The sequence below is a fragment of the Pipistrellus kuhlii genome, unplaced genomic scaffold (assembly GCF_014108245.1).
Source record: "Pipistrellus kuhlii isolate mPipKuh1 unplaced genomic scaffold, mPipKuh1.p scaffold_m20_p_2, whole genome shotgun sequence".
Classification (NCBI taxonomy): Eukaryota; Metazoa; Chordata; class Mammalia; order Chiroptera; family Vespertilionidae; genus Pipistrellus; species Pipistrellus kuhlii.
The window spans coordinates 127,854,429-127,998,607 of NW_023425515.1; the positions used below are offsets into that span (position 1 = coordinate 127,854,429).

General features: G+C 38.1%; 2 protein-coding genes and 1 pseudogene across 13 annotated transcripts; 1 reads left to right on the top strand and 2 right to left on the bottom strand.

Moving 5' to 3' along the window:
- Nucleotides 1–5,504: 5,504 nt before the first annotated feature.
- On the bottom strand, nucleotides 5,505–40,280 carry LOC118723066 (annotated as a pseudogene).
- On the bottom strand, nucleotides 40,170–41,530 carry LOC123652625 (sterile alpha motif domain-containing protein 1-like; the record flags this gene model as incomplete). The annotated part of the gene is given in 2 exon segments (XM_045583809.1): nucleotides 40,170–41,112; nucleotides 41,114–41,530. Coding segments are annotated over 2 exon segments (780 nt in total), but the record flags the coding sequence as incomplete, so codon positions are not given.
- On the top strand, nucleotides 41,067–119,467 carry ARHGAP29 (Rho GTPase activating protein 29). Of its 12 annotated transcripts, none has more exons than XM_036444159.2 (23): nucleotides 41,067–41,209; nucleotides 58,169–58,405; nucleotides 71,639–71,773; nucleotides 82,857–82,953; nucleotides 83,326–83,398; nucleotides 84,248–84,296; nucleotides 84,947–85,084; nucleotides 86,660–86,724; nucleotides 87,163–87,273; nucleotides 87,369–87,449; nucleotides 87,888–88,076; nucleotides 88,919–89,056; nucleotides 102,843–103,000; nucleotides 103,533–103,672; nucleotides 103,957–104,061; nucleotides 106,278–106,376; nucleotides 107,431–107,570; nucleotides 107,840–108,028; nucleotides 108,293–108,430; nucleotides 113,047–113,279; nucleotides 114,707–115,037; nucleotides 115,169–115,277; nucleotides 117,395–119,467. In XM_036444159.2, the coding sequence occupies exons 2-23, from the start codon at nucleotides 58,201–58,203 to the stop codon at nucleotides 118,273–118,275; spliced, it is 3,804 nt and encodes a 1,267-aa protein (XP_036300052.1). In that variant the 5' UTR covers nucleotides 41,067–41,209; nucleotides 58,169–58,200; the 3' UTR covers nucleotides 118,276–119,467. The 12 variants fall into 12 exon arrangements, with proteins under 12 accessions (XP_036300052.1, XP_036300054.1, XP_036300057.1 ...); XM_036444161.2 differs by having other exon boundaries at nucleotides 41,070–41,209; nucleotides 58,177–58,405; XM_036444157.2 differs by lacking the exon at nucleotides 41,067–41,209 and adding an exon at nucleotides 52,636–52,813.
- Nucleotides 119,468–144,179: the final 24,712 nt, after the last annotated feature.

Consider the following 144,179-nt stretch of genomic DNA (forward strand, 5'->3'; position numbering starts at 1 on the left):
AATAATCAATTTGAACCACGCTTTGATTGTAAATGACCAGAATGGGCCAGAAGACATGGCAAAGTAATTTTGCTTCATGATAACACACCATCACACACCGCAAAACCAGTTAAAGACACGTTAAAAGATCTTGCCTGGGAAGTATTAACCCACTCACTGTATTCACTAGATCTTGCTCCTTTAGATTACCACTTGTTCTGATTGATGGCACACACACTTTCTGAGCAGCACTTCTCAGTAATGTATTAAAATTTCTGCAGAAGATCTGGGAGAGGGAGGAGTATGGGACAGGATTATTTGTTTCTCTGACTTCTTCCCCTCTCTCTGTCTTCTTGGGTTAGCTGTTTCTTTTTATCAAAGTCATTTTCCTCTCAAAACAGCCTTCTCCTTGGTGGTTCAGGTAATTGCTTCTCTTCTTCATTCCTTTAAATTGAAGTTAACTGTCCCTCTGTTTCTTGCCCCAGGGTACTCTATAATCTCTTGTCAATTCCCTATATCATACAACAGATACCACTGTAAATAGTCCCTCCTTCAAATTATTCTAATCTAAGTATTTCATCTCTTTCCTACTGACTGACACTCTCATTCTCTAATGGATTCTTGTTATCAACATATAATCATGCTTGTATCCTAGCCTCACGGGTTCTTAATCTTTACCTGTTATGTATTTTTTCTATCCTAGATCTTGTTATCAATTGGAATTAATCATTTTCTGAAATCTTAAACTCCAAACTCTGAGCACAATCTCTTAACCTTATCAATGCATATTTTTTAATTGCTTTAAAAGCCCTAGGCCCCTTGACTCTTCCATTCTATCTCCAACTTCACAGTCTCATATTACTCTCCTTCCCTTTACCAGGAAATTTAAAAACACAAGATATAACTTTTTAATTGCTCCCTTGCTTAATACTCTCAATTCCTTTTATCTTCACTCTTCTAAATACCTATCTGGAAAAAAATCTCAATTCTGGTTCAATCCAACTATCCCTCTTCTTGACCATAAATCTGGCACTGATGGAGAGGAGCAAATATTTGTTCTTTTAAGATTTCCACCCTCACCTCCAACCCTTCTAGGTGTCCGTAGTCAACATCTTCTCTCTTTCCCCTTTAATATAATTTCAAACCTTAAGCTGAAAGGAAAAATCTGCTCTTGCCATTTTACCTTTCTCACCATAATTTGTGGTCAATTTCCTTCTTAAAATTGTGTACTCTAGTGCATTCTAGGACAAAAAATATTATCTTTATCTTATCTCAGCAATTATATTTCCTCAGGGTTCCATTTCCTCCCCTTTTCTCATTTAAAGCTCTTTTCCCTTCTCCATACTTAACTGCAAATGGTCACTGGCATGAACAACCAATATACTGATGGTCCCTAAATCTAAAGGTCAAATTGTGCTCCTAAATTCTAAATTAGCATTTAGAATTGCTGAGACTTTTGAATGTGTGCCTGAACTCATCTGTTAAAAATTAAATTATTACTTTTTCTCTTCACATTATAATCTGCCCAAGTCCTCTTCCGTTATTAAATGGCATCATTTCCCATCTTCCCAGTCACTGGAACTCAGCTTTTTACAGACATCTCTGACTGCCAACACACCAATTCTTACTCATTTGTACACCAAGCCCTTGTTGATTCTATTTCTTTCTCAGCAGTTTTGATATCTATTCATTCTCTCTATTTCCTCTGACCTCATTATTTTTTGCTTACAATATTACAAGAACTTTCTAACCAATCTCTATAATTCTAATCTACCCATATCCAATATCACCAAAAGAATAATCATTTCAAAACAAAAGTCTTATCATATTACTTTTCTTCTTGAAATCCTTTAGTGACTCTCCACTGCCTTAATGGCAAAATCCATACACATCATCATGATATAATAAGCTCTAATTGTGGAAATTCCTTTGATTGAAAGAAACAAAAAACAGAGCTGACTAACTCAAGAAAACAAAAGTAGTTAATTGGAAACACATTGGAGAAGCTTATGGAATTGGAGGAATTGAATAACTAAATGCCAGTAAGAACCTGAACCAGAGCAACTCTGAAAATGCCAGCAGAGATCAGAAAATCTTAACTAGGGCTACCACTCAAAATTGTGCTAATTCTTCTTTGTTGGTGGTGGCCCTTCTCTCATTAATGTGACTCATAATGTGACTTAATGATTGTCAGGTTTCATTCATGCGATTCATAATGTGACTCATTATGTGACTCAAAGATTCTCAGGCTCTCAGTTCTAGTTTCAAAATTCCCAGAAAAAAAATATTCTGATGAACCTAACTTGGATAAATCAATTAACCCTTAGACTTATCGGAGGAGCATATGATACATGTGTGACCACTTGGGATTCCCATCTGTGTATAGGACATTCTCAGAGAACTGGGCAACACTGGGAGCTGAGAGTATATCTAAGGGGTACATGCTGTACACTGTACTTCTCAATTTTCTTTCTCCAGTATTCCTCAAATAATGAGGAATGTAATTTATAAAATAATAATAATTATTATATATTATTTTCCAACTGTGGTGTATGTTATGGGCCGAATGTTTGTGTCCCCTCAAAATTAATATGTTAGGGCCCTATCCCCCAACATGACAATAAAAAAATAAATTACTACTGTTGAAGCCACCTAGGCTATGCTATTTTGTTATGGCAGCTCGAACTGAACTGATGAAGACAGTGTGCTACTTGATGTCACCTGAAACAGTCTTTCAGACTGTCTTGTCTTTGTGACTTGCCTGGCTTTTGACCCACTGTACGTCCTATCCCCATCTTTATCTTAAAAACACTCACAAGTTAGGAATCAACTTAAAGATCATTTCCTCCAGGTACTCTTTCTTGATTCTTCCAGGCTAAATTCACATTTCTCCTCCATATCCTTAGCTTCCTGAGCTTAACTCTATCACAACTCTAATTATAATTCCCTATTAATATAACTGTCTTTCTCCCTAACTTGTGAGATCTTTGAGATTGGGTGCTGGTATTTTTAAATTCTGTATTTATGGAGGCAAACAGCATCCAATTTATTTTGATACTCAATACATATTTGTAGAATGAATGACTGAAACTCATGGCTGCCCAGTTCCATACTCAGTCTGCATTCAATAACTCATTACCTCCAACCCTCTATGCATCGCCTTGTGACACAGCTGGTTGTGAATGTATGACTCTCACTCACACAATTATGAAGAGCTAGAAGAAAATTTGTTTATCTTTTATTTCTGTATCACCTATGACAACATCTCACTTTGTATTTTGTACATGTTAGATAGACAATACACATTTTGTTAAATAATTAAGTATGGTTGACCAAATAAATACATAAATAAATAAGCTAATGAACTTTAAGCTTCATTAACAGATATGCAGTGAAAAAAGAGTGTTTGTACTCTTAATGCTTCTTATGTGTATCAGATCACATCTGAAGTAGTCTGTTCTGTTCTGGGCAACAACTATGCATTCCTTCCCTCAACAAATATTTATGGAGTGCCTACTTTGTGCCAAGCATATTTCTTCTATGCCCAGGGCTTACATATTAAATAGACTTAGGTTTGAATCCTAGTTTTGGCACTTACTGTGTGATTTGTCAGGATAGGATAGGTTTTGCCTCAGAAACAAACAATCCCAAAATATTAGAGGCTTACTACATCCTGATTTTGTTTCTCATTTATACTGCATGCCCCTCGTGGACTGACTGTGGCTCTATATTCTGTATGGTCTTCACTACAGGACCCAGCTGTCTCCATGCACAACATTGCTTGTTTCATGGCAGAGGTAGAAAGCATGGTGAACCGTGCACTGACTCTTAAAGCTTCTACCAGAAGTAATACACATGATTTCCACTCATATTTTATTAACTGAAGCAAGTCATGTGACCACATCTGGACTGACACAGAGAAGAACAAATAGGGGTGAACAGCAATATAGTCTACCATATTATGTGTCCTGGCCTGTTTAAGTTCCTGTTTTGTCATTTATAAAATAATAATAATAATTTCTGCATTGAAACTGAAGTGTGGATGCAAAATAAAGTATACAGTGTTTGATACATTGAAGTTTGTCAGGAAATGGCAGTTATTTCTGTTTAGAAGTTTGAAAATCAATCAACTTAAAAATTTATTGTAAGTAAAGCTCTCTAAACACTTCAGAATAAAATAAATTATTTCTCTCTTACTTCGGACTTTTTCTTTGAAGACTCCACTGAAACTGTCTGAACTATGTTTCTAGCACTGGCTTGATGTTCGTTTGTTTTTTCCATCAATATTATTTTTGCCAGAATAAGGGTGATCTGTAAAGAAATAGGCTGGATAAAAATTCTATGATTTATTATTCATCTTTTCATGTTAAAGGTCTGTTTTCTAAAGCAGAATTATAAGCAACTTACATGGGATCATATCTCATACTTTTTGCATCCCTAGAAACTAGCACGATTCCCTACCCAAGGGATTTCTTGGTGCTGATAAAGCTGTTTGGAAATGAAATTGGGACTTTTTGTTGTTATTTCACAGTATCCACTGATTTCCTAAGTTTTAGAGATTTTTATTTTTTAAAGCATCTTATTTATTTGTCAAATTTACACATTATTTTCTACCAAATAATGTCAACGCAAAGAACAAGGTTGTCTGAATTGGCATGAATGTGGGTTAGATTTCTTCTGGACGTGCCCCTTGAAAACTAAGTAGAAAAAGAATTTACCACCTTTTTTTATTTTTCATAGAATGACTAAAGGAAACATTAAATATGTAGAGAGTTGAAAATTCTTTCCATGAAATTATTAATTCTAGTTCTTTTAAATATTTGGTAGCCATGTGATCTATCAAATGTGATTTTAAAATAATTATGTATTTGGGAACATTCCAAAGTAAGATTTTTAAATACAGTATATACCTTCCAATTTAACCTCTTAAGAGGTATGGGCTCCAGCCCAGATTTTCTGAATCAGGCCCTTTGGGTAATAGGGTCAAGGGATCTGTGTGTTTTTAAGAGATCCTTGGTGATTTTGATTACCTGAGTATTGAGAGAGTTACTAGACTGTGTGTTACCTTGGTCTCCTGGTAAAAAAGCTATTCCTGGGACTTGAATCATTTTGTCAATTAGAGAGATCTGATCAGTACCATAGCCCTCAGCACTGCTCCACTCCACCCATACACCGTCTTTTTCATAGAGGAGTGCAAACCTATGGACCAGAGAATATTCTATGCAGGGACCTCAGTGACTGCATATCCGTTAACATAGGAGTCCTAAGCCATCACATCCCCAGGGAAATGAATTCCCAGCAGTGCTGCCAGGCTGCATGTATTGCTCAGAATTGGTTTTTACCCAGCCTAGCTGCTTCCCTTCTCACTGCTTATAGTGTCTAGCATTCCTCTAACTTGTCTCCAGTTGATAGAACCCTGTCTCCCTTGAGTGCTTGTAAGCAGTACCTGACAGAGGAACTCTTTTAATTAAAAGTAGAAGCCTGTGTGCACATAATTCAAATTCTAGTTTCCAGTGATAACACTATTATGTACAATATGATTGCAATTCTCTAAATTCTTCTAGCTCATTTCTTGCCATCAGAGTGACGAATGCTTTGATACGTTCCTGAATTTCTGTGATGTGCTGCCATGAAGTCCTGTAACGTGTCTCACTGATGGTGTTGATCCCAGGGTTAGCTTTAAGAGCTGGGCTGTTTCCAAAAAGAGCAGCCTCTAGCATACCTCCTGCCTTGTGCTTGCCCAGTGAGATATGATAGCGTGAGGGCTCCAAATCCTTCCCTATCATGCTGTCATGTTTGGCAAACACAAGGATTTAGCGTAATTTTAGAAAATTACAGATCTTTGTTTTAGAAAGTGAATTTAAATGTATATTCATTCATGTCTACTAGTATATGAACATTTTATAAATGCATATGTATGGATATGTGTGTATGTGTGTATGTGTACTATTACAGTACATGTATACACCAATATGTTATAAGACAATAATTTCTTACTATTTTTTGAATGTCAAAGAGCAATATTATGGCCATTTCTATTTCTACTAATCCTAGCAGAGCAGAGTTACCACTTGTGGAAATATAATTAACTTTTGAAAGAATTTTAAAGTTTCTGTCATTGAAAGTCATTATTCAAAGTCAGGAAATGATGTCTAAAAATTCAGAATTGATGGAGGAGGTGGTACACGAGAATGGAATGGAGGACATCAGTCTTCTCTGTTTATCCTACCATGATGCTGTCTGTAAGGTAAATTGACACATCTGTCACAGCCTCTTAGTTATGGAAGAGGAATGAGTTGTGAGATAGAGAATTGGATTGGAGTTTGCAGAAAAGAATCAGGATAAATGCAAGACATTCTTTCTCTCCTTCCTGCTGGTGCCACCAAGTTGTTTGTTGTCTTTTATTTTTCATTTCCCTAACTCCATGGCAAAATATTTCTTTAAAAAATTTTAAATGCATTTTATATTAAAATATAAGTAACATAATATTTATCATTGTAACCATTTGAACAACATGAGGATTATAGGTGTTGACCCTTTTAGCAGTTGAAAATCCTTATATAACTTTTCACTCCCCAAATCTTAACTACTAATAGTCTGTTGTTGACCAGATAAACAATTGATTAAAAGATATTTTGTATGTTATATGTATTATACACTGTAACCTCACAATGAAGTAAACTAGACAAAGGACTTGTATACATACATATTATACATGTGGACACAAACATTGGAGTGGTGGGGAGCTTGCCCCAGGTGGGAATGGCTGTGGGGGAGGGCTCAATTGGGGAAAAAGAAGACATATGTAAAACTTTAGACAATAATAAAAAAATGTTATTAAGAAAATCATAAAGGAGAGAAAACACACTTATAGTATTTATTGAAAAAAATCTGCATATACTAGTAAATAGATCTGCACAGTTGAAATCCATATTGTTGTTCAAGGGTCAACTATAAACAATTCAGTGGCATTAAATTTTTACCTAATGGTGGATTCCATGAGTTCACCATGCTCAATGTGGCTAGCTTATATGGCTTGTGGCAGAGATTAAAAAGAGAGTACAAGTGAGAACCCTGGAAGCTTCTGACTGTCCATATTTCTCTACAGGTTTCTTAATGGTTTGCTCACTTTTCAAATCAAGGAGCTTTTACTGTGGGAAGCTTATCTGTAAGGCCATGCCAGGTTGGGTGGAAGATACATTGCAGACCATTTCCAGTTCTCTAGGAGCTCCTCATCTGCTAGACAAGAAAGCCAGACCTAAAACTAATCGTCCTAAAAAAAATGCAATTGAAAAATAAAGTACTAAAAGGTAAAAGAAGAATGAAGTCTAACTAAGAATATCAGGAGATGAATAGAATATGTAAAGGAGGAAAAAAGTGGTCCTGGTAGAACAGAGTAAAGAACAGTGCTTGATATGTAGTAAGTATTCAATAATTATTTATTGAATGAGTAAATAAATGAGGGCCAAATCTGAGCAAAGGCAAAAAACTATGAAAGTGTAAGGGAACTTTGATGAATGGTGTGTAATAGCTGGATGTGGTCAAGATGTATAGTGAAAGGTACTATCAAGATGATAAAGACAAAGTTAGAACCAGATTAGGGAAACCTTGGCCCAATAGAACAAGTTTCATCACATTCACATTAGAATGAATGGAAAGAAAGACCTTGAGGAAAAGGCTATAGACACAGTAAAAGTAAAGTCAATCCCAATTTCAGAGGGCCCTCAAGACACTGAGGTGGACATGAATGGAGGTGGTGGTGAGGCCTAAGAATTCAGACAGAAATTTAGACCACAGAGGGATTCTATAAACACATTTATTTAGTGAGTCATGAAGCAATGAAGCAATGCCAAGCATTCGACAATCGTGGACTAAAGGACTACTCAGGCTGTCCCTGTGGCCACAGAGTTGCATAGGACAGTCACTGTATTGGTGGCCTCCATTCTACTTTGAAAGATAGAAAGGTAAGCAGGATTTTGATATGCTCTGAAAAGTGCTAAAATAGAGGTTATGTGCTAAATGAAATGGCTTAGAGTGGAAGGAGGGTTTGGTTAGTGGATTGTCCTGGCGTCCAGAAAAACCTCTTAGACAGATGACATTGAAATCTAGTCTTTGAGGTATAATGTAGAAGCTTGCCTATCAGAGAAGAGGGGGAGGTGGGAGGTGGGGGAGTTCTCTAGGCAGAAGTTGCAGCACCGACGAAAAGGAGCGTGAAATTTCATGGCAAGTGAATCATTGCTTCATACCCTAAGCAGCTGCCCACTAATCTACGCAGAAATACTAAAACTGCTGGGGATTAACCATCTGGAGGACCCTCACAGCTGCTCTTTGAGAATCACTGTGTTAACGGACAAAAGGAAGCCATGAGAAAGAGCAAACCTGGCCAAAATCATCAAAGGAGCTAGAAAGTAGGACACTGTTGTCCAACACTCAGACGAATGTTAGCTGGATTCATACTAGTAAATTGTTAGTCAACTTGATTCCTTTAAAATGTACATTATAATTAGTGTACTTTGACTCCTGGCAAATGTAAATTGACCATTATTATTATTACCATCTTATTCTTCTATTCAACAGAAATTAGCGTTTTTCCTGATGGTCACATTTGTACATTTACTCAATAAGCATGAATATAGTCCTCATCACTCAGCTTCCTCCGAGGCCTGAGATAAATGAAAGTGGCAATAGGGATTCTACCAGGAGGGCAGCCTGATTCTGGGGAGCTGTCAGCATCTACTCCTATTTACCGTACTAACAGGTTGGTCCCAAGCCCGTCTTTCCAGGCCGGCATGCCTACTTAGTAATTAAACTGAGGCTTTAATACAGCTTAAAATATTTTAATGTGATGATGCCCTGAGGGTCCTCAGCAAAGAGTTTGGTTTAATAAATTTAATTACTAATTAAGACACCTTCAATTTCAACCTCCATTAGGTTAATTTTTTAATGAGTTTCAGAATGCCTCTCAGGACGTTTTCCCCTGGATGTGGGGAGAAACCCACACATGCACACACATGCACCAGGTGTGAATTTTAATCTTTGATTTGCCAGGTACTAGCTGTGCACACGGGATAAATCACTGAACCTCCTTAGGCTGCTTTTTTCTTATCTATTAAGGAAAAATCTGGACAATCTTTTAAGTTTTTACCTTGTATTATGGCAATGGATGAATGACTGTTGTTAATACTTCCACTTCAGGGAGGGAGAGGATACAAAGTTATACAAAATACCGTGTGTGTGTGTGTGTGTGTGTGTGTGTGTGTGTGTGTGTGTGTGCTTGTGCATGCACTTAAGTGAATCTCAATCTTGTGCCTGTGTACATGTAGTCAAATTAATATTGAGCATGTTATCAGTGTGCAGAAAGATTCCTTCGTATATGTTATTAACTGGCTAATGTACAAATAAAATTTGGAAGCAGTCTGGAGTTAACAAGATGTGCTTAATTTTCCCAAAACTAGATAACCTCTTTGCTCCTAAGGGCTGAATTGTTTCTCCTGCAGGAGCTGTACCTTGGAAAACCTACTGGCAATTGGTGAATAAGATCAGCTCTAACTAGCAGAGATCTTAGGGAAGAAAATCACCAGCCTGTCCTTTCCCCTGCCTTTCTCCTAGCACCCTGGCAGGCACAGTACACTTTGGGAAATTTATCTTGACTTGGGGAAGGATGAGGGAATTTCAGAGACAGGGGAAAAATAATTAAGATATTAACCATTTCATTGCTACAATGGAATGGTCCTTCTTACCAGATAGACTTGCAGACTAGAGTCCCTTATTTTCCTTTTCTATATTAAGACAACACACACACACACACACACACACACACACACACACACACATTATAGCATAAAATAATGAATTTGATCCACTTAGGGCCTACAAAAACCTTGGTACTTTAAAAACACACACTACTTTATAATTTTTTAAAATCCTAGTCAAAATAAGCATTTGTTTTTACCTGGAGCAGTAATTCAAGGGAGCATTATTTGAGGAAAAATGTGGTCTGTGCTGTCTCATTCAAAATAACCAGACATTGATTATTCGAATCCATGACAAATCTGCCTTTTGATTTCTTTGAGACACTACTCTCTCCCCCTGCATATTTAACTCATCTTTAAGAATGAGAAGTTGGCCTGCTCTCCAATTTCTTCAGAGCTGGATCTCTCCCAAATGGCAACATTATTTTATTCAAACTCCACTGAATTCCCAGAATTCTAGAAACATCCATATTTAAATGTTAGAATAAAAACATGTTACAAAATAAGAGGAAGAAGTGCACTCTGCTCCAAAGCATGGAAAATCAGTACTTGACTGCTTGGAAAGTGCCTGTGGTGTCAGAATTTGTTGAAAGTATGCCTGTTTTCATTTTTACTATTCAATAAAGGCCGCAGTAACAATTTTGGGATCATAACTACAGTATTTAAACCCATTGGCCAGTTAATGCTAAGACTGGTAAGTCATAATTATTCACTGAGGTTAACTGGCCCTTTACCATGCTCAGAACAAGGTGGCAAATGTTATAAAAAAAGAAATTAAGAATCACACAGGATGATCATTTTTTCCCCTACATGTCAATATTAGAAACTACAATGGCAATGAAAAATTGATATTCAATTAAGAACTTTAATATCTATATTTCAAATTCTCTAAAAATAAACTCTATGTATGAATAATTATGGCTTAATGTGATCATTGGATAACTTTATAGGATTGTTCTTATATTTTTGCAATCTAACAAGATGCTCTTCTGCCCCATACCCTCTGAAGAGACAAATGCAATAATTTAATATTCTAGGGTGGCTTCCAAATGTTTTTATTGTTTTGTTTCGTTTTGTTTTAGATTGAAAACCCTCCTGCTGGACTTGTGACTTTGTTTCTACCCAAATGGCTGAGTTTGGAATAGAAGCTGAGAATCCAGGTTTGGGAGTACCAGAGAATCCCAACCCAATAACTGTAGTAATTTTAAAGCAGAATCAGGACATAGGAGACTTTCTGATGCTGCAACATTTCTTTTCTTTCTTTTTGCCTTCTAACAGTCCTTCTTCTTTACCCTTTTCCTTCTCCTCTTTGTAACTTTTGCCAACTGGCACTCAATGACCCTACTGGGCATCAGTTTAAAACAACCCAGGGGCTAAGAAGCCTGCCAACCCCTGCCTGTGCAGAACCTGAAGGCAGGAAGAATCTTGCTTGTGCCTAGCTAGACTTGATTTATATGCAGGTGCTGCTCTTTTGCTATGTAAAACATGCCTGAGGTCAGCATGCAGGCAAGATCCATCCAAGACTCACATTTTTGTTATTACCTAACAAGGAGGAGCTCCTGACCGTTCTTTGGCATATTAGGGCAACAAAGTTGACTCCTGAACAACAGTCTACCCCACAAATCATTGCCCCTAAATGGTAGTGATGAGAAAGTAGAAACCCTGGTAAACATCCCTAAAGCCAGTTTGATTTTTCCTTCCTTTTTTGTAAGATGTTTGTCAATGTAGTCATGGCAATAAACACAGAAGAGCTGGCTGAAAGGTTAAAAGCATCTTTAGAAATCCTCCACAGCAGCAATTTTCCAACATAGCTCGTGCACATCCGAATCACTTGTGGTGCTTTATAAAAAGTAGGATTCTCAGACACAAAACCAAAACCTTTCAAATCACAATCTCTAGAATCAGGTTCCTAGCTTGCTAGTTCATGTATCACCTAGACCAGTGGTTGGCAAACTCATTAGTCAACAGAGCCAAATAGCAACAGTTGAAATTACAACGATTGAAATTACTTTTGAGAACCAATTTTTTAAAACTTAAACTTCTTCTGCCGAAACCGGTTTGGCTCAGTGGTAGAGCGTCGGTCTGCGGACTGAAAGGTCCCAGGTTCAATTCCGGTCAAGGGCATGTATGTTGGTTGCGGGCACATCCCCAGTAGCGGGTGTGCAAGAGGCAGCTGGTCGATGTTTCTCTCTCATTGACGTTTCTAGCTCTCTATCTCTCTCCCTTCCTCTCTGTAAAAAGTCAATAAAATATATTAAATAAATAAATAAATAAATAAATAAATAAATAAATAAATAAAAATAAAACTTGAACTGCTTCTAATGCCACTTCTTCAAAATAGACTCACCCAGGCCATGGTATTTTGTGGAAGAGCCACACTCAAGGGGCCAAAGAGCCACATGTGGCTCGAGATCCGCAGTTTGCCGACCACAGTCCTAGACAGTTGGCTTTCAGAACCTCTGTTAGGCCAACCCACAGTTACTCACTTGCTCTTCATGCTATTCTTTGAGGGAACAGATGACCTTGGAGACTGAGCACAGTGGCTTCTAGAGAGCGACAGAAGGCAAATGAGAGAAACTAAAGGTCCTTAAAAATAAACTGGTGATGTCTTTGAACAGTCCTCCAGGTGACATTGGCAGACCCCGGAGCATGAGACATTTACACTGCAAAGCAAGCCAAAGCCAAGCTCCCACTGTCATCATTCAAATAATCTTTGCTTCTGGAGAACGGAGCTCAGGGGCAGGAGTGTTGTCTCTGCATCGTTAGCCCATTCTGCCAGAATCCCTGTGCCTCTCCAGGTCAGTTTAGTTATCCTTCCACTACTTCCCTTGAGACCCTAATCAATGCCCCTATCATATGGCCCCTGTCACAGTACATTAAATCAATAATTGTCGATTTACATGTCTCTCTTCCCCACCGTAAACACCATCTAAGGTATCTGTTTTCACTATGTATCACTTTCCCTATAAGGTACCTGCATATTACCAACACACAGCTGTAAGCACTCAGTATTTGCTGAGTGAATGAGTTTATCTTTTAGATAATTCCAACTTGGTTAGGGTTTTTTCCACATACATTTATTTTGAAAGAACACTGTCCCATCTGGGAATAGGAAACAACAGTCACAAAGGCAAGGTCCACCTGCCAAATCCAGATGACCTATTTTTGTAAATAAAGTCTTACTGGAACACAGTTACGCTTACTAGTTTGTTATTATTCATGGCTGCTTTCATGGTAAAATGGCAGCGCTGAGTAGTTGCAACAGAGAGACAGACTGTATGGCTCACAAAGCCTAATGTATTAACAATCTGGCCCTTTACAGATGTGTTTGCCAGCTCCTGCCCTAAAATCATAGACCTGAGCATGTGACATTGGACACATGGGTTAGCCTCTCTAAGTCTCAGTTTTCTCATCTGGATAGTGGGGATAATAATGGCATTCTATTTTATAGCGTTCTTGTTTGGAATAAATGGGATAATCCTTACAGACCTGCATGAAGTAGGTGTTCAGTAAATATTAGCTGTTAGTTTTTAAAATGTGCCTATATTCCTTCTTGTCTGTTTTCTGTATTCCTCAAATGTCTTTGTGTTGTTGTTTTTTATATTAATAAAAGCCAGGACATTCTCTAGTTTTAACGGAGGCATTGCCATTTGAAATTACTGTAGGTTCAACCTCTTTTTGATGATAAACTGTCTGGCTCACAAAGACCAACATATTAACAATCAGAATAAAGACTTTAAAAAATTCTTTAATTCTATAAAGAAAATCCAAGGCAAGATCTTTGGGTGTTTAATAAACATGCTTTGATATGAGATGTTTACTTTGCACGAGCTTCAATCATAATAGACAGAAGTGGGGTTTGACGTCACATACATTTATCCCCTAATGTGGGATCTGTCTCACATATTATCCATCGCCTCTAAAACCAAACGCCCACAGCACTACTATTAAATTTCTTTAAAAAATGTAGAGGCGGGGGTGGAGCACTAAATATTTCAAATGTTGGTGTGTTTTTTTTCATTTTTCTTTCTTCTTTTCTTTTTTTTTTTTTTTTTTTTGCAAAAGAATTTTGAATGAGAAATAAGAAACAAAGGCATCTTTTATTTAACTTGTAACCCTCATTTCTGGAAAGCCTGCTGACCATTCTTGTTAAACTAAATTGCTTAAGTCCTTTAATCAGATAGACGTCCTGCAGAGAGGATTGTAGCTCATGCTGAGGAGGAAAGCTTGCTGACTCATCTAACATCTTACTTACTAGGTTCTCTCTCTGATCATGGAGCTTAAATGAAATTTCAGTTTTCCTTTAGTATTCAAGATGTCCAAAGTCTTGGCATTGACCAAGGCTCCGTCTCATGGGCATTTGCAGCAGCAGGCAATCCTACTTTGCTTTCAGAATTCTTCAAACCCACCTGAGGAGTTACCTGCTGGGGCACTGGCCAACAGTCATGAAGACATCTAGTTACCCATAGGAATGGAAATTTACAGTGTTTGCTAATGTGCAAGTCTGTGCTCTAGAAGTCCGAGAGCAGTGTGGATATGTACAGTTGGGATATTCACACATTGGATTTGAATCTATCTAGATTTAAGAAATGTCTTTTGGGATTGTACCTTGAACCCTAAGGGATAAGCTCAGTCTGCTCTTGTGTCAGTTTGGGTTCTTCAAGAAGCAGTGACTAAGAAAGAATTAGACATGCCTGAAGTTTATTGGCGCAAAGCCCATACAGGGGGCACAAGATTGGAAGTAGGCAGGGAGAGCCTTCAGATTGTCGTGTAGGGCTATCATAAGTGAAAGGAGAGGAGGCGAAGAAGAACTGGGTAGAAGGGACCTCACACTACAGAACATCTCTGTGGAACTCTCAGCCAGGCCAGAGAAGAGTCACAGAGCTAAGACTGTCCATCACAGGCATCTTATGGGGGCAGAAACGACCCAGCTCTAGTACCCCAATGTCTCAGTCACTGGCTGAAACCAGACTAGGGAGGCTGTGGACTTGGAGTGAAAGCTGAGGTGTATTTGAAGGTACAGTCACTGAGGATGCACGACACTTCCAGTATCTTGTTCTCTTGAAAGGAGATCTGAGAAACACACTTGCATCCCACAGATCCACTTCTCCACACAAGTGCAAAGAACAGTTCCTCTATGGTTCCCATAGTTGTCTCTTCCTGGAGAGAAACTTAGAAAAGGAAGGCAGTGGAGAAACTCTTGTCCCACCCCTGCAGTTAGTCTTAGAATCGACTGGCGTGCTCTCTTTCTCCTCTAGTGTCCATTCTACAATAAGTTTATCTTACTTTCAAACTTTAACAGATATTGGTGTCTTTCCTGCTGTTTGAACCCAAACCCTCTTCCCGGAAGGGTGTTTCTATCCTCCTATCTATGTGTCTGTCCATAGTTCATTAGGTGCCAGATTATCAAGACATGCCCAAGTAGATAATCTGAATTATACATGTGCTCATCCCTGCCTCCATTTCATAAAAGTATCTCTCTTGCCGATTAGGGTCAATCATTTCTGAATATGCTTTTTGTCTGCTAGTCTCTGGACACAGAGTTTCAATGTGTCCAGGTGGGGGCTGCACCTTGAAATTCAATGGGACTGCTTCCTCTGTCCACGGCAAGAGGGCACTTCCTTTGAGGAACAGGGCTTGTAACCCTGCAAAGCTCAGAATTTCCAGGATGAGTCACTGGGAGTAACGGTAAGTGAGACGGACTCCTGTTTCCAACCTTTGTATACTTCTTAGAGGGGGATCACGAGTCTTTAAAAGGTTCTGTGTCCCAAAGGATGACACTCCATCCTGCAAGGTATTGCCACCATTTAGCACTTTAGCTGTACCCTCACCTCAGGAGGCCAATCTAATGCTCTAAAGGGCCACTGCCACTGGCCATTGCCAAGGAATCTGTTGTGGAAGGCAGTTTCTAAGCTGGCTTCTAATGGGCTCCACCTACTAGTATTCAGGTCCTTTTGCAATGCCCGCCCCTTGAGTGTGACCTGGACCTAGCGACTTACTGCTAAGGAGTAGAACACATCGTGGTTGCAGCCTTGTGAGACACCCTGAACCAGAAGATCTAGACAAACTACACCAGATTTCTGACCCACAGAAACCATGAGATAGGTGTTGTTTTATGCTAAGTGGTAAGGTGATTTGGAATGGTGCAATAGATAACAAATATACATTCTTATCTCAGGTCACTTCCTCACAAAGTAGACATTCTGGTATGCTACTCTCAGCTCTGCCCATTAGGAATATATCCTTTCTTCACTCCCTTCTAAGTCCATCGCTGAGGGTGGTGTAAGGTAGCTGCTGTTCACTTTGGGCTTGCTCCCATATGCAAAGCCAACCCATTCCTCATTCAAGCTCATGCATTTTTCTTCTGTTTAAGCTGGTCACACAGCCCCCTTCCCTGCTTATATGGCACAAGCAGGTGCAAGTTGAGGAAGAGATGCTAATGAAACTGTGGTAGGTGACATGGGAGTCTAAATTATCTGCTCCTCAAATTTACTTGTGCCCTCTGGTGCTGTTGCAATCAATCCTGAGTATACCAGCTCCCTCTTTTAATGGACTACTGCTGGATCTGTCTTACTTTATAACTTGGTGGGCCTAAAATAACCCACTTCGTAAATTGGGTAGTTCTGGGTACTTGGTGCCCCTGATCAAGCATTTCATGTCTACCAGGGCTCAGTAACACATCGAATGCTATTTTTCAAAAGGTGCATAATGTTTAGTTGCAGATGGCATGACCGCAACTCCAGGGGGCTGCATTATGATTCTCCCCAAGGACTTACCATACACTCTACTTCCCCAGCACTGACAGCTTGACTGGCATAGGTCTGCTAGAACTTGTGGCCCAATCAGTCCAGCTGCTTGTATGCAACCTGTGGCAGAGACCTTTTTAAAGCTGGAACTCTTTAAATGACACTGGTAAATGGACTGGTAAAATATTCTTAGGTATAGAATTTCTTGCTTCCAGTACCTCAAAGTTGTATTAGGCATGGTGCTTCCTTCTTTGTAGTGGAGGAAGTAATGTAAGATTGCAGTAATGATGTATCCCTTACTTTGGAGACATATTCCAGCATACCCTGACTGCCAAACCCTGAAAACTTTATAAATGTGGGAGATCCCTGAATCTCCCTAGCACTTATTTTCACCCTTTGAAATGCATGTATCTTATCAAGTCTCTAGCATGCTAACTACCTCTTGGGGTTTTTTTGCCTGATCAGCTTGATGTTATCAATGTAATAATGTCCTGAGGAGAGTCTAGTTCTTTTTTGGGGGGGACTGTATTATGATAAGTGGAACAGTTAACATAGCCCTGTAACAAAACTGTAGTTTGTTGTTCATCCTCTTGACTTCTTCTCCAACTTCAATGTTTGTCGATCTCAATTTTACACTTGAGGATGAGGGAAAATGGCCCCTATTTGAATCCATGGGCCTAAAGGACCTACTGTAAGTTGGGCTTAAGCCAGGACTTTATATGCTCATGCACCTACTATTATTTATTCATTTGTGTATCTAAAGTCTCCTCAACTAGAATATAAGCTCTTGAAGAGCCAAAACTTTGTAGGCGTTAGTCCTTACTATATCTCGAGCACCTTCAACAGTAGTTGGCATATAGTAAGTGCTCAATGAGTGAGTAACTCAATTGCATCATCATTTTAATTTGAATGACTTTAATTATGACTAAGATTGTATTTCTTACTTTGTAAACTGCCTTTTCCTCACTGCCATTATTATCTTTAAAAGTATAATGATAGTATAATGATAATAACAAATTTTGCTCTTTCTGTTTCTGGACTTGAATGATTGACATCTAAGAGAAGACAAAGGGCTGATCCAATCTAATTGTCTAAGGGTGAACGTGGCAATGGTATGGGTTATTTAGAGACCATAATTATATCCTAACCTCTGTGTTCCTTCAGCATCCCATCATCAGCTGTAAAGGGACACTTACAATGTATTATAATTGCCATTTTACTTGTCTATTACTTCCCCTAGATTAGTTCCCTTATAGAAGGAATGTCTTGTTGCCTTCAGGAGGTTCTGTCTTCAGAAGAGGTTGCATGAGTTAGTTTGATCCAGTGGCAGTGGTCCTTCCCTCATTGTGGAAATGCCAAAAAAAGAATTAGGAGAAACCAAGATGGAGGCCTAGGTAAACACTTAAACTGCTGCCTCGCACAACAATTTCAAAACTACAACTAAAAGACAAAATGGACATCATTCAGAACCAAAGGAAGGCTAGCTGAGTGGAAATTCTACTCAGAATTCTAGAATGAAAGAGAAAAGCACATTGAGACTCAGAGGAGCTGCAGAAGGCAGAGATAGAGAGGCACGTGCGGAGAGGGCTGGCAACTGAGTATGCAGCTGGCTTTATCAATCAGGAGGGGGACAAAAGCTCCCAACGGCTCTGAACTCCAGTTCTGAGTGACACTCTGGGGACCCAGACTCATACATAGAAAAACTGGATTGTCCGACTGCGGGCAAAACTTGAGGGCTGCTTTCTCTCAAAGGTGCTTGCAGCAATTACCGCAGGACACTGAGACCTAGGGGCCTCTCAGGGCAGAGTTGACGAGAAGCCATTGTTGTCTGCTCTGCCCTGAGACTCCACCCCATCCAAGCTGAGCACAGAGGATTTTGCAAGTCTTATCTCATAAGGATGTTTCCAGCACAGAAGTTCTCTCAACATAGACACAGCTGATCTTCACAGCCAATTGGCCAGGAGGTCAATTCTTCCCAGTGATACCAACAGCAATCAAGGTTTAACTACAACAAGACTGTGCTCATAGCCCACAAAGTGGTGCACAAGAGTGTCTACCTAAGGTAACTGGGCCCCATAGGACCTAGCACACAAAGCCACTCTATCAACTCAGGAAAGTAGCCAAATTGCAGAAACAAAGAAACAGGTCACAAATGAAAGAAATGGAGGAAAGCAAATGAGTGGATATAGAGTTCAAAACCACGGTTATAAGGTTTTTCAAGAACTTTCTAGAAAAGGCCAATAAATTTAGCAAGATCCTCAAGGATATGAAAAAGGACCAACTAGAAATTAAACATACACTGACTGAAGTAAAAAATAATATACAGAAATCCAACAGCAGACCTGAGGAACTCAAGAATTAAGTCAAAGATTTGAAATACAATGAAGCAAAAAACACTCAATTAGAAAAGCAAAAAGCAAAAAGAATTAAAAAATATGAAGATACTGTAAGGAGCCTCTGGGACAACTTCAAGCATACCAACATCCGAATTTTGGGGGTGCCAGAAGAAGAGAGAGAGCAAGATACTGAAAACCTATTTGAAGAAATAGTGACCGAAAACTTCCCCCATCTAGTGAAAGAAATAGACTTACAAGTTCAGAAAGTGCACAGAACTCCAACAAAAGGAATCCAAAAAGGGCCACACCAAGACACATCATAATTAAAATGCAAGAGCAAAAGACAGAGAGAATATTAAAAGTAGCAAGAGAAAAACAGTTAGTTACCTACAAAGGAGCACCCATATGGCTGTCAGCTGATTTCTCAACAGAAACTATACAGGCCAGATGGGAGTGGAAAGAAATATTCAAAGTGATAAACAGCAAGAACCTACAACCAACATTACCCAGAAAAGCTATCATTCATAATTGAGGGTCAGATAAAGAGCTTCACAGATAAGAAAAGCTAAAAAAGTTCATCACTGCCAAACCAGTATTATATGAAATGCTAAAATGTATTCTTTAAGAAGAGGAAGAAGAAAAAGGTAAAGATAAAAATTATGAACAACAAATACATATATATCAACAAGTGAACCTAAAATTCAACTGAATAAAAAATCTGGTGAACAGAATAAACTGATGAATATAATAGAATCAGGGCATAGAAAGGGAGTAAACTGACAATTCTCAGGGGGAAAGGGGTGTTGGAGGGTGGGAAGAGTATACAAAAATCGTACACCTGTGGATGAGGACAGTGGGGATGGGGGCTAAGGGAAGAGGGTGGTTGGGAATCTGGTGAAGGGGAGCTATGGAGGGAGGGGGAACAATGTTAATAATCTGAACAATAAAAATTTATTTAAAGAAGAAGAAGAAGAAGAAGAAGAAGAAGAAGAAGAAGAAGAAGAAGAACGAAAATCTTCCTTTCATCACATACAGCCGGAACCTAACACAATGCCTGATAAAGGGTGTGACATTAAATGAATGCTCATGAATAAATGAGTCAAGTAAGTCTGCCAGGGCTAAACAGCAAATAACAATTTTAACTTAGATAAAACAGATTCCTTCTGAGCTTTACTTTACAGCAGCAATTTCCCACCTTTTTCACCTCATGGCACACAAAGTAATTCCAAAATTCTGTGGCACACCAAAAATATATTTTTTACAAATCTGACCAAAAAATAGGTAATATTTTGCTTCATTTACACTGGACACCTATTGTTGTGTTGCCTGTTGTCTTTTTTTTTTTTTTATTTGACAATCTAAGGGAAAGAGGTCAGTGTCCCTATATGTTTTAAAAATTCTTATAGCACACCAGTTGAAAATTGCTGTTCTAAAGTAATGCTCCATATTCAAGCACCAGCATGCGAATTATTCAGCTGTCTCACTGGATCTGGGCCAGGTCTGAACTTAACTCTGAGAGTTTTGAAAAGGAACTTTTTCTGGACTTTCACCCCAGGGCATTCATTGCTCTGTGGGATATGTGGTGAAATTTCAGTGTTTTTAGAAATAAACATTGTCTCAAGATAGAAAAAAAGAGGGGGAAAGATTATATTCTGTTGACAGACTTAAAAGTTATTGCACTATAAAAAATATAATTACTTTACACATGTGCATGTATCTTTATTTATATTCATATTATATAAGTACATATATGTGCACATATACACAAACGCATACATTTCTAAAGAGTTGTTATTAAAGTCTAGTTTGGCTTAGCAAGAAAATACAAAAAGACAAATAGGCATTATGGCTCAGGGATTTGTCTATATTTCTCCTATAATCATTTGGTAGTTTAAATAGACTTTGATTAAATATGCCAGTGTATTTATTTAATAAGCATTCAACTAATTCATAAAATATTTACTGCACACATCCTATGTCTTAGGTGTTATTCTAGGCACTTGGGATATATTAAGGAGAGGGAGATCCTGTCCATGAGAAACATAAAGTAAACATAATACAGTTACATAGTTTGTTAGATAGTGGTAAGTCCTATGGGGGGAAAAAATGAGCAAGATAAGGTAGTTCAGAAGTGTGCGAGTGTGTATGTGTGGGGAGAGAGGGGGCGGCAGGAGTTAGGGAAGGTGAAAGCTTGCAGAGTTAAATTGATGATCTGAGTAAGCCTATTAAGATGAGATTTGTGTTTTTTCTTCTCTTTGTTTCCCTTGCCTTAGGCCGGTGGTCGGCAAACTCATTAGTCAACAGAGCCAAATATCAACAGTACAACCATTGAAATTTTTTTTGAGAGCCAAATTTTTTAAATTTAAACTTCTTCTAATTCTACTTCTTCAAAATAGACTCGCCCAGGCCATGGTATTTTGTGGAAGAGCCACACTCAAGAGGCCAAAGAGCTGCAAGTGGCTCTCGAGCCACAGTTTGCCGACCATGGCCCTAGGCAATCTACCGGTATCAGTAAAATATTGGTGTGTGAGATGCTTGAGATTTTACTACCTATGTTTTTTTCTAGGGTTTTTATGGTTTCAGGACTTGCATTTAAGTCTTTTATGCATCTTATCTTTTGATCCAGTGATCCCACTTCTGGGAATATATCCTAAGAATTTTGAAACACCAAGCAGAAAGAATGTATGCACCCCTATGTTCATAGCAGTGTTATTTACAATAGCTAAATTCTGGAAACAACCCAAGTGCCCATCAGTAGGTGAGTAGACAAAAAAGTTCTGGTACTTTGAAATTAACATATAAAATATTATCTACTAGAGGCCCCGTGCATGAAAATTCATGCACTGGAGGGGGGTTCTCTCAGCCTGGCCTGCCCCCTCTCAGAGTCCAGGAGCCCTCAGGGGCAGGAGGAGGCCTAGTGATCAGGGGAAGGTGACACCCCATCACACCTCTGTTGCTGCCACTGTCACCAATGTAAGCCTTGGCTGGCCCTGGTTATCTGTGCCTTGGGTGGTCCTGGGAGGCTGGAGAGCTGAGAGGATTGGGGGACTCAGGAGGCAGGCGCACAGAGTGGCCAGCCCTGCCTGGGTGGGCCTGGCCTTGCTGCACACCTGATGCCCCCGTGGGGCTAATGGGACTAGGCACCACCATCTTGTGGCTATGGGCGTTGCCATCTTTGAGAGTGTGAGAGTCAATTAGCATATTCCTCCTTATTGGCTGTGGGTGCCGCCATCTTTGAGGGTAGAGCAGTAAATTAGCATAGTCCCTCTTTATTAGATAGGATAGTACCTGCCATATAAGAGAAATATGTTAATTAAACTAAGAGTTTCAATTGTTATATTAAAAGTAAATATTGGGATGAATACAGACCCAATTAATTTTAAAAATCAAAATATTAAATAACTATAATTAATAAAATTTACTAATTACTTTCTGTTGATCAGAATTAACCTATGTTTAATTGAAGTTTATACAGTATAAAAATAATTGAGAGTTATAGAAAGAGGGGAAAATGTAACAAAACAAACATTAGAACTGCCAAAGAAATGCAATTATATCATCTAGTAGCTTGAGTACTTAAGATCTCCTATTATATAGTGAAGACTGAGGTAGTTCACAGCAATGACAAATCATGATTTGGGGGGGAAGGGGCTTTGCCATTGTCCACACCCAGGGTTAAGTGGATTATTTTATATAATTATTTTTAAGTAATACTCACGTTATAAGTGATAAAACTGAATCTTGGAGAAGTTATGTTATTTACCTAAGGTCACACAGTTAACAAGTAGCCAATTCTGGATACAATCCCAGATTTGTTTGATATCAGAACCCATCATCTTATTTTTTTCATATCTATAGCCTGTCCATTACATTGTACTATTACATTTGTGCATGTGATAGGAGATAGAATGTAAGTGAGTTAAATTTTCACAAGAGCAGAGGAGAAACGTAAATGAGATTTGACAATCACATTGCACTTTTACCTCATCCCAGAATGTAAAAAAGGTGCTCAAGGACATTAAGGCTGTAATCCACATGCAAGCCTTGTGACATTATAGTCTTGGGAAACCAAGGGTATATGTACAACTACATCTTAAGTGAGAACACACCAATAAGCACTTTCCAGGATTTGGGATCCTTAACACACCTGTTGAAATCTAAGATAGTCCCAGTTCTATGTAGCAGCCTATATTATTTTCAGGCTCCATTGCAGAATGTCAGAAAGAAAATGCTGAATAGGCAATTGGCCTATTTCTAAACTACAGAAGTAATTTCAACTCAAGATCAAGATACAGTATTGCATAAACCAAACATGAGCAAAGCCTTGGGGGAGGTATAGGGCAGTGAAAAGATTCCTAAACTGAGAATAGAAGATCTGAGTTCTTGCCCTAGCTCTGCCATTAACTCATGTGGCCTCAGTCAAGTCACTTCATCTCTATGAGCTTGGTTTCCTCATATATATGACAAATGGCCCCGGTGCATGAAATTCATGCACATTAAAAGGGGATTAATTAGAGGAAATATTTTAATATTGCTTTTTGCCCTTTCTCTATAATATAAGTGTCAGAAATGAAAGAAAATTAGCAAAATGTATATGAAAATCTTCCTCCTGTCAGAGTCTGGGGCTGGCCTCAGGACCCAGAGTCAACTCCCCACCCACCCAAGGTGCCTCAAAATCATGCGAGACCCAGACCCAGCTGGCCTTACCCCCATTGTAAGATCCATACCGGCTGGCCCCACTCCTGTCAAGCCCCGTCGGGCAGGGGATGTGGCTTGAGGTCTCCCAGCCCAGGGCAGGGGGAGCAGCCTGAGGTCCCCAGCCCAGCACCAGGGTGGGGGTGCTGCCCCAGGTCCCCTGCCCCGGTCCAGTGCCACACAGCCTCAGGTCCCTGCTGATTTCTCCTTAAGGCTCGTTATGGGAACTCAGCCTCCACTGTCGGTGCAGCCATCTTGTGTTATGGAAGACCCTCCTCCGCTATCAGTACCACCACCTTTGTGATGATGTGATGGTTAATTTGCATATTCCCTCTTTATTAGATAGGATGCTTAATGCTATAAAGCTTAAAGGGCAATGAATGTACTAATACTTCCTCCAGGAACTAATGATTGGTTGTCACGAATTATTTTATTTGTTTATTTTTTAAAACATATTTTTATTGATTTCAGAGAGGAAGGAAGAGGGGGAGAGAGATAGAAACATCAATGATAAGAGAGAATCATCAATTGGCTGCCTTCTCCATGCCCCACAGTGGGGATTGAGCCCACAACTCCAACATGTGCCCCAACTGGGAATTGAACCTCAACTTCCCGGTTCACAGGTTAATGGTCAACCACTGAACCATGCCAGCCAGGCACAAATAGTTTGTTTGTATATGTGTTTCCAGAACCAGAAAGTTTGACTCAGAAAGCTTAGAATGGGAAACTCCAGTGCTGGGGAGGCCACGAACACTGAGAGGTAAGTTGTTATGCATTTAGTAAGGACCGGCTAACAGGTACTTCATTGAACCCAAAGAGTGCTCTTCAGAACCAGAGTTACAGAAACGAGTTGGTTCTCCCAGCTTCTGTGTGTTCTGCCCCCTGAGTCCCACTGCAATGCAGACGAAAAGAAGCAAAGGCCACAGGTCTAGGGGGCTCAGGGCATGAAATTAGGGAGGAGAGCAAAGTGGAGGGGATAAAACACATATGGCAAGGAGATACTGTTAGCCCTTAGACTGGTGCAGTAAGCACAAAATTCTGGGAAAGTTAGCCCCTCTCCATCAGGAAGGGAGAGAGACTCAGACGCCCACTCAAAGCCCTGAAAATTCCCCAACATATTTTGGAGGTGAGAGCATATTGACTTTGCTGAGAGTAGTTTCTGGAGTAGCATGGGCTTTGGGAGTTCCTGGACTTTGTGGCCCAGGAATGAACACACCACAGAAGGAATCTAATGACAGTTAGCAGTGTTCACTTAATGCTTGGCTGACCCACCGCCCCAGCCATGTCAGCCAATTTGCCTGTCATTCCCTCCTTTCCTGCCAGCTTTACCTTAGAGGGCCAGCCCTTCCTCTCTTTCCAACTGCCTGAACTCTGGGTAGGTTTCAGTTTCTTTTAATCAAAAGCAGCTTGACCAGAAAGAATACCACCATGTGCCTTCCTGCTGGCTCATAAAATAGGCCAGAAACAAGAGCAGTGTTTCTCCCCAATCTCCCCACATCCACATTCCTGGTTCCGTGCCAAGTCTGCAACAGCTGCTGGAGTGGAGGGGTACCAGGCCTTCCTCCTGGGTTTGTAGACTTTACCTTCACAAACCAAGAGACATCTCCTCACCCTCTTGATTTTAGTGTCCCCCATTATCTCTTATAGAACTCACTAAGGCAACAAGCCACCCCCACCCTCGAGGCAGGGCTTTCACGCAGTCAGGACCAGGTGTAAGGAAAAGTCACTGGGGCTTGAGGAGCAGGCAGTAACGAGGAGGGGAGATCCCAACTGTGGGATGAAATTGGGAACTGTAGTTCCCAATAAATTGATGGAACTGGGCAATATTTCCCCAAAGGGAAATCAGGGCATTCTAAGCAATAATTGATAACTGGGTTCTTAGAATTTATTCAGATCTGAGTGGGGGCCCCATATTTTCCACATTCCTTCCCAAAGCATGCCATGGAGGGGGCTCAGGAAAAAGAGAGGATCTGAGTTTGAGCTGCCTCATCAGGTGGTAGGCGTTACCTTCTCAGGAGAAAACTGAAATTGAAAGGGTTAAAAATATCCTGCCCACAAAGCTCTGGAGCAGGGCCAGAGCCAGGCAGGAGGCAGGGCCCTCAGGAATGCCAGGTCATCTCTGCCAGGGCAGCTATGGCTTCAGCTCACAGGGAAGCCAGATCAGGTCAGTCATGCCAAGGCAAGAAGGAGAGCCAAGTGGGGAATAGGGATAGCATTCGATGGGTCAGAGGTCAGAAGGAAGATCAACCAAAGTGTTGATACCAGAGATGGAACTTAAATGGGACACAGGAAAGACCAAATGGGAGTTGGACAGGGATGGGATAAGGCTGGGGAGTGGAGTTGAGTTTATTAAGATGAAACTGGCAAACTGCCACAGTCCTTCAGCGCACAGTTTGTACACTCCCTTAATATCCTGAAGCAAGGCCTTGAAGTGTCAGTTTCTTGCAGTACATGGGCCAGGGCATGGTGGGAACAGAGAAGACGCCCTGAGCCAAAGTGAGAGGGGCTTGCCAGAGACAGGGACAACCTGGAGGAGAGCCTGGCAATAAAAGACCATGTCAAAGAGCAAGAGAAGGTTTAGAACACACTGTCCCATTTCATAGCTGACAAGGTCAAAGGGACAACCAACACAGAAGAACAGCTTAAGGGAATGGCCTCTATGGCCTCTGGCAGACACCAGGAATGGGATAGGATGAAAGATTGTAGGGATGGAGGGTTGTGAGATGTAAAGCTAACTCTTCCAGGAAAGTCTATCCATTAGGAAATGGAGAAGAGCAAGAGATGGTTCAATCCCAGGTAATGGACAGGCAAGCGTGCTACAGAGGATGCAGATATCTGATGGTGGGGTACAGGGTGGGATTCCCCTGAATGAACTCAAAAGCCCAAAAGAAGCAAGTGGGAGGGAGCCATAGAAGGACACTCGGGGGCATTCGAAGAGAACCATTGCCCAAAGACACAGAGGCCCTTGGGTAGCATTTCAGCCTGGGAACCAAAAACCATTTCCAGACCTGCATTGACCAGGAAGGCAAGGGTTATTGATGTTTTTCCCAGCCAGAAACTTCTTAGGCTTGGGATGAAAAGGGTAGGCTTTGGATGTCTGGGTACCAATTATGCACAGTGGAGACGAGATGAGGATCAGTATAGAACCTAACAAAGAAAGATTCAGATGGGAGCTAGCAAGAACACCCGAGGCTCAATGGGACTTATGTAAACTCATGCGAGAAAGAAATCAAGGACTGTTTTTGGCGAGATGGCCATTCTAACATGCCATTGTGAATAGTTGTATTCTCTTTGGAGACCAACTAGTAATATGTAGAAATATCCATAAAAATATGCCCAGCCTTTGATCAAGAAATGCTCCTTTTTGGGGATGTAATCTAAGGAAATGAGGATTAGTATGAATTTAGCTTTATGCACAAGGAAGCTTGTTTTTCATATCCAAGAATATTAGAAGCAATATAAACATTCAATGGTAGAGAAATGAACTGGTTTAAGTAAGAAACTTCCAGAAAATGGACTATAGTAACACTAGATCATACTGTTGAGGAATCCTATATAGCATGGGAAAATCCTTATGCTATAAAATGCTAAGTGGAAAAAGCAAAAACAAAACAAACAGAAGTAGGGAGTGGCATATATAGAGTAATTTTATGAATATACCTACACACACAAAAAAATGGAAAAGAGGAATACTAAGACATTAATAATTACTATCTTGGATAGTGATATCATAGGTTATTCAAAAATTCTACCAAAGTTTTAAAAATGAGCCTGTATTATTATAAACGTAAACATACTGTGTACACCCAAAGGGAATTAGGGGTGAAATTTATTTCATGGAGGTGCTCTGCCTCCTTGTGTGACACTTCGTAACTGGCCTCAAATTTACACACATGTTGTAAGTGGTTTGCAAGGCTTCAACTGTATTTAGAGCACTGCTGTTTCTCATGACAGACACACAACATTATAGACACACAAAACTCTAACTGTCTTACTTCTAAATCACTGAAATCTTGAATTCTGTTCAGATGTAGCTATACTTGACCCGTGTGAATAACAGTAAAGCCAAATGAGACCTAACCTTGTTGAAACAAGCACAAATATTTATTACTGCATTATTCAGTGGGATCAGTGTTATCATAGCTCATGGGCCTGGATTTATAAGGTGTGCCAGAGCTTCTGCAGCAAGTGAATTGGGAAACAGGAAGCAGCAGAGCTGGGGATAAGAAGGACTAGCCAAGCTATAGTAATGAGCAGTCCAAGAGTCAATGTCCAATAAGGGACTGGGTACTCGAATCCCTGGGATGCTGGTCTAATTCTAATCTGATGGAATTCAGCAGTGGCAGATGGTGCTTTCATGAGCTAGTTTTTAAATGTTTCAAGAAGAGAGAGGCATTTAGCTTAGTTAATGGAGAGATGGAGAAACTGAGAAGATGGTGTTGTAGGGATGTAGGATGTAAGTCAGGAAATACTCTTAACAACTGCAGAGACCAGAACATCATTTAAGGACTAGAAGTTACTTTAGAATGCAATGTATCGTGGGTTACCCTGGGGGCCCCTGGGCATCCATCAGCCTGACTCTAATGTCATTTTTACAATGATGCAGCTATTCTTTTTTTTTCTTTTTTTTTTTTTTTAATATATTTTATTGATTTTCTACAGAGAGGAAGAGAGAGAGATAGAGAGCTAGAAACAACCATGAGAGAGAAACATCAACCAGCTGCCTCTTGCACACCCCCTACTGGGGATGTGCCCGCAACCAATTTATTATACATGCCCTTGACCGCAATCGAACCTGGGACCCTTCAGTCCACAGACTGATGCTCTATCCACTGAGCCAGACAGGTTTCGGCAATGGAGCTATTCTTGGTTGTTATATTTATTGTTCTTGCCACTTACTGACAGGAACAATATTCTTCCTCCTCCAATTTGAGGCAGATCCCAGCAGAGGTGAAAGTAAAACAGAGATCTGCCCTTAGAGAAATAAAAGCTGATAAGGTTGTCAGAATCATAGACTTGGGAGGGAACATGAGTCAGATAGCAGTCAGATTGATAGGGCACATATGGGGAAAGGCTACTATATAATGCACATTCAAATGCTTGTGGCTCACCCAGGCTTGGGACAGTGTAACAAATGGTGGTGGATTGGTGGGTAACTTCCTATCACAATATGCCTTGGTCAGTATTAGCTCAGAACTGAGCCATATTGAACCAACACACTGGATGCCTCTGGTCCCCTGTAGAAATTCCACAGATGCTTTTGCATTATATAGGGAGGCAACTTTTCCTCTCTGAAGAGTTTACTCTTTAGCTAACAGTGGGCCAGTAAATACTTCTTGAACTTTTGACTTGGGATCTTTGAATTTAAACATTCAACATGGATTTATCCAGTCTATCCTAAAAGAGCATTACAACATAACATGTTTTTTCTATAATGTGTATTGGTTTCCCCTGGCTGCTGCAACAAATTACCATGAGTTTGAATTAAAAAGTTTTATTCTTTCATAGTTTGGGAGGCAAAAATCCCCAAATCAAGGCATTGATAGGGTCATGCTCCCTCTGAAGGCTCTAGAGAAGAAGCCTTCCTTGCTTCTTCCTAGCTTCTGATGGTTCCCTGCAGTCCTGTGTCCTTGGCCACAGCTGCACTGCTCTAATTTCTACTTATCTTTATCTGGCCATCTTCCCACCGTGTATGTAGGTCTCTGTGTCTCTCTTCTTATAAGGATTTCAGTCTTCAAATTAGGGCCCACCCTAATCCAGTATGACCTTATTTTAACTAATTATATCTGCAGAGACCCTATTTCCAAATAAGGTCACATTCTGAAGTTCCAGGCAGACATGAATGGGGGCAGTGGTTGGGGGGGAATAGGGGCAGTAATCAACCCAGTACAACATGTTTTCCCAATCTTTGGTAAAATTAATAATGGAAATAAAATCCTTTTTTTTTTTTTTTTAGGCTCCATTAGATGAGGTCTATTGGTTACTTGTATCTCTAAAATGGATACAGAATATAGAAATGATTGAAATCATGAAACAGGTCTTTAACCAGCTATCTAGCACCATTATAAATTCTCAGAGGATCTGGGTAGAATGACACCTGATAAATGAACACTGGTTATGATCAACGGGGACTTTGGCTCTTAATCCCATGAAGGACCCCATTCTTAAACATTTGGGCTTAACCCCTGGGCCTCTGGTCTAATGCCCTGAACAAAGGCAAGAAAATGACCCAGAATCAGGACTATAATTTTTCATAGTGACAAGTGGTCAAAAAAGATTCACTCAAATAAAAAAATGTCCCAACTGAAAGAGAACATTGAGCTTTCTACCTTGGGAAGCAGCAGAAACAGAGAATAAATTAATGGATTTTGGAGTCAAGTTTGACCTGAGTTCACCACTTACTTGGTAGGTGACCTTGTTCTTTAAGGCTTAGTTTTCTCATTATAACAAAGGACATAGTAATATCTTCCTCACAAACTTATTGGGAAGAGTGAATGAGAAAATCTATGTTGTTCATTAAGTATATGGAAGTGCTAGCTATAATTATTACCAAGGTCTAGAAAAATCTGCCTAAACTGTTCATATCAGGCCTGCCATCTTCTGGGCCCCAATCTGATTTCTACTGGAACTTCCTAGAGCAAGAAGGCCCTCCCTATGCGGGAGCACTCTAAGACCCTCTGTCACCAGCTATGTGAGAGACAAGTTCTCCAAAAAGCCTGCTCATTTAAGCTAGAGGTTGTAGCCCAGAGATTGCAGACTTGGCAGTTCCCAGGCCTAATTATGCTCCCCAGGAGATTTTCTTGACCTGTACAAAATTTTTAAAATTTAGGAATTTGTTGGCCACATTTAAAATTCCAATGATGTTTTATAAAGCCCAAATTTCTGGTTTAGAGAGAGAGAGAGAGAGAGAGAGAGAGAGAGAGAGAGAGAGAAATCAGACAATACTATGCCTAAAATTTCCCATGACTGAAGTGCCTTTACACTGTATTGTTCAAATTGGCACACTTTTGAAAGTGAGAGGAGGCTCTGTTAATAATTATGCCTGAACAGGTATTAAGTGAAATGGCGAGACAACTCGGGATACCTGGTTGGTCACCCTACCTCAGTGGTCTGGAGCAAAGTAAGAAAAAATTCCCTCCTGCTGGGAGTCTAACTCTCTGTTTGCCCCTACCTCTAGGATCTTGAGTTTTCAATCTCTATTTTAACACCTTTGTATATCACACCTAATAATTGGTTCTCTGTTACCAGAAGCCAACATCTCTGAGTGGGACTTCTATCATCTTCCTTCTTTAAGGAGGAGTTAGGGTGAGCCATCAATCAGTACATATGCTGGGGCTCATTCTGGTGCTATCAGGGATTCTGATAGAATTTCTTTAATAACATAGCAATACCTGTGTAATGTCATTAACACTTTGTCATCTTCCGGTCTCTTATTAATGAATTCTTCTCTTCATCTATAGGGCACATATCATTGGGTTATGTTACATGTGTCACAATAAAAATTTAGAGACATTGCAAAATTCTTGAAGAGTCCTCTGAATCATAAAACAATTTGTTTGAGAGGAACATAAACAAATCCTTTAAAAATTCTTAATTTTTAAGGAGTCCCAATCCAATGAATGGACTGTATTCCAAAAGTTTGCTTGTAGGTCTAGCATAAAGAAATAATGTTATTGCCTCCTCATCCCACACACATATACAGACCCCTCCCAAATGTATTATATGTATTATAAAATAAATACACTATAAAATATCTAAAAATTAGTACTGGGTACTGATCTATCCCTGGGTATTTGTAGTTGGAATGCTATGTGAGAATGTTTTGTTTGTTTGTTTGTTTGTTTGTTTGTTTTTTTAAAGCCCTTACTCACTAGAAATTCTGAACCAAGGCCTTTGGTAGGAGAAATAACTTACTAAAGGGGTTGGGGGATATTCGCCTCTTCTGCCCATTTGTATGTTTAATCATGGATTGTTTGTAGGATAGGTACAATCTGTATGATAAATATCAAAACTCTTTGTTACCTAAAATAATTAATGAATACAAAAAAATGTCATTCCTTGACCAAAGCGGATTATTGGAAACTGACAGTGTGTAATAGGACTATTTAGATCTGGTGAGCGCATTGGAAAGAGTCCTGCGTGAAGAGACAGGTGACCTCACTGTAAGTTCAATCTCTGCTATTAACTTGTTGGGCAACTTTGGGTGAGTAGCTTACCCTCATTGAGATACAGTTTCTTGTGAGAAATCTGAATGAGAATGATAACAATAATTTATATTCCACAACTTGTCTTGAAGATAAATTGAAGTAATCTATATATATATATGATAGAGTTTAGTACCCTGTGAAATGCTATAGAACCAAAAATAATAAAAAAGTAAGTTAATACTTATTAATGAGCTCTTATTAACCAAGATTTGTGATAGGGTTATTATTATTAACTAGCCACCAATACTAATGGTAGTAGCAGAAATACTATTTTTATTTTTATTTTTTTATTATTATTTTTTTTAATATATTTTATTTTTTTACAGAGAGGAAGGGAGAGAGAGAGAGAGCCAGAAATGTTGATGAGAGAGAAACATCGACCAGCTGCCTCTTGCACACCCCCTACCGGGGATGTGCCCGCAGCCAAGGTACATGCCCTTGACCGGAATCGAACCCGGGACCCTTCAGTCCGCAGACCACGCTCTACCACTGAGCCAAACCGGTTTCGGCAGAAATACTATTTTTAAAATTGCCAATTTGATTCCTCCTGTGTTGGGTACAAATAAAGAAACCAAAGCATCCCTTCTACTATGAGTAGAAACCAATCAGCCGCCTCCCACTGAAAACACTTACCTGACACCAGTTTTGTAAACACCCTGCCTTTTGATTTTAATGACAATATTACAATGGATATGATGCTGCTTCCGGGCCCACACCCCAGAGTAGGAGTGATATTGACTCACTGAAACTTGTGAATATTATGAAGAAAAAAATGCCCCACTTAAAGATTTGGGGAATGGCAACTTCCAGCCAGACTTGTATTTAATTAATATTTCTATGGGTGGGTGAAGAAAATGGTCTTGGATCCAACTAGAACCCATTAGTGGTACTATTTTATGCCTAGAACTTAATTGTGAGTTTGCTGCCATAATAAAGAACCAGACTGAGTGGCTTAATAGAAATTTATTTTTTCAAAATAATTCAGTATCCTGAAATCAAGGAAGCTAAAAGTCTGAAATCAAGGTGTTAGCATGGATGGTTCTTCTGAGGATTCTCTTGGCTTGCAGATAGACGACTGACTGTCTTCTCCCTGTGCCCTCGCAGGGTCTGTGTGTATCTGTGTCCTAATCTTCTCTTCCTAAGAGGACACCAGTCATTTTAAATTAGAGCCCACACTAATTCCCTCATTTTATTTTATTTTTTTTAAATATATTTTTATTGATTTTGTACAGAGAGGAAGGGAGAGAAATAGAGAGTTAGAAACATCGATGAGAAAGAGTCATGAGAAAGAGTCATCGATCAGCTGCCTCTTGCACACCCCCTACTGGGGATGTGCCAGCAACCAAGGTACATGCCCTTGACCGGAATCGAACCCGGGACCCTTCAGTCCCCAAGCCGACACTCTATCCACTGAGCCAAACCGGTCTTGGCTAATTCCCTCATTTTAATTTAAGTACCTCTTTAAAGAAGCTATCTCCAAATACAGTCAAATGCTGAGGTAGTCTGGTTAGGCCTTTAACATGTTAATTTTGAGGGGACACAATTCAGCTCAGAGCACCTTGTCTGATTAATCAGTGATCTACTTTGTTTTCAAGAAAATTTCTTAGTGGCCTCCATCTCCTTAACATTTTCTTTCTCCCCATAGTCCTTCCCTGCCCCCACTACCAAAACCATGCAGCCACTTTAATTTTCAGAGCATTTCAAACACTGATTCACAAATACAACATTCCTGTTGGCATTGGCAGCTCCATTTCAGAGCCTTACTGGTGTTCAGAAAAGTTTGTATAGATTGAGATACCACTTTTCTGTGAAACATCTTCAAAAAGTGTTTCTAGAATCCACTGTTCCTTGACCTATATTCTAAGCTTCTACTTTTTCAGTCTGTAACTCACTCCAAGATGTACATCTAGACCTCATATCTACCGATCTACTTATTTCCTTAAATTTTGTTTCATTGGTAAGTTTGTTTTATCTTTTCTTTTAGTCATTTTCCAGGATGAAACTCTTTTTTCCACACCCCTCCCTCCACCCACTCCCCATTCTTACTCATTAGCCAGAAGCAGGTCATTAGAGGCTGTCTTGATCTTATTCATTGCAACTAAGGGTATTGTCTTTATCAACTCTCAGAAGGGATCTAAAGCAATTTCATTTTGCAGCCCAGCTCAGGCTAACTTCTAAGCAGGTCTACTTATTGTCTTGGTGCTTTGCTTGCCAGTTCATCTGTTCTCCACCCTGCATGTACTAAGCTGATGGTTTCAGTGATGTTACATAAGAGGTATTTCATCAGTCTTTTGGCTAGTAGGATATATAGTTATGCTTGTGACCTCATATCTAGTACCATGTAGCTCCCAGATGAAATTAATTACACTTATGAACATCTTAAACTGAATATGTCATCAAGCATAATAAGGATGTCAAATTCATCCATGGCCAAGGATGTCAATCCAGCAGTGATAATCAATATTTTTCAAGATCTTTGAAGCAAAATCTTATCGACATTCTGAGGCACCAATTTTTTTTTATAATATATTTTATTGATTTTTTTTTTTTTGCCCCTTCCCTCCCTCCCTCTCATGTATACTCTCCTTCCCCAGAGTTTTATGTCCATTGGTTGTACTTATATGCATGTATACAAGTCCTTCGGTTGATCTATTATCTCCCCCAGATCTCCCTCCCCTCCCTACTGTAATTTGACAGTCTGCTTGTTGCCTTACTATCTCTATCTCTATCTTTTAGTTCATCAGTTTATAATGTTCTTTATTATCCATAAATGAGTGAGGTCATGGTACCAATCTTATAGGGTTATTCATTCACAGTTACCATTTTTCTTGTATTTTATTCTTCTGGTTTAGCCTTACATTGTCAGGTATTAGGATAACTTCAGAATACAATCACTTAAATCTAGGTATCTCAATGATTGGATAATAATAGTTCTTCTGATACTGTGGAATGTAATGTCCTCTTGAATGAACTTAAGAGGAAACTTTGCTGAAACAGGTTTGTAAAACTAAATATTTTCCAACTCTTACAAGCAGTCACTTCCCAATCCTCTGGCAAGCATGCCACGGGCAGCCACCCCTATATAAATATGCAGTTAGAAAGATAAACACTCATTAAAGTCCCTAGTGGTAGCATTGTTTCTCAGGGTTCAGCAATATTTGTTCAGTGGGTAGATAAAGAAAGAGATTAGCAATGTTTCCATTGAGCTCTATTCCTTCCTAATGCCAGCCAGCTTTTTCCCTAGGAGAAAGGCTGTACTCTGGGCATGTGTTCCAGAATGCTTCAGGACAACTTTCTACTTCAAAAGCAAACCAACTTGTCATTGGTTCCATGTTAAGCCACCCATTTTTTTCAGGGCGATTATTTTTTACTAACTTAATATGTCAGAATTCTAAAATAATAGAAGTAAATTTGCAGTACAAATTTCCTATTTAAACATGTTAGTAGAGCTTATTTACACATTAAACTAAGAATGATACAGATAGGTGCACCGGACTAACTTCATAAACTCACAAACATTTGAAGACCTTAATCTATCAATTTGTGTGGAAAGACCCTTGGTGTTGGTTCCTGTCTAATTAGGCCAAGCACAAACTGTGATTTCTGGGAAAGCTGGCTGAGCTTTCCTTATAAAATAAGGATATTTTCTTGGTGAAAAACAAATCTCATCTTCCCATCTCATAAGGTTTTCATGAGGACCAAATGACAAGATGCATTCTGCCCCCTCCCCCCCTTGCATAGTGTCATTCATTGAATAAAATACACAGTTGATGGGGTGGCTATATTTGCTTTCTTATCTAATTAGCATTTAATAGAATAAATAAAAAAAAATAGCAGAAAATTTTTCCCCTCACTTAAGAAAAGGAAGAAAATAATTTAAGATCCTAGAGTTATTTATGGTCTTGCAGGTAAAGATTGGGTGACATAATTAAACTTGGCACATATTATGTTGGTTACAAGCAGCTGATGTAAAATCTTTGTCAAACAAAGCACTATGGTTCTTTTATCTGATTAAAACTTTAAAAATATTAACAAACCAGTCCTTTTAAAAGATAAATTTAGTATTTAGGGATATTTACTGTTATTTTCTTTAAACCTTTTTGCTTATTGATTAATGCCAAGTTCTTTTCCAAGTACAATGGTGAACAAAATAAGCAGAGTCCTTTCTATCACCTAGCTAACATTTTGACACTGGTGTGGAAAGATAAAAAATATACAAAGACACTAATAGCTATACCAAGCCAATAGAATGGTAAGTGGGGTGGCAACATTTAAAGCAGGCAAGGAAGATAGAGAGAAGCAAAAAAGGGAAATGCTGTTTTCTATGGAGCGGAGATGTCAGTGGTATTGAGCATTCGAGGAGAGGCTGAAAGGGAGCAAACAACAAGTCACGTAGATGTAGGGGGAAAAGCCCATCCCAGGCAGACGGAATAGCAAAGGCAACATCCCTCAGGCAAGAGAGCCCCTGGCACATGTGGGGAACAGCAAGAAGGCCAGAGAGGCAGAGGAAGAATAAGAAGAGTGAGTCTCCAGGAAGTTTTCCTAAGAAAAGTATGGTCAAACTTATCTTCATCTTAACACTAATTTTCTTTAAGTCTAACAGAAACTATTGAACTTTTGATCTCTGCTGAAGTGTTTCATTTGTATAATGGGGATGATACTAATACCTCATAGAGCTGTTGTGACTCACTAAACATAAAGAATAATTAAGATAGTATCTAGCACAGAGCAAACCATGGAAAGCTAGTTTCTTAAAATAAAAATATTGTGTTTACTTAGAAGCATTCAGAATGTCAACAAAACAGCTGCAACTTCTTTTGCAATTATAGAGTGGTATTTTTTTGAGTGTGTGTGTGTGTTTTTAATTTAAATTCTTTATTGTTGAAAGTATTACATATGTCTTTTTTAATTAACAGAACAATTATTTTGTATAAACTGTATCAGAAACAACTGAAGATTAATAAACTACTCTCCCCACATATAACTATTTTGTGCTATTCACCAACAAGAACCTACCTTAAATCTCCATGCCAATTTACCACCCCTACAGTGTACCAGGCAAGGTTAGTGGCTACTGAAAATACCACCAGGATATCTAAAGACACTTCCTGTAGTGTGTTAACTATACAAAAAACACATTGTACAGTTTGAAAACAAATATTACAGAGCCTTACATTTCAATTTTTTTCTTTAAAAGGGGTGAGTTGTGATTAAATGCTTTATAGACAAGAAAGAAAAAAAAAAACCACTTCTGAAAACCAACAACTTCTCCTCCTCCTCCTTCTCCCCCTCCTCCTCTTCCTCCTTCTCCTCCTCCTCCTTTTGTTCTTTCTTCTGTTCTCCTCCTCCTCCTTTTCCTCCTCTTCATCTTCCTCCTGTTCCTTCGTTTTCTTAATTTTTTTTTTTTTTCAGTTTTGATGACTCCCTTTTTTTGCAGCAGTATTCTTTCCGTATTTCTCCTTTAGCTCAGCAGCCTTCCTTTCATTAGGCTGTTTGTCTTTGAAATATGGTAGCAATCATACTTGGGTAAAAACTACTGTTTGAATTTTAACCCTACTATTTTGACTTCGACCTTCACTTACTTGCTTTGTTCACCGCGCAATGGGCTTCGGGAGGATGAGTTCAACCTCATCCCTTAGGGAAGGCAAGGTTAGAGGCAGAACTTCCTTTTTCATTAAAGAGCCAGCCTCATGCTGGCCTCAAAAGCAATGCTGTTCTATCCAATTAAAAAAAAAAATGCACTTGGCATGTTATTGAGACTGTGGGTATATCTGGTCTCTGGCCTGCAAGGTCAGACAGCTAAGTTTATCTTCGTCATTCTTCAAACGGGCTAAAGCAAACTAGAAAGCAACATTTTATCTAGGAAGAACAGCAGAAAATTCCAAACAACAGTTTGTTGTAGAATGGGGGTTTTCCTTCTCAGAACCTTTAAAAAATAACTACCTGCCCCTAAAGCCTCGTAGTCATGTAGGGTCCGCCTGCGTGTGGTACTCTTGTGACTGCCCTGGCCAGTTCAATAAATTCTTGTTTGCTTTTTTTAAATAAATTATCAGCCTCCGGTGGCCTTATTTTGAACCCAGGGTTCGACCCCACAACAGTCCTCTGCAGCAGTGTGATTCCACATCTCTCCCAGCTTCTTTGCAACGTCACCATTGGATAGGCCAGGATGCTCTCCTTTGATTTTGGGGGATACTCAAAACAAAACAAGAAAAAGGCCAAAGGAGGCCTCTTGGGTACAGTGGAATCCTTTAATGTTTCCCCTTTAGAGGGATATGTTTTCATTTCTGTTTCATAATGGGCTTTGTTTGCCTTTGCCATGTGTTCATATTTTCCTTTCTCCTTAGCACATGGTCTTCCACCTCTCTGAGCAATTCTTAGGAAACTCTGAGAAGTTGACTGCAGCATCTGGATGCTACTTCCTGTGTTCTTCCCAGCAAGTTTGCACAAAGAAAGCGTACGATGACATTTTGTCTCTGGGCTTCTTAAGGATTTCCTTTGGCCACATTTAATTACTTTCCCTCAGTAAGCATACAGTAGTTGCCCAGTGCCCATCCACCTGGCACTTGCCCCAGCACTGTTATAGAGCTCAGTGTACTGCAATGGCTATCCATGGAAGGCTAGTTTTTATTGCTGTCATCATTATCATCTCTTCATGCATAACAATATCAATAATTCAAATTTGAAGCCAATAGTATCATTTTGCACTAACCATTGGGAGAGTTTGCCTAAATGTGTTGTTAAAACACTAAGTAGGGTCATGGTACATAGTGACTCAAGCACAGAGATTGATGTTATCAAATGTCTTACAGAGTGCTTAAGATAACAAAAGCAACAAAACAAAACAACCGGGGTTTGAAATTTAATATGTTAATCCAAACATGAAATTAGTATATCATATCCATACACTCAATTGAGTTTTTCTTCTTTTATTTCCAACCGTCATTTCCTCTCTCCTCATGACAACACAGAATTATTAAATGTTTGCAATGTCTTTCACATTTATTTCCAGAATGTGGTCTGAATTGATTCCTTGTTTCTCAATTGCTAGCATCATGGAATCAAGATTAATAACCTGCTTGGTGAGTTTTGTCCAGTTTGGAATCTGGTGTCTTTGTACTCAGTGTGGCCTGCCAGGCTCTCCGTGATTCTTTTTTAAGTGCTCCAGCAGCAAGGGTCAAAGGCAGCTACAGTGATGGGGAGCCTACCTGCCTTAGGGCCACCCTTACTTGATTTCATTACTTCAACTCCTCTCCAAGGCATTTAATCATGGCCGAGGAGAGCCCGAGAACGGATTTAAAGTTCACTCGTATAATTCCAGCACTTAGAACAATGCCTGGCCCATTGGAGGCACTCAATACATATTTGGACAATGAGTAAAATAGGTCTGGTGGATGGTGTTGCATTCTTCTAAACAGACTATCACTTAAGTGTGGCTGAGAGGAAGAGCACCTATATCCACTGTACTCTCTCCTTTTGGGCTCCAATCTCTACTGTCCGTGCGGAGCACCTGCCCACATTATCAATCCCTTCACCTCAGGTCACAGGGTACTTGGGACAGGCTTTGCCTTAGGCAAGTGGTTTTGAAGCCATTGCATTTGGTTTCACCTGTTCAGCAAGTTGAGCAGAGCTTATGGTAAAAACAAAAGCAAAACCAACATATCTTGAAGGATTTTTATTTATTGGCTCACTGGTGATTCCCTCAACATTTCTCCAGAAAATACTTAGTCCCTTCTATACCAGACATATACTTATGCAACATACACAATCTAATTAGTATAAATAAATGCTACCAAATAAAATATTTATGAGAACCACAAGTGCCACAAGAATAGGATTGTATGTACCATATAATGTCAAATGAGATTATTGATATCCATGAGGAGAAGAGGAAGGCTGTAGCAGAGGCAGTATTAGCTCTATCACAGAAAGATTTTAGTTTGTATGTGATTCTTTGTCCTTCAAAGCTATGCTCTTGAGCCATTTTAACCAAGAAATGTTTATATGTAAAAAACAAGTTGGTGCATAAGGGCATGTGCTAGGACACAGTTAATAAAATTATGTGCCAGAATTCTTTAATTCTTTCTTTTCTTTACCTGTGAACCACCTGTCTCAAGTAACATATTTTTTATAGTCATTTTTCTCAGTTAATAATTGTACTTATTTTGTAAGAATGAATTGCTGTCTTTCTCTGTTTTCATATATATAATATTTTTCCAAAGTAAAAAAAGAAGAATGGATGCCCTGGCTGGTGTGGCTCAGTTGGTTGAGCATCATTTGTCCACCCAGTGACTGCAGTTTGATTCTTGGTCAGGGCACATGCTGGGCTTGCAGTCTTGATCCCCAGTAGAGGGGCAGGCAGGAGACAGCTGATGGATAGTTCTCTCTCATTGATGTTTTTCTCTCTCCTTCTCCCTTCCTCTCTTTCTCTAAAATCAATAAAAGTATATTTTAAAAAGAGAGAATGGAGAATATGGCAGATGTTTAATATATTTTGAAAGAAAAAAAGTTAAGGGGAGGTTGAGATTGAGAAACTTTTCCAAATTCCCTTCCCAAAATTTTACCCATTTACTCAACTAAAACTTATGGAGCTCCTGCTATGTCTCAGCATAGATGATAGGAAGAGTATTCTTGGTAGATTGGGTGTATTACAATATATACTCTAATTATTCAAGAGAAACACCGTACTTTTTAAATATATGTTGTATGACCCAACTTCTAGATAAATGCTTTAATTTTGGTTGTTGGTGAATCCCATTATTTAGGGGAGCATTTAATGGTAAGTAGCAAGTAGCATAGTTAGGGGGAAATTCAACTAGTATTTATTGAGCAACTTCTATAAGCCACAATAGTTGGATAATTTAGTTTCTGAACGTGACAATCAGTATAAGACAGATTGCCTGGCGCCCAGCAGCAAGTCGGGTAGCTTTACAGTTAAGCACGAAATATAGTTTTGTTCCATAGGGTGGGGCAGACAAAAAGCTGAAGACCAGATTCCTAGAAGGAATTCAAAGTGTCCACCAGGGAAATCTCCACCTCACCAACCAGGGCAGAAGACCTGCTGCCTGCTGGAGGGTGCAAAAGGTGACTTGTTTCTAAGGTTCGCTTCGCTGGTCCTGTGGCAAACCGCACAGACTGGCCAACACCTCCTGCGTCGGGGACAGTCTGCGGGCTCCCGCGCTATTGACAGCCAGTCTCCCTGCGTGCCGGAGCCAGAAACCGCCCCACCTGCCGCCGCGCGCCAAGCCCCGCCCCTCCGCGCGGGGGCCAATGGGCTGGGCTCCGGGGGCGGGAAGGGGCGGGAGGAGCGAGGCCGGGGGCGGGGCGGCGGCGGACAGCGCGGTGGCGGTGGTGGCGGCTGGGGCGGCGGCGGCTTGGCCGAGTGTCCGCGGGTCGTGGGGGGATGGGGGCTGCGAGCTCCAGCCCGCGGCGGCGGCGGCGACGGCCGTGAGTGTTGGGCCGGCGTCCGCGTCCGGGACGCGGGATGGAGCGCTGCGGTGAGTGCGGGTCGGCGGCGCTGGCTTTGGTCGTGGCGGCGGCGGCGGCTCGGGGCTGGGGTCACGCGTGGCGGCCGGCCGCGAGGCGCGGTCCAAGGTCCGGGCGGCCCACGCGGTGGCTCTGGGCGGAAGCGGGGCGGCCGCGGTCCTTGGGGCTCCTGGTCCTCCGGGGAGGGGTTCTGCCCGAGCCACGGGCGCGCCGGGAGCGGCCGGAGCGGAGAAGTCGGGAGGGCGCGGGCCGTCCCTCGCGCACCCCGCGGACCGCGGGTGGGTGTCCGGAGGTAGCGACGTGGCCGCCGGGAGAGACTCGCCTGCGGACTCTCATCCCCTCCCAGGCGCCGCCGCGCTCCCCGCAGCCCCTCTCCGTGCTCCGGCCACCGCCTTCCCCCGCCTCCATCGGAATGCGGGCTCCTTCCTTTCCCCCCCGCTGCGTCTGCGTCTGCACGTTCGCCCTCCTCACTTGGGATCTCTTGGGAAGTTTGGTGGCGTTTTCTGAAATTTCAGTCTGACAAATGCAAAGACTTAGGTAAAATAACAGACATCTCTGTTCCATAGTTACCTTAAAAAAAAAAATCACACTTCACCTCACCTAGGCCTCGGCTGTTTATCATTTGCGGGCTGGGGGCGGGGGTGTGTGTGTGCCGCACCAAAGGTGGGAAATCACTCTCCTTCCCTTTCCGTCCGAGTGCCCCCCTCTGGTGCGTCCATGCCTCTTTCTCCATACCCTCCCCTTCTACCCCCACTTGTTTCTCTCCTCCTCGAAGCTGTCCCTTCCCACCCCTCACCACCCCCGCCCCCAGCCTGTATCTGCCATTTCCCAGCCTTGGCCCAAGAGCAAGTCCTGGTGCTTTGCAAAATAGGAACTGACCCGCGGAGGATTCGCGAGAGAGTGTCCCTGTGAGGTTGCTTCCTTAACCGTCCCAGGACCTCCTGATCCGAACCTCGTTCTCAGGACGGCTCTCCTCTGGCCTGAGGGTAGCCAGGGACTCTCCTTGCTTTGAGACCCTCTGACATGTCCAGCGTCTATCTTGCTTTTTCACTCCTACCTCTCATTAGAGACAAGAGTGACATTTCTTTATCATCCTCCCCCCTCTCCACATTGAGGTTTCTTTTCTTTTTCTTTTTTTTTCTCTTCTGTTTTTAATCTTTGATATCCTTTCTTCTGACTGTGGATCTTTTGGGGGGGGGGGGGGGGAGTTAGGAGGTGCTTTGTGAAAGTTCCAAGACTTAAGTGTAACTGAAATAGCCAAGGAGCTATTGGCTCCACATTTACCCTTTTCTTTTCCTCCTATTCAGATTTGGTGAGGGGGTTTCCTTTTCACGAAAAATAATCTTAAATTAGATATGACAGTGAATATTTAGAATGAATAAAGAAATCAACACATACTACGATAGCCTTGGTGATTTAGATCTCTTTCTTCAGAGATTTCTTTAGGCAGTGTGCCAGAAATGCGTACTTAGAAATGTTTCCTGACTGTAGGAACTGTGCAAATGAGGAATCCTGACGCTTATGTTTCATCAGCTTTTATGGTTCAAATAGCTCTCTAGTCTTCTAATTCTGAGAAGAGTTTAAGAGTGAACTCGGAGGAAAGTGATAGGCCTGGGTGGTAAATGTTTCAGTCCCATCATTGGCAAGAAATAGAACTTTGGCTGAGACGAGGAAAGCACTGTTCAGGAATCTGTGATGGCTGGTCATTCTCGCTCTGCCCACCTCTCTAAAATAGAACATCCACCTGAATTATCAGTGCCTTCTGTAAAGGCCCTTTAGCTAGGAATTTGGACTTATGCAACCATTGCTGTTGGCCTCGGGGTTACATAGTATGTTGAACAAAACTCATACCTAGAAGGCACCCTGGAGGGATTTGTATTGGTGATTCATTTCAGCATTCCCTCAGACAATTTAGTCTGACCCCATTCTATGTTAGGATCCTGTGGAACCTTTCAGCCTCTTGGGAAGAAGTAGACAATCTGAATAAATAGGACCCAAGACATAATATCTTGGGTTACCCAAGAAATGTATGTTGAATGTCCGTTGGGAAAGTAGGGGGATGATTTCTTTTCAGTGGAGAGAATGAAGAGGTCTTAGACAAGGTGAAGTTTTGAATGAGACTAAAGTTAAAGAAAATGACTCTAATAAGCACGGTATGTAGAAGAGTCTTTTTGGCCAGAATTGCTAGTTATGTCTAATGTATACCAGGATGTCATTGATCAGCTTTCATGATTCTACTTTGAAGATTATTTTGTTTGCTTTGTTGATACTTTCCTACCTTACCTATAGCATAATGTTGAGCCACAACACATAAAGTCACATTCGCATGTAATGAAACAAGGAGGTTTAAAAGGAAAGTTAGGAACTGAGTTTGGTATGATGAGGATTTTTCTCTTCTTTGTCTTTTTTATTGCTCTATAAGCAAAAGAGCCATTTGATGATACTGTCTCCCTAGATGAGAATTTTTCTTTTTTGTAAAAAATGATTCAGTATTTGTCACTGAAAGTTTTTAAATACCACAATCTTCCTTTCTAAGGAAGAGGATGGAAAATATTTTTTAAAGTATTATGGAAGGAAGTTGAATTTGAGGAACTATTCAAAAGGAATCTCTTATACTTTTACTTATAGTTTATGTAATATTCATTGAGCACCAGCATAACAGATTTTTGCATATGTTTTTAGAGTGAGTTTTGACATATGTATACACCCATGTAATCACCACCAAATCGAGATACAGAACATTTCAAAAAGTCCCCTTATGCTTATTATGGAGCTCTTCCCTCCTCCCACCCTACTGCCACATAATCCATGCCCCCAGGCAACTATTGATGTTTTTTGTTACTAAAGATTATGTTCCATCTTTTTTAGAATTTCATGTAAATGAAATCATGCAATATATTTTCTTTTGTGTCTGGCTTTTTTTGTTTAGCATAATATGTTTGAGATTCATCTATGGTTTTTGATATATCGTGGATATTTATTAAGTAGTATTCCATTGTAAGGCTATATCACAATTTGTTTACTCATTTATGTGTTGATGGACATTTGAGCTGTTGCAGTATTTTTCTATCATTTTTGCTATGTATATCCTGCTTTGAAGACTATTTTGTTTGTTTATAATTTCCTACTGTACCTATAGTTGGTGTCAAGTTATTTAGCACCATTTGACTGCCAAAGTTCTATTTCTTGCCAGTGTGAGGACTGAAACATTTTCTACCCAGTGTACAAGTTTTTGGACGAATGTATGTTTGAATTTCAAAAGAGTAGAATTTCTGGGTTGTATGGTAAATGTATGTTTAACTGTAAGAAACTGCCAGGCTGTTCTCCAAAGTGGTTGTGTACCTTGTGTATGAGAATTTTAGTTGCTCTGCATTTTGCCCCAAATTTAGTATTTCAGTTTAGCTAAAATTAGGAATTTTAGTAGACATTTAATGGTACCTCATTAAGTTTACATTTGCATTTCCTAGATACTAATGATGTTGAACACTATTTCATATGCTTATTGCCCAGTTGTGTATCTTCTTTTGCAAAGTGTCTGCTTATATCTTTTACTCTTTAACTTATTGGGTTGTTTTCTTGTTTTCTAGCTGTAAGAGTTTTTGATACCATTTGAATATAAGTCCTTTGTCAGGTATTTCTCCCCAATTTATGACTTGTATTTCATTTCTTAATAGTGTCTTTCTAAGAGAAATTTTAAATTTTGATAAAGTGCAGTTTACTAATGTTTTCTTAGGGTTCTTTTTATGTCTGGGAAATTGTTCCCTAGATTTTCCTCCCATGTTTTCTTTTAGAAGAGATATCCTCAAACTTTTTTTTAAATGGACCAGATTGTAAATATTTTAGGTTTACAGGCAATTGCAATTCAATTACTCAGCTCTGCTGTTGTAGCTCAAAAATAGTTATTGACAATACATAAGTGATTGGACATGGTTGTATTCCATCAAAGCTTTTATTTATAAAAATAGCCAAAGAACATAGTGGGTTAGGTGGAGGAGGCAAAGGGATGGAAAATGGGGGACAATTGTAATGCTGTCAACACTAAAAAAAGGGAAAGGGGAAGTTGCTCCCTCTGAATCCTGAATTTAAAGAAGTGATAGTTTTTAAGTTTTATATTTAGGTATACAATTTTAGGGTATGTTGTGAAGTAAATTGAGGGTCATTTTTTTTCTCATATGTGGTTTAGCACCATTTGACTGCCTTTCTCTTATTGAATTACTTTGGTACCTCTTAAAAATTAACTCATTGTATATATGTGGGTCTATTTCTGGACTCTATTCTGTTGGTCTGTGTTTCTCTTTATGTTAATATGATACTGCTTTGATTACTGTAACTCTGTACTAAATCTTGAAATCAGGCAGTGTAAGTCCTATGATTTTGTTCTTTTTCAAAATTGTTTTGGCTGTTCCATATCTTTTACATATTCATGTACATTTTAGACTTGGCCTGTCAATGTCTATACAAATTCAGGAGGGATTTATTTGAGATTGCTTGAAATTATAAATGAATTTAAGGGAAATTAAAGTCTTAACAGTATTGAATCCTCCAATCCATGAAGATGGTATACTTGTTGATTTATTCAGTTCTTTACCTTGCACTAGTTTTTTTGTAGTTTTAATTTTAGGATCTTGTACATATTAAATTTATTTCTAAAAGTATTTTTTGATTTTATTATAAATAGTATTAGTTTCTAAAATTGTATTGTCCGGTTGTTTGTTATATAGGAATAAAGTTGATTGTGGTATATTGACCTTGTAGTCTGTGACCTTGCTATGTTCATTTGTATGTCATTTAAATGTCAGTACAACCCCATCCCCAGTTTTGACAAACTTATTTATAGGTCTCTTAGGATTTTCTAGGTATACAAACATGTCAACTTAGAATAAAGTATTTTACTTCTTCCCTTTCAATCTGTATGTGTTATTTTTTTTCTCTTGTTTTATTATACTAAGACCTTCAGTAACATTATTGATCCTGACCTTAAGTGGAAAACATGTTCTTTTATCATTAACTATGGTGTAAGCTGTCGATTTTTGGTAGATGCCTTTTATCAGGTTGAAGGAATTCTTTTTTATTCCTGCTTTGCTGACTGCTTCAATCATGAATGGGTGTGGAATTTTGTCAGATTGAGAAGATTCTTCCCCCCTCTCCCCCCCCCCCCCCACACACACACTTTCCCCTCTATTGAATAATTGAATAATAAAGGAAGCTTGCATTCCTGGGACAAACTCTTTTTGGTCATAATGTAATATCTTTTTTTATATATTGTTGGATTTGACTTGCTAATACTATGTCAAGAAATTTGGTATGTTTTTCTGATAATGTCTTTGTCTGGTTTCAGAGTAAGTGTAATGTTGACTTCAGAAAATGAGTTGAAAAATGTTCCTGTCTTTATTTTTTGAAAGTTTTTGTAGGATTATTTTTATCTGATGCAATAGATTTCATCAGTGAGGCCATCAGGTCTGCAGTTTTCTTTCTGAGACATTTTCAATTTCTTTAATACCTATAAAGTTATTCAGATTTTCTATTTCTTGTGTAGATTTGGTCATTTGTGTAATTCAAGAAATTCTTCCATTTCATCTCAGTTGTTGAATTTATTGGCAAAGTGGTTTATAACATTGCCTTGTTGTTCTTTTAGTATCTGTAGGGTCTGTACTGATGTCCTTTTTTCATTAATGATATTAGTAATTGTTTTCTCTTCTTACTTTTTTATCAGTCTAGCTAAATATGTATGTCTTTAAATGATTTCTTTCAAAGAACCAGCTTTTAGTTATGCCGGTTTTTCTCTGTTGCCTGTTTTCTATATCATTGATTTCTACTCTTATCATTGTTTCCTTTCTTTTACTTCTTTCGTGTTTAAGTTGTTGTTTGTTCACTAGCTTATTAAAGTGGAAGTTTAGATCACTGATTTTAGACCCTTCTTTTTAACAAAAAAATCTAAAGCTGTATATTTCTCTGCTTTCACTGTGTTAACTATACATTTAAAATGTGTTTTCATTTTCATTCAGTTCAAAATATTTTCAGGTTTCCCTTGTGGAAACTTGACACATGGATTATTTAAGACTATATTTTATAATTTATAAATATTTAGGGATTTCCCAATTATTTCATTGTTATTTATTCCAAATTTAATTTTGTTTGGGTCAGAACATATACTGTATGATTTCAATCCTCTTAAATTTATTGAGACTTATTGTTTGTATGGTCCCACATATGGTTTTAGTGAATATTTTTTGTTTGAAAAGAATACGTATTTTGCTGTTGCTAGGTAGAATTTTCTATACATGTCTATCAGATAGATGACTGATAATATTGTTTGAATTTTCTATATCTTATATATCCTTACAAATTTTCTGCTATCTGTATCAGTTACTGAGAGAAGATTGTTGAAATCTTAACTATATTGGATTTATCTGTTTTTTTCTGACACTTCTGTCAGGTTTTGCCTCATATATTTTAGAGCTCTATTTTTAGGTACATACACTTTTAGGATTAAGTCTTATTAATGAGTTGACTTATTAATCATTATGAAATGTTACTCTATCTTTGGTAAAACTCCTTGTCTGGTATAATAGAACTATTTCTATTTTTTTTTATTCATATTTGCATGGTACATCTTTTTCCGTTGTTTTACTTTCAATCTATTTGTATCTTTGTATTCCAAGTCTGTTTCTTATAGTCAGTATGTAGTTGGATCTTTATATTTTTCTATATATCCTGCTACATTTCCCATGGCTAACCATTCTTGTGGAATTTCTCCCTACACGTGTGCAGCTTTATATTCAGCAAGAGAATTAAGGAATTGCCTGTGCAAATTTCTGGAGTCTTCCTTCCTTTCCTTCCTCTCTGTTACTCTGCTCTACAGATTTCAGCTGCCCCCACCGCCCTGTACTATGATCTCTGTCTCAACAAGAGTACATACCACACTTTGCATGGCTTTCCCCTTCCGGGCCATGGTCTAGATCACATGTGTCAAACACAAGGCCCGCGGGCCAAATCCGTCCCGCCAGGCCTTGCAATGTGGCCCGCACCGCGCTGTCATCACTGCACTCCGCTGCGTTTCCATCACAATGACAGTTTATGACTGTTCAGTAAACCTTTCGGCCCGCGATTTAGGCTGGATTTTAGATTTTGGCCTCTTCTCTGATTGAGTTCGACACCCCTAGTCTAGATTGTCTCCAGGTGGAAAGTTGGGGCCATTGTAGGGTTTACCTCATTTATTTGTGATCCCTTCTCTCAAGGATCAGTTTTGTGCTACCTGTAGTACAGTGTCTAAGACAACATAGTAGAAGGGCAAAGTCTGGTCTCATTTAATCTTGCACTATATATATATATATATATATATATATATATATATATATATATATATATATGGCTTTTTTTAATCTACAGATTTTCTTTTTATATTTTTCTTGCAATTTATTTAATAAATTGTGTTTGCTCTATCAAATGGCTGAGTCTAGCTTTTGCTGAGTGCATCCTGTGCTGTAATTTAGTGCATCCTCTGTCTTCAGCATTGCTTATAGAGTGGTAATTGGATCTAGAGCAGGGTTTCTCAACCTTAAGACTATTGACCATTGTTGGCTACATAATTCTTTGGGAGGGTTTCTTTTCTGTGCAAGTAGGATATTTAGCAGCATCCCTGGTGTATAGCCACTAGATGTCAGTAAAACCTCTTCCTGAGTTAGGACAACCAAAAATGTCTCCAGGCGTTGTAAGTTGTTTTTTAGGACCATGTTCTGTAATGAAAAGTAGGCTACCTAAACTACAGAATGAGCTTCAGGAATATGAAGACACCTACCTAGTAAAAATGACAATACTGTGTTAACACTGCAGAGAACACATGAAAAAGGAGATTTTTAACAATATATAAGTTGGAAGTTCTACAGAATGGCTGATTCAAGAGCAACATTATAGAGCATAGGAATTTCTGTTTGAGAAGGAAATACTAGAGACAATAATAATGTAAAATAGTAAAAAGCTCCAATAGTTTCTTTTCAGTTATATGTTCAGCAATTTTTTCCTGCAACTTGTTGAGTAACATTTTAAGATGTCGAATTTCTATAGTTATATGTACAGATGATTTAAAAAAAAAAAATTCTTTACTGTTTAATAATTAACCGAGTTTTGGACTTGCAGAAAGGTATCATTGCAATAACATGCTTTTCATACTTGTAACTTATATGTGTGATATAACATTATTATAAACAAAATGCAAGTGGGGAGATTGACAATTTTTTTCAAATGTTTCCAAAAGTCACTATCCTCCTGACTAAGGAAAAAGAATAGAGATGACAGAAAATTAACATATTTTTTAAAACGTTTGAGAGGAAGATTGGGATTGAGAAACCTTACTTCTAATTAACCACCTAGTGTTCATTGAAGACCCACTCTGTGTCACATCCTATGCACAATACCGTATTTTTTGGACCATAAGACGCACTTTTTTTCCCCCAGAAGTGGGGGGAAAAAGTCCCTGCGTCTTATGGTCCAAATATAGCCTACACATATACTTTAAAAAAAAAGTTTTTTTACTTGCCCGGCTCTGTGTGGTCTCTGTGTGCTTGCCCGGCTCTAAAATGGTTCTAAATGCTGCTGTTTACTTTACAGGGTTGATTACATGTGTTTATGACTGTGATGTTGGGTTTTAATGCACATAAAATATTTTAGGACACTATTTGTTTCAGAATCTTTTTTTCTTCATTTCCCTTCTCTAAAAACTGGTGCGTCTTATGGTCCGGAGCGTCTTATGGTCTGAAAAATACGGTAGTTGTCTGTTTCGAGATGGTTTAGTGGTGTATCTAGTGGGAAGGGTTTTGAAAGGAACCTGGAGCAGCTCAGAGGGGCAGATTTTCCCCCATTAAGCTCCCTGAGAGTTGCCCTGCCACTACCTTCAGAATCCTTTCCTCTCTCCGCATTCATGTCCTTCAGTTTAGTCATCAGTAGTTTCCATGGAGAGTGTCCATGGTGCGTCACAGTCTTCCAAACAGGAACATTTGGATGTTAGGTATCTCCAGTATCTCTAGTGCTCTAGATCTTAGTACAGCTGGGTTAAAGGCTTAATGGGTATATTTTAAAAAATTAAGTCTATGAAATAATTGTAGAGACCAGGTAATCAAGGAGCCTGGGTTCTCATATTTATCTTTTTCAGGGAACAACCTAGGGGCCTAATAGGCTTCACTTCTCTAGAATTGTGTGTGAGAAGTGTCCTTCCATTTCTCTGTCTTTAGGCATCATTTCTATCTGCATCATTTCTCTTTGTCTCCATCTTATTTTCTTTTTCTCTGCCTCCACCTGTCTCTGCATCTTTCGTGATCTTTCCCTCTGTCTTTTTCACCTCTCCACAACTGTTTCTTGCCTTCTCACATCTTTCTTTGTTTCTCTTTCACTAATTTTTCTCTTCCTCCCTCCTGTGTGTAACTTTCTGTTCCTTGACACACCATTACCTCCACCCTACATTCCTTTTCTCCCCATCACAGCCTTGTTGAAGACATTGTCTGTGACATTGCCAGTTCTACTTTCATAAGGGACATAATCCTCTCTATTAAGAGGAATATTGGATAGATGAACCAAAATAATGTATTTAAAAATAAATGTAAGGAGGTATTTCAGGTTCGGTGGCTTTCCCATATTGCTTACTGAAAAATCTTAATTATCATTTAATCAGGGTTGCACTGCTCCCCCACGCCCACTCTCCCTTTGGCCTGGGATCTCCTGATGTCCCCTCCAAAGAATTATTTAGTTTCAGTTCAGGGCATTATCAGTTTCCTTGGTAAGAGTCCATGGTGCATTTTACTTTTTAAGTGTTAGAAGGAGAGTTGTTTTTAAGGTTTCCTGAGTATCTGAGGCATGTCTTTGGTACTGTTGTGTTTGGGCGTTGCAGACGTAAATTTGTAACCAAGGAGCTCAGCATTTTCATATATATATCTTTTCCAAGTAGCACTTGCAGGATCAAACTTGATTTCCCCACCATTGTTTGTCATATAAGAGTTCAAAGATATGAAAGATGTTCCTCATCTCTTTGAGTATTTTCTCCCTCTCTCTCTACTTCACTTGTTTGCTCTATCATGCTCACTTCCTATTTCAAATATCTTTGTCTTTCCTTTCTCTTATTTCTCATTCTTATTTTCTTTTTCTGCCTTCACCTGTTTCTGCCTTACTTGCTTTTGCCTCTCCCTATCCCTGAAGCCCTGTTTTTTTCTGTTTATCTTCCTTACACTCTTGTCTTTTTCTTCTTTCTCCCACGTGTGATAATTTCTCTGCCTCCACTACTATCCAGCCACCCTCCTCATATACCCTCTGTGTTTCCCGTTCTCTCTGAATGTTCCAGCACTGTGGTAAATGACATTGCTTGTCTCAGTGAGTAGTATGATATGGAAGCTTGTGTGCTTTCTGCCCCTGCTGCTTTATTTTATTTTTCATTTTTTTAAAAAATTTTGAGTGAGTTTGAGAGTGCAGTTGAAAAAAGTAATATTGCTCTAAATCAGTGATTTCCAACCAGTGTGCTTGTGGCATACTAGCGTGCCGCAAGAATTTTAAAAACACGCAATACTTATTTTAGTCAGGGGGACTGACCTCTTTTCCTTTCGTTGTCAAATAAAATAATGACAACAGCCAACACAACAATAGCCATCTGGTGTGAATGAATCAAAATTATACCTTTTTTAAAAGTCAGATTGGCAATATATATATATTTTTGATGTGCCACAGAATTTTAGTAATTAGCTTATGTGTGCCAGGAGATTAAAAATAAAAAAAAAAGGTTGAGTATGGAAAGTATTCCCCTACAGAGGGCACAGTGATTGGCCGGTTTTGAAAAGGAGTTGAGCCCCAGGCCTGAGTTACACTTTACTTGGGTGGCGCCCTGGTTTTTGTTTTTGTTTTCTTAAAGGAGTTGGAGGGGGAGAAACAAAGTGGTCAAAAGAAGTACCAACTGCGGAAACCGGTTTGGCTTAGCGGTAGAGCGTCTGTCTGCAGACTGAAAGGTCCCAGGTTCAATTCTGGTCAGGGGCATGTACGTTGGTTGCGGGCACATCCCCGGTAGGGGGTGTGCAAGAGGCAGCTGGTCGGTGTTTCTCTCTCATCGACGTTTCTAGCTCTCTATCTCTCTCCCTTCCTCTTTGTAAAAAATCAATAAAAATAAAAAAAATAAAAAGAGATTGCTCCCCTTGAGAAACTCCCATTAGGCAGATCTAGCCGTCCGGTGACGGTGACTTGTTCCGAAGGTTCGCTCCTCTTTACGCGCCTCCGGGAGAGGCGGACACGTGTGGGGATGTGGGGGACGGGCTGCGGGTGTGGGTGCTGCTGACTTTAGGGTCCCATGCGCGAGAGCCGGACGCCCAGCCCCGCCCCCCGGAGGCGCTGGCCAATGGGTGGGGCCCGAGGGGGCGGGGCGATCCTGGCGGGAGGAGCAAAGCCGGGGCGGGCGGCGGCGGGGCCAGGGCCTGCCGGGGCGGCGCGGCGGTGGTGCTGGTGGTTGCGGGGCGGCGGTGACTTGGCCGAGGTCCGCGGGTCTTGGGAGATGAGGACGACGAGCTCCAGCCCTCGCCGGCGACGTCGCCGGCGGCCGTGAGTGCTGGGCGGGCGTCCGCATCCGGGACCCGGGATGGAGCGCCGCGGTGAGTTTGGGGCGGCGGCTGCCTCTTGGGTCTGGGGTCACTCAACGGCGGCCGCTCGCGAGCTGCCGTCCAGGGTCCAGGCGGTCCGCGCGGTGGCCCCGGGCGGAGGCCCCGCGGTGTGGGATGGAGGCGGGGCCGGGGTCCGCCGGGCTCTGGCCCTTCGGGGAGGGGCCGGGCCGTGGGGAGGCGCGCGCGGGGCCCCAGCGGACGGTGACGACGATCTCAGAAGTAAACTCAGCCGGTCCCTCCGGCCGCATCCTGTTCTGAGAGCGCTCCACACAGAGTTCCTTAATTCTCGCCGCAGGTCCGAGGTTACTTCCCTCGTTTTTCACCCGGGAAACAGGCTAAAAACTGCCGGGATATTGAGACCAGTAATGGGCAGAGTGCGGGTTTCAGCCCCGGCAGTTTGCCTCAGAATCTGTGCTCGTGACCGTTACAGTCCGGCCTCTGGAGCTGCTTTTTCTGACCTCGTCCCCCTCCCTCTCTCTCTCCCGCCCGCCTGACAGCGGCCGCACTCAGCTGGGTCTCACTGCTGAGACAGTGAGGGTTTCGGGGGCTTTGCTTAACTCGGCTGTCTTTGGGCTGAGGAGGGGTGTTTCGTTGTCTCAGTGATTTTTCCCCATTTTGTTGTGGATGTGTTTGGGGCTTGATGGCATTTTTGGTTTTTGTTTTTTAAATTTTCTTTTTGATAGATGAGCTCAAGTTTGGGACTTTTCAAACCGGGACCCTAGTGCCTAAGGAGCCTCACGTCTCCACGTTAATTTTTTTTTTTTTTAACTTTTTCTTAAGAAGAAATTGGCCTCATACCTTTTCGGAGGGCAGGACTGTTGGCTGGTAAAGGAGGGAGCTGAGTGCCCCTTCCCCTTCTCCAGCTATCTCCGTTACCATATCTCATGTCCCTCACTATCAGAGTTCGCCGCCCCTGTTGCTCCCCTTTCCCACTCTGTTTTTAAATCCTGGGGTGGAGAACGTGCTCTTTGGCATTGGGTAGTTTGGGCTGGTCAAGCCAGAGCCCTGCCTGCCAAGAATGCTAGACATTCTGGAGGCGGGGGAGGTTGTGCAGCTTCCTCTTTTTTAAACGTGCTGGGTTCCAGTTGCACAGGAATGAAATGTATGTGCATTGCATGCCTTTCTTTAAAATTACGGTTATTTGCATATTATTGCTAAAACTTTTGACATACCCCTATTCTCTTTTTGTGGAGAGTGCCTTTTAAAAATAGAATTAAGGACTGTAGAAAATTTCCGATTTACTTAGATTTTTTTTAAAGTTAAATTCTTACCAACTCAGAAATTGTGCTGAAATAGCAGATTTCTGAAATAACTGGCAGTTTTTTCCCCCCCTCAGGTAGAAAGAGTAAGATGGGAACTATTAAGTACAGATATTTGGGGCAATTTTATACCTCAGTCAGCCACTGCCTAAAATGAAAATACTTCTATAATGATACTTTGCAGGGGTTGAGGGGGAATATTGGGCATCTGACATTAACACAGACTACTGAAGTCTTGGAAAAACCACATTCCAGAGTCCTGGAAGTTAGCGCTCACATTTCTAATGCACATTACTTAGAATTTAGAACATAATAAAGTATTTTGTACAGTGACTTTCTGTTTGCTACAAAGTTCTTTGAGAAGTGGATATAAAACGTTTTTAATTTGATGGTTTGGAGTTTAAAGCGATGCATTTGAGAGTCTCACAGGTATTTTGCTCAACAATCTGTTTGTACAGTTCAACTTCACTTGGAAGAGATTTAATAGGTTTCTATGAAGTCAGTTACGTTTCTGGAATTGTTTCTAGTTCTATATTTCTTGCTCACAGTCTTCAGATGTATTGAAGTGAAGGCACATCTTGTTCATTACTTGTGTTAAAAAGTAATCTCCCACAACAAAGCACTGCTTACAGTTATTGAGTCTTCATGAGACAGGCACTGTGTTAAGTGTTTTCCATATTATTATCTCATTTAATTAAGTTAACAGTTGCAATTAGTTACAAAATACATTTTATGTTGTACCAACTAGAGGGTGTTCATTTTGGGACATTGGAAAGTAGTGTGAATGATGTTGGAAAGTGTATATCCACCAAGCTTTCTCATTATCATAGTTTAATTTTATGAAAGCTTGAATTAACTTTGTCATAAAATTTTTTTCACCTGTAATTTTTTTCAATTTATTGTAAAATATGAAAAGTAGTAAAGTACATGTAACAAAATTAGTATATTCCTTAACATAATGCTGACTAGAGGTAGCGTATAACCCTTTTTAGTTCTTTTCTCGTGGTTTTTTGTTTATAGATTTTCTTAGTCTTGACTAAAAATGTATAAACGGTTTTAAAACACTTTACAGCTTTGGGTTACTAATAAATATGACACTTGTTTAAAGTAAATTTTGTTGTTGAGTTAAATGAATTGTTTTATTTAGAACTTGTTATGTCTTTAATTTTTATAACAACCCTTTTACCAATGACAGCAACCAGTTTTCTAATGTATTAAACTAAAAGCTGTAAAATTAATCAGAATGACTTCATTAATAAGCTGCAAAAGTGATGTTACGTTAATAGTCTTCAAAATTAGCGATGTGTAAAAGAACTGCCAAAATAAGGCACTTGACTGTTTTGGGTTTCTTTTTATTGGGAAGACTTAATAAAAGTGCTTTAAAAATTGTCCTACATTCATTTTAGAAATTATCAACACACTTAAGGGTCAATGTTAGATAGGTTTGAAATTAGTTTAAGTGTAGAAATTACATTCTCAAGTAATTTGCGATAAAAAAGATTATTCAATAAAAGAACTTTAAAAACTGTAAAAGAAGTATTAGGACACTTTAATAATCAGAGGTAGAGAAACAATCATAGAATTCCAACTTTGATTTCAGTTTTATATACTCTTGCCTTTATTTAATTTCATATGCTTGGAGTTTTTTTTGTTTGTTTTGGTTTTCGGTGTTGTTGTTTTTTTTTTTTGTTTTTTTTTGGTACTGCTTTAGAGACAAGTTTTAAAAAGCCATTGATTTCCCCCCTCAATTAAAACACTACGACAATCTTGAGTTAACCATTTTTGCTTCTATAAAAATTATTTAAAACTTTATAAATTTTAAAACTCATTTTCATTCTGCAAATAGTTATATTTCATCCCTCATATGCCACATACTGTGCTGTGAACAGAAAACAAATAGTTAGCAAACAGATGTGGTCTTAATTTCCTTGATATTATCACCTAGATAGGAAAGTTTATGAAAAGTATAAGATACTATAAAGTATCTCTAATACGAGATTCTGCTCTAGTTTGGTGGTGGTGGTGGTGGTGGTGATTATAGGGGCAGGGATGGTCCAGGAAGGTTTCTTTGAGTAAGTGATCTTTGAGCTGAAATTAGAATGAATAAACAAAGGGAAAGGAATAGTCCGGCAAATGGAACTGTATAGAGATTGGCTACTGAGTCAAACAGTGTTTTTTAAAGTTGCAGGGCCATGGACCCATTATGAGTGTGAAACCAATTTGGTGGGTTGCAACCAGCATTTTAAAAAATGGAGTAGAAGAGAGATCATCTGAGTTTATTGCTTGTCTCATCCAGATCTGTTTTCTGTATTCCTACACATAACACCACATAAAAATATAACATGCTTAATATCTGTACTGGCCCGTATTATAAAATTATTTTTTTATTGTGTGTCACAGTAAACAAGCCTGTTGGAAGAATGAGAAGCAGGTGTGTGTGGCAGGAGTGTTGACTAGGAATCTTGACTCCAAAGCACATTGCAGAGGCATTTAGGACCCTTACATATCTCATGCTAAGCCTTATAGTGCATGATAGCTCCTTACTCATCCTTTGGAAGAGTTTTGAGCAGAGACATGACATGATGAGATTCATGTTTTGAAAAGTATACTCAACACTTAGGTGTGGGGGAAAAATGATGTGGACAGATCCTTAGGAAATTAGTGACAGTAGCTCAGACAAAAAAATGACAATAATTCACCTGTAGTGGTAGTAGAGATAGAAATGAATAACTTAAAAATAGATTAGGAAGAAAAATACAGAGTTAGGTGAAGTATAGGAAAGAGTAAATGATACAATAATATATCTTACACGTGACCTGGAAATGAATATTACATAAAAGTTGTGTAAATTTTATAGAAGTCCCTAGTAGTTCTTCTGTTTTGAAAGTATCCAAATATTCAAGCCAAAATATTTGAAAAAATGTTTTAATGATGATGTTTGAGATAATTTAATTCCACAAGTCATTCCCTTTTTTATTTCAAGAGATACAAACAAAATTAGGACTTTTTCTTCTGGAAAGGTAAAATGAAAACATGAATCTGAAACAAAGAGTTTTATTGAGTTCAATTATGTGCTAGGATTAGGTGTTTTATCATAAGAGGTCTTTTTAAAAATATATATTTTCATTGATTTTTAGAGGGAGAGATAAAGGGGAAACATCAAGTGGCTGCCTCCTGCAAGTCCCCTACCTGGGTTAGAGCATGCAACCCAGGCATGTGGGCATGTGTCCTGACCAGGAATTAAACCAGCAACCCCTGGGTGCATAGGATGATGCCTAACCAACTGAGTGCACTGGTCAGGATTTCATGTTGAGTCTTTTAATTTTGTGTTTCCTTTTAGTCCTAAAACACACAGCCTATAAGCAAATGTGTTACCTTTAAAAAGGCTATTAATCATCTCTTTACTTTGGGAATAACATCTGACAATACCTACCTCATGAAATTATAAGAATTAAAAGACAATGGTATAGAAGCTTCCATCCAACACATAGATTTTGTAAACATTTTATTTTTTCAAAACTCATATTTCATCTTTATTTTTGAAATCATCTTTATGATTATTTCATCAGCTAAGAGCCCAGATAAATTAACTTCAAAACCTCAGGTTCTTTAACATGTACACAAATAAAAGAGAAAGATGGAAATTGACCATACCTTCATGAAGCCTACTAGCCAATGAGGATGTAATTTGCATACACAGACTCTGAGCAGGTGGGGGTGGGACACAGGCATTCTGTATGGGCCCCAGCGGCAGTGTGGGGAGGCAGAAATGCGGCTCTGGGCCAGAGTGAAGGCTGTGCCGGCAGCCAGGGGAAGGAAGGCCTATTCTTGCGTGAATCTTTGTGCATCAGGCCTCTAGTGTGAAATAAAGATGATAGGAGTTTGCATATCATAAAGTTGTCAGGATTACTGGCACTTAATAAATAAATAGAGGCTGCTAATAGTAGTAGTTGTAGAGTGCAGTGTTTGTGGTGGTTGGTTTTAATATAATACTGAGGTGGGCTTTGGGCTATTTGAAAACCTAGTAGAATGTGCCCCCTGGTTGATGTGGTATTTGTGTTTCTCTTTTTTTTCTCCCCCCTTTAAGGATTTCAGTTTTTCTGACTGATATATGAAAGGATGATTGCTCACAAACAGAAAAAGACAAAGAAAAAACATGTTTTGTCATCAGGCCAGCTCTCTACTGATGTTACAACTTCTGAAATGGGGCTCAAGTCTGTAAGTTCCAACTCCATTTTTGATCCGGATTACATCAAGGAGTTGGTGAATGATATCAGGAAGTTCTCCCATATGCTATTGTATTTGAAAGAAGCTATTCTTTCAGGTTTGTCAACTATTTTCTCTTAGGATACTTACTGGATAGTTTGTAAAATTTTAAATGTCAGCCTAGTTAAGATAAGTGTGTACACAGTGGTAGAAATAGGATATTCTTCTATAATTATTATAGCCCCCCTCCTCAAATGTTTGATCTTTACAGTGTAAACTATTTTATAATCAGATAAATTATAGGAGTTTTGGTAATTGTGAGGGAATAAGAATACAAAAAACAAAAATAGGTCTTGGGTTCTTAACAGTTGGGCCCACTTGACATAGGAAATTTTAGATCATTGGGATTTTAACTTTCTTAATAGTAACAGTATATTGAGTGGTCTTTAATAAGCAGACTTATGTTTATCATTTACATTGTTGATACTTCTGCCTAGGTTTGGTTTTCTATATTGATCCTAATGTTTAATCTAAAAATCATTGCATTTGAGTGAAATTTTTTTCTCAAATTTAATTGTTTTGCTGTTCTTCAGTTTGCTTCTTCAATTAAGGGGAGAATCAAAAATTTATTCTCTGACTAGTTACCAGTAGATATGAATAATAGAGCACCAGACTTGATTCTTCAAAGAAAAAGAGCTATACACATCTTAGTTCCTAAATCTTTCAACTTTTAGTGCCTCTTTGATATACAAATTTGATGGCAATGATAATAAAGATACAGTTTCTGTTCTCCTGTGATAAGTAGCACCTAATTACTAAGTTTGTAAATGGTTTCTCTGGATGTGGAAAATGAAGATACCTAGAGTTACTTATAAGAGATCTCCAGGTGTTTCACAGACATTTGTAAGATTCCAATAAATATTTTCTGTGTATATAAGTTAAATATTTATTTTCTGATAAACCGAAACTAAAGCCATACCTTGTTTTAAATGTTGACTTAAGAGTGTATTTTAGCCTAACTCTAATTTTTCAGGTTGAAATGCCCAAAATAACTGCACTTGATTATAGCCCCAAAATTTTAATACTTGAATTTTCTTTAAAACAATTATGTAAGTCATTCTTCTGAGACTATATATATATGTGTGTATGTGTATATGTGTATATATTTTTGTTACTTTTAATTTGTTAGTGGACAATTGAGAGATTAGGAAGAAAGAGAATTAAAAGCTGATCTTAAGTGAAAAAAGAAAAAAATGGTAATACATATAAGATAGCCAAAAGAGACTACCCCTTGAGATATAAAAGTATGTGTATGAAAATATATTTTTCATGGACATTTAATATTAAAAAGCTGTAAGGTTTTTATTAATAAGAAAATAAAATTTCTTATTTACTAATAAGAAAATCAGTACTTCAGAATTTAAATACTCAATTATATTACTACTAATAAAGCTTGCCATTTAAGGCTGGTAAGTTGAAAAATGTAAAATAACTCTTGGATAACCAATTTTCACTAGTAAGCAATGGTCAGAGAATTTTCATTATTTACCTTTGGATTGATTTTAATGCTATGTTTTTCTATCAGAGTTAAAAGGATATATGTATGCCATCTCAGAATAAATCTTGGATTTGACAAGAATTTGTGTTTTTCTGCCTTTGGATCATTATCAAAATCTGGAAATATACTATTTAGTTTATTTGAGTTGATAGGACCTCTTTTGTCTGTTTCCCTTAAACAAGGGAGTATCTATACTAATAAAAGCATAACATGCTAATTAGACCGGACATCTTTTGGACGTCTTTCCAGACAAAGCCACAGTGGTGGGGGCCAAGGCAGAAGTGGTTAGGGGAGATCAGGCCAAAAGGGGATAGTGGTTAGGGGTGGTCAGGCCAGCAGGCAGAGGTGGTTAGGGGCAGTCAGGCAGGCAGGCAGGCAGGTGAGTGGTTAGGAGCCAGGGGTCCCAGATTGTGAGAGGGATGTCTGACTGGCAGTTGGACATCCCCCAAGGGGTGTCCCAGATTGGAGAGGGTGCAGGACTGAGGGACCTCCCTATCCCCATGCATAAATTTCATGCACCAGGCCTCTAGTGTATAACATATAAATTAACCATATTATTAATGATAAGAAGAACTACATAATATGCTTGCTTTTAATATTGGTCGTGGTTTTCAGCTTGTTAGAGAATCAGACCATTCTTTATCTAATAAAATTATTATAAGAAATACAATTTTCAGGAAAGCAGATAAAATTAAAATATTATAATTCTTTAAGGTGATATTATTGCATATACATAGAATGGACATAGTCCATTCTTTTGTATTCTGGGTATTAGGAAATATCCCTAGACTTCTGCTGTTCTTTAATACATCATAGTTGTAAATTATGGTATTAGGAAATATCCCTAGACTTCTGCTGTTCTTTAATACATCATAGTTGTAAATTATGGCCAGACAGCAAAGCTGTTTCACTGTTTTTCTTTTGTATTGAGGGAGCCTTGTCAGTGGCCTTGCTTTTTGTCTTTGCCTCCTTAACATGTTAAGCACCCAGCCTGTTTTGTCTTCTGGACGGAAAGTATAGTGTCAGTCACCAGTGACTGATTGTGTACTTAATGTGTTAAGAGAAAGGATGGCAATTTTTTTGTCATTGTTTTTGATTTTTTAATTCATATCAGTTGGCTGTTAAAGAGCTAAAAAGTTAGCTTTTAAGAACATAGAATGTAAGTATATTGTTAAATCACCTTTTGGTGTGATTTGAATGCCATATTCTTTATATACTTAACTTGTCATGAAGCAATGATGTCCAAACCTCTTGACTATTGCTTCAGGTGTTCAATTATTTTGTTGATGCTAGACTTTATCTTTTACAGAGTACTGTTACATACAAACAGTATTGAGTCCCACAGTCCCACAAAGACAGGTACTTTTAGCCTCATTTCACAGATGAGTTGTATGTATAACATATGTTATGTGATCTCATCAACCCCTTAATGCTGATAAATAGTGGTTTCGTTTGAAACCCAGAGGTCACAAATACAGAATGATGTTTCTTTCCATTCTGTTTAACCTGCTTCACATGGCAGGTACTCTGTGGAAATACTGTTCAGTTTTCATATTTCATTAGCCAATTCTGTTTTCGCTGGGGATTATCTAGGTCTGCACTATCCAATATGATAGCCTCTAGACATGTGACTACTTAACATTAATTAAGTAAATTTAATTAAAATAAAGAATTCAGCTTCTCAGTTGCCATGGCCACATTTCAAGTGCTTTTTAGCCATAGCATTTTGGACAATGAGTTAAAAAATTTCCATCACTGCAGAAATTTTTATTGAACAGTGGTGGTACAGACATTTGGTCTGTTGTCTTGAGAAATTGAGATGAATTATTGTTCTATAAGTATTTTTTATTTCTATAGCATTAAAAAGGAAACTAGAAAATTGTTATGGGAGCAAATTTGAGAAAAAATTTACCTAGAAATAGGTACTCTTGGGGTCTTTTTGGATTCTTCTTCCTTAAGTTGCCTTTAGAGGGTATAGTTTTCATGCCCTCCTTTGATTTGAACAAGCAGATCAATTTCCAGCCAGGTTATACAACTTGGTTGAATAACTAGTAAGGGATATGACAGAGTTCTGGAAAGAAAACACGATTTAGGTTCTAGGCTTAGGTTTTTTACTGACTAGTTTTGGAATATGGCTTACGTTATTTAATAATTTTTTAAGAATAAAGTGTTTATAACATGCTATCAGTTTTTTAATTCTGTGATTCAAAATTTGATTGGAGTTGGATATTCTACATTGTTTTGAATATTGACAGTTCATGGCTGAAGAAGACGGCTAAGTATTTGTTTTCAAAGTACATAATGCAATTTAGGAAGCATCTACATCCTACTATTCTAAAGGCTTTTTAAAATGTGAGTTTTATGATAATTACTAGAGGCCCAGTGCATGAAATTTGTGCAAGGGGGTTTCTCAGCCCAACCTGCACCCTCTCCAATCTGGGACTCCTCGGGCAAATATCCGATTGCCAGTTTAGGCCTGAGCAGTTGGACAGCCCTCTCACAATCCAGGACTGCTTGCTCCTAACTGCTCATCTGTCTGCCTGCCTGATCGCCCCTAACTGCTCCCCCCTGCTGGCCTAGTTGCTGCCAACTGGTCCTCCACCCCTGCCAGCCTGGTCACCTCACAAAGCCTGCTGTTCAGTTGTTTGATTGTCCCTCACTAACCCCCCTGCCAGCCTGGTGCCCCATGCAGCCTGCTGTTCGGTCATTACTGTGAGGGCATCCTGACCAATTTGCATATTATCATTTTATTAGTATAGATTTTAAGTGTGATATCTATGAAAATTTTCCAAGTGTGAATGTAAAGCTCATATTGCAGTAGTTCTTGAAAAACTGATTTAAAAAATAGATGTTTACCAAAGAGCCCCATGTCCCTTAACAGGGTTAAGATATGTTTGCAGTTTGCCTCTACTGTTTTGTTTTGTTTTGTTTTGTTTTGTTTTAATATGTTTTATTGATTTTGTACAGAGAGGAAGGGAGAGAGATAGAGAGTTAGAAACATCGATGACAGAGAATCATCGATCAGCTGCCTCTTGCACACCCCCTACTGGGGATATGCCCGCAACCAAGGTACATGCCCTTGACCAGAATCGAACCCGGGACCTTCCAGTCCCCAAGCCGACGCTCTATCCATTGAGCCAAACTGGTTTCGGCTGCCTCTACTGTTTTTATTTACAAATAAAAATGGAGAGCTCAATGTGGGAGTTCAGAGGACTGTGAAAACACTTTCTTTGATAGGGCAAGTGATAGAGTTGTTAATTCTGTCTGTCTACCACTTATTTCCTTCCAGGAGTCTTATACGAGTAGCAGATGTGGAATTTGAAGTTTAGGTCTCCATCTTGTGTTATTAGGGTCCATTATGAATAATTACAGGGGAGAATTTTGCATCTTAAGTTAAAATGCTGAAGGTACTGAATTAAACATATGTCCTCTGTGTTTAAATCTAACATTGCAGATTAATTTATGTGCTGTGTTCCCTAGCCGGTTTGGCTCAGTGTATAGAGCATCTGCCTGTGGACTGAAGGGTCCTGGGTTCAATTCCAGTCAAAGGTTGCAGGTTCATCCTGGCCTGGGGTCTGGTCAGGGCATGTGCAGGAAGCAACCAATTGATGCATTTTTCTCATATGGATATTTCTCTGTCCTTCCCTTTCTCCCTGTCTCTTCCACTCTCTCTCTAAAAATCAGTGGAATCGCTCTCTAAAAATTAATGGAAAAGGAATGAGGATTAAAATATATACACACACTACAAACACACACACACACACACACACACACAGTATAAGTACCAGTTCAGGTTTATGGTGTCACCCCTGAGGAATAATGTGTTATGAATTTCAAGGAACAGATTCATGAATCTTCTAGTTTATACAGTAATCTTAAACTGTCTTCATGACACATCTCACCAGTCTCAGGTGGAACACAAAATTTGGGAATTTGAAAAGTGCAAGGCTTTTTAATTGGTTTAGGAAGAATAGTTCAGTTTACATATTTTTCCTGGTACTTAGTGCTTGGGAATCTCCACTGTCATTATAAAATACTAGAGGCCCAGTGCACGAATTTGTGCATGGGTGGGGTCCCTAGGCCTGGCTGATGGCCAGGGCCGATTGGGGCCTGCTAGATGCTGGGGGGATGATGATGAGGACACTGTGAAACAGGCCACATCCGCCACCACCCATCCCCAGTCTCTTGTCCCACCCTGGGGCCTAAGGCCCCAGTGGGGTCAGGAGAGGAGGCAGCAGTCACTGGGCCAGATACAGAAAGAACAAACACTGGATTCTGACACCACCAGCTGGCCACGGGAGGTTGGCTTGGGAGCACACTGACCACCAGGGGGCAGCTTCTGCATTTAATGTCTATCCCCTGGTGGTCAGTGTGTGCCATAGTGACTGGTTGACTGGTTGTTCCAGTCATTCTGGTCTTCAGTCCTAAAGGTCACTTAGGCTTTTATATATTTGAAGGTCAGCAGTTTATTATTTCTTAGAGTATATTGATTATGTGACACTATTTTTAAAATGTAATAAGTTTAATATTGTGAAAATGGTGTCTTGTTTTTCTGTTTTGTTTTTAAAATAGGCTAGGAAGGGAGATAAAGCTATCGTCAGTTTCCAATAAAGTAGTTCTCTTTTAAAAAGTGCTTCCTAATTTAAGAGTGTATCACTTTTATTTTGTAAAAATATAACTGATCTCATAAATTATAGCTTCTAATAAATTCTAGATTCTAAATTTGACAGAACTACTGTACAGTTAGAAGAGAAAGATGTTAACTTTCTAGAGCAAATTTTATTGAACAGAAAGCCTTAAACAACAAATTTAATGCCATTAAGTAATACGTTTTGTTGAAAGAGGGAAGTTCTGCATAAATTTCCCAAATCTTAATTGAAATCCTGTCTTCTGGCTTAACCTATTTTCCTCATGGTGAATATATGGGAGGATGTGTAAATTTATTTCAGACAACTTGCAGTAAATGTTAATTTGACTATTGATGATGATACTTAATTTTTGGCCCCTATAGTGTACCAGAAATTTTGTGAAATATTAGATTCATTAAGTTGTAAGTCTTAGACATGCCTTTTGCTGTTTTCTTTTAGAAATAAACCTCTCAAGAAGTGATTTCTAATGGGTATAACTTAGGATTGGTTAATGTGAATGTTAATAGGTTATATTTTAGTGCCTAGAAAATATGGATTGAATCTTTGAGGACTGAAGTATGAAATACAGATAACTCATTCATTACACATGTGCCAGCTCTTAGGAAATTACTGTCCTCTTCTGTGCTTGCCTAGAATGGTTTACTTAACACCACTAAAAATAGTAACTGGCTTATTTGATTAGAACTTAAAGCCTATTAAATTACAGATTGTAGAGTATTATCATTAACTATAACTTCTTTAACCATGTTGATATATATTATAGCGATTAAGAGCACAAATTCTAGAGCTAGAATGCCTAAGGTGGACTCCTCATTCTGCCACTGGGAAAGTTCCTTATCTTCTCTGTGCCTCAGTTTCTACTTGTGTTCAAAGGAGATAATAGTACCTTCCTCATTGGGTTTTTGTGAAGATTAAATGACTTCACAAAAATAAAGCCCTTAGAATAAGTGTTTTAAAATGTCAGCTGTTATTTTTACAATCCCCAAGAGGCTGGGTAAAGAAGGCTGCTGTTCATACTTCACTTTTATCCTGTAAATTCAAAAGTCATTACAGCAAAAAAGGGAGTTTCCTAGTGATAAGTTCTGAAACATTTTTTCCTCCTTGTTGTTTTCATTGCTTTCCCAGAGAGGTTAAGCTGAATTAACAAGACTGATTTTTAAAATTGTCAGGTTTTTTTTTTTTTAAACCAAGGAAAACACCATGGATATTTACTTAAGTATTTCCATGAAGTGTTTGCAATATAAACACTGTGGTATTGTGTTAATACATGAGAACCAAAAAGTAGAGCTGGCTAATCTGTTTTCACTTGATAAGCTGAAAGAAGCTGAAAATAAATGGCATAAATGAGTGAGACAAATTAAAATTCAGATTACCATATTACTGGGGTGGTAGGTAAACAAACATTGGGATACTGGAGTTTTACTATTTTGGATAACTAGTGTTAAGATTTTGGTTGAACATTATTATATTTGCATATACAATACCTTTATGTAGTATAAATTAAATTTCATTACATTTACAATGTGGCCACTATAAAGTTTAAAAAATAATTTGTATTAATATTTAGTTATAGGACTAAATTGAATACTATAATTTAACTTTATAGGTATAGAAATATCTTATAAAGTATATCTTTATGATTTTATTTCCAAGTAATTTACTAATTAAGATTTTATATACAAAATGAAATTATACTTAACTTTAATGTCTAATTTTTATTAGCCAAATTATTGTGGGACTTTGGTATATAAGTCTGTTCGTTATTGAATGTAATTCTGTGGGAGACAAATCTGTTTTCAAAGGTATTTAGTTTGAATGGCTTACAGATTTAATAGTAATAATAGCTGTTTTTATATTAAGACTTTAAGATGAGTTTGTCCCTGCTAATTTATTTGGTATTCACAGCTTTTTTAAAAAAATTTTTTACGGTAACTAGAGCAGGCGTTCTTATTAATTCCATTTTACTGAAATTAATCATCTGAGATCAGAGAAGCGAAGAGTTTTGTATAAGGTTATTTCAAGGAGTGTGGCAGATCAAGCTTTGGAACCCATATTTATATAAATCTATTGTTTTTTACCATACCAATTAGCCACTTAACCTTTCTTCTGTACTGGGGAAGAATAGTTACTGCTTTGTGTTTTGCTCATTGCTACTATTGTCTGGGCTCCGTGGGGTGAAGGAGCTACTTAAACTCCTTAAAACTTTTTTTTTTTTTTTTTTTAGTTGCAGCTTAAGAAAGCTTTTGCTTTATAAAAAGAATTTGAGATAGTTTTATTCTTTTATAAGGGAAAAGAACATTTGCTAAAAAAAAAAAAAAAAAAAAAGTCCCAGGTGAAGTATTATCGGGATATAGTGATGTGCTAGTAGTTGACGCTTCTACTAAAAAATTTAGGAAAGTTTATGAATCTTGTAATTAATATTTTCTGTGGTTGTCATGTACATTTTTGTAGATTAATGGGTTTCAGGAGTGTATTCAATCACAGGAAATTGGAATTATTTATAGGGTAATATGAGTTACTTCTGCAATTTCTTACTAAATAACTCAATAACTGTTCTTTAGTATTTTGATTTGAAACAACTTCAATATGTGTTTATAAGGGCTTCCTTGTAAGAATAAAGGAACCTTAACCGATAGTTATTGGGATATTTGCAGTGCCTTTTGAGAAGAATCATAGCTTATAATTTTAATGTTAAAAATTAAGGATCCCAAAGAGTTTTTGTTGATTACTGTTTACTGTGTGATATTAAACTAAGAACATTGTATCTATTACTGTTTACTGTGTGATAAATTAAAACTAAAAACATTGAAAAACATTTAATACTTTTGAAATATATTCATTTTAACATTTAATTTTCTTGACTCTGAGAAGACCAAAATTTATTACCTTGGTTTATTTAAGCATTTACACCATTAATATTTTGTAGTTCTTGTTTGATATCCAACACTAATTTTGAATATTGATGGTTGTTGACACTCAAATATCTAGCTCTTTTGGCCTGAGACCTCCAAATAAGGCAGTGTATTCTTACAGTATTTTCTAAGTATATTGGTAGTTGTAGTTTTTATTATGAAACATCTGAGTAGGAGATAGAAATGACTATCCTTTTTAAAAAAAATCTAACATAGGATTCATAAGGAATCCAATACAATTTTATAACACTAGATAATCACTAAATATTGATAAGTAGGCAGAATTATTACCATAAGTTAGAGTTTCATTTAGTTTTTGGCCAAAGAATAGATTTTGCAGTACAAAATAGGGAAAATAATGTAATTGTTTTTTTCTTACAACTAGTTAAATGTTACTGCTTTCCACAAACTTCTTTTATTTCAAAGCTACCAGGTTTAATTTCAGACCTAACCTGTGTTACTAACCTGTTTCTGCTGCTGCATAAACTAGTAGTAAGAATAACGGTAAGCATTTATGGAGGCTTATTATGTTCCACCCACTTATGTGTTTTAACTGATTTAATTCAACCAACCAGCTAATGAAGTAGCTACCATTATCTTCTTTTTATAGGCGAGAAAACTGAGGCACAGGGGGCTAAGTAATTAGATCAAGGTCTCTCAGCCACAGAGTTGGAATTCTGATTCAGGCTATCTGGTTTTAGAGGCTATGCTTTTTTTTTTTTTTAATCCCCATCTAAGGATATATTTATTTTTGTTGCTGTTTTTTTCTTTCTTTTTCTTTTTTTTTTTTTTTGAAAATATGAGAAACATTAATTGGTTGCCTCCCTTGAACCTGCTTTTAACCAACCACTAAACTATATTAAACCAAGCTATTAATATATTAAATCAACTAAGTAAACCAACTAACACCCACCATAATAAAACTGAGAAAACACTAGATATTGATCATTTATTTAATGAAGATAATTAATAACTTAATTATGCAACTAGCTTCATACACTCATTTCCCTAGAAATTAAAAATATGTAAATGGATTTTTAGTTTTAAAAGTAATATATATATTTATGGAAAAATTTTAATAGTATATAAAATTTCTAAAATTCTTACCCATTTAAATTTCATTTTTAGTACTTTATTTTTAGAATAGTTTTAAATGCACAATAAAATTGAGAAGATAGTACAGAATTACCATATATTCTTATACCCAGTGTCTCCTATTACTATTATAACATCTTACGTTAATTAGTATGGCACATCTGTTAATGAACCAATATTTGATATAATGATACATTATTAGTGAAAGTCCTTAGTTTATTCAGATTTCCATAAATTATTCCTATTGTCTCTTCCAGGATCTTAACATATTATAGTTAATTGTCATGTCTCCTTGGGCCCTCCTTGTCATGACAGTTTCTCAAATTTCTTCACTTTGAGGCCTGTGACTGTTTAAGGAATGTAGGCTAGGTATTTTATAGGATGCACCTTGATTAGAATTTGTCTGGTGTTTTCTCATGATTAGCCTGGGGTTATGGGATATTGGGAGGAAGGAAGATAATAGATGTAAAGTGCCAATTTTATCACTTATCAAGAGTACTTACTATGAACATGATTTATCACAATTGATGTTGACCATGATCACTCGAGTGTCTTAAGTACTACTATACTTCCTTCCATACTCTGCTCTTTAGGAGGAAGTTACTATGCATATGCTTCACCCTTTTTGAGAACAAAATATGTATATTAATTATTGGGAATTCTTCTGTACAAGAGACTGTTTCTTCTCTTTCATTTATTTATTCACTAATTAGTTTGTACCAGTATGGACTTATGATATTTACTTTATACTCTGGTATTATAATCTAGTACTACTTTATTTATTAGCTGCTCAAATTATTCCACCTTTGGCCATTGGTAGCTCTTTCAGTTGGCTCCAGTGCACTCTTAGCATACCTCTTTAATATGAGGATCTGTTTATTTCAAGCTCTTTCTGGTATTACAAGATGTTCCTAACTTATGTATTTGCTGCCCCAGACTGAAAATCAGCCAATATCTCAAAGGAGTCCTGGTTCCTTTTATTGGAGAATGCTATTAGAAATTAACCTCTGGGTGCTATGTGTATTAATTATTTCTGTAGTATTCTTTTGGGTCCTCTCTTGTGACAGAGCAAAGAAATGTGTGTATACTAACCTATATACTAACACATATTTTGAAATATTTCTATATGTAGCCACCTATATCTGTATTAAGCTAATCACGAATTCATATTCAAATATCTAACTCTAATCTGTCACCACACATATCATTATAGCTTCCTCCCCCTGCTTAATTATAAGTTTCTACTCCCACAGTGAGATATCTGGCTTCCCCCATCCCCCATCCATTTCTCAATTGTTCAGTTCCAGTATACATGTATAGCAGTATCGAAATTGTTAACCATAACCTTCATTGAAAACACTATCAGCCAGAGTACAGTATTTAGGTGCATTTTCTTGGCCTTTAGTATCAGAGACTGTATTCATTTCCAAGAGTACTTAGGCTAGCACCTGATTCCCTGTATTTTTTTTTTCTATCAAAATTTGTTGGTTGAATTAGTCAGATTTTCTCTTGAAGACATTGTTCTCTCTGCTTCCATCATTACCTGAACTATTTTTCTGTGCCTTCTCTTAGAATATTCTTCACCTTGATATGCATAGCTCCCAGCCTTGTCTGTTCTTCTTATCCTACATATTTCTCTCTCTCTCTCTCTTTTCTTTTTTGTTAATCCTCATCCAAGGATATTTTTTCCATTGATTTTTAGGAAGAGTGAAAGGGAGGCAGAGGGAAGAAAGAGGAGGGTGGGAGGAGAGAGAAAGATGTGAGAGAGGCATATCAATTGGTTCCTGCACACACCCCGACCAGGGCAGGCGATCGAACCTGCAACTCAGGTTCGTGCCCTTGTCTGGGGATCACATCCCAGACCCTTCGGTGCTCAGGCTGGCACTTGATCCATTGAAGCGCACCAGCCAGGCCATATTGCTTTCTCTTGATAATGCTGCTAATGAATTGGAATATTTGATGGATGATGTTAGAATATCTTGTTTTTGTTTTTTATCCTATATACAGTTTTTCTTTCTAGTGATTATCTTCTAACATTTCAGAAAAAAATTAATTGTATAATTATAATAAGACACTATTAGAAAAAACATTTTTTTGTTTTTTTTGTTTTAAGCTATTTCAATAGGGAGGCAGTATAACATTAAGAGAGTGGCTCATTTGGTTAGGTGTCATCACCAAAAGATTGCTGGTTTGACTTCTGGTCAGGGTACATGCCAGGATTGTGGGCTCCATCCCCTGCAGGAAGCACCAATAGATGTTTCTCCCTCTAACCTTAAAAATCAATTTAAAAAAAGCACTTTTAAAAAATCTGTGGCTTTAATAATTATACTATATGGTTTAAATTCTGATTTCACGGTCTAATAGCATTGTTAACTTAGGTGTGCCTCAATTTTCTCATCTGTATAATAGAAATTTAAAAATTATCTGCCTATAAGTATTAATGTGAAAGTTAAGTGAGATAGTAAGTCCTTTTAACAGTGCCTAGCACATAGGAAGCACTTACTGGTAATAAGTGCTATTATAAAATACTAGTGCTCTGTAAGGTTGCAGAAAGGAAAATTACCTCACAGTATTGTATTTAAGGTGGTTTGTCGTTTTGAAACTTTTGAGGATTACTTCAGGGGTTTTAAGTGTTACAGGGTGATTTTACTTTTTGTTTTGCTTGGAATGGTGACCCAGGAATATGCCTGTAAGTGCTGGTATGATTATGATTAGCACACCTGTTTTCACTGGCCAGAATATTCTGGTTTGAATGATAAATTATATGTTCTTAAATATTGGTTAATATATCACAAATTCTGTTACCATATATATTTTAAAAATATTAGAATAAAAACACAAAGACAGGAAAAATGTACCATATAAAGTTTCATTAACAGCATATTTTAGGCAGAGAAAACTGAAAATTGACCATAACTATGAGAGCCTTGAAATCCTTAGTGAACTAAAATGGTTAAAAAATTTTTGAAGGCTATATGCATAAATCATATATAATTGCAATGATGAGAAAAGAAGTAAAAATATTCGTAGGCAAAAATTGCTTCTACTTGAAATATGCTTCAGAATGATTTTTCATGCTCTAGATTACTGAAACTTGGTTTTGGAATCAAATTTAATTTTTTTTCTCTTTTTTTAAGACTGTTTTAAAGAAGTCATTCATATACGTCTGGATGAACTTCTCCGTGTTTTAAAGTCTGTAATGAATAAACATCAGAACCTCAATTCTGTTGATCTTCAGAATGCTGCAGAAATGCTTACTGCAAAAGTAAAAGGTAAGAAAGATTATTAAAAGTGGGTTGATGAGGATAAAACATCCTAGTGATACATTTTCATTCATATTCACTACGGAGCCATCTCCTCGTGACATTTGTATGATGTGTATTGATAGGCGTTATGTTGTGTACTTCAATATTTAATATTCTCACTGACATACCTAAAACTCTTTCTCTTAAAAACAAAAACTTTTTTTTCGGCAGAAAACACTTTAAAAATACTAACTGAAATAAACTGCACAACTAATGTTTAAAATGTTTGTGTTTTTAAAGTGTCCATACTCTTTTGAAGTAGTCTAAATGTATACTAAATGTAGCTTGTTGTGTGAGGACAATTGATGCTAGAAAAGTTATAGTGACTAAACTTAAACTAGGGAACCAAATGGAGAAAAAGGAGACTTAATTTAGACATTATGTAAAGTGTGTGTGTGTGTGTGTGTGTGTGTGTGTGTGTGTGTGTGTGTAAAGCATGTGCTAAAAGAATCAAGAATTGGGACATTATTCTCTGTTAAATGACTTGCTGCCCCAACGTAGTAGAATTTATTAATCTGGGCTGCAGTATATAAGAAGGATTGAAGAAGTATATAAAAGGAGTTTTGGAGAAGAAATGAGACTGGAGGCACAGAGTTAATTTAGGAGATTTTTAGAAATAATGAGCTAGATGAGGATGGACAGTCTGAGCTAAGGCAAAAGCTGGAATGTGACAGTGTACAATATGGTTGTTACAGAAGAAGTAATGGATGTTGATTTGATGAAACATACCACGGGTTGAATATTAGGGGTTAAGTTGGAATTTGGAGTTGAAGATATGGACTTGAAAGTTGTTGTTGATGTTTAAGTGGTGATGGAAGAGGATTATACTAGCTCAGCCTGTGCAGAATAAATATTGGACTGAGTATGAGATCCCAGAGACAGAAGATAAGAGGAACCAGAGGAACACCTTAGAAGTAAGGAGATGATCTGGAGAAAGATGTCATGAAATTTAAAAGTGCAAGGTTCTAAGAAGTGATCTTCAGTGTTAAGTGTCCCTGATAGGTAATGTGAATCCAAGTAAAGTAATTATAAAAAGGGACTCCCTATGAATTGAATAAGGAAAGGAAAGGCTAGGCTTCATTGTGGAGCAGAATTACCTGTTCTGTCTCAAAGGCCAGATAGGCATTAACTGAGCGAGAGGGTGGTGTTGGAGACTGTGATAGAAGAAGCTTGTACAAGAACTCTGGATGTTGAAGAGTATGACATATACTTGGTGAACACACTAATATCTAGAGAGGGCAAATGGCAAGTGTCAAAGGGATGAGGCAGGAAGAGAAAAAAAAATCTTTTCAATAAAACAGTTTATACTTAAGAACTGCCTCCTCTACTTTTGACATAGACCTGTCCTGTTTGTGTGGTTCTCTTTTTTTTCTGTATTTCAAGTACTGGGGGGAAAAAGTAAATAGATAACTTCTGTTGTGGCTTTTTAAAATTTGCTTAATAACCACATTTGTTTTTAAACAGACTGTTTATAAGTGCCATTTAACTTAACTTAGATAGGGAAATTTGTGTCTATAGATAGTAAAATTTCCATGCTTGGAAATAGCAACCACAGTTCATTCAATTGTTGTCAGTAGCTATTGTGTGCAGTCAGGATGTCCTGGGGAAGGAGTGTGCTTGTGCATGGTTGGTGTCCACATTCCAGAAACAGACTTGAAGAAAGTGGCCTCTCAGCTGCCTTGAAGATTTTTTTTATTTTTTATTTTTTTTCGGTAGTAAAGCAGTCTTTTGAATATTATTTCCCTCTATGACTGTCTTTACCCTTGGGATTATTGTTAGGATTTTACTTTTGTGTTTGATGAAATTGAAAAGATTACTTTGTTGGGAAACTTATTCTGGTTCAATAGCATTCCATGAAACTAGAGACTAGAAAACTTTAAAAACTTATGTTGTATTTGGTGTAAGTTTGTTTTTAAATACCCCCCCACACACACTCTTAATAAAGATTAACACTCTTAATCTTTTTTTAATATATATTTTATTGATTTTTTTTACAGAGAGGAAGGGAGAGGGATAGAGAACTAGAAACAACAACGAGAGAGAAATATCGACCAGCTGCCTCCTGCACATCCCCTACCAGGGATGTGGAATAGAACCTGGGACCTTCCAGTCCGCAGGCCTATGCTCTATCCACTGAGCCAAACCGGTTTTGGCAGCACACACTCTTATTCTTGAGGTTATCAAAAAATATATTTGATACCGCAAATGAAAAATATTCAATGACCTAAGAAAATAGAATCAAATCAGAGCCTATTTAATTCTTTCTTTTGATGATGATTTAGTTTTCTAACCCTGGACAGGCATGGGGGAGGTAAAAACTATTTTTGAATGTCTATTTTGTGTCAGTCTAAGTGTTTTTCATAAGCTTCCTACTTTAATATTTTCAAAAATCTGTAAGGCAATTTTTATTTCTATTTTAAAAAGAAGAACATAAAGGAAAACTGTTGTATCAGAAAGTGTCAGGAATCTGGAGAATGTCTTGCCATAACCTCCTGATTACATTTAGAAAACAACTATGACTTGTCTTGCTTTGTAGATATTAACTTTCCAATGCATTTTGCAAATATACCAAACTGTTAAAAAAAAAAAATTACGTATAAATGCAGAACAACTTTAGAATAAGAGAGGTATAAACTTGTTTGTGTTACTGCAGGTTTGAATGCATGAAATTCCTCCACTTCTATCAATAAGTATAAGTGAAAAATTGGAATCTCACTCCTCGTATTTTATATTTTAAGTGTGAAATTTACCTCTTATTAACTTTAAAAGAAAAATCCTTAACTTTTCCTCCTTCATTCTAGTAGTGATCTGTATTTCCTGTTTCTCCTGTTTCCAAACAGGAAGTTCAGTCAGATGAAATATTTGGAATATGATAAGAGAGATAGATACAGCTTATTTTTGAAGTAGATAAAGACATCTTTAGCATGCAGTAATTGATTATGTACTTATGTACTTTTATTTTCATTAGTATTTACAAATATTTTTGTCTTATTTGTAATGTAAATTAAATTTCATTTGTAATATAAATACTTCATAATCTGTGCTTGGCCTATATTTAAAATTTGGTCAATGAAAAAGAAAAATAAGCTTTATTAACATATTCAAAATTAGAAGCCTCATGTTTTCTTTTTGTTTTGAAAAGTTAATTTTTAATAGGCAATTTATTTCTACCAGGAGTGGGGGACTTCTTTCTGCCAAGGGCCATTTGGATATTTATAATATCACTTAAAGTCGGGTGCATGAAATTCGTGCATGGTGGGGGAGTGTTCCTCAGCCCAGCCTGTACCCGCTCCAATCTGGGACATCCCTCTCACAATCCAGGACTGCTGACTCCCAACCACTTGCTGCCTGCCTGCCTGATTGCCCCTAACCTCTTCTGCATGCCAGCCTGATCACCTCCTAACCACTCCCCTGCCAGCCTGATTGCACCTAACTGCTCTCCTCTGCCAGCCTGATTGTGCCTAACTGCCCTCCCCTGCCGTCCTGGTCTCCCCTAACTGTCCTTCCCGGCAGCCCTGGACACCCCCAACTGCCCTCCCCTGCTGGCCCGGTAACCCCTAACTGCCCTTCCCTGCTGACCTGATCACTCACAACTGCCCTTTCTTGCCAGCCATCTTGTGGTGGCCATCTTGTGTGTGGGAGTTATGGTTAATTTGCATATTACCTCTTTATTATATAGGATTCCCAGGCCATACAAAATTATTATCTTAAAAATTAGCCTGCAATATTTGGCAAAACATTTAATTCAGCCCTACTGCCTTGGCAGGGCCACATCAAATGATTTTTCAGGCCTTATATGGCCCTCAGGTTGGATGTTTCTCACCTCTGATTTACACAGTTGATAATGGAAATAGTGTAAAAGAGTATGTAGTGGTGAAGTTTTCTAGCTCAGATACTTAGCCACCATTACTACTTTCCCTAGATAAGCAACAGTTGTTACTGGTTTTTTGTGTATCTTATTATGTATATGTAAGCAAATACAATATGTTCTCTTTTTTACCTTTTTACACAAATCATAGCATTCTGCTCCTTGCTAATTGTCCTGAGTTATCTGTACATAAAGGGTCTCTTTTGTTATTTGTTTTATTTTTTTCAAAGCTGCATGGTAATCCATTATATTGATGTACTGTAATTTATTTCATCAGTTTATGACTAATAGATCTTTGGATTGTTTTCCATTTTTTTTCTGTTACAAACAATGCTTCAGTGTTAATTCTTAGATAGGTAGTTACTGGATCAGAGAATGTATGTGCATTTATATTTTGGATATTGCCAAAGTGTCCTCCATAGAGATTTCTCTTTCTGATAGCAGTGCTTGACAGGGCTGATTTTCTGCACCTTTGCCAACAGAGTTGGTTATAAAGCTTTCTTATCCAACCTTTGTATATCTAGTTACAGTAAAAATTGGTATATCAGTGTAGATTTGATTTGTATTTTGAGTTTAAGTATCTTTTTATATGTTTCAGAGCCATTTGTACATCTTTTATATCAATTGACCCTTTACCCATTTTTTCCTGATGGTTGGTCTTTTTTTTTAAATATTGATTTGTACAAAGTTTGTGTAAGTGGAATTAGTCCTAATTTTTTATATAAGTTGAATATTTTCTTTAGTTTATTACCTTTTCATTTGCATTTTTTTTTTTTAATTTTTACACTTAAATTTATCAATCCCTTGTATGGTTTTTTGGTTTTAGAAATTAGGAAGGACTTCTCTGCTCTGAAATTATAATAGCATTCTCCATTGTTCCTTCTAAAGTTTTTATGGTGTCTTTTATTAAATAAGTCTTTGATATGTTCTAGAGCAGTGGTCAGCAAACTCATTAGTCAACAGAGCCAAATATCAACAGTACAACGATTGAAATTTCTTTTGAGAGCCAAATTTTTTAAACTTAAACTTCTTCTAATGTCACTTCTTCGAAATAGACTTGCCCAGGCCGTGGTATTTTGTGGAAGAGCCACACTCAAGGGGCCAAAGAACTGCATGTGGCTTGCAAGCCACAGTTTGCCAATTACGGTTCTAGAGTATCTCCATGTCTAGCTAATTTATCAAATAATATATCTTTTCCTACTGATTTGTTATGTCATCTTAATATAAATACACTGAATTGTCACACATATTTCTATCTATTTATGGTCCTTTTTGTGTCCCATTGATTTGTTAAGTCATGTGCCAATACTACACTGTCTCTATTGTAGTTCTATAGTATGTTTTATTATCTGATAAGGGTAGCTCCTCTTTCCATTATTCTTTTTGTTCAGGATTTATTTTTCTGTGAAGATATTTTAATTACCTTGTCTAGTTCCAAAAAATATCTTGGTAGTTTTAGAGTGATTTGTGTGAAATTTATAAATTAAATTAAAGAGAATTTATGTACTTAGCATTTCTGCCTGAGAATATAGTACGCATTTCATTTTAAGTTTTCTTTTATTTTAGAAACAACTTAAAAGTTTTCATTTTGTAAATTTTGTAGCTTTTCCCCCCCCTCAGCATTTTCCCTGTATATAAATGCTGAAATTTTTCTTTTACTATATCTTTTAATTCAGTAATTTTCAAACTTCAAATCTGTTTTATGACATCAAGTTGGCGGACTGTGACCAGAATTTTTAAAGTATGAAAGGGAATAGAACAGGAAAATCACAATGCAACACTCATTGAATAAGACTTAAGGATGTTTAAAAAATGTTATATTATATAACAGAAAACTTATATGAATACTAGTGGCCTGGTGAACGAAATTCGTGCATGGGGTGAGGGGTCCCTCAGCCCAGCCCGCACCCTCTCCAATTAGGGACCCCATCGAGAATGTCCGAATGCCAGTTTAGGCCTGATCTCGCTGCTGGTTTAGGCCCGATCCCACAGTCAGACGCAATCTGGGACTGCTGGCTCCTAACCACTCATCTGCATGCCTATCTGTCTGATCTCCCCTAACCTCTCTGTCTACCTGCCTGATTGCCCCTAACTGCCCTCCCTTGTTGGCCTGATCTCACCCCCAACTGTTCTCCCCTGATGGCCTGATCTCACCCCCAACTGCCCTCTTTGCCTCGGCCCCCACCACCATGGCTTTGTCCAGAAGGAAGTTAGACATCCAGAAGATAGCTGGTCAACCCTGTCTAGCATATTGCCCTTTTATTAGTATAAATATATTATATAGGATAGGATTGCTTAAATGAGGGGGTAGGGAGTCTTTTTCAGTAGGAGGAGATGCTCTTGGCAGAAAAAATGCATAATCCCTATATCTGGACTGATAGCCAGCCATATGCACTATACTGCCAAACCAGTCATTAAAAAATTGAACTGTTTTTTTACACCTTACACCAAACAGCTATTGCCTTTAAAGCCCGTCTTCAGTCCCCACCTTATGTTCTGTCTTCACAGTTCACCCAGATTAGGTTCTGATTGGTCTGTTTCTATGCCAGTCAGTGTCAAAAGCTTTGCCTCTTAGGCAGCCATTGGTTCCTCACAGTTCACCCAGATTTGGTTATGATTGGTCGGTTTCTATGCCAGTCAGCATCTCCAGGCCTATCTCCGGGCCTGATCAGAGAGGCAGAGCTTATCAGCAGCTCCTGAGGAGGCCCGGAGAGAAAGAGAGGCATAGCTGCTGGCCAGGCCCAGAGAAAAAGAGCAAGGCAAGGGCTCATCAACAGCTGCCATGGAGGCTACGGATAAAACCCTGCTTCTCTCTCCAGGCCTCTTCTGGGCCTGATCCCCGCATCCCCCTCGGCAGTCAGTGCTGGGTTGAAGCGCCTGCAGCAGTGGCAGTCAGTGTTGGGCCACCACAGCACTGACTGCAGGACTGACTTCTGGTTGGTCGAGTGTTTGGTCCTTGTGGACCCTGGTTTTTATATATTAGGATGATATACAAGGTCATGATGTAAAATGTTTTTCTTACTGAAGATGGTGGTAAAAAAAAAAGTTTGAAAGTTGCTATTCTAACAAGTGTAAGTATGAAAGCTAATTATGTGATTTCTTAAAAATATACTCTGTGTGTCTTAGCACTTATTGTTGAGACTTAGTAGGCAACCCAATGGAGAAAATTATTTGTACCTGGATGAAACTTCTGATGAGATTTTGAAGAAGGACTAATAGTGGGATGAGAATAGAGACAGAGACACTAATGAACAGGCTGTTTAATAATCCAGACTAGAGATACATTGTGGCCTTTTCAACTAAATCAGTAGTAATGGGAATGGAAAGGAGAGGAAACTTATTTCAGAGGCATTTAGAAAACTAAGCTAATGAACTAAGGAATGTATGGAAAATAGTAGGTTTGAGGAACAGAATAGAAAGATAAAGTGTTTAGTTCAGGTTGAGATTGTAATGCTGGTGGTTAAAAACTGGGAAATGGGGAAGGAATATATAAAACAGACTGTTAGAAAGGTAGATATAGAGTAGAGCTTAGAAGTTAAAACTAGACAGGTAGTTTAAGAATTCACTCCCTTAAAGGTATGAGAGTGAATGAGGTTCTGTGGGGATAACGTATAGAGAAGAAAGCCAGGGTGAAAAGTGCAGACTGAATGGGAACAACTGTATAAAGTACAAATTGTCTATAGATATAGAACATAAAGATATTTACATTTACTAATTACCAAGCACTGTACTTTATCTAGGTGCTTTACACTTTCTCTGTTGTTCCTTTCAATAATATGCCATTGTGCATACCAAGAATTGAAGTTGGGTAATGTAGGTGACATAGGAAGTAGTAGAGGTCAAATTTGAACTCAGGTCTGAAACTCTGAAGCCTTCTTGTAATTACTATGCCACATTGTTTAAAAGAGCAGAGTACTTCAAGATGGAAGGAAGTGTATAAAATTTATAGAAATAATAGCTTACATTATTGAGGATGTTCTTACTGTATGCCAGAAACAGTTGAGGTCAATACTGTTGTTATATCAGCTCCTGTTTTGCAGCTAATGAAGCTGAAACATAGAGAAGTTTGTCCAAGGTTGTATATGTATTAAGTGGTACGAGTTGTTGAGCATTGTAGAATAGTTAAGTGGGATAGAATTTTAGAATAAAAAAGGCCTCCAACTTTGACTACTAGGAGGTTATTGTTGACAGTTATTCAGTGGTATTGAGTAAAAATATTAACTAACATTTATTGAGCATTTTCTGTGTAACAGGCTCTGTTATTAAGTTCATTCAATCTTCATTACTGTTCTTGAAATACATATTATTTGTTTTATAAATGAGGAAACTGAGGCACAGAGCAGTTAAGTTACTTAACCAAGTAAGAGACAGAGTTAGGAGTTAACCTAGGTGGACTGATTTCAGAGCCCAAACTACTACCAGTGGGCTAAATCTGGCCTGCTGCCTGTTTTATTGGAACACAGCCACTCTTATTTGTTTGTGTATCATTGTATCTTGTTTAAATTTGACTCCTTTAGGCAGAATTGAATAGTTGCAACAGATGGTATGGTCTGAAAAGTCTAAACTATTTATTATCTACCTCCTTACAGAAAAAATTTTCTTACCCTTGATAATCATTAAACTGGATGGAAAGTAAAATCTGGATGAATGCAGTCATGACCTATTTATAGAGGTTTGGCCTGTATTTAAAGGGTAGAGTTAGATCAGTTTTGACATGCATATTCTTTTGAAACCATCACAGTCCAGATAATGCATGTTTCTTTGTAATCCCTCCTCTCTGTGCCTCCCTGAGCTTCCTTTTCCCAATTTGATAAGTTGTGTTTTCTTTTAATTTGTGCAAAAATACTTTCTAATTTCCTCTTCTTTGATTCATGAATTACTTAGAAGTGTTATTTAGTTTTCTAATATTTGAGGATTTTCCCAAAAATCTTTCTGTAATCTCTAATTTATTCCCATTTAGTCACAGAACATATTTTGCCTGATTTGAATCCTTTAAAACCAACTGAGATGTGTTTTATGGCCAATAATATGATAAATATTCACCTTGGACTTGAAAAGAATGTATTTTGTTATTGGGTGGAGTGTTCTATAATTATCCATCTGGTGAAGGTGGCTGGTGAAGGTGGCTGATAGTATTGTCGAAGTCTTCCATATTCGTACTGATTTTTCATCTATGTTTTCTGTCAGTTATTGAGAGGTTTACTGAAATCTCTGGCATTACTGAGAATTTGTCAATTTCTCATTATAGTTCTATTAGTTTTTGCTTCAGGCGTTTTAAAATTTTTATTAGGTGCATGAATGTATAGGATTATGTCCTTTTGATAAATTGACTTCTTCATCATTATTAAATGACCTTCCTTCTCCCTGGTAGTTTCCTTTGCTCAGAAATCTACTTTGTGTGATATTAGGCAGTAAGCTGGGCTCACCGCATTTGTTTCTAGACATTCAAAACTTTGTTGCCTGATAGCAAGTGTCTTGAAAACTGTTGTCTCATATATTTTGTTACAGGTTTCTTTTAGTTCTTTTAGGTAGAAGTATAAGCCTATTTTTCCATTTTAGCCAGAACAGAAGTCCAAAAATATTTTTTAAATTAATTATGGTGGTTCTCAGGTTTTTCTTTTTGTTTGTATTGGGGATACTTAGAACAGTGTTTCCCAACCTTCTCTCATGATGAGAATCACCTGGTGGGGTTGTTAAAACACAGATTCCTGAATCCCAACTAAGAAGTGCTAAACTAGAATTTTTGGGAACATATAGGTAAAATTGCATACCTAACTTAGTGCTCTGTATATAAAATCTGTCTTAGAGCACTAGTTAAGTATACAATTTTACCTATATGTTCCCAAAAATTCTAGTTTAGCACTTCTTAGTTGGGATTCAGGAATCTGTGTTTTAACAACCCCACCAGGTGATTCTCATCATGAGAGAAGGTTGGGAAACCTGACTTAGAAGACTCTAATGAAAGATAGGGACCTTAGCCCCTCATATCGACAAAGGCTTATACATGTAAAATCTTGATTGTAATTTCATGAGGTTTGCAGGCTTAGGGTTTATTTCATCCCTACTCAGAGATTCTTACTTTCCAGCAAGTATTTTCAACCCTAATTATATGTTAGAATCACCTGGGGAACTTCAATAACTAACCATGCTTTACCCTGACCTATGAAATCTGAACCTTTAGTAGTGGGACCCAGACTTTGGTTTTAAAACTCCATAGGTAATTCTAATGTGCAGCCAAACTTAAGAACAACTCTATTTTAAGACAAAGAAGTGACTTCCTCTCCACTTGGTTTCTCTACCTTCCCTTTGATGGCAAGTATCCTAGGGAAGATAAGATATATATATCTTGGGGGACGCCAGGATATAGGAAGCCAGTTGCTTCTTAAACTCAACCTAACTAGAGTGGGTTACTTTTTAAAAATTGCTAATCCCACATTCAGATATTGTTCTGATAAATTGTATCTAGATTTTTATCAAAAGTGCACACAGATATTATAATAAGAAACCTTTTTCAGTTCTTTCACAATTTGATTTAGCAAAATTAAAAATGTTAGAATATCCCTCTGGTAAACAGAAGACAGCTATATATCAACTAACATGGACCGCAGCACCCAAAGGCCTGCAAGAAATAAGGCTATAAATAAGTAGGAATTTAAATTTTCTAAAACTTTGGGTATTTTTTTATGTGCTTGCTTTGTATTTAGGTTTTATGCTATGTCAAATGTATATATATATATGACTTAAGTTATTGGTAATTCATAGTGAAAAATGTACTTCATGTTGACTTAAGTAAGCCACAGTGTGTGTTTAGCTGTTTTTAAAAAATTCCATAAAGCAAGAGAAAATAGCACAGAGCACTCTTAATGAGAGAATTCTGGTGTGACATAGACTCTGGGATTCCAAGACTGATTGATTTCATATTGAGTCACTTAGATGTGTCAAATTATGTAATACATGGAGTAGTCAGTGTGGAATGCCAGTTACTTTTGTGTAAGCTAATTTTTTGGTATGATTTTTTTTTAAATGAAGATCTTGAACATTGTGTCCTTTTTGTGTATTAAGCTGTTCATTTTCTGATGATTCTATAAGTAATGGTAGATTTGTAAGGGTTTAAGTGATTTTATATAAATCTGGTTTAAAATATTTTCTTTGTCATTGATTTTAACCAACTTTTACCTATAGCTGTGAACTTCACAGACGTTAATGAAGAAAACAAAAATGACCTCTTCAGAGAAGTGTTTTCTTCCATTGAAACCTTGGCCCTTACCTTTGGGAATATGTAAGTAAGAGGACTCTCATTTAACAAATTTTGGGCCTACATATCTTAGTGAGTGTTATGTCACTTAATTCAGTAAATACATATTAAGTAAATTGTTAACCAATATAAAACAGGATCACTTTGGAAAAGCTATATACTGTGTTGATTTAATATTATATTTGAAGGTGTCTTTAGAGCTATTTATGAGCAGCATTGATTTGCAAGTGACTGTATGGGTTATGTAAATAGAGTCTTAGGAATTTATTTCTAAGGATCTTATTTAAAAAATTTATTCTGGATGACATATTGAATGTAAATCCTGTGACATAGCAATGTAATGACTCGTTTTTTTCTTTTTTCTTTTTTTCTTTTTTTTTTAACCTCCCTTAATAGTCTGACGAACTTCCTTATGGGAGATGTAGGCAATGATTCATTATTTCGACTGCCTGTTTCTCGGGAAAGTAAGGTAGGGCAAATTTGTGTGAAAGCAAAGATTTTAATATTTTTAACTTAATATTTCAATAATTTTCTAATCTTAATCTCAGCATACTCTGTTATAGTTTTTTATCTTAGCAAGAAAAACATATCAATTGATATTAAATATTATAATTTACTAGAGCCAAGTACATGAAAATTCATGCTTGTCTATAATAATAAAGGCATAATATGCTAATTAGACCAGACAGCTGATTGACCTTCTGGTCGTCATTCCAGACAAAACCACCACGAGGGCTGAGGCAGAGGCAGTTAGAGGCAATCAGGCAGGCAGATAGAGTGGTTAGGGGTGATCAGGCAGGCAGGCAGGCCAGTGGTTAAGAGCCAGTGATCCTGGATTGCGAGAGGGCTGAGGGACCCCCTATGCACAAATTTTGGGCTGAGGGACCCCCTATGCACAAATTTTGTGCACCCGGCCTCTAGTCATATAATAAAATGGTAAAAGGGCTGGAAGAGATAGGTCTTTGTCTTCTGTTTAAATAGCAATCTATTTAAATTGCTTATATAACTTCCTAACTAATATTTTTGAGATCTGCAGAATTTAATGTTTTGAATGGATTCATTAACATTAACTAATGCTGTTAGTAAACCATGAGGTTATTTATTCTTGGACCTTGAGAACTGCTGTTGTAAAAAGTTATATAATTCTTATAAAACGTTCTGACATTTGAACAGAATTCTCAGGCCCTTTGAGTTCTAAATACTTGAGATTCTTTAGCAAGAATTATGTCAGAGTAACAAATTAGAGTGAAAAAATTCTGAAGCAAAAATCTGTTACTTTCTGCTCTAATTTTAAATTTGTTTTCTTACATGTTATAAGTCTTTTGAAAATGTTTCTGTGGAATCAGTGGACTCATCCAATGAAAAAGGTAATGCTTAAGGTACTTTAAACCTTTTTTGAACTCTTTGCAGTTAAATTCAATAAATGTTTTGAATTTTGATAAACATTTTGGATCTCTTTCTGCTTAGTAACCTAATATATTTATCTTAACATAAACAGACATGCAAAGTTTTACATATGAAACTTAAAGAAAAAACCCTGCTGGAGTAGATACTATGATGATAGTTACTGATCAAGAATTATTGGGCTGGCCCTAGCTGGTTTGGTTCAGTGGATAGAGCGTCAGCCTGTCCTGGGTTCGATTCTAGTCAAGGGCACATCCCTGGGTTGCAGGCTCAACCCCCAGTAGGGGTTGTGCAGGAGGCAGCCAGTCAATGATTCTCTCTCATCATTGATATTTCTACCTCTCTCTCCCCTCTCCCTTCCTCTCTGAAATCAATAAAGATATATTTTTAAAAAAGAATTATTGGGCTGGTAACTTGATGTGTAATAGAAATACACATTAGGATCAAGAGTAAATTTTAATTTAAGTTTAAACTGTGACTTTAATTCTAAATTTGTTACTTGTATTTTTTAAACTTGTTTTTATTGAAGAGCATCTTAGAATTTGAATGTTTCTTTGTGTAAAATTACATGCTCATATTTAATATGTGCTTATCTTAATATTTTTATTTTCAGTAAATTTTTCTCCTGCAGAACTAGACAGCATGCTGTTAAAGAACACTGACTCTGTAGAACTGGCTTTGTCATATGCTAAAACTTGGTCAAAATATACCAAGAACATAGTGTCATGGGTTGAAAAAAAGCTTAACTTGGGTAAGTGGGCCTTTGAAGCATCTGACTAAATTGGGGGTGTAAGAACTAAATTGTTTGCAATTCATTTGCTACAGACTATGAGTAATATGATTCCAAATTAATAGCTATCTCATTGTAGTGAATAAAATCATTGTCAATTTTCTCTTCTTGAAATAAAGACTTTTCCTACAATAAATGTACTTAGCAAACATTACTATAGAGCAGCCAACTACATCTCGGGACACAAAAGATAAATAGCATACTGTATTTGCCTTTAAGGAATTCATACTTTAGTGGCTAAAAGAAATGCAATCCTAGCTAATAAATGAGTAATATGCAAATTGACTGTCACTCCAACACACAAGATGGCTGCCCCCATGTGGACACAAGATGGCCAGCAGGGGAGGGCAGTTGGGAGGGACCAGGCCTGCAAGGGAGGGAAGTTGAGGGCAATCAAGCCTGCAGGGGAGAGCAATTAGGGGGGACCAGGCCTATACGGGAGGGCAGTTAGGGGCAATCAGGCTGGCAGGGGAGTAGTTAGGGGGTGATCAGGCTGGCAGGCACAAGCGGTTAGGGGCAATCAGGAAAGCAGGCAGGTGAGCAGTTGGGAGCCAGCAGTCCTGAATTGTGAGAGGGATGTCTGACTGCCCATTTAGGCCCGATCCTATTGGTAGGATAGGGCAATTGGATGTTCCTCGAGGGCTTCCAGATTGGAGAGATTGCAGGCTGGGCTGAGAGTTTACCCCTCCCTCCCCCCCCCCCCCCCCCCCCGCACGATTTTCATGCACCAGGCCTCTAGTTATCAAGATAACATGGTAAAAGGAGATAAACCAACAATAGATGTATGAACAGAGGGCAGTGGAAACATATAAGGAACATCTTAATAGCTAATATTTCCCCCAGTGTTTATGGTAGACAAAATGCTTTTATATCCATTATTCCATTTAGTCCTTACCAAAGCCCTGTGAAGTAGGCAGGACAAAAATTATTATTCTCATTTTACAGCTGAGACAATTAAGATAGGTGATTTGCTTAAAGTTAAGCATACAGATTTGCCTAAGATCACATAACAGTAACTGGAAGAATATAGAATTTACCCAAAACCTATGAGAATGCCCTTCAGAATCACCTAATTAGTCTTACAAAAGGATAATATACAGGCCTAGGTCCCATTCCCTAGAGCACATGTGTCAAACACAAGGCCCGAGGGCCAAATCCATCCCGCCAGGCCTTGCAATGTGGCCCTCACCGAGCTGTCATCACTGCACTCCGCTGCGTTTCCATCACAATGACAGTTTATGACTGTTCAGTAAACCATTCAGCCTGCGATTTAGGCTGGATTTTAGATTTTGGCCCCTTCTCTGATTGAGTTCGACACCCCTACCCTAGAGAGTAAAGTTCTAAGTAAGTAAGTTTTGAAGGTTTCCCAGTTAATTTTGACAAACACTTTGGATGACGAATCGCACATCATATCATATCTATTCACAAACTATTATTTGTGATTACTTTTTAATTGGAGAATCACAAAAATTTTGGAGTGTAAGAGTGGATAAATAATTTTTTTAAATCTTCTGATGCTTTCTTTGACCTTTTCAGAATTGGAGTCCTCTAGAAATATTGTTAAGTTGGCAGAGGCAACTAGAACTAACTTTGGACTACAGGTAAGTTTTCAGTGAACTAGGGTTCTATACCAAAAGATTATCGGTATAGAAGATTATTCAGATGAGCTTCTGATAGTGCCTTACAAAGTCAGAAAACGTCATAGTTCGTATAGGAAAGAATTTACATGGTAAACTTTTTGTTAACAGAATAAAATCCTTTTAAACTGATTTGGATACTCATGAAAAAAAAAAAAAACCTAGAAAGTTCACAATCTTACACGAATGTTATCTTATTAGTTACCAATTTTGCTAGTTTTATAATTATCCTTAATTTTCTTCAATATTTTTCCCATAGTCATATTTATAATTAGATATTTTTCCTTAAAAATAAAGTCTAAACTTAAAATTTCTCTTTTTTAAGAAGAGTGGGGAGGGGGAGGGTCTGGAGCACTAGTGCAATTTCTATTGGAAAATTTATTTTCCATTTTTAAATTCTAGGAGTTTATGCCACTGCAGTCTCTATTTACCAATGCTCTTCTTAATGATATAGAGAGCAGTCACCTTTTACAGCAAACAATTGCAGCTCTCCAAGCCAACAAATTTGTGCAGGTAAAAATTTATATGTATAATACACATATTTAAAAATAATAGCATACCTTTAGAAAACCGTGTTTTTTCTTTCTTTTTAAAAAATACCTTGACAGCCTCTACTTGGGAGGAAAAATGAAATGGAAAAACAAAGGAAAGAAATGAAAGAACTTTGGAAACAGGAACAAAATAAAATGGTTAGTATTTTAATGGAATTTTATTTACCTATTTGTGAATATTTAAATCATCTGTACTAGCCCAGCTGGTGTGGCTCGGAGGTTGGGTGTTCGTCCACTCATGAACCAGGAGGTCACTATTCGATTCCGGGTCAGGACACATGCCCAAATCATGGACTTGATCTCCATTCAGTAGGGGGTGTGCAGAAGCAGCCAATCAATGATTCTCATCATTAATGTTTCTATCTCTTCCTTTTAAATATGTATTTTTAAATTAATTAAAAACATATTTAAAAAATCATCTGCAGTATACAAGCAACACCCTGAGAAAGTGCATATCTTACTCTTTAGTTTTTCTGAATTCTGTATTAACTACCTGGCTGAATATGCTAAAGAAATCTATAACTTGGGGTTTCTTTCTTATTCTCTATTTAATACTCTTTTTTTTCTTCTATGTAGCTTGAAACAGAAACTGCTCTTAAAAAGGCAAAATTGTTATGCCTACAACGTCAAGATGAGTATGAAAAAGCAAAATCTTCCATGTTTCGTGCAGAAGAGGAGCATCAGTGTGCAAGCGGTGGATTAGTGAAAAATCTCAATAAGCAGCTAGAAAAAAAGCGAAGGCTAGAAGAGGAGGCTCTTCAAAAAGTAATGGTTTTTGTTGTTGTTTGCAAGATGAATTAGCAATAATCTGTTAAAGCTTTGGTTCTCAAACTTCAGTATGCATCAGGATCACCTGAAAGACTTGTTAAAAAGACTGCTGGGGCTCACCCAGAGTTTCTGATTCAGTACGTCTAGGGTTAGCCTCATCTTGCATTTGTAATAAGTGCCCAGGTGTTGCTACTACTGCTGGGGATCCACACTTTGAGAAGCACTATGCTAAGAGACTTTTGCTTAACTTTTGAATTTTTGGGTTTGTTTGTGAAAAGAGGTATCTTAGAGAAAGTAGTAGTTTAATATTTTTGACTTGATTCTTTATGAATGTATATGTGTATTAATTTAAATACCTAATAAAAAGGCTAGCCTGAAGCTTTGTCTTTATGAAATATAATTTAGTAAATTCTGTAAGAAGATTATATAGACAATGGTAAATGTAAGTAGAAAAGGCTATTAAGTAGAATTGGACATTTATTTTATAGGCAAACAATATACTAATTGTAAATTGTACTTGACTATTCATTGATAATAAGTTCTCTTAAATCAGTGACCAAAACAAATTATTTATCTTTAAAAATATGCTATTTAAAACAAAACATCAGAATGTTATGCATAAAGGCTTCAATTATTATTATTTAAATTTATCTTTGTTGTTGTATTATAGATGTCCCCTTTGTTTTGTTGTTATTTTTTTCCTATTGACTTCTCTGCACCTGCCCTTCCCAAGCCTTCACCACACTCTTGTCTGTTATTTAAGCTTTGCAGTAGAATTTGTTTTAAAATATAGATTCTGAGGGTTAATGTTATTTTTTGTGTGTGTGTTACTCCTGAAGGTAGAAGAAGCAAATGAACTTTATAAAGTTTGTATGACAAATGTTGAAGAAAGACGAAATGATCTAGAAAATACTAAGAGAGATATTTTGGCACAACTCCGGAAACTTGTTTTCCAGTGTGATCTTACCCTAAAAGCTGTAAGTAATTTCTTCAGTACTTTGAAGGCAGGAGGGAAAAAATTATCTGCAGAGGGAGAGAGAGATGCTTGATGTGTCATGATAAAATTAAATCCAATGAAATCTTAAGGGATTTAATGTCTACATTAATGGAACATTTATAGTTTTAAAATTGGCTAAGTTTTTAATAATGGTTCGAATTACATTTTTTTTTATCTGGTTCCCCTTACCCTCACTTCATGAGTAGATTAATTGTTGAATTAAAACTGATGTCTGAGATTTTGGTATTGCCTTTATGCCACTGTCTATTTTAGCTTGGTTGACAAAATGGATTTGACCCCTGAAACTTTCTATCAGCAGCACTGTGAGATCTGTTTTTCAAAAATTGAGTAAACTAAATATTAAAATTGAGCCCAGTGATTTATTTGAAAACAAAATAATCCTGCCCTTAAGTGTTTTCATTTGCCTCTTTAAACTTGTTTTTTTGGGGGGGAAAAATTTAAAACCCACCTTTTTGGGGGGTTGTACATTTTACAAATTTTCTCACATGTATAAATTTCTCACATGTAACCACTCACCATGACAATTAAGATTCAGAACAATTCCACTTCAGAAAATTTCCTCACACTGCCTTTTTGTAGTCAAATTCTCCACTCACCCCTAACCCCAGGCAAGTATTGATGTGTTCTCCATCTTTCTAGTTTAGTCTTTTCTAGAGTTTCATATAAATGGAATCATTAGTATGTAATCTTTGAAGACTCGCTTCTTGTACTCAACGTAATGCATTTAAGATTCATCAACATTATGCATGTATTAATAGTTCATGTCTTATTTCAAAGTAGTATTCCATTATTTGAATGTTTATCCATTCACCTATTGGATATTTGGGTTATTTCCAATTTGGAGTGAATATGAATAGAAGTATTATGAATATTTGTTTGCAGGTTTTTGTGTTAATGTAAGTTTTCATATTTCTAGGGTAAATGTCTAATAGTGAGATTACTGAGAGGTATGATAAATGTCTATTTTACTTTATAAGAAATTGCCAAACTGGTTTCCAGGGAGACCATAATATTTTTCAGTCTAACTAGTAATGAATGAGAGTTCCAGTTATTCAGCATCCATGATTACTAGTACACTTATTAGTTGTTGTTTTTATATTTTAACTGTTCTAATAAGGGTGTAATGGTAGCTATTTTTTAACTTGTGTTTCCATTATGACTAATGATATTGAGCATCTTTTCAAGGGCTTATATACAATCTGTATTTTAACTGTTTTAAAAATTGAGTTGTTTTCTTAATGTTCAGCTTGTATATAGTGTCTTAAAGTCTCTCTTCTTTTGGCAATAGAGCAAAAATATTGATGGAATTTAATTTATCAATTACTTCTTTCATGGGTCATGCTTTATCACCTAATCCAAGATCATTATGTATTTTCTACTATATAAAAGCTTAATATATAACCCATTTTTAGTTATTTTTTATCTAAGGTGTGAAGTATAAGTTGAGGTTTGCTTTTTTGCATATAGATGTTTTATTAAAATTATATCCAGCATATTTTAGTTTATGGAAGTGACTGAATGTAGTCAGTGTTGTTGAAAGATGGAGACATGCTATGCTACACAGGGCCACAGGACCAATACCAGGTATGATCAAACAGTGGGAGTGAGGGGCAAGCTGAATACAAACATTTAATTGAGGGTTCCAGCGAAAAGGCAATATAACATAGGATAAGCAATATAGGATTGGCTATCCTATCTAATTATGAGTAATATGCAAATTAACCATCACTTTGCTCAAGCCATGCCCACCAGCTACACCCACCAGCCAATCAGAGCGAGTATGCAAATTAACCCAACCAAGATGGCTGCAGCCACAGAGAGCAGTTGAGAGGCTTGGGTTTCAATAGAGGAAGCCAACCTTTCCACATACTCTAGGTCAGCCTAGGTCTCCACTCAAGGATGCAAAGTTTCAATTATAGAAGATAAATCTCAAGAAAAATGGCTGGCAGCCATGGAGCTGGAAATAACAGGCTAGGGTTTCCCCCGGCAATGGAGGAAGCAAAACTTTCCACCTGCCCTGGCGGCCTAGACCTCCACTCAAGGATACAAAGTTCAATTATAGAAGATACATAAAACCAAACAGAAATGGCAGCAGCCAGAGTGAGCAGGGGGCTTGGCTCTGCCCCAGGCTACAATGTTTCAATTGTAAAAGGTAAATAAATTCCAAATACCAGGGCCTCCGCTTGGGTCGCCAAGGGGCGTGGCTGGCCTGCAAACCACTATAGGTCCCTCGCCCAGGCCACCCCACACCCCACACCATTCAGGGCAAACCAGCTGGTCCCCACATGTGTACCAGGCCTCTATCCTATCTAATAAAATAGTAATATGCAGATTGACCATCACTTGTGTCCATGTGGACACAAGATGGCTACCACAAGGTGGCCAGCAGGGGAGGGCAGTTGGGAGGCACCAGGCCTGCAAGGGAGGGCAGTTGAGAGGGACCAGGTCTGCAAGGGAGGGCAGTTGGAGGCAATCAACCCTGCAGGGGAGGGCAGTTAAGGGTGACCAGGCCAGCAGAGGATGGAAGTTGGGGGCAAACAGGCTGTCAGGGGAGCAATTAGGCATCAATCAGGCTGGCAGGGGGTGGTTAGGGGTGATCAAGCTGGCAGGCAGAAGTGGTTAGGGGCAATCAGGAAGGCAGGCAGGCGAGCAGTTGGGAACCAGCAGTCCTGGATTGTGAGAGGGATGTTCGACTGCCTGTTAGGATTGGGTCTAAAGGGGCAGTTTAACATCCCTCGAGGGGTCCCATATTGGAGAGGGTGCAGGCTGGGCTGAGAGACCCCCACCCACCTCCTGCAGGAATTTTGTGCACTGGGCCTCTAGTTCTGAATATACCAGTGGTTTTTAAGGTATAGGGATGGTCTCCTGTTGTTTGGTAACAGGCCTGGGATGATATATGGTATGGGAAAATATTGGCTCTCTGAGTGAGAGATGATGAGATAGTTGGAATTGCATATTGGAAGATGAGATAGTTGGAATTGCATGTAGTGCTCCCAGGCTAAGAATTGGCTAGCCCTGGGAGGAGCAGTCACTCCCCAGCCAGTAAGCTTTTTGAAATGTCAAAATAACGTCATAAAATAAGGAACATGACTAATACAGGTGTTAAACTTGTTCCAAGACCATTTGTTGGAAACATTGTGTCATCTCCATTGAATTGACTGCATCATTGTCAAAAATCAGCTGACCATGTTTTTGTAGGTCTTCCACAGTCTATTTTGTTTCATGGATGAGTGTGTCTGTCCTTTTGCCAAATCCCTCCTGTGTTGATTACTATTGCTTTATAGCAATTCTTAAAATCAGGTAGTGTGCTTTCCAACTTTATTCTTTTTCAGAATTGTTTTGAGTATTTAAGTTCCTTTGACTTCTGTTTTCTGAAAGAGATTGTGTAGAACTGGTGTTGTTTCTTTAAATGTTTGGTGGCATTCATTGCCTGGTGTAAGCATTTAGGCTTTGCTTTCATTTTCAGATAATTTTTACTGTATATTCAGTTTCTCTGATATATGCCTGAGTTAATCATTTCTTTTTGGTTGAATTTTTGGTAGTTTGTAGCTTTCATGGACCTGGTCTCATTTATCTAAGTTGTTGAATTTGTGTGCATGGAGTTGTTCATAGTATTCTCTTTCTTTTTTACTGTCTGTAGTAATATTTTATTTCAATCCTGGTAATTTGCGCCTTCTTTCTCTAACTCTGGTTAGCCTGGCCAGAGGTTTATAAATGTTCTTTTCAAAGAAACAACTTTTGATTTCATTGGTTTTTCTTTTTCTTTCTTTCGTTTTCTTTTCTTTTTTCTTTTTTCTTTTTTTAATGTATTTCTGCTTGATTTGGGTTTATTTTGATTTTTTAAAATTTTTTCCCCTAAAGTTTGCATCGTCATTTAGCCCCCTATATACTTCCCTTCCTCTGCTCATTATCCTACCTATCCCTGCAATCACCACGCTAATGCTTTTCTTTTAAATTATTTAAAGATGGAAACTTAGATTGTTCATGGAGACCTCCCTGCTTTTTAGATACACATATTTAATTATTTAAATTTCCCTCTAAGCACTGCTTCTCTACATCCCACAAATTTTAAATTATATATATACATACATATATATTTTAATATTTTATTGATTTTTCACAGAGAGGAAGGGAAAGGGAGAGAGAGTTAGAAACATCGATGAGAGAGAGACCGGGGGATGTGCCAGCAACCAAAGTACATGCCCTTGACCGGAATCGAACCTGGGACCTTTTGATCCACAGACCGATGCTCTACCCACTGAGCCAAACTGGTTTCGGCTTGAATTATATATTTTTATTTTGAATAGTTCAGAATTTTTTTTTAATTTTCCTTGAGACTTATCTTTGACCTGTAGAAGTTTATTGTTTAATTTCTTTCCTGGCTATCTTTCTGATACTGATTTCTAGTTTATTTCTGTTATGGTGAGAGGAATACTGAGTATGAATTCAGTTCTCTTAAATTTGTCACGGTTTGTTTTATGATTCTGTCTTGGTGAATGTTCCAAGTGTGCACTTGATGAAAACAATGTTTATTTTGCTGTTGTTGGCTGGAGAGTTGCATAAATGTCAATAAATTCCTGTTGGTTTATTTTGTTATTTATTTCTTCTATGCCTTTGATTTATTTCTGTGAGTTGCTGAGAAAAGAGTTTTAAAGTTGTTGAAATATTGTGTATTTTTAGTTCTATCCATTTTTGCTTTATATGTTTTGAAACTTTGTTAGATACTTACATATTAATAATATATATATATATATATATATATATATATATTTTTTAAATGGGTATTTTTATTTAAAAATATATATATTTTATTGATTTTACACAGAGAGGAATTAAGAGGGACAGAGAGTTAGAAACGTCGATGAGAGAGAAACATCGACCAGCTGCCTCTTGCACACTCCCCACTGGGGATGTGCCCGCAACGAAGGTACATGCCCTTGACTGGAATCGAACCCAGGACCTTTCAGTCTGCAGGCCGACACTATCCGCTGAGCCAAACCGGTCCCGGCTAATAACATATATTCTTGGTGAATTGATCCTTTTATCCTTAAGAAATATTTTTTGATCCTGGTAATTTTCCTTCCATTTTAGTGTACTTTATTTTAATATTGATATAACTATTTCAATTTTCTCATGCCTTATTTTTAGCATGGTATATCTTTTTGCATTTTTTTATTTTTAATTTGATCATTATATTTAATGTAAATTATATTTAAAGTAAATTCCTTATGTATCATATATCGTATAGTTGTCTTGACCTTTTTATTTATTTTTATAGAATAGTTTATTGATTTTTAGAGAGAGAGAAAGGGTGAGGAAGTGATATTGATGTGAGAGGTAAACATTCATCGGCTGCCTCCTCGTGCCACCTACCAGAGATTGATTCTGAAACCCGGGCTTCTGCTATGACCTGGAATCAAACTGGCAATCTTTTGGCACATGGGACAACACCCAACCAACTGAACAACACTGGTTGGGACTGTCTTGACTTTTTAAAAATCTATTTGACATTGTCTTTTCAAGAGAAGTGTTTAGACAATTTATGTTTATTGTAAATATATTTTCAAGTTTTAGGTCTATTTCATTATTGGTTTTCTGTGTATAACATGTTTTCCTTTAATTGCCTCTAGCTACTTATTTTATCTATTTAATTTACTTAATACAGGGGTGGTTTAAAGTAGGTTTACAGTTGTGAATATGTGAGTTTATTCTTTTATTATTTATTTATTTATTTATTTATTTATTTATTTATTTATTTACTAGAGGCCTGGTGCATGAAATTCATGCACAGGGGGATGGGGTGTCTCTCAGCCCAGCCTGTACCCTCTCCAATCTGGGAACCCTTGAGGGATGTCTGGTAGGATCGAGCCTAAGTGGGCAGTTAGATATCCCTCTCACAATCCAGGACTGCTGGCTCCCAACTGCTTGCCTGCCTGCCAGTCTGATCGCTCCTAACTGCCCTCCCCTGCAGGTCTGGTCACCCTAACTGCCATCCCCTGAGGCCTGGGTCACCCCCAACTGCCCTTCTCTGCAGGCCTGGTGGCTTGCAACTTCCCTCCTCTGCCAGCCTGGTCACCCCTAACAGCCTTCCCCTGCAGGTTTCATCGCCCCATTGACCCTCCCTTACAGGCCTGATCCCTCCCAACTGTCCTCCCCTGCTGGTCTGATCACCCCCAACTGCTTTCCCTTTCAGGCCTGGTCCCTCCCAACTACCCTCCCCTGTTGGCCATCTTGTGGCAGCCATCTTATGTCCACATGTGGGCAGCCATCTTGTGTGTTGGCGGGACAGTCAATTTGCATATTAGTCTTTTATTAGATAGGATAGAGGCTTGGTGCACGGGTGGGGGCTGGCTGGTTTGCCCTGAAGGGTGTCCCAGATAACCATGGGGTTTCCCTGGGGCATGGAGCAGCTTGGGTGAGGGGCCTATGGTGGTTTGCAGGCTGGCCATCCAACCCCCCTCCCTCCACTTGGTGACACAAGCGGAGGCCCTAGTATCTGAGATTTATTTATCTTCTATAATTGAAATTTTGTAGCCTTGAGCAGAGTCCAGGGCTGGCCAGAGTTGGCAGGAATCTTGGCTTTCTCCGTTGCCAGGGAAACCCAAGCCTTCCACTTGCTCAGTGGCCGCAGCCATCTTGTTTGCATTAATTTGCATACTCTCTCCTGATTGGCTGGTGTGTGTAGCATTGGTACAGTCAATTTACATGTTCCTCTCTTTTTTAGTGTAGAATCTACACTGTAGATTGTATTATTTATTTGTATTATGTAGACCTACTTTTGCCCACCCTGTATAGATTTAATCTATTTTATTCTCTATTACAGTTATATTTTAATTTTCATAAAATTCTTATCCATCTTTTATCTGTTATCTGCATTTTATTTGTTGGCTTTTTTACTGTATTTCTTTGTATAGTTTTTTTAATGGTTGCACAAAGGATATACAGGGTGGGGCAAAAGTAGGTTTATAGTTGTGAGTACACAAAACACAGTTTTTCTCTTGTATTATTATTTATGGACTAGTCTGGTCACCCTCAACTGCCCCCCTGCTGGCATGGTTGCCCTCACAGCTCCCATGCTGTCCTAGTCGCCCCCAACTGTCTCCCTCCTGGCCTGGTTGCCCTCAATGCCCTCCCCACCTGCCAACCTGGTTGCCCTCAACTGCTCCCCCCTCCCTGCCTGATGGCTCCCAACTGCCCCCCTGCCAACCTGGTCACCCCCAACTTCTCCCCTGTTAGCCTGGTCTCCCCACACAGCCTGCTGTTCAGTCATCCATCCAGTTGTTTCAGTCGTGATAGCACCTGGTTTCTTATATATTAGGGTTGTTGTATTATTTTTCGAATGAATAATTGTAAATGTACTTTTATCCCACTCTGTAGTTTTGTAACCAGAATCTGTCTTTTGAACAAGATTTCCCATGTTATTCATTTGCACATTAACTTTTTTTAAGCACTTGTTTAGAGAAGTTATAAATAACTTGATCAAGGTCACCCAGCACACAAGTTGTAAGGCTTTAAGAATGAGAATGAGAAGAGCCTGACTGAATGACTTTAGAACCTATGCTCTTAAAGCCTGTGCTGTCTGCTGAATGATTATTTAGTCTGGGTTTGAGCAACTCCAAAATTAGTATGATGTTTATATTGAGCCAAAAATATCTCTTTCCTGTGAACCTTTGAAGTCATACTTTACTAGTATAATCCCTCTTCCACAAAACAATGCTTTAAATATTTAAAAATAATTATTATCTTCCTTCTCTGTTTTTTTATATTAAATATCCCAAAATATGATTACCCCATATATAACATGGTTTTAAGTTCTCTCATGATCTGCAGTCTTGTCTACATTCCTCTTAAAAAGTGATGCTACTTGGTGATACAATTATGATTTTCTTTAATTTCATGTTATGTGAACAAGAAAGAGGTTGCCTGATTTGTATATAATACGTCTGTATTTATAAATGCTTACTAGTTATATAAAAGAAAAATAAAACAGATATCTGCTCTCAAGAAGTTCAGAATTAACACACCTGAAAAATTGGAACGCAATATATATCAATGTATGAAGTAAAATTTGAAGTTCAAATTCCTTAAACTTGAACAAATTCCCAAACTCATGAAAATCACTGCAACATATAATGTATAAGGACAATTTACATAGAGGTTCTACATGTGTATTTGTGAATAATATTTATTATTAGTTATTGTTTTTTGAACCAATTTAATCTATCAGTGTTACTTGTTTTGAATGGCATTATTCACATTTAGATTTAAACAAATACTAAATCCAACAACAGTTCTCAATTATATATATTATTTTTCTAGGTAAAAAGTGTGACTTTCTCATTTGTACATTTTCTTCTCCACCATCAAAGAAATTAGTATTTTTGGTGACTTATTTTTCAACACCACCTCCCAAATTGTTTTTAAAAATATATGTTTCCATTCTAGGATATGTCATTGAATATATATTACAGAGAAAACAAAATCATTTGAGATATAAAGATGATAGACAATCAAGGTTCATTCACTATATTAAGGAACATACACAATCAGATTCATATCCCAGAAAAATAGTTATATCATGGTCATTAAGGATTATTCTTGAATATTCAAAATTGTCTTGAATTTTAAAGCATTGAAGTATGTGGGATGTAGATCATAATTAATTTCTAAGTGACAGGAAAGAGAAATGAGCAAGACAGTCACTAAAGACCTAATCAAATCATTGGCCTTTTAAAAATGGGAAAAATTAGAACAAGAATGTTTTGGGGTTTTTTCTTTTTTTTAAACGTTCAAGAAAACTCATTTAAAATAAAATTCTATTGAACAAAAATTAATTTTTATATTGCTCATTTAAGTTGGAGAAATTTTTCCCATTGATTTGAAATTATGGATAATTGTAGTTAATCAGCTGTCAGAAAAATTTACACTAATTTTTGTGCCCATGGAGTAATAAAAATAAGATGTAGATGACAAAAGCTGGGCATAGAATTGGAAATCCTGTGTGCTTGAGTGAGCAACACCAGAAAACATAAAAATTAAAATATGACCTTGACCAATAATACTTCCTATTACTCTTTATTTGGTCATTTCCCCAAATGTGGACACTATTAACCATTGGGCACCTAGAAAAAAGAGACTGAGTCCCTGACTCAGAAAACACATTGTGGGACAAAAGGGTGTAAAGGGGCATGATGGTTTTTTTAGGTACTTGTAGGCCACTTCAGTTATGATTAACAAGTCCTGGAGGACCTCACTTAAGCATTTCTGTTAAGTGTGGAAGAAGGCTGAATAATTAGGGAAAAGGTATTTAAGATTGAGCTACCTGTATAGTATATTATTGCTTATGTCTTTTATTATTAACTAGAGGCCTTGTGCACGAAATTCATGCACAGGGTGGGGGGGGGGGGGTGGCGTCCCTCAGGCTGGCCTGCACCCTCTCCAATCCAGGACCCATCAGAGGATGTCCAACTGCTGGTTTAGGCCCATTCCCACAGAAATTGGGCTTAAACCAGTAGTTGGACATCCCTCTCGAAATCTGGGACCACTGGCTGCTAACTGCTCACCTGCCTGCCTGCCTGATTGCCCCTAACAACTTTTGCCTGCCCGCCTGATCCCCCTAACTGCTTTCTCCTGCAGGCCTGATCTCCCTAAGGGCTCTCCCCTGCCAGCCTGATCGCCCTAACTGCTCTCCGCTGCCAGCCTGATCACCCTAACTGCTCTCCCCAGCCAGCCTGGCTGCCTCTAACTGCCTCTGCCTCAGTCCCACCACCATAGCTTTGTCCAGAAGGACATCTGGAAGATGTCTGGTCTAATTAGCATGTTACCCTTTTATTAGCATAGACTAGGGGCCCAGTGAACGAATTTGTGCACCTTGAAAGGAACTGTGGATGAGAGGCTGCGGTGGGTACAGAGGTGGGTCTTGGCCCATCCTTCACACCCCTGCCCAGCCCCTCCCACTGCAGCCCATGGTTCCCTCTCTGCCAGCAACCCTTCTCCTGCCACCATTGCTCCCACACACTGACAGCGTGGAGTAATTGGGGCTGGCGCCAGCAGAGTAAGGTTGGCACTGTCAGCAGGTGTGAGTGGTGACTGTTGCACTAATCATACCTCAGGAGCAAGAGGGAGGTAGAGAAGCCCTCAGGGGCTATCAGCGCTGGCAGCCACCGTTCACACCTGCTGACAGAGCCAAGTGATCACGACCAGTACCAGGCTCCAGCAGTGGATGCAAGTGGGCCAGCACTGACAGCAGGTACAAGTGCTGGGCGTGACCGTGGCACATAAAAGCAAAGAATTTTCAGTAACCACCAGAGGCTCACCCCAATGACAACAACTGGCACCCACCTTTGTCTGGCATCCCTGCTCACCTGCCGATGCCATTGCACGAATTCGTGCAGTTGAAAGATACTGTGGGCTGCAAGGCTGCGGTGGGCAGGTGGGCACGGGGGGTCTCAGTCCATCCTCCGCACCCTCACGTGGCCCCTCCCACCGTCCCCCCTCTTATCCTCCCCCCCTCCCCCCCGTTGTCCCCTGTCTGCCAGCAGCCCCACTCCCACGAGCTGTCGCAGCTCCCCTGCACTGATGGTGCCAGCCCCACTCACACCTGGTGACAGCATGGAGCGATTGGGGCCAAAGCCAGCAGTGGGTGCCAGCGAGGCCAGCATCATCAGTGGATGCAAGTGGCGCTACTGCCCTGATCACCCCTCAGGAGGAAGTGGAGAAGCCCTGAAGGGAGATCGGGGCCAGTGCCGGGCGCTGACAGTGGGTGTGAGGGCCCGGCAGGACTGTGGCGCTTAGGAGCAAAGAACTTTCAATGACCACCAGAGGCTCACCTTGATGATAGTGACCAGTGCCCCACCTTGGTCTGGCGCCCCCACTCATCTGCTCCGCCATCCCACCATGGCCAATACCCACCATGTGCTGCACTCTGCCGCCTGCTGCCAATGCCCACCATGTTCTGCGTCCCTGTCCCCCCCAGTGGTCAGCACACATCATAGTGACTGGTTCAGTTGTTTCACCATTTGGTCTATTTGGTTATTAGGGTTTTACATATATAGTTTTTCAGAGACATTCAGCAGGTGAATTGGTTATACCAGTCTATTCATTTGGCTTTTCAAATATTGGTGTTTTTAACTAGATTCATAAAATTTATTAAAAGTATTTAAAAAAAAGTAACATATAGTTACTTTAAAGATGAAGAAAGTAAGTCCAGTTTACCATTAAATGGAGAATTTCCTGATCATAGCTAGTTGCTGAACTTAAACTTTACCATTTGTACTTTGGAGTTCCTTTGTTCTTTGAAAAACTTAGGGCATTAATAAGCTGTTCTGTTAGGTGCACTTTTTAAATGCTATTTGTGATGAACTTTAGTTATTTTTTAGGAATGCCTGTCAACCTTGGAAAAGACTTAGAGGCTAATCATAAGTTCAACATGTCATTTGGTGTATCCAGAGCATGAAGAGGAAACATGACAGTCTTTGAAATAACATTAAGCCAATGGAAATTGGCATTCATTCACATTCCCCACACAGGAGACAGAGTGGCATTTAAAAATATGTCATATCCCTATGTCATATTTTTATCTATTTTCCCCCTTTTTTAAAAAAAAGTTGATTATTGAGAGTATTACAAATGCCCCTCATTTTCCCCTTAATGACTCCCTCCATACCAGGTCTTTACCACCCTATTGTCTGTATCCATAGGTTATGGGTATCTGTACTAATAAAAGGGTAATATGCTAATTAGACCGGATAAACCAGATGTCTTCCAGACATCCTTCCGGACAAAGCCACGGTAGTGGGGGCCAAGGCAGAGGTGGTTAAGGTTGATCAGGCCAGCAGGGGAGAGCAGTTAGGGGTGATCAGGCAGGCAGAGGTGGTTAGGGGTGATCAGGCCAGCAGGCAGAGGGGTTAGGGATGATCAGGCAAGCAGGCAGGTGAGCTGTTAGGATCCAGGGGTCCCAGATTGTGAGTGAGGTCCTGGATTGGAGAGGGTGCAGGCCAGGCTGAGGGATACCTCCCCATGCACGAATTTCTTGCACTGGGCCTCTAGTGTGCATATAAGTTCTTTGATTAATCTCTGCCCATCCCCTTTATCGCTTTGAGATCTTCAGTCTGTGCCATGCTTCGATGCCTCTGGATCTATTTTGTTCATCTGTTTATTTTGTTCATTAGATTCTATATATAAGTGAGATCATGTAATACTTGTCTTTCTTTTGAATGGCTTATTTTATTTAGCATAATACACTCCAGGTGTCCACAGGCTGTCTCAAAGGGTAGGAGACCCTTTTTTATAGCTGCATAGTATTGCATCGTGTAAATGTACCACAGCTTTTTTATCCACTTATCTACTGATAGGCACGTGGGCTGTTTCCTTTTTATTTAATTTATTGGGGTGACACTGGTTAATAAAATCATCTAGGTTTCAGGAGTATAATTCCACAACACAGCATCTATACATTGTATTCTGTGTTCACCACCCCAAGTCCAGTCTCCTTCCGTCACTATTTATCCCCCATATACCCTCCTCCACCTCCTTCCATTCATCTCCCAGCAGTTAGCACACTGAGTTTTTATCTCTTTTTTTCTTTTTTGCTCAATCCCTTCACCACTCCCCAACCCTCCCAACATCTGTCCGGGCTCTTTAATTTGGTTTAGATGACTGCCCCTTTTTTCTCCCACCTTTTCCATCTGCTTCAGTCATATTGAACTTTCATCTGTTTCTTGAGTGCAACATGCTCTTTCTCACTAATACTTGCCCTACGGTCTTTTGTCTGGATTGGTTTTTCTCCCTGAATCTGTTTGTTCATTCTTTCTTATGTCAGGTCTCAGTTCAAGTGCTATGTCCTCAGAAAGGCCAGTACTAACCTACCATGTCAAAAGTACTCTTCTATAAACATGAATCTGGTCATATTCCATAACTTGACAGTCTTATAAATTATTATTAGCAGTTTTCACTACCAGAAATTATGTTATTTACTTAATTTGCTCTCTCTCTGTTTGACACCAGTCTGAGGAGAACTTAAACTCTATGAGGACTGGGATTTCATCTGTTTGCTATAATATACCCAAAGCCTAGGTTTCTGTGAGCATCAAATTAGTTAATTCATGCATTAAATTAGTGAAGTTCTCAGAACGGATCTGGCATATTAGAAGCTCTGTCAGTTGTTATATTGTTGTTACATTAAGTAGTAGTAATGATATTTACACATTTGTAAAAACTCAATGGAATAATATATTTTGAATAGAATACATTCAAAATAATACCTAACTATGAAAATTGTGTTTTCTAGGATACATTATACATATAAAACATTTCTATTTTTATAGGATTGAAAAATGAATGTCAAAATAATAGTGCTCTGATTAAAATTTCCCTCCCACATTTTTCATGTAAGAGTTAAAACAATTGTGGACAGATCATTCAAGTACAGAGTTGGGGATCCCCAAAAAATACATTTATCTCCCAAAACTGTGAACCAGAAGGGACATGGAGTTGTGTTTTTGAACTTTTCGGTTTAAGCCAGTTTTGCTGGAAATGATTGCTCCTAGATATTCAATTAAAACTTTTATTTTCTGAATCTAGACCTTGCACAAAGTCAGGCAACATAGTATGCTCACGATGATATTCAGTGTTGTTTGCTTCACTTTATTCCTTTTTCTTGGTGTTGTCACTTGAAGTAAATGTGTATTTACATAGCATTCTGTATATCATGTTATTTTGACTTTTATCTTTATCTGTGATCATAGGTAACAGTTAACCTCTTCCAGATGCAACAACTACAGGCTGCCTCTCTCGCAAACAATTTACAGTCTCTCTGTGATAATGCCAAACTCTATGACCCAGGCCAAGAGTATAGTGAATTTGTCAGGGCCACGAATTCAACTGAAGAAGAAAAAGTTGATGGGTAAGTGATGTACAGCTAATTTTTTTTTCAAGAGATAAAATATTTATTGCTAAGTTCCTATTCTGGTATAAAGTGGTATCTTTTGTAATATTGGCAGAATTAACTTTACTTTTTTTCTGAATTTTTAAATATTACTTAAATTGTAACTCACTCAAGAGTAAAAAAAGCTTTCTATATGGCCCAGAACTCAGATCTTTGAGATATAGGAATCTTTTAAGAATGGCAAATCATGGTTATACCTATTTTGAATGTTTAATATGCATTCTCCATTTTCCACAGAGATTATACTAAAAAGTTGAATCATGACGTGAATTGACTTTTTTTTGCTACTCTTTGCTATATTTCAGCTATAATAAGTATAAATGATTAAGTTTTATTCATACCTTCTTTAGGAAGTTGAATCATATAATATGGTTTGTTCTTAACATTTAGTTAAATTATTCTACATACATTAAATTAACATTTTTTTGAAAACAATAAAATAGGCTTATTAGTCATCTTCAGTAATGAATTTTTTGGGGTTTTTTCTTAGGAATATAACTAAGCAATTATCAAATAGTTCCCACACTTCTGGATATGGACCTGCTGACTCTTTAGAGTACGTAGTACGCCTTCCTGACAGTTCTAATAAGATTGACGAGGACAGATGCTCCAACAGTGTTGATATCACAGGTAAATATTCACATTAAAGAATGCACTAAGTTTATGAAAGATTAAATTGTTTAAATGTGATTATTAAGTGGGTTGCAGCCCTAGAATTTAAAAATCAGGCCTTGAATTGTAAGTTTATGAAGCCTTATTCACAGGTTTTTGTTTTTTTTTTAACACTGTGCCTGTCTTAATATTGATTATTGATTATGGTTAAAGAAACTTGATTTGTCTCATTTTATATGTCAGTATTTTGTCTTATGATCTATCTGTAGCCAAGTTTAACTTTAAGTATTCTTTTCTTAAAGGTACTTCTTTTATAAGGTCATGGACATTTGGGATGTTCAGTGACTCGGAGAGCACTGGAGGAAGCAGTGAGTCTAGATCTTTGGATTCAGAATCTATAAGTCCAGGTATATAAGTATTTAACTCTAGCAGTGAAAACTCAATGAAAGATTAAAATATTCCTTTTGAGAAATATTTTACAACTACTTATTTTTATAATGAATTATCTCAGAAAGAGGAGTATGTGTATACAGTTAAAAGAAAAATAATAAAATAGATTATTAGTAAATTAGGTACTTATGTATACCTCCTTGATAACATTGCCCTATTCCACCAGAATAAAACAGCAAAGTTTAGTATGTGTATCTAGTTGCTCCTTGCCCTCTTCAGAATGATATACAGATGGAATCATGCTATTCTTTTTTTACTTCTTCCATGTGTCTTTTTTTTTTAATGTCCATATTAGTGTAAATAGCCGTCTTTAATTTATACTCTACTTTGGATAGTATTCTATTCTGTGAACATAACTATTACCTATCTTTTTTATTGTTTTATAGTTAATTGCTGTAATGAACACCAACACTAATTCTTGTGCCTCTGATTGCTATTCTTACTAATTTTTTACAAATGTACTTTATAGTACTTTGATAATCTCATGCTCCTTAGAAAGGCAGAGAAAGTGTCTGATAGCTCCTACAGTATCATGGCTTTAAAGAGGATAACATGCTATAGGTTTTACTACAACTAGCAGGAGAAGGTAGCACTTGAACCCAGGAGATTTTTATTTTGACAGTTTTTTCTTTACTCCTCTACCAGAGACTGTTCCAGTTCTGTTCTTCCTGGCAACCTATTTTCCTTTAGGATCTTAGCACTGTAGGAGATGTGTTCTGAATATTATAGAAATTTTATTCATGTAAATAAATGTCTGAATTTAAGTTAGAAATAATTTCCATGCAACCTTGTTATTTGTAGGCTTGCTTTGTGTCCTTCAAAACTAGCTTTGTTCAGGAGGATGCTCTGGAAATATAAGCCTAAGTATTTAACTGAATATTTTTAATTAGCTTTATAAAAACAGTGTAGTTCCTCAGCAATCCCCAGAAATTAAGACCTGTTTTAGAGAAAACCCTAAATTATTTGGAATCCTATGAGACTTCATGTAAATTAGACAAAATTATGGAAACTTGGTCACAATGTAAATGGGTGAAGACCTGAGTATGCCTAATCTGGGAAAAAGGAAACCTGGGAACATGGCAGCTATCCTTAAACATTGGAAACATAAAGGTGTAGTTTGCTTGCTCCTTTAGGGAGAAGTATGGCCTAAGACTAGGGTTTATAGAGAGACAAATTTCTGCTCAATAACATAAGAAAGCCATTTTACAATTAGAATAGTTCTGACAATGGAATATGCTACCTCATGACTTCTCAATCATTAGGGACACATTCAAAGCAAAAACTAGGTGACTACCTTTTAAGCATATTATGCAGAGGTATCTTTGGGGGAAGATATTGTTGTTTTAAATCATTTATAAAGCCCTTTCTAACTCTGAACCTTAGAGAGTTAAGGATGTGAATTCTTAACTATAATCCTGTTTTAATATCAGCAGGGAGCAAATAAAAATAAATGTCATTGCCTAGTTGGGCTGCTTCTGAGCCTGCTTTGATACGTATAACTGTGTCCTTTGTGAACAAAACTTGCATCTTGGGATCATTGTTCCTGATTCCTAGTCTCTTGTTATCGATATACTGTTTACATAAATATGATATTACTACTATATTACTGAATTTAAAGATTTTTATGTATTTTATAAACTTTAGGTTACCTTGTATACATTTATTTATAACTTAATAAACATTTAATATCAACTCTGCTATTGTGCTAGCTAGTCTGTCAGGTATTAGATATGACATGAAGAGAAAGTACTCCCTGTCTTGTAGAACTTATAATGTCTAGCACTTACTATCAGAAATTGGCAATTAAGGTCACATTGAGATCCTCAATTTTACATCTACCTGGAGAAGTCGGTTTTGGTTCAATTTTCTTTGGTTCAACTTTCTTTTGAATGAGTATCAGAAATCCCTGTATCCAAGTCTGAGAATGGAAGCACATTTTTTACAGTGTAGCTAATAAATATTATGAATGTGCTATTAAAAAGATGATGTCATTTTGCCTTGGCCAGGTAGCTCAGTTGGTTAGAGCGTGGCCTGATAAACCAGGGTTGCAGGTTTGATTTCCTATCAGGGCACATACAAGAAGCAACCAGTTAAACAACAAAAAGGATGTCATTACCCATTGGTAAAATTCTACAGTACATGGTCAGGTAATTGTATTCATAATTTTTTCTAGGAGACTTTCATCGAAAACTTCCACGAACTCCATCCAGTGGAACCATGTCTTCTGCAGATGACCTAGATGAAAGAGAGCCACCTTCCCCTTCAGAAGCTGGTATTGACACTCTGAATATCACTGAGTCAAGCTCTCACTAAACCAACTGAATCAGTAGCACTCCATGATATTAGGACAATACTATAATGTAAAGAATTACTTTGCCATGTATTAAACAAAAGGCATTATAATGACTTAAATATATCCAAACAAATTATGTACAAGATGGGTTGATAATATATTGATTAAATGTTTCAAATACAAAAAGCAAAACTACTTGATCTAAAATATATTAGCACGGTGCCAAAATAGGCTAGATATTTGATCTTTCATAAACCTAATATAATGATTTTAACTGTTAAAAGTGTTGCCATGCATGAGAAATTCTGAAAAAGCCTCTTCAATAGAAACAGAGCAAGGAGTTAAGCAGGAAAAGTAAATAAGTAAATAAACAAGGACAAGGAAAGTTGTGGATGTTGAAGGATATAAAAGAAAAGTCTATTTTTCTCTCTCTAAAAAAAAAATAAGTCTTTTACCTTAATGACTTGAATTAGACTCATATAAATTAATTTTATATATTTGAAACCTCCAGATACCTGTTTTGGCATCATTTCCTAAAACAGTATAGAACATTTTACCTCTATCAGGATATTCATATATTACTAGCTAGAATTAGCTATAATTTTATGATGATTTAAGAATAGCTTTATTCTTAATGGAGATATAACACAGTTACCTCATACAGCTAATTTTCTTTGAAGTTTTTATAAAAAGGGCATTTTATAAAAAAAACTTATGTAAATGCCACCTATATAATAAAACCCTTCCCAGCTTAATAAAGGGCATATTAATAAAATGTTAACTTTCTCATTCTGCAAACATTATGCTGTACTGTTTTAGAAGTATCTTACTGGTTTGGTGGTGATTTTTACTCATTGTTAAAACGTTTGATAAATGTATGCCTTGTAAGAGATTTCTAAATTAGATTCTTTATTTTATAGACACAAAATAATAGCTTTTTGTAATATATGAGCGATTGCAAATTTTTCAAAATATTCTCTTATGGAAAAAGTCACCTTACGATTTTTATGTAATAATCTATTTCTATTGCAAGGACCCAATTCACTTGGAATATATAAGAAAACATTGATGTCAAAGGCAGCTCTCACTCACAAGTTTCGCAAGTTGAGATCCCCCACAAAATGTAGGGATTGTGAAAGCATTGTAGTATTCCAAGGTGTTGAATGTGAAGAGGTAAGATCTTTCTGAAATTACATTAGCCCCTTAATGCTTTTTGTTTTATACTTTTAAAAATTAATTTTACTGATTAGGAACTTTTGCAAATAAATTGAACCACAGTGTACGTTCTACAATTTTATATTTCATTTTGCTATTAAATGTATTTCAAACACCATAAGTAATACTTTTTAAACTTATTTTTGTTTTGTTACTGCTCTGCCTTTAGCTTGTCCAGTTATAAATAGTTTTAAGCTAAATTAACTAGTTTTAAATTATTTTTTTAGTGTCTCCTTGTTTGTCACCGAAAGTGTTTGGAAAATTTAGTCATCATTTGTGGTCATCAAAAACTTATGGGGAAAATACACTTATTTGGAGCAGAATTCACACAAGTGGCAAAAAAGGAACCAGATGGCATCCCTTTTGTACTCAAAGTGTGTGCCTCAGAGATTGAAAGTAGAGCCTTGTGTCTACAGGTATGTTATAATTCTTAAAATGAAAATTTTTAAGCAAATGCCTGTGTGATTTATTCTAATAAGAACACTTTAAAAGAAAAGTGTCAGTTTTCAATAAGAACTGATTTTATTCAGATTTATTTGGAAAATATTACCTTATTTAACACAAGTTTTTTTTTCTGAAGTACTAATAAAAATTGAAGTAGACACATCAAAGATTTAAATGTTCACATTTAGCCTTTGTTCTAAAGCAGAATTTTGCAATATTTTCTCTTTCTTCTCAAGGGAATTTATCGTGTATGTGGAAACAAAATAAAAACTGAAAAATTGTGTCAGGCTTTGGAAAATGGAATGCAGTTGGTAGACATTTCAGAATTTAGTGCACATGACATCTGTGACGTCTTGAAATTATACCTTCGGCAGGTAAAGTCTATCCTTAAAACCTAACATTAACTGGAAAAGAGCAAAAATATGATTTGTATTTTGCTGATTACATTTGCTATACATATATGTTCATTGACATAGACTATATTAATATCTTTCTTAATAGATAGATTAAAGTATACATAAAATGTATGTACAGTTTACAGGCCAATAGTAATAAAAACAAACACTCATTTCCCATTACCTGGCTTAAGGAAACAGAACATTACTATATCTTTTAAAAGAGTTCTTTGTGCCCCTCTCCATTGCAGTCTGTAACCCCACCCCAGTGGTCTTTCCTAATTGTGTTAATAACTCTCTTTTCTTAAGTTTTAATACCTTTTGTGAATTCCTAAACAGTATATCATTAAGTTATAGAAAACTAAACAGAAAGCATACATCTAGCTGTGAAAGGAAAGACTATTACATTGTTGTAAGAAGGGTCAATTCACAACAGTGTCTGGGTCATAGTCCAGCTTTACATTTATTGGTACAGTGTTTTAAAATAGCTGTTGCAGGAGGTCAGTGGACACCATCATGAGTGCATCCTAAAAGTTCACCACACTTGGGGTGTCAGGTAGGATTATCTTATAAGCTGGGTTCTTTGGAAGTTCAGCAGGAAGATGGTTGAAGAGTGGCCTACTTTGTATTTCTTCTTTCTGTGCTCATTGCAGTTTTCAGGATTAGGTCCAAAGAAAACACTTATGTGGGGTGAAATAAGTGAGCTTTGTGGCTTCAAGGAACAGCTCATGGAGGGGTTGCTGGAACAATCAGCACATTGTCATGAGAAGCCAAGTGTTAAAATGACCTAGGCCAAGCCCAGCTGCCCTCTGTCCTGTAGTGAAAATGAAGAGAGTTACAGAACATAGTGACCACAGTCCTGAACATGTCCTTCTTCAGAGTTCTGCTGTCTATCTGTCATCCTGGAACTTTTCGTCTCCGCCCTCTTCTCTTTAGTGAGGTAACACCTGTCTTCTGTGCTTTGTATTGATTTATTCTGTTTTAGTCATGCCTATCTCTTGAGCTATAAGAGTAAATATTTGAAACCTTATTTATCTGTCTTTATTCTGTTTTCTTGATGGGAATTGGAGAGTGTGAATGATGTGGAAGGATATAATATTTATTCTAAGCTGGAAGTTATATTCTTCAGAATTTTGAAGGCATTTTTCTTGTTCTCTATGGAGATTCAGATCCTTCTCATTCCTGAGTCTTTGTGTGTGTGGCCTATTTCTCATCTCTGAAAGCTTAAAGAGCTTTATTTTTCTCCCTATTCTAGAATGTCACAATGGTATGCCTCAATGTGGGTGCACTTCACCGGTTTCAGGCACTCTGTGAGGTATATCATTCTGGTTATTAGTCCTTTAAGTCTTGGAAGTTTTATATTGTTGCCCACTTCTCTCCACTGTTTTCTTTCTGAAACTTATATTTGGACAACATGTACTGCTTCTATAGTTCTTTTTTTGTTTATTCATTTTTTAATACTTTCTAAGATATTTCCTAAGCTTTTCATTCACCCCTGCTATAAACTATTTCATTTCTAAAGTCATGTTTTAATTTCTAAGAACTCTGGTTCTCTGTTTTGTTTTGTTTTTTATAACATTCTTTTTTCTTTTTAAATGAATGCAGTATCTTATCCACCTCAGGATATTTATAACTTTTTTTAAAAAAACATTCTTACCTTGGCTGGGTAGCTCAGTTGGTTGGAGCATTGTCTTTATGTGCCAGGGTTGAAGGTTCAATCTCTGGTCAAAGCATATGCAGGCATCAATCAATGAATGCGTGGATGGGTGGAACAGCAAGTCGATGGTCGATGTTTCTCTCAAAAATAAAAAATAAAAACTTAATAAATAAATAAATAAATAAGTAAATAAATAAAAAGAGTGCTTTTCTCTGTGTAACCTCTAGCCATATCCAATAGAAATATAATGTAGATCCATATAAAATATTAAATTTTCTAGTAGCCACATAAAAAGAAAAAAACAGGCAAACTTAATTTTAATATTTTATTTAACATTGAACATATCTGTGTATCTAATCAATATTTTTAAATTGTTAATGAAATATTTTACTTTTTTTGTGTGTGTTGTTGCCAGAGTCTTTAAAATCTGGTGTGTATTTTTCATTAAAAGCACATGTCAATTTGGACCAGCTACATTTCCAGTGCTCAGTACTCTTTTTTTTTTTTTTTATTTTATTTTATTGATTTTTTACAGAGAGGAAGGGAGAGGGATAGAGAGTCAGAAACATCAGTGAGAGAGAATCATCGATCAGCTGCCTCTTGCACACCCCCTACTGGGGATGTGCCCGCAACCAAGGTACATGCCCTTAACCAGAATCGAACTGGGGACCTTTCAGTCCACAGGCTGAGGCTCTATCCATTGAGCCAAACCGGTTTGGCAGTGCTCAGTACTCTTATATGGTTTAGAAAAGTACAGTTTTAGACCAAGTTTTAGGGTTTGATTTTTTTTTTAATTTTATTTATTTATTTATTTATTTATTTATTTATTTATTTTGCCTATTTTGATTTGTCTTCCATGGTTGTTTGCTTAAAATGAAAGAGGTGGGAATTGAAATGTTTTTGGAAGCTCTTGAATATATGAAGGCTTTGAAGATTTTGAGTTTTCCCAGGAGACACCTGATATATGCATCTCTAGATCTTTATTCTTGGGCTCGTCTGATACCCCAGAGAAGGGTCTTTTACTGCCTGAGGTGTGGTGCTAGGCTTTGGGAGCCAAGTAGGATAAGAAGGCTCTAGGATCTCTCCATTCAGCATGCATACAATCATTAAATTCCTATTTATATATAAAAGCCCAGCGACCATTATGGTGGAACAACCAGAACGACTGGTCACTATGACACACACTGACCACCAGGGGGCAGATGCTCAATGCAGGAGCCGGGCTCATGGTTGCCGAGCACAGCAGCGGTGGCAGGAGCCTCTCCCGTCTCCAAGGCAGCTCTAAGGACCAGCGAGCCCACTTCTCAGGGATCGGACCTAAGCTGGCAGGCAGACGTCCCCCAAGGGGGTGCAGGCCAGGCTGAGAGTCCTCCCCCCCACCCCCCGAGCATTTCATGCACCGGGCCTCTAGTTTTTAGATAGTTGCTCATCTGTTTCCTTCAGTTGGCATTGCCCATCCAGAGAACCTTTAGTTTTACAGTACTGCCCAGAGAAAGAATTTCGGAGTTCTGGAGAAGAGGTTGCTCTTACATAGGATGGAGACAAGGATCTAAAGCTCTAATGCTTCTTGGCTAGCCCACCCTCCAGAATTAGAGCACCTCATGCTAACAGTCCCTGAGTCTTCTTAGGATCCTGTAAACCAGTGGTCAGCAAACTCATTAGTCAACAGAGCGGCAAACTGCGGCTTGCAAGCCGCATTTGTTGACCACTGCTATAAACCATGTTGGATCTCAGTTTGGAATTGCGACTTTCTCAGGCCTGCTAAGTCAACACTTGTTCATTTGCCCTTCAGCTTGTAAAATGTTGCTTTTGGCTCCATTCATTGGTGTTCTATCAGTTCTGTGGGCTTAACTGTATTTCAGTGGGGTTTCAGAAAAAAAAAAAAAAAAAAAAAAAGGTACAAATGTTGGACCTGTCACGTTAGCCCAGGATACTATTGATATCTCTATAATCACATTAAAGATTCTCAGCTGAGAAATAAAAACATATTACCTTTGAATGACTGTAAATCTCAGTTAATCATGTTTTATCTCTTCCAATCAGTCAGGAAAAGGAAATTAATGGGGTCCAATACTATTAGCTCTTATTCTGTCTCAAGAATACTATGGGACCAAGATTTTAGTGTAGGAAACTATACTGAAATCTATAGTATGAGCGATCAGCCTTTATTTTACTCATATACCATGTAGAAAATCTGAAATTCCAAGAGGTTAAGTTACTTCCTTTAAATCCTGCATTGTTAGGGGTAGGAATTGATCTCAAAGCATTCCCTCTCTGCAGGGGAAACTGGATAAGCAGGTGCCCACTTCACCACAGATAGTATGGGACATTAGCTAAGTAGAAGTACACAGTATTTTCCATCATTGAGCAGTGGAAATATCGAAGTAAGTTATGGCATGGACAAATCGAGGTGGCATACCCTTTGATGACAGAGAAATTTTTCCTTTTGACCTTTTGATAATTCAAGTTGTATTTAAAAATTAGATAAATAAAATGTTGACATATTTTTTCTTATAAATCATATTATCTTATGCTGATCTTCAGTCTGATATAAGTGAAACACAAGGACCTTATGGACTTTTGTTCTCTGTTTCCCCCATACTAGTAAAACTCAAGAGTATAAGCTTTTCCTAATTAACTTGACTTACATTGTATATCATATTGGGTTTGTTTCAGTAAAACAGCTGAAGATAATGCATGCTAACTTTGGGGCAGTAATGAATGTATAAGTTTATAGACTTTTATTGATTATCAGTTAACTCATTTTAAATGAAGATATGATTTATGGTGATTATGTTATATTCACTTTATAGATTACATCTGTAGCATTTAGAACTTAAGCCTTATTCATGTTAAACCATTTAGTAGCTATCAGTAAATTATTAATGGAGGGGGATGCAAACAGAATGATATTTCTAATATAATTTTATTTCTTTAGCTCCCAGAACCATTTGTTTTATTTCGATTGTACAAGGAATTTATAGACCTTGCAAAAGAGATCCAACATGTAAATGAAGAACAAGAGACAAAAAAGGATAGCCTTGAGGACAAAAAATGGCCAACTACATGTATAGAAATCAACCGAATTCTTCTAAAAAGCAAAGACCTTCTAAGACAGTTGCCAGTATCAAATTTTAATAGTCTTCATTACCTCATAGTACATCTTAAACGGTAAGAACTTTGCATAAGAAGAGCATTCAGTAGTGAATAGATAATTTTGCTTTTGTTCTTTAAAAAATTGTGGTAAAGTCCACAATGTAAATTTACCATCTTAATCATTTTAAGTGTACATTTCAGTATTATTAAGTACATTCACATTGTTGTGCTATTATATTTATTCTTTTTATTTATTGAGTTTAGAGACAGAAAGAAAGCAAGAGAGAAAAAAAACACATTAATTGGTATTCCAGTTATTTATGCATTCATTGGTTGATTCTTGTATACTAGTATGTCCTCACAAGGAATTGAACTCACAACCTTGGTGTCATATTGTGATGCTTTTCTAACCAACTGAGCTACCCTGCCAGGGCTGTGCTATTGTATTTTAAATGAGCATTTCATTTCTAATATATGTTAGAGCACAGGAGACAATGAATGTATTCATACAGCCAACATATTTTGCTCAGATGCCTCCTATGTGCCAGGCTCTGGTTGGGAAAACAAGAATGAAAGCATAATGTTTTTGCCGCCCATTGTGCTTGTCAATTTGGGAGGCATACAAGTGCAGTACAGCATCATTTATGTTGTGGAGCTATGCGCAGCATGCAGAGGAAGATGGTGGAGCGTAGATCATGAATCAGAGAAGGAAGCCCTGAGCCAGACTTGAGGAACTAAATAGTGACTTGGTGGCAGAGAATGTGCAGAAGAGCATTTCTGGCAGAGGGTAACAGACACAGAGACATACGAGATCATTATGCATTTGGGAAGTATAAGCAATTTGATTAGGTTAGCATATAATAAGCACTAGCAGGAGTGAGCTAGGTAGAGGCCTGGTAAAGAAAATCTTACATACCTAGCAGATGAGTTGACTGTCTTCCTACTGTACTCACTAAAGAATTTTGAGCCAGGAATTTGATAAGCTCAGATTAGCCTATTAGATCTTTCAGGAAACAATATGGAGAATGGTTTGGATGGGAGGCCTTTTACAGCAATTCAGATTTTCTTGAATAGTCAGAGAAAGAGGGTGATAAGAGTTTGAAGGCCAGAGAAGTGGGAGTGACAGTAGAACAGAGAGATCTTTAGGAAGTAGAAAGAGCTAGGCTTGAACACTAGCAGTGGACAGTGTGAGCAAATTTGACCATGATGTTTACATTTTCAGCCTGAGGACCTGCAGCTTTTAGGGTTGTTTTTTGTTGTTGTTGTTGTTGTTTGTTTGTTTTATTTCTGCTAGTAAAACTCTAGTAGTTCCTTCTACTTACTTAAATTTTATCCTGATACTATGAAACTCAACTTAGTAAGTGGTCAACATTTAATTAAATAATTTTTTTCTTAGACTTCTACAGCCTGTTTTTTCTCCATCCTTTCAAACCCATAGTTAATTACTATCGAGGAAGTCTAATCTGCAAATTTCACACAGTTTTATGTGTTCTACTCCACAGGGTTGTAGATCATGCAGAAGAAAACAAGATGAACTCTAAAAACTTGGGGTTGATCTTTGGACCAAGTCTTATTAGGCCAAGACCCACAACTGCTCCTATCACCATCTCTTCTCTTGCTGAATACTCAAATCAAGCACGGTTGGTAGAGTTCCTCATTGCTTATTCCCAGAAGATCTTTGATGGATCCCTACAGCCACAAGATGTAGTTGTGTGTAGTACAGGTGGTGTTGCACCTCAAGTGAACCAAGGCTGTCTTCTGAAGCCTCTTTTATCACCAGAAGAAAGAGACCCAGAACATTTCATGAAGTCACTATTTTTCTCTTCAAAGGAAGTGAGTTTTGACCTTTATGGAATTGTGTTAGAACTTTAAAGTACTTATATTAATTTATAAATTTTTGAACTGTTTGTTTATTGTGAGGTGTGTTTTGCTTTTTCAAGTTTAAATATTCTTTCTATCAACAGGACATCCATACTGCAGATAGTGAAAACAAAATTCTAGAAACATCTGCATCAATTGAGGAATCAGAACAAAAACAGAAATCATTAGAAAAATGTGATGTGTGTCTCACTGGTGAGTGGCCATGTAAAATACATGTTTACTAACTTAAAACTATTTTCAATAAGCCATGAATAAAAGTCAGGGTGAGTGAAGGTGAGAGAAGTCAGAGAATGAAGCTTCTTCAGTTAATGGATCTTGCTAGCCATGAAGAAAGTTGTCAGTGTAGCTCACTTTTAAATGAATACCATTCTTCATAATAGTCTTTCTTATAAAAAGATACCTTGGCGTTCATAGGTGGCTTTTTTTTGTTGTTTGTTTTTCTCTCTGTGAATTAATTTTTCCCATCAATTACAGTCCTGGCAGAAAATGTATTGATAGTATGATAGCTCATTAGCATCTCTGTTACTAAAGATCATTGTATTGATCTTTCTGCTCTTAAGGAGTCAACTAGACCCCTAAAATTTTAAAAATCTAGACTCCTAAAACTCCTAAATTTTTTTTCAAATGTATTACCTGTCACCTGCCTTTAGCACATTAAGCACACAAATGTTTATGTCTTTTTTTTCCCCTGGACTACACTCATTTTATTCACTGTGGGATAATTTTATTTGCAGTGATTGGTAACTATCAAGCTTGTGGGAAGGCTTCCATTTATTACTGTAATTCTGTACATCTCTAGAGCTAAATTCCAGTTTTTAAAAATTCAGCCATATATGTTAAATTGGATGTATAATCAGATAGCATTGACATAGCCTGATTGGGTACCTTCCTCTCTGTGATAGGCACTGTGTTTATTGTTTGGTTTCATTTATCTGATTTAATCTTCATGACAGTGCTATAAAGTAAGTACATTAGCTCCACTCAACCATAGTTTAAAAAGTGAAATCATACCAAAGGTCATGTCCCTAATAAAATTTTCAGTCCGTATTTGAATCTATGTTTGTGTTTATTTTACTATCCCACGATCTAGGACTCCCAATTAGAATAGTTATAATAATAAATGTAATTTGTGAGTACTTATTGTATACCAGAAAATTCTAAGCACTTTTTATGATTAGACATTCAGGTCATCCATCAGCATAAATGCAATTATGAGTATCTTGACACTGAGGGTCAGTGAGATTGCCTTGCCCAGAGCAGAAGTGGTAGAGCTGAGCTAACCCCAGCAACTGGGGTTTGGAGTGTGTGCTCTTATCCATGAGACTATGAGCTTTCCCTTCAGAACTTAAGAATATACTTGGATGGGTATCTACAGCACCACCACAATAAGTCAGGTCCCTGAAGGTGGTCTGTAAACGTGGGACTGGGAACAGCGGAGTGTTACTTGGAAGCCCAGGGAAGAGAGGTTGTCAGTCCTAGCTAAGGAGGAAGGTCAGATGAGGTGTCAGCTGACAGTGATTCTGATGGGCACCTGTCAGCAGACCGCTGCCCAAAAGAGGAGTATGAGCAGAGGACTGAAATTGTCCAGAAATGGAATTCTTTTTTTTTAGGGAAGATGCAGCATAAAGGAAAAGGGCTTAAAGGAAATCAGGGTTCTAGTTTGAGAAAACAGGCCATGGGTCCCGACTTGATAAGAAAGAGAAGAAAGTAAGTCTAGGAGTAAACAGTAAATGGAATGAATGACATTTTTTTCCTTACATCTATTGAACCTTAATTAGACAGGATTAATATAAATCCATTTATTAATTGATTAGATTGAAAGACATCTAAAGCATTTCATATACTGTGCTCTCACTGTGGGTTGAGTGTAACTGAAAAGCAGATTTAGGGAGTTGGTAAAAGTGTTGGTATTCAAGGGCACACCTGTATTTGGCTGCCCTGTAAATTGGTGTAACTTTTCTAAGGTGAATTTACCAATGTCTGCCTATTGAAATCATGACAACCCTTTGACCCAGCAACTGCTTGTTCATCAACTCATGGTGCATAAAAACGGTACCTCAGCAAGTATTTTGGAGTATTTTTTTTTTTTTTTTACTAGCCTACAATGGATTTTGTAGCTGTTTATTATATTGATTTAAGTAAATACAAAATTCTAACATTTTTATTCAGAATCCACCTTTAAACTCTTCTGCATAGATAACTAAGAATAACAGAAAAATATGTAAGACCTTTGTTGTTTTGAGAGCATGTTCCTCTTATTAACCAAGAGCCAGGAAGTTTGATTTTTAAATAAATCTGTTCCTTTTCAGACAACAAAGTGTGTTTGCATGTTGACCAAGAGCTTGAATCAGCATCACAAAAGATGGAAGATGTTTGTAAAACCTCCAAGCCGTTTTCTCTAAAGTCCAATAGGGAAACAAACAGTGTTGTTGAGAGGTATACTCCAAGGACCAAACTTAGACCTGTAAGTTTGCCTGTTGAGAGACTGCTTCTTCTTGCAAGCCCTCCTCATGAGAGAAACGGCAGAAATATGGGAAATGTAAATTCAGACAAGCTTTGCAAGAATCCCGCCTTTGAAGGAGTTAATAGAAAAGACACCCCTCCCACTTGTTTCAAATTTGATGGCTTTCACCAGCAAACTCTACAAAAAACAGGGGAGAAACAGTATGAACAAAAAGACCTAAATGCAAAGACTGCAATGATTATGCCCAATGCACTCCAAGAAGGAGTGATGACGAGCATCAGGGTTGGTGGGGACCATCCAGGCAATGCCACCCAGGCTAGTAAGCCATCCACTGAAACAGCAAGACACGTGTTAGAGAGACAGATCTCTGACTCCTGCCCTCCTACTTTTGTCAGAGCCCCCAGAACACTGCAGCCCCAGCACTGGACAACCTTTTATAAACCACGTGCTCCCACTGCTAGTGTGAGAGGGGTTGAGGAGAAATCTGCAGCATCCTCCCCAGCAGTGTCTCCTGGCATAGCCCGCGCTCCCCAGGGGCATATGCTGAAATCAGTTCCAGACTCAGAAAACACACCAGCTTGTCCCATGCAGCCGACGACAAGTAAGCCTAAAGAGAACTCTCAGGAGCATGACCTGCCCGATGTGCACCCAACATGTCAGAGGCCAAGGCTTAAACGAATGCAACAATTTGAAGACCTTGAAGATGAAACCCCACAGTTTGTGTAGCATTGTCTTTTTTAATTGTTTTGTGGTATTGTGTTTGTTTTGTGAAAATTTTTTGACAGGGCCCCTTGTGTATAGGATTGCCAAATTGTGGATTTCGCTTTTTGTCATTGTATTATGTTATCTTGTGTTGGTTGTATAGAATGGTAGAATGTTTTGATAGGGCCACCTCTGTGTCTCACTGGAATTATCTGTATTTTTTTAGTTTAGTTGATTTTCCCCATAAAATGGTCCATTTAAATGCATCCCTAATATATGATATAGTTCCCAACTAATAGCTGCAATTGGGAAGAATCAGCTTTATTTTTTTGAAATGAAACTATGTGCTTATTTATAAAAGAAAATGTTTCTGAATGCAAGTGCCTGAAAGCTTTGTTTAGTATGATTGTTTTTTTTAAACACAATTTTATAGTGCATCTTTGACCATTGTGCTTTTATGTTATGTATGCAACCTTTTATTTTTCAATTGGCAATTTACTTAACTTTTTAATATTTATGTAATGGCCAAAAGGCTTGCAAATCTGCATATAATTGCATTTCAATTAATTGCCATATTTACAAGTGGTAGTTGAATTATACAGAAAAAACGCACTTAAACCAGTTTCTAAATTATATAGTGCAGTGATGTCTTATTTGGCTTTAGATGGTTTTAATACACTTAATAGTTTTTTACCTTTTGGCTTTGTTCCGCATAAAATTTTGTTCAACACTCTGAACCTTTCGGTATATTATATAATGGTCCAAAACATGTTTTAAAATTTAATACATTTCCTCTTGATATTGTCTGGGTTTAAAAACACAAACAAACATTTCTTTTGTATGAAATGTTTTTACTTATGAATAATTTTATGTACTTTTTCTACCTGGACTTATAGCATTGACAATGTATGTTTCATCTGAATCGTGCAAAGATTTATTTAAGTTGATTCTAAGTATAATTCAGTAAGCCTCATTGTTTGGAATTTGAGAGGAGGTGTAGACAATTGGATATATTTCATATATAAAATTCCAAGTTTTTAGAACTAGTGCAGTTCTGTTATTTTCTGGGTTTCATCATTTTGCCTAAAATAGGATATAAAAGGGACAAAAAAATAAAATAGCCTCTTTTTGTATGTGTGAATTCAATTTGTAGTATATGCTCTTTTGTATGACCATATTGTACATGATAAAAATACATATATATTAACCTGTTAAATTATTTCAAGTTCTTGTGACTTCTCTGAAATTGTTGCCTCTTAGGGGTTGAAACTTTTAAGGCTTATTAACCATTGGCTTAATGATCAACACTTGGGTTTATACATCCCGACTCATTACAACATGGAATGCATTTTATGGGAAGTTGTTGTAGTTTTATATAACAAATCCTTTGTGCTGGGGCCTTGTTTTTAGTCCTCATTGTATAAAATACAAAATAATTTATGGCTATGAAAACCCTAAAAGACAGTAAGAGTCAAAAGATACTGAGCCATCTCTAGGCCATGAACTCTGCTAAGTTTCTACATAAATTATTTCAAGTTCAAAGCAGCCTATAATGGGTAGAAAGTGTTTTATCATTCCTGTGGTATAGACAAGGAAACTGAGGCTCCATGGTGTACTCCAGGGGCCACAGGTATAACAGTTGGGATCAAGTCTCAAACACAGGGCTGTCAGATTCCGATGGTCAGTGCTCTTAATGGCTGTGTAATCACTAAGTAATAATATCAGGCAGTGTTTAGCAATAGGAAATTCACCTTTTGGTGGCATTGAGTACATTCACATTGTTCTGTAACCATGATCACTATCCATCTCCGGAACTTTCTCATCATCACATACTGAAACTTAGAAAATTCTATTAATCTGCTTCGTTTTTCTTTTACTATATTAAGACAACCCAGTGGAAGGGTATATAATCAAGTTGCCTCTTGTTTCTCCTCACTGTTAAACCTCACAAGTGAGAGTTTCACTTTGGGTTTTTCTTGCCTTTAGGGCTCTGGCATCTTGTCCAGATTATGCTGCTAATCTGTAGATGGCTCTTTAGTTTTATTGGGTATTAAACATGTATCTCTGAGAGGATGTTGCTGTTTCTAGAGACCCACAATGTGCCCTGTGCCCTGATACCCAGTTATGTGGCAATCATTCACAAGGAAGCTGTTTTATGGCACATGGAAAGAGTGTGAGCCAAGGAAAGGGTAGTAGTGGGGAGTCCCTTTTGAGCTGCCAGACCACCAGAAAGCTTTGTGGAAAGAGTATTGTTCAAGTTTCCAGGAAGTCATTTGTGAAGCGTCGATAACTTCCCCAGATAGGCTTATTTTACGTGCTGAGAACTTAATTCAAATTTATCAGTACTTACAATTACTTTGAGGGCACTTTAGGCAATGTTATTTCTTTTGATACCGAAATGAGAGACTTGTTACCTGGAGATCTCAGAATCAAATAGAATCATACCTCACTTCCTTGGGTGATTTAATTTAAAGATGGAACTGTGGGCACACTTTCCCAACTAACATTGTGTTACACACTTATTTGTACAACTATAAAACTCTTTACATGGCAAGAATTGTATATTTTATGACAAATTATAGTCAACATAATTCTCTGGGTTTTTCTCAGAGGCAGAAAATTATTTTGGTGTGTTATAAGTATAGACAATTCAGTATCTGTGATTATAGTCATCTACAGTTTAGCAGAGTTGCTACATTCACAATAACTATGCAGAAGTCGGTTATATGTCTATATCACCAACTAACAGAAGATGAAAGTTTTTTGGTCTCTTAAAATCAAAAATTTGAAATACCTAAAAATAAGCCTAACAAAATATATACAATATCTTCATGGAAAAAAATTTTAGACTATATCAAGAGGCAGTTTAGGACATCTTAAATGCTTCGTGATTTACATGGGTTGGAAGACTCAACACTGAAGATGTTCATTTATCTTACATTTATTTATGGATTTCAGTGTAGTCCCATCCAATATAATTTTTGAACCATTTGGAAGTAAGCTGCAGACATTACTAAAAAAATACTTTAGTAATATTTCCTCAAAATAGGGATATTCCTGCATAACCATACCATAGTATGACCATTAAAGTCAGAAGATTAATATTGGCATATAAGATCTAATCCACAGACCACATTCAGATTTGCTGATTGTCCCGATAATGTTTCTCTCCAGCATCCCAGTCCAGGATCATATGGTGCACCTAGCTGTCCTCTCGCGTCTCCTATTACTGCACTGGTTGATCTGGAACAGTCTTTTCTTTCATGACCTTGACACTTTTGAAGAGTATAGGCCAAGTATTTTACAGAACATCCCTCAGTTTGGGTTTAGCTAATGTTTCCTCATGATTAGATTTGGAATATGTATTTTTTGTCAGGAATACGATGGAAATGATGTTATTTTTTCACTGTATCATGCCATGAGCTACATAATATTAAATGGTCCCATTTTGATATAATGCTAGCTTGGATCATTTGATTAAGATAGTATCTATCATGTTTCTCTATTGTAAAGTTAAGGAAAAGAGTGTGGTGAGGACTATGTAAACTTCTTGTTTCTTATAAATTGTCACCAGTTAGAGTCCATTAACCCTTCTTGCTTGAATCAGTTATTACTATTCTGATTGCCAAATGGTTTCTTACGCTTTGATTGATAATCTATGCAGGGGTCCTCAAACTTTTTAAAGTGGGGGCCAGATCACGGTCCCTCAGAGAGCTGGAGGGCCGGACTATATGAACTACTAATTCCTACCTCGGCTGCGCTCACTGCCCAAAAAACCTGGCGGGCCGGATCAGACTCCTCTGCGGGCCACATGTGGCCTGCAGGCCGTAGTTTGAAGACGCCTGATATTGTATGAGTGGTCCTTTCTCCATTTGTCTTTTTGTTTATTCATTTAGGAGTATGGACTCATGAATTCCTACTATATTCAGTAAGCTACAATATGTCATTTATTTTTATACTTTTGCCAGGTTTGGTGTATGGGAATCTCTTCAAGCTCACTTCTATGTTGTTGTTGTTTTTTTACTTTCTGACCTTTTCCTTATTTTTTGACACATGAAGGTATCCCAAGCTTATCTTGTACTTTTTCCTGCCCCAGTCATTTTTCCAAGGAGTCCTGGTTCATTCATTGAAAATGAGCTGAAAAGTGCTGGAGAGTCATTGGTTTTAAGCCCTACTGGTGGATAGATCAAAGCAGTACATGTGTGTATATATACATATAAGATACGTATATATGTATTCCTGTATGGAAACCCTTGAGTTTACATTAATACCTTCATTTCTAGGTTACTACTTCAGGGTTTACTCTAGTCTCTACATATTTGTATCTCTTTTCTGTCATAGTGAGAAACCTGGCCCCCATAATCTTAGATAAAGTATTTGCTTACTCTTCCTTTATGTGTCAGCCTCCCAATAGTGCCAACTGCTGCGTTGGTCCATCTAGCCCTACGCATGCAAAACAAGTCTACAACTATTGCTGCACTGGTCCTGACCACACTGATCCCTAACATGCCTTGAAACTCTATCACAATAAGGACCAGGCCTTGGTCACATGCCTGCCTCTACCCACACCAGCTATAACCACTATTTTGAATTTTATGTTAATTACTAGAGACTCAGTTCACACATTTGTGCACCATGATAGGAACTGGGCTGTGAGGCTGTAGTGGGCACGGGTAGGTCTTGGCCCATCCACGCCCTGCCTGGCCCCTCTTGCTACAGCCCCCGGTTTCCTCTCTGCTGGCAGCCCTACTCCCATTGCCGCCGTTCCCGCACTCTGAGAATGCCAGCCCCACTTGCACCCGCTGACAGCACAGAGCAATGGGGACCAGCACCAGCAGTGGGTATGAACAGGGCCAGTGCTGTCAGCAGGTGTGAGCAGCTGCTGCTGCCCTGATTGCCTCTCAGCAGCAGAGGGAGGTGGAGAAGCCCTCAGGGGCAATGGGACCAGCAGCCACTACCCACACCCGCTGATGGTGTTGATCCTTTGGGGCCAGCGCCAGGCAAAGGCAGTGGGTATGAGCACTGGACGGACTGTAGGATGTGGGAGCAAAGAATTTTCAGTAACCACCAGAGCCTCACTCTGATAGCAGTGACTGGCAGGCCCTGCCTTGGTCTGGTGCCCCTGCTCACCTGCTCCACCATCTCACCACAGCCAACACCCACCATATTCCATGCTCTGCTGCCTGCTGCCAACACCTGCCATGTTCCGCACGCCCCCTGGTGGTCAGTGCACGTCATAGTGACCGGTTGGTTGTTCTGCTGTTCAATCTATTTGCATATTAGTGTTTAATATATATAGATTCCCTGGCTGTTTTCTTGTGTTTTTGTTTTTTTTTAATTTGCTACCTAGGTATTATTTGCCTGTTTGTTTTTTAACCTTTTATAAGTGAAATAATTGTTTGATTCTTTTATGGCTTGCTTCTTCAACATATTTTTGAGATTAAACCCTATAGATGTTTGTAGCTACAAGCATCTTTTTCCTCCCCCCGCCCCCCCCCTTTTTTTAAACTACAGTGGAGTATTCCTGTTGTAAATATACTCATCCCACTGTTGATAAGACATTTAGGTTGCTTCCAGTTTTTGTAGGTTTCCCCCCCCCCCCCCCACTATGAATATGCTGCTTTGAAAACTTAATTTTTACTTCATCTTTTATTTAAACAAACTTGCTTCATGGTTGCCATCTAATTTAATCTTCACAAAATAGGGTATTCTTAACAGTCCTTTTCAGATGAGCAAATAGACTTCAAAGAAGTTAAATATTTACTGAAAGTTACGTAGCTAATAAAGGGTGATGGGACTTGAACCCACATGTCTTTATTATAAATTTTGTCTTTAAATTCTGTTTATAAATTGTCTTTCTAAATTGTTGCATCTTTTTTTTTTTTTTTTTTTAAGACAGAATCTGTCATAAATCCTATACTTTCAAGCTAAAATTTTTTATTTCTAGTTGCTATGATACTGAAGTTTAGGATTGTCATATCCCAACTCAATGGTCATTTTTAGTGTGTGTGTATTAAAGCTTATTCACTTAGTTATAACTGTTGCATCTAAAATTGCCAAAGTTTTTTTGGTTACAGCTGGTTTTGTAGGATAAACTTTGCTAATAATGAGAGAACAACAGAGCAGGTAACAGAATAAAATTTACCCCTCTGCACTCTATCTCAGACCAATGCTGTCCTGGAGAGCTGTTGAAAATTTTCAGCAGAGAGAGAATAGGGCTTGCATGAGATCTCTTAGCTTCTGCTCCTAACCAGGAAAAGAGGTAGCAATCCAGGTGAGAAATGGGCCCTCAATGAAGCCACTGTCTGTGGGGATGATGACCTACATTCCAATTTATTTTTAGAAACATAACTGACAGGGATTAGTGACCTATGTGGTTGTGGTGAATGAAGGTTGAGGGTGGAATTGGGAAGGATAGAGAAAGGTATGCTTAGCCTGGAAGCCATGGACTTAATAGCTTTCTTCTAATGTCAAAGTGAAAACCAAAGATTAAACATCCTGCTTGCTCCATCAGGCAGAATGAAGTCCCATGACGGAGGTGCATAGAGGCAGTTTTCATGTCAGTGTTCTCTAAGGAAGCAATTTATGATTAGAACTTCCTTCAAATAGAATGCATTGTCTTGTGATTAAGTGAGTTTCCAAAACTAAAAAAAGCATTCAAGACAAAAACTAAATACCAGTCTATAAGGATTATTACTGGGGAGGAAATTTGCTATGTGATCTGTAGAGTCAAGCTCTTGATCCTGATTCTGTGACCTTGAATTTAAAGTGACTGAAATGTGTCTAGGTGCTAGAAATCCTAAAAGCATTGCATTAAGCAATTTCAGTGTTTTGATTTTGTCACTGTTATTGATGTCAGCACATCTAGAAAACATTGTTGACGTGCTGGAGGGTTAGGACTGTCAGCTCAAAATTTTATAAAGAGTAAAAATATCCTTCAGAAATGAAGGTGAATTATAGATGTTTTGACAAACTAAAAAGAGAATCAGTCACTAGCAGGCCTGTGGATGGGTCATTGGGCATAGGGAAATGGCCCTAGATGGAAATATAGGAATGCAGAAGAGAATGAAGATCTCCAGAAAGGTGAGTGTAGATGAATATTGACTATTACAAAGCAATTAGAGGCCTGGTGTATGAATTCATTCATGGGTGGGGTCTGGCCAGCCCTCCCTGATCAGGGCTGATCAGGCAGGGCTTGGGGGGGAGGTGGGAGGTGGTAGGGACTGTGGGTGGTTGGCCAGATGGCCTGATCCCTTGGTCAAACTCCCAGTTGAATTCCCAGTCAAAATCCTGGTCAAGAGGACAATTTGTATATTAGCCTTTTATTATATAGGATACTAGTAATATGGATTCTGAAATTTATGTAGAATTAAAATACATGATAACAATAAAGGCAAAGGCAAAAGGAAATATTATAAAGTTCTAGCATTATCAAGGTAAATGGATATTTAAGATATGTGTTGCAATATCAAAAAGAATGATAAGTTAAAGGAAAATGAAATATTTGAGTAATCTGAAAGACAGCAGAAGGAAAAAATAAAACAATGGGTCAAATAGAAAATAAATAGTTGGATAGTAGGTATAAAACCACCTAAATCATTAATTATATAAAGTGAAAATGGACTAAATACTCCAAGCAATAAACTAATTATCAGACTGGGAAAGAAAATAAAACGTCTCTATATTCTGTATTCAAGAGACACATCTTAAAGTCACAAAAACTATAAGGATGGAAAAAGATAAACGATATAACTTTAATGAAAAACCTTATGTAGCTACACAAGTATCAAAGAAAACAGATTTTAAGTCAAAAAGCATTAGTAGAGATAGAGAGGGATATTCTAATACACTCCAAATGTACAAGGCAAAATATACAATTAAAAGGAAAATGACAAATTCACAATTAGAAGAATTACTTTAACATACCTCTGAACAGACAAAACTGTAATAAAAATATAAATCTGAAGAACACAGTTAACAAATTACCTAATTTACATATAGAAAACACTTGTTAGTGATGACAGAATTCATATTTCATTTAAGCCGATATTTAAAGTTGACCAAAACTGACAATAACCAGGCCATAAAGAAAGCCTCAAAATATTTCAGAGGATTGAAATAATTCAAATTATTCTCTCTGGCTTCAGGGAAATACTGCTAGAAATCAGTAACAAAAGATAACTAGAAAATCCTTAAGTACCTAGATATTAAACAGAACACGCTTCTAAAATAATCCATGGATCAAAGAAGAAATAACAACAGACATTAGAAAATATTTTAAACTGAATGATAATGAAGACATGTCATATTGAAAGTTTTGTGCTGCCATTAAAGCAATGTTTAGAGAGAAATTTATAACCTTAAGTACGTTTACTATGAAAGTCGAAAGGTTAAGATCAATTAAGCTTCATTTCAAGAAACAAAAACAGTGAATTAAAGCCAAAAAAAATGTAGAAAGAAGAAAACAAAACAGGGGATACAGTGATATAGAAAACAAAGCTAAAGAAAAGCAATAAAGCTAAATGCTGGTTCTTTGAAAAGATTATAAAAATTGATAAACCTTCAGTAAGAAGTCAAAAAATAAAAATAAAAATATCTAGAATGAAAAGGAATATTATAGACTCTACAAATATTTTTAAAAAGTGATATAATAAACAACTGAATATAAATTTTAAAATTTGAATAAGGACAAAAATCCTCAAAAATTAAGTTGACAAAATAAATAGGAAATCTGGAGAGTCTTCTTCTATTAGTGGAAATTGAATCAGTTATTAAAAGCCTTCCCACAAAGAAAAGTAAGACCTCACCAGTGAATTCTTTAAAACATTTAATGGAGAAATTACTTCAACTTTATATAAATTCTTCCAGGCTACAGGAAAAGGCAATAGTTTCAAACAATCTGTGTTCATCCTAAGCTTAATATCAAAACCTGGCCAGGACATCACAACATATCAAAAAGAAACTTGTAGTAATCAAAAAGGATAATTATCACGACCACGTGAAGTTAGTTCTCCGTGTATACAAATGTGGTTTATTTAATATTTGAAAAACAATACATTTGCCACATTTTTAAAGGGAGAAAAATATAGTTATCTCAATAAGATGCAAGTTAAAAAAGAAGGATTTAATGAAATTCAATAGCCATTTTTGATTTAAAAAACAACAACCCAATGCTTAGTAAACTATTAATAGGACTTCCCTAAACTGATAGACTGCAGTCTACTACAGACAGATTGTGGTAAAATATTGACGTTTTGCCCAGAGATCAGGAACAGCACAGGGATACATATAAATCACTGCTTCTATTAAACATTGTGCTAGAGATTCTAGCCATACAATAAGGCAAGAAAAAAAATACATTAGCAATGCTTACAATGGTTTTTAGAAGTTATACAAAACCATCTGAAATTATATTAAAATTCTATATGCTTATGTGCATTAATAAAACAATTATTGTATAAGATTGGAGGTGTGGCCCATAGTTTACTTTGGTTATTTTTGTCTTATCATTACATTTTAGAAATATACATAGAATAAAAACAATCACTTAGAATCAATATTAATTTGTTCACAATAAGAACATAATAGAATAAATGCAATCCCTTTTTAAATCTTCCCAAACATATTTCCATTGTTTTCTTTCCACATACAACTGATATCTTTAATTTGGCATGTATAATTTATGTCTATGTCTTTATTCTTTTGCTGTATATGTAAAAACATTCATTAAAATATACGGTATATTATAAAAATTGTGTAATTGTAAAAAAAATTATAAACATTATCCTATAAATATCATTGACCATCTTGTTTTCTCACATGACACTTATTTCTGATTTCCATGTTACTTACCTGCTACAATTTTATATTAAAATATGTCACATATAATAAATATTTTTCCCTCTATGGAATAGTAAAAAAAAAAATAATAATAATAATAATAATAAAAGGCATGAGGATTTTTGAAAAGGAGGAAATAAAAGTCATATGTTTGCAAATGATACAATTATGTACATAAAAAATGCAAATGAATTTACCAACCATTAGAATTGGTTGGACAGGATGAATGCTATAGTCCATTTACTAGTTGATCAGATATGAGAGCCATCTAAGACAGTTCATATTCTATGCTTTCACTGTGGGTTGAGTGTAACTGAAAGGCAGATTGAATTGGAAAAGCCTGGGTATAGGGCACAGCTACATTTGGTTGGCCTGTAAATTGTGCGGCTTTTCAGAAGCTAATTTACCAAGGCAATGTGACATTTATGGTGTGACATTGTAATTTGACCCAGCAATTTCACTTCTATAAATTTGTTTTATGGAAATACTTGCTGAAATTTTCATAAAACGAAATTCACAGAAGCAAGTTCTTACATTAACAGTGTGGTTTGTAATTGTTTATTATATTAATTTTAATACATACACATGTATAATTTTATTCAAAGTGTACCTTCAATCTTTTAATATAATTTAGGGATAACTATTTCAATTGAGTAGGTATGAGTTCTTGTCTGCTAAGCAGGAAGAAGTATTCACTAATACCTACATATCTTTTAAAGTGAGAATAACTTGTTCAATGAAATCATGTAATTTCCTTACTTTTCTGAGGGTGAGTCTGTCAACTCAGGCTTTTTTATCATCAAGTGCCACACAAGCTTGATTTTGATATTGTTTGGTTTTCCTCTGACATCATATACCTGCTTATACACCAAGAGCTCAAAACATCATTCCTCTCTCAAAATGAAACATGTCCGAGAGCCTCCTATACCCTCCCTCTGACACCTCACTCACCCTGCAGCTCTGCCTGGAGAGAGCCTGCTTCATGTGGCAGAAACGGGAATGCAAGCGGAGACAAGTTTGGACGTGTTCTACAGAATCTGGAATATCACCGTCTTGCCCCTGGTGAAAACTGTGCGAGGGAGGCTAAGTAACTTCCTTTTCGGGATGTGAACCTAGGCCAGACTGCCTTCTAAGCCTGTGGTGGTTCTGCTATCCCATGATGTGTGTGTATTACAAGAAATGTTGGTCATCATGCGGTACTCTTCCAAGCACTGTGCATGTATCTCTAACTTAACAAACTTTAGTGAGGTCAGTATTGATTGATAAGGTTATACATCTATGAATTCAGTCAAACTTGGCTATTAATTAAATGCTCTTCAAGTTTAGTTTGTAAAAAATTAATTCATTCCTTTTTTAAAAAAACAACAACATACACACACATCAGATTTTTCATCTTGGACCAAGATGTTCTTAAAAAGTAATCAGCAAATATCTAGATCTTGCTCAGCTTCAAATTCTTGAACTGCTCTCAATTCATTGCAGCCCACACATGTGGTGACATTCGCTAAGACTCCTGAGTGACTTCTGAGCACAGATATATCATACATTCGTGTTTTGAAATTTATAAACACGACATGCTGATTGTAAAGTTCTACTGATTTTTTTTCTCCTCCTGTAAAATGGTCTCTTATAATCCATCTTCAATAAAATGCAGTTGTAAAACTGATAAGTTAAATAAGAAGCAGTTTTCCTTTTTAGGGTGGAACTAAGTGCTTACTTATAGAAATAATTTTCTGATTTCAGTGATTAAAAAAACTCTCCAGCCCTAACCGGTTTGGCTCAGTGGATAGAGCATCGGCCTGCGGACTCAAGGGTCCTAGGTTCAATTCTGGTCAAGGGCATGTACCTTGGTTGTGGGCACATACCCAGTAGGTAGTGTGCAGGAGGCAGCTGATCGATGTTTCTAACTCTTTATCCCTCTACCTTCCTCTCTGTAAAAAAATCAATAAAATATATTTTAAAAAAACTAAAACTCTCCAGTATAAAGTAATTATAAAAAAGAGGACAAAATTTTTTTTAACAGTTGTCCCCTGTTAAACATAAGCTTTTCTGTTCCAAATGACAATTGAGAACTTCATTGTCTGACATTTTTCTGTAGCAGCCAAAACATTTTAGCTTTTACCAGTGGCAATCATCTGGACTTCACAGAGATACCCTTAATCCTGTTTCTGAATCATGTGGTTTCATTGAATCTTATTACTTGGATTTTAGAATATGTTGATAGTTTGTCTTTCATCACTTGGTTTTAGGTATATTAAAAATTTAAATTTCCAATCAAATTCAGTGCTGAAAACTATAATTAAAATTAAAAAAATTAAAGTGTACATACTAGTACAACAAAGAGGAAATGTTGGAAGAGGGATTTCCAACAGCTGTCCTAGCCAGTTTGGCTCATTTGATAGAGCATGGGCCCACAGACTGACAGGTCCCAGGTTCAATTTCAGTCAAGGGCACATGCCTAGGTTGCAGGCTCATCCCCAGCACTGGCTGGGGTGCATGTGAGAGAGAACTAACAGTTGTGTCTCTCTTACATCGATGTTTCTCCTCTCTCTCTCTCTCTCTCTCTCTCTCTCTCTCTCTCTCTCTCTCTCTCTCCCTCTCCCCCCCCCCTTCATTCCACTCTCTCTAAAAATCAATGGAAAAAATATCCTCCTGTGAGGATTAACAAAACAACAACAAAAACTGTCAACAACTGAAACATGCATATAAAATAAATACGATACAGTTTTAAGCTTTCTCATAATTAGGTAAAACATTTAAAATTTTGTGTGTATATCAAATATATATCTAAATATATAATTATATATCTTCATATGTGAACAGTGTACAAATTGTCAACTAGCTAGTACAGAGAACAGACTAAACGTTGTTTCTGAGTAGTTGAAGGAGTCGCATTATTTAGAGTATGATATATGGTTCGGAGCAGGGGCAGCAAGCTATGGCCCACATACCTCATTGACCCACCACCTGCTTTTGTAAATAAGTTGTGTTGGAACACAGTCATGGCCCGTCATTTATGTGATGTCTGTGCCTGCTTTCCTGCTACAACACCAGAGTTGAGTAGGTGGGAGAGAGACCCTACAGCCTGCAAAGCCTAAAATATTTATTATCTGTCCCTTTACAGAAAAAAAATAGTTTATTGAGCCCTGGATCTGATGAATGGGTCAGACTGTGAGCTAAATATTTACTTGCTGTTCCAATAAGTGTTTGTTTTACGTACAGGAATTCTCTCTTCTGGGTTTTGACTGATGCATCTAAAATAGAATATAAGACAGGCTAAAATAATCTAAATGTCCACATTGCATTTAAATTTATTTAATAGAACCTGTTTTCTACGACTCTGTTATAGCTGCTAAATGTATATATGAACTCAATTTTTGTAACCTATTTCCGGGACTCTTAGCTCCTCTAAAATCATGGTCTCTTAGACTTTATTCAGGTCTGTGGGCCATACTGTCAGGTTTCAGTATTTTCGATCACTTTTTTGGCTGTAAGATGAGTATATTTTTTCATATGATTTAACCTTGAATTCTAAATGGCTTAAGAATTCAAGGTTAAATCAATAGCCCGCTCTGTTTGCCCTGGAGCCTTGGTTTCAATTCTCACCCTGTAAGATGTAAAAGAATCATATCATTTTGGGAACCCAGAAAGAAAATCATGGGAGCTAACATGTATGAGCCTCTGTTATGTGCAAGCCACTACTAGGAACTCTGCATACATTCTCTAATTTCTTCCACACAAGCTAAAGAAATGGGTTAGTGTATCATCCCTGTTTCACAAACCAGGAAACTAAGTCTTCATTGAGACACTTGTCCAAGATCACACAACCAGTATCGACAGAAGCGGGACTCGCACATAGAACTGGCTGATTATAAAGTTGGGACTCTTCACCTTACTATGAAATAACTAGAGGCCCAGTGCACGAAACTCATGCACTGATAGGGTTTCTAGTGGTTGCTGTCCCCTGGCCAGTACTCCCTCCCTTCTCCCCCCACCCACCACAGGCCCTGCTCCCTGGTCAAACTCCAGGTCAAGGGAACAATTTGCATACAACACTTTTATTATATAGGCTAGGTGTTAGTGTTTATGCACTTTAAAATAGTTTTACAGATTGTTTAAGACAACCAAACTGGAGAATTTAATGGAACTACCTGGTCAGTTGACATCTGTTTTTGTCATGGGTAAACATCAATGGGAGGGTCCTTCCTTGCTCTCATTCCTTCCTTCCTGCCTAGTCTCCCTTTCCCATTCCTCAACACCCTTGGCCCTAGCCTGCATGCTTGGAGGCGAGTTGGGAAATCCTACCTTCAGGATCTCTGGCTTCTCATCCTACTGTTGATCCTCAGCCTGTAGACACAGGGCAGCGTCTGAAGACCATTAAACAAGAAAAGATGCTGCTATTTCCATTGTGGGAATCACAGATGGGCAGAGATCTGACTGGTGCAAAGGGGCAATAGTGTGGAGTGGATGAGCCCACTGACTACCAAAAGTCCCCATGGCTGGGGCACTGCACAGGCAGGTGAGAGACAGTGATGAGGGGTTGAGAATTCCTCTAGGTAATCTGATGTTATGACTCAAAGACTTAGTTACAGAGATGGAAGGGCATTTTAAATGTTTCCTATAGTGCATATTGGGACCATGAATATTTATGAATACAGAGATGGATAAAGTATGTTTCCTGTGATGCATTTTCAATCTAGAGATCTCAAAAGCAAACAGAATTAAGATCCCCTTTTCTTTAGTTCAGATAATTGGCAAATGGTACTATGGCTTCCTTAGGCCCAGCCACTGTAGTGCCTTCTACATTTGTAAACTCTGGAGTTTCTCTCAGGTAGGCATGGATGGTCCTGTAACATAAAAACCTATTAACATAATTTTATCTGCGGATGCCGTGGGCTGGCAACCTAAAATGTCTGCATCATACTTACTGGATGAATAACACCAGAGACATTCTGATACAGAGAAGCATAGCAAGAATACCTACTACTATTGCTATCTGAATACTAGTTAACACTGTGCTAGGAACACTGGCCAATACAATAAAGCAAGAGAAAGACTGTAGAGGTAAAAACAAACAAAAAAAACACAAACAAACAAAAAGCTTGGATGAGATAAAACGATCACTATTTATACATGAAATATAATTGTAAACATAAACCTCAAAGAGAATCCTAACAAACTACAAACAATAAGAGAATTTGGTGATATGTCGGGGTCAAGATAAGGACCCTAACTTAAAGAGTGGTACCCGATTTGAAATGGTATCACTGTCCCACATGTTGGTGATGGTCTCTGGTAAGGGCTGATTCTTTTGTTTATATTTTCTGATTTTGTAATAATAGGTTTCTCTTCCCAACTGTAAAGACTCTTCAAGCTCATGTCCTCAAAGTACCCAACAGAATCTTTCTGAACCAATATAGAGAATATGGTAGGCAAATTAAGCATTTTTACTAAGCAGCCTAAAAACAAACAAACAAACAAACAACAACAACAACAACAAAAACTCAAAGGAATTTTTGTCTTCTGAGGGAACCTCTGTTTTGTTCCCTCCCCTACATTATGGTGGTCCTACTTGAGACTTTTCAATTTATGTGAATTGGATCTTTTGAGCATTTTCAAAGAAAAAGCGACTTTCTAGGTAAGCTTATTATAGCTATTTCAATAATCACTGTGCATATGTCTCCAGTAATAATACTCAGAATCAGATGATGCTGACCCAGTTAGAGCTAAGGATTAAAGAAATCTGCTTAGAATTTAATCGAGTCCACTAGAGCAACTGCCAAGAGAAATACATTCCACAGAATGCCCTTCAGAGGACCTCTCATTAGCTGGACTGCACACTCTTGATTTCTTTTCACTTAATACTGTATTTACAAACACCTGAAATTCACTTAAACACACATGTAATATGTGTTCATACATGGTCACAGCATATTGGTTTGGTCTTTTATTTTTCCTGATAACATATACAGTCATATGTACAATTTAGTTGTTTGTAGTTTTACCCTAAAATAAAAATTAGAGGTCACATAATTTTAAGACAAATTTAGGTATATACACTCTAGATACTTTCTTTGTATAATTTTTTAATATTTTTATTGATTTTCCACAGAGAGGAAGGAGAGGGATAGAGAGTTAGAAACGTCAATGAGAAAGAAACATCGACCAGCTGCCTCCTGCACACCCCCTGTCAGGGATGTGCCCGCAACCAACATACATGCCCTTGACCGGAATCGAACCTGGGACCCTTCAGTCCACAGACCAATGCTCTATCCACTGAGCCAAACCGGTTTTGGCTCTTTGTATAATTTTTATACAACTTCAAATATATAAGAATTATGAAAAGGTTGAAATGAAGAGTTGCCTTTTAAACTAGATCCAGTTTTTGTGACTATTAGCCTTTAATTTGAATTCCCCAAAAAACAAATGCAGTCTATTCCTCTTCACATCAACCAGATGTCATAGAGTCTGCCCAGAAATATCTCTGTGCTTTTTCTAATCTCTGCCAACTTTGGCCTTACCTTTCTGTCTATACAGTATATTTGTTTCTGTGTTGGATCTATTATCTATTGCTAATGTGTTTTGTCTAAACTATGTTCTTACTACATGTCCTATGACAAATGAATTTATATCAATATTATATATTGTAGATTAAAAATTCTCAGAAGGTAGGATTTTTAACACCATGGTTTTGAACCTTGTTTCTGAACCTGGGGAGGTTTGTGCATTCAATTATGTGGATGTTGCCCCTAAAGGTTTCAATTCAGTAGATGTGGAATGGACCCATACTTTAATATTTTATAAAAACTTTACAGGAAATTATGATGCACAGTTGAGTTTTGAGAGGAAACCATAAGTGGTGAACCGACTTGAGATAGAGCTTCACTGGAAGCATTATTGACAGTCATTACATCAAGTTCCATTTATTTATTTATTCTAAGTAAATAAAATGCTGACAAAGCCATAGCTGCACTTGTTCCAGATGTGTCATCTGAGCCCACTGAATTATTGATATTACCCGGACAGGTCCAACCTCTTTTGTAATAAAAAAAAGAAAGAAAGAAAGAAAGAAAGAAAGAAAGAAAGAAAGAAAGAAAGAAAGAAAGAAAGAAAGAAAGAAAGAAGGAAGGAAGGAAGGAAGGAAGGAAGGAAGGAAGGAAGGAAGGAAGGAAGGAAGGAAGGAAGGAAGGAAAGAAAGAAAGAAAGAAAGAAAGAAAGAAAGAAAGAAAGAAAGAAAGAAAGAAAGAAAGAAAGAAAGAAAGAGAAAGGAAACACACACACACACACACACACACACACACACACACACAATCACTTGCTAAGGAGATTCTGGTTGCTAACGATGTAAGACTGCACAAAGAGTATGCCCTTGTTGTCACAAACCATTCTTTTTATTTATGGAGTCCTTTTCCTTGAATTAAAAATGAATAAATACTCATGTTTTCAAATAAGAGTTTCACATTAAAGATCCCAGACCTGAGTTCTATGATTCAGTAAGTTAAAATTCTCTAAGATTTGCAGGTGACATAATGGAAGGTTATATTTTCTAATATAAACCAATTCCACTCCTGGTGGTTTCTACAACAGCGACTGGTTGGTAGTAATCTGAAAGCTGTGAGAATTAACTGAATTTAAATGGCAAAACCTCACACCCTTATGAAATATTAGCCTGTCTTTCTAATCCCTGGGTGCTTCTCAAATGCAAGCTGCATCATAATCACCTAGAAAGCTTGTTAAAAATACTGATTCCTGCTCAGCCAGCATGGCTCAGTGGTTGAATGTTGACCTATGAACCAGGAGGTCACCGATTGATTCCTGGTCAGGTCAGGGCACATGCCCGTTTCAGAATCAATCTCCAGTAGGGGTCGTGCAGGAGGCAGCCAATCAATGATTATCTCTCATCGTTGATGTTTTCTATCTCTTTGTCCCTCTCCATTTCTCTCTGAAATCAATAAAAATATTTTAAAAAATAAAAAATATGGATTCCTGGGCCTCGACCCCAGAGATCCTGATTGAGTAGCTTGGCCACCACGCCCACAGTCATCCTGGGTTGTTTCTGTGCCCTGTGCATGACACCTACAGAAAGACGCTATGGGCTGGACTTTGTTTTTTGCATGACCAGCAGCCAAAAGAAATCTATGCAAGGATTTAACAACCTAGGCCGCTGTGCACATTCTCCCATGCGAGGTGTGTATTATACAGTTTTTATTAAACCTGTTTTTTTCACACAAAAAACCTGTTTTTTTGCTGCATTTGTACAGCAAAGAACCTTTCATTGCCCTTGCAGACATCTACTCCTGGTTGAATTCAGTCTTGGAGCCAATGTGTTCAAACCCAGTGAATTAAGTGTTTTACCAAAGCTGTTGGGAGTATTTTTCAAAACTTGCCCTTTAATCTGAATGAAAATAGAATACAGACTCCACTAAAACAACTTCAGGTAGAATTCATAATCAAATCAAGAGGGAATACTACTAAGTGATCTGACACAACACAGTTCTCTATAGTGGAGAACAGTTAGTAAATACTTAATGTTGCAGAAGTGTTCAGTTGGAATGGCGACACAGGCTGCGAGGCCTGGAGGGAGGAGAGGCAAGAGGAAGAGGAATACCAGCTACTCTTTCCAACTGCGTCCCTGACACTGCATCTTCCTGCCTGTGGGCTAAAGTGAAACGAGAGGGACCTGAGGAGAGAACCTCCCTCTGTCCCTCTTCACTTTTCTAGCCTTTGCCTCCTCTCTCCAGTGCTGCTCACTTTTGCTTTTCCTTAATTTTTCTCTGAAGTGTAAGCGAAGTCTGAGGCCCAGAGCCCTCGGAAGGGGTTCTTGGACCTGAGGGCTGAGTGATGCCTGTTCCCACAGGCTCCCCAACAAAGGTCTCCTCTTTGAGATTGAAAGAGCTAACAGCGTGTAAGACCAACCCACCTTTTCCTCCCTCTGGATGCTCACAGTGGTAATTAAAGTCTATTGTGATGATTTCTGAACTGGGGAGGAAATAGGAAGTTAGTATCCTGAAATTGAATTGGAATCCCAGACAAGCTGCCAATAAGTGGCTGAGTCACCAAAAGAGGATCATGTTTGCCGTCTATCAGCACAGTAGGGGGTTAAAATAGAAATCAGCAGAAAAACAAATGACTCAGTTTTCCTTTTTAGAAAATAGTGGATTTCAGCTGCCTGCTTCCCTTGTTGAAATAAAAGGGATACAACTACAGGCTAGGACAGAGCTCTAACAACCGCTTCCTACAGTGGTGTCCACTGAAAAGGGTGTGCTTCCCTAAGCCCAGAGGCCCTGGGCAACCTTTGCAGAGGCTGTGACATTCTGCACCAGGAAGAGAAGGTGTAAGTCCAAGGAAGGTTCAACCATGTATTTAGTTCCTGCTTTGTCAGACTCCTGTGGTGGGAAAGAATGAGAAGGCCTATGTTTCCGTCCCAACTTTTCTATTTACACACTCAGTGGCCTTGGCAGGTCATTCTTTAAAAAAAGTTTCCTCATCTGTGAAATGAGAATGATATCTGCATCAAAGGGCAGTTATGAAGGACAGATGACTTGAGTTAGCAGACCCAAGTTCATGTACATTTTAAGGCCTGTAAAAATGTGAAGTATCTTTGCTGCTGTGAAGGTATTTGGAGAGGTGATGATGGTTATTGGGTCACAAAATGTTAATGCATTTAGAGGGGAAATAGTGCTTGAATAGACCTCTAGTATTACAGACATATTTGGATATGTATGAAGGTGGATCTACATTTTTAAAAGTTTAATTATGTCATCATTGATTTCAAAGTGTGATGCATTTCAAATGCATCAGCAATAGACATTTCTTATCAAAGTAATAGTAGCCATCAAAGGTCCCTTTAGACTGAACACAGTGATAGACTCTTTATATCATCTCGGTTAATCATGGCTCGGTGATGTAAGGGTTCTCAACAGCCACTATCAACAACTCTAGGCAACAAATGCTAGTATTCCCACTGTACAGGTGATGAAACTGATCAAGCTTTTAAACCTTTCCCAGTGTCACGCACCTACTAAGCAGTGGAAGAAGTTTCAAACCCAAGTGTGTCTGATTCTAAAGCATGCGTCCTTAACCACCAAAATCTTGAAGAGAATAGAATCCACACTATTTTCCATTGAGATGGAACAAAAGTCCTTGTCTCTGTGACAAGTTGACCTTGACTTAAGTTTCTGTCTTTGATGATGAGAGTAGCTTAAATGCACATACACACACCTGGGCCCTGTCAGCCATGAATTTACTAAGAAAGAGAAATGTGATGTAACTGGCTGATGAAGTGTCTAAAGATATAGGTCTTATCCCTACCATAATAGGGGCTAGCTATGTGTTCTTGAGAAAATAATTTAAGCTCGGAACCTCAATTTCCTCTGTAAGTGCAGGCCATAATGTTTATCCAGCCTACCTTATAAGGAGTTGTACATCTCACATATACACCTGTGAGATGGTATACATGAAAGAATTTTTATACTTAGGAGTTTCTTTAACCAAAAAGAGGTTGGGAGAATGTTTAGTAAGTAGTATAGAAAAAGAAAAATAAGCATTAATCCCATGCCTATAACAGTTACTCCTTTCATGATATACTTGACCATCTAAAGAAATGCCTTTCAAAGTATGGTGTGCCTACTGGTGGGACATGAGTAGTTAGGTGGTCTGTGGACAATGTATTTTAATAGTGCTGGGCTCTAAAGTGCTCTAGAAAAACATAACATAAAAACCCTGTGGTTGCCCAGATCATTGTTGAAGATTCAGCTAAGTAAAAAAGTGAGCCAATTCAAAATCAACTAGATATCACAAAGTACGGGTGTTACCTGTGTCCAGCCATTAGTAAAGGTAGCAAGCTATGTTCTTAGGACACACTGATAAAAGCTTGCTCTGTTTAAAAACAGTCTTATCTCAAGAGGCCCTTGTGAGGGCTGTGTCTGACTGATCCTAGAGATCTGCCCATGGCCTCCACATCAGTAATAATAATAGCAAAGAGGTCTGTGGGCATTCTCCCCAAAGCTCGCTGCATGCCCCCACCTCCCCTACTCTGGTTGACCGCACTCAGCCTGAGTCAAAGGGTGGTTTTATTCTTTCTCCAGCCCGCATTACACAGAGGATGCAAATCATGGAAGCACCTTCTATACAGGGCGAGCCTCTAGTTTGAAAAGCAAGAATTTACTTTTGGTATCTTGAAAGTCCTGATCCAACACCTTTCAGAGGGAAAGCCTACGTGCTCTGGACAAGGTCTGCGGCAGCCCTGCTGGGATTCTCTCCTGGCTGGAATTCATTCCTGGGTTAGGCTCTGAGTGTTTGCCATTCTCTAGCTGCCATTTAGCTGCTAAAGGTTGAAAGCCAGTGATAACTATTTTACTACAAGGTTTGTTTTGTCTTTGATGACAGGGCTATCACTTAAGAGGGCTTCTCCAGGCGTGTTGAAAAACCAATATTGACCCGATGTTATCTTTTGACAAAGCAGCACAGTCTCTGTATTAAGGGTCTTGGCTGGACCATGCTCAATCTTTCTCCAAATATAATCTAACAAACTTAAATAGCTATTGAGAGAAAAATAAAGAAGCTTCATTTATTAAAAAACAAAATGTACCTGCAGATACATTCTTGAAGGGCTCCTGGTTTAATGCAGATGTTTTCTCTCATCATTTTAATAGCAACATCTTGTTTTTAAATACACACAGAAGTTTAGAGAGTCACCAGCAGTCACACAGCTAAGGGGCAGATCTGAGATAGGGACCCAGTGCTGTCTGATTTGAAAGACTGTGATTTTCCACATTACCACAGTTCTCACACTCAAATTTTCATTAATTGATATTAAAGAACAGCGTTAAAAATTTTTTTGTTGTTGTTAATCCTCACCCTAGGCCAGGATATTTTTTTTGCCAATGATTTTTAGAGAGAGTGGGAGAGGTGAGGGGTGGGGAGTGAGGGGTGTGAGAGAAACATTCATGTCAGAGAGACACATCAATCGGTTGTCTCCCACCTACACCTCAACTGGGGCTGGAGATCTAACCTGCAACCCAGGTATGTATCCCTGACTGGGAATTGAACCCATGACCCTTTGGTGGAGGGGTGACACTCTAACCTTTGAACCATACCAGCCAGGTCAAGGAACAGCATTTTTGAAATAATTTAATAGAAGTAAACAGAATCCGAATTTGGTTAAGCTATGAGGATAGAGCTGCTTGCACACCATTGAAGGGGGACTCCCGGGAAACTGCTGAGGGGGACTGCCTGGGATCCAGAGTTGCCAAGGCTGTCTGTGTTCTGCTAAAATGACCTCAAAGCCACATTCCCACGGGGGTCGACATAGAGATGAGTCCAGGGAAGGGACGAAGGCCAACCCCCCATTTGCAGCTAAGCATGGGGACCTCTTTCCCATTCCAACTTCCTCTGCCCCAAAGGTGTGACGGAGGAGGAGGCAGAGGGCAGGGTGCTGCGAGTCACTGAGGAAGAGGTGACATGGAGTTGCTGAAGAGAGAGACTTTCCTCACCCAAGGGAGGTTTTTGTCCCTTTGACAGTTAGCTGGAGGAATCTGACAAGCAACCACAAGCTCTCTCTGTGTGGCTGAGCAGACTGCAGCCACATGGAATGTTTTCCCACACCGCTTCGGCCACCCCACAGGACCTGCCCGCCTCGTTTCCATTCTCCTCTGTCTTCCCCACGCTAAAGGTCAAACCGTCACTGGAGACCTGACATCGTTTTGGGTCATTGTGCGGTTTTGCCCTCTTGGCGGGTGAAATGGAAGTGAGCCCCCCTGATCCTTGTTGTTGTTGCGAAGCGGCCCCAGGACGAAGGCTCTGTGCCTGCGCCTGCGGTGGAGAGTGAAGCAGACCCCCCTGCCTGGTCTGTGGGGAGTTCACTGGCCAGCCGCCTTACTGCAGATTTCTGAGGGGAGGCGCTCAGTCTTCCCTGGCATTGTCAGTAGCACACACCTTCCACACGGGTACTCAAGTCACTGCTATTTTAAAATATATATATTTTATTGATCTTTTTCACAGAGAGGAAGAGAGAGGGATAGAGAGTTAGAAACATCAATGGGAGAGAATCATCAACCAGCTGCCTCCTGCACACCCCCCACAGGGGATGTGCCCTTGAGCAGAATCGAACCTGGGACCTTTCAGCCTGCAGGCGCTCTGTCCACTGAGCCAAACAGGTTTCAGCAAGTCACTGCTATTAATGATCTTACTTAAAGGACCACCACAGAGAACGTGTGCTCAATTACTCCAGGTCCTTGAGTCTCAAAAATTGTTTTTGGCACCAGGATGTCTGTCTCGTCTGTTTTTCAAGTTTGTCGCTTGGTTGCTCTGCTCTGGCGGGGCCCTTTGGAATGCCTGGGTCTCCAGGCTGAGCTCGCGGTGCCCTGGGATGGCAGAGGCAGGTCGGGCTGGGGAGCGGGGTGACTCAGGTGTTACCGGACTGCACAGCCAGCAGCTCCGAACCACCGCTGTGGCCCGTGTGATAACAGCCCAGACTAATGGCCTGCTATGGAACACTCCCCACATCCTCTGGAACTGTTATCTGGCCAATTCGCTTGCACTTAATACCCAGAAAATGTGAAATGCCTGGGCTCGGTGGGTTTTTTTAAACGTCAAGTCAGCAAAACTCTAAACAGTTTTCGAAGTGCTTGTGTAAAGTGTGATTGGAGTAGCAACCCGCCTCCTCACTTTTTGATAACGGCTTGATTTAGCGTTACTCTGCTAGAGCAGAGTTCTTCACACTGGGTGTGTAGACTACCCCCTCCCCCATCTCCCAAGGTCCACACACAGTTCCCAAGGATACATGTCCAAATCCTTAATTCTCATATGAACCATTTCCCTAAATTGATCCTGACTTTGATGAAGGTCAGGGTGCCAGTGGATGCTCCAAGCAGTCTGAAGACTGGACCAACTCCAGAGAGATGCCTGGGGCTGGGTGTTTAGGAGAGAGAAGAGTACGGGAAACCAAGAGGGCCCTGGTGGGCTACAGGGTAGGTTAAGGTGAAGGATGAGACCCAGACACTAGAACCTTTGAAAGGGTCCAGTTCTCTCAGAGCAGAAATAACTGCAACTGGGAAAAGAATTCCAGAATACTTTTTGTTGCTGTTGCTAATTAGTTGAAACTGTCCATCTAAATTGCATAACAAGACTACCTATAATTTACCAACTAATTAGATGAGTTTAATAACGAGTGTGTGTGTGTGTGTGGTGTGAGAGGGGGATTGTCTAGAAATAATTTGGCCCCAGAGATCTCTATACCTTGTATATAAATTATTCTCCCATTTTAGTTGGCTTGCTAGACATGTACTTTGCTTAATCAAAAACCAAAGAGCAAAGGCAAGATGAGACTATGAATTTGCTTTTGTTACCAATTTATAATTCACATTATCTCAATGGCCTTTCCCTATGCTCTATTTATGATAGCTGCTGCTGGGGTGAGCACCCTCAACTCCCAGCCTTGGCTTCCTGAAGGAACCTGTAGCTGCACCTTCCCGGCCTCCACTCCCACTGGGTCTGTGGAATGCAAAGTGCCCCTTCTCATGCCCAAGGCTCTTCCCCTTCCTTGGGGCCCCATCAATCATTCCTCCAGGACTTGAGTATCTTTCTCTCAACTGGCTCCTTCCCACATATTAACATGATCAAATCTCTCCTGTTTTCAGGGAAATGAAGACCTGCTTGACTGGCTGTTCCCTCTAGCTACTAGTAGCTCTTCCTGCACAGTCAAGCTACTGGCCAGAGCAGTGTGCTCTTCCCATCTCTCTCCTCAGTCCTCTGCTGTCTGGTTTCTGCCTCATTCAAACTGTCCTCTCAGAGGTCAGTCATCAAGTCCCATGGACCGCTTTCCATCTTTGTCCCACTGGCCTTCCTTGAGCCATCTGGTAGTGAGGATCAATTTCTCTTTCTTGAAACATCTCTTTTCCGGGACTTCCAGGACAGCCCTTTACAGACTTTCCCATCATCTCTAGCTCATTTCAATCAAGTTTTTCCCCCCACTGTGTTCTTTTTGTTCACCTGCCTTTTATTTTATTATTTTATTTTTAAAAAAATAAATCTTTATTGTTCATATTATTACAAATGTTCCTCATCCCCTCCCCCCCTTCCATTGCTCCCCTCCACCAGGTTCCCACCCCACCCTCTGCCCTTTCCCCACCCCCCCATTGTCCTCATCCATAGGTGCACAGTTTATGTTCAGTCTCTTCCCACACCCCCCTCTCCCCTTTTCCCCGAGAATCGTCAGTTTACTCCACTTCCATACCTCTGATTCTATTATATTCACCAGTTAATATTGTTCATCAGATTTTTTTTTAATTCCCTTGGTTTTTAGATTCACTTGTTGATAGTTACATATTTGTTGTTCATAGTTTTTATCTTTATTTACTTTCTCTTCCAAAAGAACTCCCTTCAACAATTCATATAATTCTGGTTTGGCAGTGATGAACTCCTTTAGCTTTTTTTTTTTTATTAGTGAAGCTCTTTATCTGGCCTTCGATTCTGAGTGATAGCTTTGCTGGGTAGATTATCTTTGGCTGTAGGTTCTTACTATTCATCACCTTGACTATTTTTTGCCATTCCCGTCTGGCCTGCATGGTTTCTGTTGAGAAGTCAGCTGACAATCGTATGGGTGCTCCTTTATAGGTCACTACCTGCTTTTCTCTTGCTGCTTTTAATATTCTCTCTTTGTCTTTTGCTCTTAGAATTTTAATTATGATGTGTCTTGGTATGGTCTTCTTTGGATTCCTTTTGTTTGGAGTTCTGTGCGCTTCCTGGACTTGTAAGTCTATTTCTTTCACCAGGTGGGGGAAGTTTTCTGTCACTATTTCTTTCAGTATGTTTTCAATATCTTGCTTTCTCCCATCTTCTGGGACCCCCATAATTCTGATGTTGGTTTGCTTGAAGTTGTCCCAGAGGTTTCTTACATTATCTTCAACTTTCTGGATTCTCTTATCTTCTTGCTTCTGTGGAGGAGTGTCTTCTGGTTCTTTATGTTCCAAATCTTTGACTTGATTCTTGCGATCTTCCATTCTGTTTTTAGGACTCTGTATAATATTTTTTATTTCAGACAATTTATTCTTTATTTCTTGTTGATCCCTTATTATTTCTTATTGATC

What these genes read in the sequence shown, in the direction of transcription:
- ARHGAP29 (XM_036444159.2), top strand. Translation starts at nt 58,201, where the DNA reads ATGATTGCTCACAAACAGAAAAAGACAAAGAAAAAACATGTTTTGTCA. An exon ending in TGAAAAAAAGCTTAACTTGG is followed by an intron (nt 85,085 to 86,659) that starts GTAAGTGGGCCT and finishes TGACCTTTTCAG; the next exon opens with AATTGGAGTCCTCTAGAAAT. An exon ending in TATTTTTCTCTTCAAAGGAA is followed by an intron (nt 115,038 to 115,168) that starts GTGAGTTTTGAC and finishes TTCTATCAACAG; the next exon opens with GACATCCATACTGCAGATAG.